At 33.5% G+C, this 144,179-nt stretch overlaps 1 protein-coding gene across 2 annotated transcripts; it reads right to left on the reverse strand.

Annotated features, from left to right (window-relative positions):
• Positions 1 to 4,754: 4,754 nt before the first annotated feature.
• On the reverse strand, positions 4,755 to 112,607 carry LOC141544672 (uncharacterized). Of its 2 annotated transcripts, XM_074271081.1 has the most exons (30): positions 112,080 to 112,607; positions 110,231 to 110,345; positions 109,874 to 110,047; positions 107,157 to 107,263; positions 90,836 to 90,973; positions 89,428 to 89,585; positions 69,609 to 69,642; positions 66,236 to 66,305; positions 58,975 to 59,071; positions 55,980 to 56,008; positions 55,811 to 55,892; positions 55,659 to 55,703; positions 53,930 to 54,006; positions 50,430 to 50,526; positions 47,264 to 47,292; positions 47,111 to 47,171; positions 43,830 to 44,489; positions 41,262 to 42,055; positions 39,016 to 39,230; positions 37,226 to 37,309; positions 35,915 to 36,058; positions 33,967 to 34,000; positions 33,254 to 33,353; positions 25,524 to 25,737; positions 24,075 to 24,684; positions 21,736 to 21,876; positions 20,883 to 20,953; positions 12,046 to 12,139; positions 6,837 to 7,079; positions 4,755 to 5,672 (listed from the first exon to the last, which is right to left on the reverse strand). In XM_074271081.1, the coding sequence occupies exons 1-30, from the start codon at positions 112,310 to 112,312 to the stop codon at positions 5,424 to 5,426; spliced, it is 5,199 nt and encodes a 1,732-aa protein (XP_074127182.1). In that variant the 5' UTR covers positions 112,313 to 112,607; the 3' UTR covers positions 4,755 to 5,423. The 2 variants fall into 2 exon arrangements, with proteins under 2 accessions (XP_074127182.1, XP_074127183.1); XM_074271082.1 differs by lacking the exons at positions 4,755 to 5,672; positions 6,837 to 7,079; positions 12,046 to 12,139; positions 20,883 to 20,953; positions 24,075 to 24,684 and having other exon boundaries at positions 21,763 to 21,876.
• Between the last annotated feature and the right edge of the window lie 31,572 nt (positions 112,608 to 144,179).

The raw sequence follows: 144,179 nt of genomic DNA on the forward strand, positions 1-144,179 counted from the left end.
ACATATTCAAATGACAACTGAAAATTAAAAAAAAATTCTCCACCCAAATTTTATATATGGCATGTGCAACTACCTAATTTTGTTTACCTAACTTTTTACTAAAACCAAATGGAAAATCACTCTATTTTCCTTTCTAGCTATTTTCATTTAAATGTTGATCCTCTAGGAGGATGAGATTTTGCTAGAAAACTATTTTTAAAAACATTTTAAACATTTTAAAACATTTTTAAAATGACCCAAATGAATTAATTTTAAGATTGCCAAAATAATTGCAATTGTAAGAAAAACTTCTGTCTTGGGATGTATAAACACACTGAATAGTCTATTGCAAAACCATGCACAGAGAATGAATTAAAATAAAATGTCTGCCTTTCAAGACATTTGAAACATTAGGTTAGGTAACAAAGTAGCCTATAATTTACTTAACCAAAATCTTTCTGCTAAATAGAACCTCAATTTGATCCATAAGCTGTCCATGAAGACTGTTATCCTCACATTAATTTTAGAAATGACTAAGATTTAAATTATAAAGCTCAAATCTTATGCCTGTTTTTTATAAGAAGCTCAGCTATGTTCTAGTATTAAGTTCTGAAATAAAAAAAATTAATATTGGGGGTGGAGCCAGGACAGAGGAGAGTAGACTGGTCTTTGGCTGAGCTCTTTCTGGTTTTCCTCAGAATCAACACCAGATCAAGTTTCTGAATAAGTTTTAGTGTGATAGAAACCACAAACATTTGGAGTGTAACAAATTTCTAGCAGAAGATACTTTTGGAGAATTTCAGGAAAGGTCTTTTTTTTCAACATTTCCCCTTGCAAAACTCTGTATTCTAATTTTTTCCCTCCCTTCCCTCTACCTCTTCCCCTAGATGGCAAATAATCCAATATACTTTAAAAATATGTAATTGTTCTATACATTTTCCCACACTTCTTGTGAATAAGAAAAATGCACACAAAAGACACAAAAGAATGAAATTATGCTGTGATCCACATTTGGTTTCCACAGTCCTCTCTGTGGGTATAGATGACTCTTCATCCCAAGATCATTGGAACTGGCCTGAATCATCTCATTGTTGAAAAAAGTCACGTCCATCAGAATTGATCATTAATATTTTTGCTGTGTACTATGTCCTCTTTGTTCAACTCACTGAACTTAGCATCAGTTCATGTAGTCATTCCAGGCCATTCTGAAATTATCATGTTTATTGTTTTACAGAATAATATTCCCTAACATGCATATGCCATAACTTATTCAGACTTCTCCAACTGATGAGAATCCATTCAGTTTCTAGTTTCTTGCCACTATATAAAGGGCTGCCACAGATATTTTTGCATATAGGGGTCAGCTCTTTGGGATACAGATATATTGCTAGATTAAAAGTATGCAGTTTGAAAGCCTTTTGGTCACAGTTCCAAATTCCTCTCCAGAATGGATCAGATCAAAACTTCAACAATGTATGAGCATCCCTTTTTCCCCATATCTCATACATACATCATCTTTTTCTGTCATCTTAAGCCATCATCATCTGGAGGTGGTTAGTGGTACCTCAGAGTTTTCTTAATTTGCATTTCTCTGATTAATAGCAATTTAGAGCACTTTTGCATGTGACTAGGAATGGTTTCCGTTTCTTCACCTGAAAATTGTTTAAATATTTGACCACTTATTAATGGGAGAATGGCATGAATTCTTATAAATTTTAGAAATGAGGCTTTTATCGGAACCCTTGAATGTAAATCCCCCACCTCAAGTTTATTGCTTCCCTTCTAATCTTATCTGCATTGTTTTTATTTGCATAAAATTTTTAATTTAATGTAATTGAAATGATCTATTTTGTATTCAATAATGTACTCCAGTTCTTTTTTGGCCGAAAATTTGTTTTCCACAGATCTGAGAGGTAAACTATCCTTTGTTCTTTTAATTTGCTAATATTATGTCTAAATCATGAACCCATTTTGACCTTATCTTGGGATTGGGCGTAAGGTGTGGGTGTCTAAGTTCTGCAATAATAATTATTGTGAATGGTTCTAGTTTGTCCCAATTACATATTACTCTGATGGTTTTAAATAGATGCTAGTGATCATTTTAAGGAAAACTCCATTTATTCCTAGATACTTTAGTTTAATAGGAATTTGTGTAAGATTGTTATTTAATGCTTTTTCTGCATCTCTTGAGATAATTATATGATTTTTATTAGTTTAGTTATTGATAGTCACTTATGCTAATAGTTTTTCTAATGTTGAACTAGCCTTGCATTTCTGTTATTAAATTCTACTTGGTCATGGTTATTATTCTGGGCGTAACTTGTAATCTTTTTGCTAATATTTTATTTAAGATTTTTGCATCAATATAATTAGAGAAATTTGTCTAATTTTCTCTGTTTTGATCCTAGTTGGTCATTTGTGTCATAAAAGGAATTTGGTAGGACTCCTCCTTTCTCATTTTTTCCAAATAGTTTGCCTTGTATTTAAACAGTTCTTCAAATGTTTGTTAGAATTCACATGTAAAACCATCTTGCCTTATTAATTTTTTTTCCTTAGGGAGTTGATTAATAGCTTGCTCAATTTATTTTTTCTAACATGGGACTATTTAAGTAATTCATTTCTTCTTCTTTTAATCTGGGCACTCATATACTGTAAGTATTCCTCAATTCCAATTAGATTATCAGATCTATAGTTGGGCAACATCTCTATCTCCTCATTTTGGAAACTTCTCCCTTTTCATTTTTGATACTACCAATTTGATTTTCTTTCCTTTTTCTAATCAAATTAACTAAAGGTTAATTTATTGTGTTCTATTTTTCATAAAACCAATTCATGTTTAATTAAATAGTTTACTTAACTGCAATTTTATTAATCTCCTTTTATTTTCAGAATTTAATATTTGGTATTATTTGGGGTTTTAAAAATTGTTCTTTTCCTAGGTTTTTTTATTGTAAGTCAAATTCATTGATTCTTCTCTTTTATTATATTTCACTCACTCATTGTGTACGATTAGATTATTTAGATTCTAATGAAGTTATTGTTTATTTTCCCTGGTATTTTATTGAATCATGATCTTTAAAAGATGAACTTAGTATTTCTAGATTTTATCATTTTGTGCCCTAATACCTGCTCAATTTTTGTATAGATTTCATGGGTTGCTGAGTATTTTCCTTCCTGTCTCCATTCAGTTTTCTCCAAAGTTCTATCAAACCTCAGTTTTCTATAATTCTATTTACCTCAATTTTTAAAAAAAATTAATTCTGAGAGAACAAATTTGAGATCCCCCACTTGTATAGTTTTGTTGTCTAATTCATCTTGCAACTCTCTTAACTTCTCTAGGAATATAGATGGCACAACACTTGGTGCATATATGTTTAATATTATTTCATTATCTATGGTACCCTTTAGCAAGATGTAATTTTTTTCCATTCTCTTTTAATTAGGTCTATTTTTATTTTTGGTTGATTTGAGATCAAGGTCACTACCCCTACTTTTTTACTTGAGCAGAAGATAACAGATTCTGCTCCAGCCTTTTATCTTTTTCTCTGAATGTATCACTCTGCTTTATGTTTCTTGTGAACAACATATTGTAGGATTCTGGCTTTTAATCAAGTCTGATATGCACTCCTGTTTTATGGAAGAGTTTAATCCTATTTATATTTACAAATTACTTTGTGATTATTTCCTGCCATCTTGTTTTTTTCCCAGTTACACTTTTTCCTTTCCCCCTTTCCCTTCTTCCCAATATTTTGCTACTCATCATTCCCTCCCTCAAACAGCCTTCCCTTTTTATAGCCCCTCCCCCTTTCTTATATCTTTTCCTTTCTACTTCTGGTTCTCCTTTCTATTAGCCTCTCCCTTTCTTTTTCCCTTTCCCTTCCAACTTCCCTTTAGGGTGAGAAGTTTCTCTGTGAAGTTAAATGTTTGTAATTCTCTCTCTGACCCGAATCTGATGAGAGTAAGATTCACACAATGCTCATCCCTCTCCCTTTTTTGCCTCAATTGTAATAGGTCTTTTTTGCTTCTTCATGAGATGTAATTTATCTGATTTTAATTCTACTTCTTCTTCCAGCACAATTCCCTTTCCACCTCTAGTTTTTTATATCATCACAATAATTTCAAATTATACCCACATCCTCCAATTATACCTGAAACAGAAATACAGTTTTCAAGAGTTAAACATCTTCCCATCTAGGGATATAATCTTATTAACTCTTAAAAGAAAGTTATTTTTCCATTCATTTTTTACCTTCTTATGTTTCCTTTGAGTTCAGTATTTGAAGATCAAGTTTTCTGTTCAACTCTAGTCTTTTCATTAGAAATGAATGAAAGTCACCTGTTTCATTGAATTTCCTTCTCTTTCCTTGAAAAATGATGTTTTATTTTGGTGGGTAATTGATTCTTGGCTGAAATACAATTTCCTTTGCCTTTTGGAATATCAGATTCCAGGCCTTTAGATAATTTAAATTGGAAGGTGCTAGATCCTGGTAATACTGATTGTGGCTCCTTGATATATGAATTGTGCCTTTATTACTGCTTTCAATATTTTTTCCCTGTATTTGATAATTCTGAAATTTAGCTACGATATTCCTTGAAGTTTTCATTTTGGGGTCTCTAAGAGGTGATTCTTGAATTTGTTCAATGGCTATGTAGTTCTAGAACACCAGGGTTAGTTTTCCTTGATGATATCATAGTTTTCAGGAAGTCCAAAAAAAAATGAGATTGCCTCTCCTAGATCTATTTTCCAAATCAGTTGTTTTTCCAATAAGGTATTTTACATTTTCTTCTATTTTTTTTTCATTTTTTTGGTTCTGATTTTTGAATTCTCACTGAGTAATGCACTTCCATTTGTTCAATTCTAATTTTTAGTGAATTATTTTTAGTTACTTTTATCCTCTCTTTTTGCATTTGGCTAATTGAACTTTTAAATGAGGTGTTTTGTTCACTGGATTTTTTCCACTTCATAAATTGTTTTTCAATGAATTTGTTTCTTTTTCAAATGTATTTTGTAAGGAGTTGTATATGTTTCCAATTCATCAAATGTATTTTGTGAGGAGTTATTTGCTTTTTAAATTTTTTTCAAACCTATTTTGGAAGATGTTATATGATTTTTCTGTTTTACTAAATCTATTTTTAAGGAGTTTTCTTCAAGTTGTTTCCTTTGCCAAAGTCTCTTGCAAAATTCTCCTCAGGGTTTGAAGTGTGCTGGTATTTGTGTTATATGTCTCCCAGTTAATCTGCTGATGCATTGGCTTATTATCAGGGCAGTGTCTCTAATGCTGCTCTTCTTTGGCTAAGAGTTTTCCAGTGGATTCCCCTGTTTATGGATGCCATACCTCCTTGGGTACTAGCACTGCACCTATACTCAGCCACTTTCCCTCATGCTTGATTGAAAGAGATCTCTCCAAAAGTTTTTCTGGAACATCTTCTGCTTGAAATTTGTTTTACTCCAAATATTGGTGGGTTCTATCACTCCACAGTTCGAAGTCTTGATCTGGTGTTGATCTGAGACATGACAGGAAGAAATTAGATAAAGATCTGTGTATTCCACTATCTTGCCTCTGCTCTCTGTATCTCTCTAGTGCTGCCTTAGCCTTTTTATGTGAGAATGTCATTTTGGAGATTTCAGCTTTCAGTTCTTGAAGTTGCTGCTCCATTTGCTCATAAAAGTTATCTTTTTCTGCTCTGTGTGTCTAAACCAAATAGAAAACAAAGAAGATTTAACCAAAATACCTTAATTGTAATCTGCAAATTGTAAGATGTTTATTACCATATTCTGTTTGATTTTATTTTAATTTCAGTCAGTGACTCAAATAACTATTCTGAATTCCTAAAAATAGGTTTTAACTTTGAAAAAAATCATGATCAAGTTAAGGTGAATTAAACTTGAACTTAAAAAAAGACAATTGTATTTCTATTAGATGTTAGGTCACTAGTTCTTATCCTAGTGCTATTATTTTAGATTATAAAAAACGATAGGGGCCCTTAGGTGGTGCAGTGGATAGAGAACAAACACTGAAGTCAGAATTGACTTGAGTTCAAATCTCAGACACTTTAACACATACCAGCTGTGTGGCCTTAATTGTCTCAGGGATAAATAAAAAAAAACCAATAGGTATAATTCTGAAAAAGAAAAAAAATTATTCCAGAAATTTCTGGAGCATATTTTTACAATTAAAATATTTGGTAAATAACATAACAATTCACTATTCAATTTTTAAAATTGAGCATTTTAATTAAAAAATTTGATAGTATATATGGTTATTTTCTTTTATGATTTCAAAGATGACAAGGCAAAATAGACATTAGAATTGGTAATTATAAATACATTCAGGAAAGCAAAATTTTCTAAAATGAATTTTATATGAAAATTTCAAAATAAAAATTCTGTTCTTGACATGGAAGAACCATGACAAGATATCCATCACAATTTACAAAGTTATGTATTGTATTACATCAATTAACTAGGGGAAAGATGAAATCCATATTGGAACTCACAAATAATGAGGAGGGTGAGGTGGAGAGTAACTCATAGTCCTGAAATTCTTTTTCATAAGCACAAGGGGATTCATACCATGTCAGGGAGGAGTGCTAATAAGATAGCATAAGAAAGCCTGGGAAAGTAAGTTCCAGAATGAGCATTTAAACATTTCCTGATAAGGGAAGAGCATAAGCTTTTTCTTTCTTTTTTTTTTTTTTTTAATTTTTTTCTTTTTAATAATGATACCAAGCTTATGGAGGCTTATAGTAAAGAAGGCAGAGAAAAATTATTTTACAATTTAGATTTAGAATAGAGAAAAAAACCCTTCATTTACATGGATATATTTTTAAAGCACAAAAGTGATAAATAAAGTAACCTGTACGAATTGCTTAATGTCCAGTTCATCTTGTTCTCCTTGACCGTGTTCTACTTCAGGAAGTTCTAAATTATCCTTAACATTAACTGCTCCTTCATATTGCCTTTTCTTCATTCCCAACTTGATACATTTCTTTTGGATCATTTTCTTAGAAAATAACTCTTCTTGAAGACTTATGTACTTTAATTCCAATTCTATATATTTTGAAGATTCTGCTTCTAATTGTCCTTTAAGGTCTTGAATCTGTTTCATAAAATGTGTTTAGCCAATTACATGAGTAAAAGAAAGGTCTTTTAACTTATATATTAATTTAAAATTACTAAGATTAAATAAATTCCATTGTAGTGGGATGTATAATTATCCTTATCTTACATCTCCAAAATATTTTCCTAAAATTATTTAGTTAAGTTTACAAACCCAAAACAAAGGTAAGATTGAAAGAAGAAACCATGAAATTACTTTACTAGCTTTTATATAAAGTCTGCATCATAAATATTATTTCCACCTTTCTCCAGGTTAATTGTGAGTTCTACTGTTAAAACTTAGTCTTTTCCATTGTTAATTGTTAAAAACCCCTTTCTTTGCTAACGTTGTATCTCTTGCTCTCAGAAACCTATAAATGTTAAGAAGTCATTTTTTTGGATAAATATTGATGAGAACTGTAGGACAGTAAATTAATGACAGTAAAATAAACTGCTTCTAATTGTCATTATTAAAATTTAATGATGGGGTAAGAGTAGAAATTCTTAATATGAAATATTAAATCCAAGGTACAAGTGAAAAATGTATAAGGATATTGTCTTTGCCAAAATGTATTTTTAATTTATGAGAAGAATTTACAGACAAAATGAAGAAGTAAAATAGGCACTAGAAGGGATAGATAGAAATAGATTTGGGAGATCAATAGTTACTAAAGAAAGGTATTTGCAAGAAGCTTTTAAAGAAATATGCCACAAACTGTGAGTACACCATTGAATGGCAAGCTATATCCATAGAGGAGTTTAGCAGTCTAACTAGAGCTAACTATAGTCAGAAGAAAGACATGATTAAAAGGAAGATGTTATAGAGAGGAAAATAACTAGCTGGCTTAGTTCTAAAAGGGACTTAGCAAAAATCTTCATCATAAGCACACCTTTTTTTAGGTAAATACAAACTTGGGGTTTTTCAGGGAACGAGGGGAAATACCAAAGAAGAGTTAAAGAATATTTATTTGAGATACTGAGAATGTCTTAAAGATATTCTAGGGAAATTTGGTTCTAATTAGGGTTTAACCAAATTGTCTGGGAAGTTTCCATCATAGGTATCTTAAATATACTACTCAAGGGAGTGTGGGCCCATCAAGGTTGGCTTAACTATGGTAATAAGACAGTCTGGAAGTCTGAAAGTTTGCAAGATGAGTATTTTAGCATTTCCTGACAAGGGGAGAGTTTCAGAATTCACATGTATAGCACTACTACCAGTTAACACATACATAGCACAAATTTGCAAATGTTATCTCATTTGAGCACTTTTATTTTTCAAAAGTTCTTAAGGACTTTGCCCTAACTTCTGGTGGTGTAAGATATCAGAATTGAGGAAATGTCTCATCAAATACTAGAATCTTAAAAAAAAACAGTAGCTTTAGATATATTCATTTATTTGTTATTCTTCCAGGAGGAAGAAAATCTTTTATTTCCTAAAATAGAAAAAAAAATAATGTATGGAGAATATTGAACTGGAAATGTCTTAACCTACTTACTGGTGGAATGGAATGACAATCTAAGTTATATCAATTATATATACCTCTCAAGTCAATTCATGTCCTGTTTAAACTCAATATATCTATATTATATTATAAAGTTTCTTAATGGCAATAGTGATCATCTTGCAATCAAATTGTTGTTTTGTTTGTTCTTTGTCATTTTAAAATCTATTAAAGCAATACTCAATAATATTGTTTCTGCCTATTAGTCATCCTTTTGGGGGATGTTTTTCATTTGTAGGATTATATGAGCAGTGTTGGAAGGAGATCTGTCGTTCCAAGAGTCCTTGCAAATATTGCTCCAAATTTTTCAACACTTCCAAAAAAAGGTTTTGGAAACCACCTATTTCCCTTTTGGATTCCTCTGTTAGAAACACTTTTCTTTACATCAAAACTAAATTTGTGTGTTTACAATTTCCATTCATGAGCAAAACAAGTCTAATATTTCTCCCACTTGAAAATGATTTCAAATACTTGAGAAGCTCTTTTAACACAGTATAATCACACACATACATACACACAAAGATTCTTTTTGATATGAATTCTATGATGTAAAGAGAGGAAAAATTTCTAATATGCAAATCTATATAGCATGTTTTTGGAGACCAGAATTTTCTGGGAGATGTAAAGTGCCTATGTGATGAGTTCCTGGATAGTAAGCTGGGGTAACAAAGAAGCCTCAAGAGAAGATTGATATTCCTTGAGGCAAGCAAGGAAGGTCATTGGTGGAGGTCTTTGCAAACCCAACCTTACTGTATCCACTCAGAAAGCAAAGTTATGATATCAAAAGCTCAAGGTTAAATTTCCCCTATAAAACATGCCCTCATAGTATATATTTTCCACAAAATCTTTCTTTTAGTCTGTAATACTCCACCTGAAGAAGTCTTTCCTCCCCCATGCTTCATGGCATCTTTCTCCTCCTTATAGTTAACTGTTTTAGGCTATTAAACCCTTTGTCAGAATACTGAATTGCTTCCATTTGCATTTTCTTAAGAAGGTTCTGGGGATTACCAGGAAGGATAAGAATACCATATTTCTAAATTCTCTTTGGTATCCCTGAGCTGAGGCATCTGGAAACTATTGGTACTGCTGCTGATTCAGAGGTCAGGCTTGGGCTGGGCTGAGGCTAGATCCAGGGTTGCATGTGTGTCCTGTCCTGGTGTTTTCTGTCCCAGAACTTCCACTCTGGTGTCACAGACCTTTTTTTGCTGAGCTTCCAAGCTACTTACAAGTTTCTGCTGAGCTAGAAAATATTCTACTCTTTTGGGTGTTCTGATTCTCTAAAATTTGTTTAGAGACATTATTGAAAGGAATTTCAAGCAGTCTCTGGGAGAGGGTGGGCAAGTTCCTGCTTTTAATCTGCCATTCTTGGCTCCACCTCTTGCATGTATTTGTAAATAAAAAGCTGTTATTTAAAAAATGTTTTTGTGCAAAGCAAGCCAATGCAGACAAGGTTAGGAGGCAAGCAGAAAGCTGGGAAACCATTTTTTTTTCTATCCAGTTTTTCTGATAAAGGCTTCCTTTCTAAAATATGTAGAAACAAACTCAAATATATAAGAATACAAACTATTCCTCAACTGATAAGTGATCAAAAGATATGGACAGCCAGTTTTCAGATGAATAAATTAAAGCCATTTCTAATCATATTAAAAATGCTGTACATCATTACTGATTGGAGAAATTCAAATTAAGACAATAGTGATGTATCTATACACCTCTCAGATTGGTTAAAACGACAGGAACATATGATAAATGATGAAGAGGCTGTGGGAAAACTGGGACACTAATGCATTGCTCATGGAATTGTGAAATGATCTGATTATTCTTGATAGCAATTTGGAACCACACCCCCCAAAATTATCAAATTCTGGATTCCCTTTTACCCAGCAGTGTCTCTATTCAGTCTGTTTCCCAAAGAGAGCACAAAAGAGAAAAAAGAACACCTACTTGTGCAAAATAGGAAACTGAGAAGAGGCCCATCAGTTGGGGAATGGGTAAATAAGTTATGGTTTATGAATTTAATGGAATATCATTCTATAAATAATGAACAGGTTGACTTTAGATTTATATGATTTATATGAAAGATTTATATGAACAGATGCTAAGTGAAACAAGCAGAACCAAGAGGAAATTTTACACAGTAAGAAAATTATGTGATTACCAACTGTGATGGGCTTGATTCTTTTCAATAATGATGATTCCAATAGACTTGTGATGGAAAGTAACATACACATCCAGAAGCAAAACTGTGGACGCTGATTATGGATCAATGCATAGTATTTTCAACATTTTTGGTTGTTTAAATTTCTCTCATACTTTCCCCTTTTTTCTTTCTTAATATGAAGAATATAGAAATATGTTTAGAAGAATTGCACATGTTTAACATATTGGATTGCTTAATGTGTTTGGGGAGTGGAGGGAGCAAAATTTGCAGTTCAATGTTTTGCATAGGTGAAAATGCTGAAATCCATGTTTGCATGTATTTGGAAAAATTAAATGCCATTTAGTAGAAAAAAATAATATTAAGGACCTGGATTTCCCACAACTTAGAATTTTAGACTATTGGCACAAAAAAGGAATCTAGTGATGGGTTAGTACATCATTTTATATGTGAGGAAAAACCATTTGTCAAAATTCATATTGACAGAAAGGAACTGAGTCAAGACTCCAATTTCTAATAACAGTATCATAGAATTTTGGAATTAAGTTTCAGGCTTTTAGGAGTTAGTTGTATGAAAAAATCACTAAGTATCATTTGTTCCATGAATATGGAAAATAGTTTACCACTTCATAACTAGAAAGGGCTTTTATGTAAGCAAAAGAAGTCTGATGATAATAGCTCATGAGTCATCAACAAATGATTACATTTTCTATATTTTCTATGTAAGCTTAAACAGAAAAGATGGGAAAAACAAATGCCAAAAATTAAAACTCATCTGCAAATAAAATTTAGATACATTTATATAGTCTAATGAACCCACACATTAATGGACCCACACTATTAAGACTTGTCATTTTTGAACATCTGGAATGTTTTGGCACACTGTTCTAATATGTTCAAATATACACTCAATTAAAAAAAGTAACCTTATTTATTAAGAATTTATTCTTAATTTGATAAGAAATTCAAATTATGACAACTAATTTGATGTCAAAACTTCATCAAAAGACATTACGCCAAGATTTGAAATATAATCATTATCAACAGTAAAATTTTCTTTTTTAAAATTCTTTACATAATGTGAACTTTTTTGTAATTTTACTATAACTTTTTAATCTGATGTGGTGCCAATATTAATAATTTTATAAAAGAAAATGTTCATTTCTCCCATAACATAATGATCAACACCACCAGCATCCTAAATCAATATGAATTGTATTTAAATATCAAATTACATTAACAACTGGATTTCACAGTTAAAATTAAGTTTTTAAATTGAGGAAAACTAAATCTCAGAGCTAACTTACTAAAGTAGAATCCAAAATATTTTTCTGAAATTTTTCAGCTTTGCCCATTTGCTCTTTTATTGAATCTTCAAATGCGGCATATTCCATTTTAAGCCTACAAAAAGTAAATATAGTGTCAACAATTCAAAGCTTTGAAAAATTTTTATAGTTAATTTTACAATTTCTTATAATGTTTAGGGCTTCACTTGCAAGGCCTGAAATATAGATTTAAAGAGATAAAAAATAGCTTCAAAGAGATTTCATTTGATTAATCAAAATGACATGCACAGGTAAGTAACTGAATGCAGATGAATGCAATATATTTGAAATAAATACAAAGTAACTGAAGAAAGGAATTAACAAAGACCCTACACAGAAAATCCTATGTAAGTGGCAGTGCTTTTTTGGGTGAGCTTTGATTGGAACTAAGGATTGCAAGAGGTGAAGATAAATCCCATATTGTGGAATATGCAAAAACTTAAGAGATCAAAGATGGAATTTGGAATCTGGGATACAAATTAACAGGAAAAACAGCACTTGCATCTAAGAAACATTTATGTTCACATAACCACTCCTATCTTCATATACATTGACATATTTAGATAAGTATATGTATCTATTTTAAGACAGTCTCATACACGTATGATCAAGATCTAAAATCAAAATGAGTTGTGATTTCCTTTGCGTAGGAATATACTATCCACCTATTCAAACCTGCAAGCTCAAGTCTTCCAAATTTTCCTGCCAACACACAGATTTAGACTGTGACTCAGGGACACAATCACTACATGTCAGAGTCAGGATATGAACTCTCCTCACTAAATTCAGTTCTCTTCTAATTGTTTCTGGAGATAAAAAATACAATTGATTTTCTTTTTTTTTTAAATTCATTTATTTAATCTAATATTTTTATTTGTTTATTATTTAATTAAATACTTAATATTTTTCCACAAATTTGTTTACAGTTTTCATTTTTTAAAGATTTTTCAGCTTTACATTCTGTTCTTTATCGCCACCCACAATGTAAAAACTACATGTGAAGTTATGCAAAATGTTTCCATAAAAGTTGTGAAAGAAAACATATCTCCCATCCTAATGAAAATTATAATCCTCAAGAGAATTAAGTTAAAATAAAGAGGGAGAGGGAAAGAGAGAGAGAGAGAGAGAGAGAGAGAGAGAGAGAGAGAGAGAGAGAGAGAGAGAGAGAGAGAGAGAAGAGAATGCTTCAATCTGTATTCATACACTATTAGTTCTTTTTCTGGATATGGATAAGAGTTTTCATTATAAGTCCTTCAGATATCTATATCTATCTATCCCTGTATAGACATAGATAGATAGATATAGATATATTTAGTGTATTTCAGTTTGCTCATGGAGGACTTTCCAAGTTTGTTTCTTTGTTTTTTTTTTCCCTTTTTTTAAAATTAATTTTACAATTATAATTTTTGACATTATATATGCATGAGTAATTTTTATAACATTCATTTTTTCCAAATTTTCCCCTCCCTCCCCTAGATGACAGGCAATCCCATACATTTTACATGTGTTACAGTATAACCTAGATACAATATATGTGTGTAAATCCAATTTTCTTGTTGCACGTTGAGTATTGGATTCCAAAGGTATAAGTGAACTAGGTAGATAGGCAGTAGTGCTAATGTTTTACATTCAATTCCCAGTGTTCCTTCTCTGGGTGTAGTTGTTTCTCTCCATCATTGATCAGGTGGAAGTGAGTTGGATCTTCTTTATGTTGAAGATATCCATTTCCATCAGAATATATCTTCATACAGTGTTGGGATTACTAGGTGAGAACTGAGGTTGTCTGGAACCAAAGGGTAAAATGTCACAAAGGTAATTGTACTGTTCACCTAATTGCTCTCCTACTAATTTCCACTCATCTGGATCCAATTCTTCTTCCAGAGAAAAAGAAGGACATATGACCTTCACAGTTCTTAAAAGTTCAGTAATCTCCTCTAAAATTATAATCAAGCCTTGGCTTTTCATAACCTTGATGATGCTCTCTAAACATTTTCCTTGAACAGAAGGTGTTTGCCCCATTTCACTATAAGAGATTGCTGGTTTAGCCCTTAACAAGTTCCTTATTTATCTATTAGCACGCTCACTTAATCTTTAACAAAGTTTCCTCGTTACTCACGGTTCTGGGTCAGAGAGACTGAGATCTAGATCGGAAGCTTTTCCACTGGAATCAGGACTGTGTCTGTCCCTGTTCGGGCGCCAAATTGCGAAGGTCTGGTCTAGCTCTTCTTGTCAGGATAAGCAAATGTCCTTGCCCCACGTGTGGACGCCAAACTGTTGCGTGCTGTCGTCTCCAGAAGCTGCCGGATCGCTCTCTGGGAAGAGATCTGCTGTGTCTACTCAAATCTTTAAGACAGATTCTTCTTCCTGTAGTGAACCGTTGTCTCCAGGCAGTTGCTGTTAACTCTTGTCCTTAGAAATGACTTCCCTTCCTGCAGAGAGCCCCGTCAGGCCTGATGTAATGCAGAGAGTCTTCTTCAATCCTGGCTCTGAATCTCCTCCAGCTCTTATCCTTCTCCAGGCCGATCTGCTCTCTGCGCCCATTGCTGTCTCTTTTTATCCTCCCAGAGAATGGGCGTGGGATAATGCAAGGGCTTCTGGGAAGAACCACCCCAGCCAATGAGCTTGCCCCCTCTATCAAGGAAACCTGAGTTCTCACCTTGTAATTGTCCAGAAAACCTGAATTCTCACCTTGTAACCATCCAGACAACCTCAGTTCTCACCTAGTAATCCCAACAATACAGTATTGTTGTTGAAGTGTTTAGTGATCTTCTAGTTCTGCTCATTTCACTGAGCATCAGGTCATGCAAGTCTCTCCAAGCCTTTCTGAATTCATCCTGCTGGTCATTTCTTACAGAGCAATAATATTCCATAACCTTCATATACCATAATTTACCCAACCATTCTCCAATTGATGGACATACAGTCATCTTCCAGTTTCTAGCCACTACAAAAGAGCTGCCACAAACATTTTAGTATATACAGGTCCCTTTCCCTTCTTTAGTATTTGTTTGGGATATAAGCCCAGGAGTAGTACGGCTGGTTCAAAGGGTATGCACAGTTTGATAACTTTTGGGGCATAGTTCCAAATTGCTCTCCAGAATGGCCGGATTCTTTCACAAATCCACCAACAATGTATTAGTGTCCCAGTTTTCCCACATCCCCTCCAACATTCATCATTATGTGTTCCTGTCATCTTAGCCAATCTGACAGGTGTGTAGTGATTTCTCTGATCAATAGTGATTTGGAACACTCATTTGAGTGGATATAGTTTCAATTTCATTATCTGAAAATTGTTCATATCCTTTGATCATTTATCAATTGGAGAATGGTTTGATTTCTTATAAATTAGGGTCAGTTCTCTATATATTTTGGAAATGACGCCTTTATCAGAACCTTTAACTGTAAAAATATTTTCCCAATTTGTTACTTCCCTTCTAATCTTGTTTGCATCAGTATAGTTTGTACAGAAACTTTTTAGTTTGATGTAATCAAAATATTCTATTTTGTGATCAATAAAGATCTCTAGTTCTTCTCTAGTCAAAAATTCTTTCCTCCTCCACAGGTCTGAGGTGTAGACTATCCTCTGTTCCTCTAATTTATTTATGATCTCATTCTTTATGTCTAAATCATGGACCCATTTTGATCTTATCTTGATATATGGTGTTAAGTGTAGATCCATATCTAATTTCTGCCATACTAATTTCCAGTTTTCCCAATAGTTTTTCAAATAATGAAATTTTATCCATAATTTTAGTATCTTTGGGTTTATCAGACACTAGATTGCTATAGATGTACCCTTTTTTGTCCTTTATACCTAATCTATTCCACTGATTGACTGGTCTATTTCTTAGCCAATACAAAGTACTTTTGGTGACTGCTGCTATATACTATAACTATAATCAGGTACACCTAGACCACTTTCATCTGACTTTTTTTCATTAGTTCCCAAATTCTCAAACTTTTATTCTTCCATATGAATTGTTATTTTTTCTAGGTCATTAAAATAGTTTCTTGGGAGTCTGATTGGTATAGCACTAAATAAATAGATAAGTTTGGGGAGTATTGTTATCTTTATTATATTTGCTCAGCCTATCCAAAAGCACTGAATGTCTTTCCAATTATTTAAATCTGACTTTATTTTTGTGGCAAGTGTTTAGTAATTTTGCTCATATAATTCCTGACTTTTCTTTGGTAGATGGATTCCCAAATATTTTATACTCTCAACACTTGTTTGGAATGGAATTTCTCTTTGTATCTCTTGCTGTTGCATTTTGTTGGTGATATATAAAAAATGCTGAGGATTTATGTGGATATATTTTGTATCCAGCAACTTTGCTAAAGTTGTAAATTATTTCTAATACATTTTTATTAGAATCTCTGGGGTTAACTAAGTATACCATCATATCATCTGCAAAGAGTGACAGTTTGATTTCCTCATTACCTACTCTTATTCCTTTAATCTCTTTCTAATCTCTTATTGCCAAGGCTAACATTTCTAATACAATATTGAATAGTAAAGGTGATAGTGAGCAACCTTGTTTTACTCCTGATCTTACTGGGAAAAGTTCCAGTTTATCTCCATTGCATATTATGCTTACTGATAGTTGTAAATATATGCTCCTGATTATTCTAAGGAATAGTCCATTTATTCCTATGCTCTCAAGCATTTTTAGAAGGAATGGATGTTGGATTTTTGTCAAATGCTTTTTCTGCATCTATTGAGATGATCATATGGATTTTATTAATTTGATTTTTAATATGGTCAATCATACTAATAGTTTTCCTAATATTAAACCAGCCCTGCATTCCTGGTATAAATCCTATTTGATCCTAGTGTATTATCCTGGGGATGATTTTCTGAAGTCTTTTTGCTAATATCTTATTTAAGATTTTAGCATCAATATTCATTAAGGAAATTGGTCGATAGTTTTCGATCTATCTTATTTAGGTATAAGTACCATATCTGTGTCATAAAAGGAGTTTGGCAAGACTCCTTCATCCCCTATTTTTTCAAATAGTTTATATAACATTGGGGCTAGTTGTTCCTTAAAAGTTTGGTAGAATTCACATGTAAATCCATCTGGTCCTGGGGATTTTTTCCTGGGGAGTTGATTAATAGCTTGTTCTATTTCTTTTTCTGAAATGGGACTATTTAAGCAATTTATCCCCTCCAATGTTAATCTAGGAAGCCTATATTTTTGGAGGTACTCATCCATTTCACTTAAGTTATCAAATTTATTGGCATAAATTTGGGCTGATTTACCAAAGCTTTATTTATTTATTTATTTATTGGCTTTTTCATAAAACCAAGTCTCATCATTGTCATTATCTTGGGTGTAATTATTGTTTCTATAATTGCTGTTTGATATTCAGTTTCCAATGACTTTTTTGGTCTATTTACCCCTAACTTCTTATTGAATGTAGCTTTTATTGCATTGTGATCTGAGAAGGAGGCATTTACTATTTCTGCCTTCTAATTTTGAGATCTTTGTGTCCTAATATATGGTCAATTTTTGTATAGGTTCCATGAACTGCTGAGAAGAAATTATACTCCTTTCTATTACCATTCAGTTTTCTCTAAAGGTCTATCATACTTATTTTTTCTAATGTTCTATTTACCTTTTTAATTTCTTATTTCTTTTGTGGATTGATTTATCTAATTCTGAGAGTGTAAGGTGGACAACTCCTTTACTACTTCCCTTTTTTTAAAAATATATCAGTAAAATCAAATTATCCATGTGGACTTTCTGCATATCCACAAGAGATACAGTTCTCAAAAGTTCTTTTTACTTTTTTCTGCTTCTCTTCAGTGTTGTGGATGTAGATCAAATTTTTTGTTTTAAGTCTGTTTTTTTTTTTCTTAGAAAAAAATTGATTTTTTCTATTTCATTAAATGACCGTCTTCTTCCATGGAAGAAAATGCTAAACTTAGCTGGGTAGTTTATTCTTGGTTGCAATCCTTGTTCTTTTGCCTTTTGGAATATCAGGTTCTAGGCCCTTTGATCCTTTAATGTGGAGGTAGCCAGATCTTGTGTGACCCTTATTGTGGCCCCTTGATATTTGAATTGTTTTTTCCTCACTGCTTGCAATATTTTTTCCTTAGTTTGGTAGTTCTGCAGCTTACCCACAATGTTCCTGTGGAGTTCTTTTTTTGGGTCTTTTTCAGAAGGTGTTCAATTAATTCTTTCAACGCCTATTTTCCCTTCTGTTTCTATTATCTCTGGACAGTTCTCTTTGATGATTTCCTGTAAAATAGAATCTAGGCTCTTTTTTGATCATAGTTTTAGGGAAGTCCAATGATCCTCAGATTATCTGTCCTAGATCTATTTTCCAGGTCTATAGATTTTCCTATTAAGTATTTGACGTTATTCTCCAGCTTTTCATTTTTTTTTGTTTTGTTTTGTTTTGTTTTGTTTGATTCTTGATTTCTCAATGAATCATTCATTTCTGTTTGTTCAGTGCTGATTTTAATGAGTTATTTTTTTCATTCACATTTTTTAGTTCTTTTTGTATATGCCCAATTAAGTTTTTAAATGAATTTTTGCTCGATTTTTTTTCCATTTCACTAATTTTTTTAGTGAGTTATTTTCTTTTTCCAATTCAGAAATCCTACTTTCTTGAGACTTTCTTTTCCAATTCAGAAATCCTACTTTCCTGTGATTTTTTAACCTTTTCTAATTCACAAATATTTTTCCCTGCACCTCCTGTGAATTCTTTAGTTTTTCCAACTCAAATTTCAGGACATTGTTGTTCTCTATCATAGCTTCTCTTTCCTTTCCCCGTTTTTCTTCAAACTTTCTTAACTTTTTAATAGTCTCTTCTACTTGAGTGTTATGTGATGGTGGGCAGGTATCATTCTCCTTTAGACTGTTATCTGCAGACTCTCTGTTGTTAGCTTCTTAGGGGTCGGATACCTGCTCTTTCTCTGCGTAGAAGGTGTCAGTCATTCTCTTCAGCTTCTTACTCATTGTTAAAATTATCTGTTGGGGTCTGCCCTTGGTGTAAGAAGTTTATTTATTTATTTACCAGCTTCCTCCCAGACTGGCCGGGGGGGGGGGAAGGAGGGGGGAGAAAATGCAACAACTCTGTGCCTGAGGTAAGAGAGCTCTGGGAGAGAGTTCCCCTCCCCCTTCCCTGAAAATGCCTCAGAAGTGTTTAGCACAGCTGCGCTGTGAGGAGTTTCCCAGTGAAGGATCCTGCTGTGTGGCCTAGAGACTGCACTGAGGTTTAAGCCTGAACAGTGAAAGAATTACAAATCCCAGCTAATGCCTTCCTTGGGGCCAGTGGATGTCAGCAGCTGATGTGAAAAGCCCCTGCACTCAAACCGGAAGTGTCTGCCAGGAAACCTCGGTCCCTACTACAAAGTGTCTGCTGCTGCTAGAATTCCATTGCCTTAGGCTGAGCCCGGTAATATGTGGATTAGAGGCTTGCCTAGGGCTGTGTCCCAGCTGTTCAGGCTCTCAACTACCCCAAGGAGTTGCCCCTGGCACCAGAAAGCCTCTGCACAGTCTGCACAGCAGTGAGGAGATCTATTAGGTCACTTCCCGGATTGGGGTGGATTTAGGATCTAGCTTATATTTTAAAGTAGCTTGACTTCTCTTCTGAACTGCTATCTTATAAGCAGAGAAGAGCTTACAGCCTGTGTCAGATTCCTCTATCTCAGTGGCTTCTCTGATGCCAGAGTTCTCCCCAGCCCAATTGGCACAGTGTGTTAGCACCCAGTCCAACCCTATCTGTGCTGGCCTCTTTTTTTTTTTTTCCCCTCCCCTTGGAACCAACCTTTTCTGTTGAAATTCCAGATTCTCTTCAGCTGGTAAGTTGTGCTTCTAATCCTTGTGGTTTTTAATCCGTCCAGTGTTATTTTTAAGGCTGATTTAACTAATTAGTAATGAGGGAAGAAGGGAGCTTACATATTTGAGTGTATCTTCTCTGCCATCTTGGCTCTGCCCCCTCTTTTTTTTTTTTTTAGAGAGACCTGTGTTTTGATAATTCTTCAGAATGATTTTCTTAACTTATAATTATATGCTACCCTAGCAACTGGATGTAAAAACAAATATAATTCTTGCAGGAAAATCCTTATAAGGCAGTTAGTTAAGATGTTTTTTAAAAAGGACATTTTCTTTGGAGGGGAGATGTAGTAAGACATGAAGTTTTTATTGGGATAGGGAACTTTTCATGAAGTAAGTCCTGCTAGCAGTGTGTATCTGTGGCAGCTCTTCTCTTTCAGAGAACTTTGTGGGAAACAAAGTGACTGACCCAAAATACATAGCAAGTATCAAATCAAATATACAAATTGAACACAAATTTCCATGATCTGGAGGCAGATTGTCTACATATTGGATAGTACTACTTCTATCCTACTTCTTGAAGAGAAAAATAATAATTTTCTAGGTGTAATTTATATGGCTTATCCTTTGAAATTCTGCTAACGATTTCCATTATGGTCAAAGTACAGCACTAGAATAAACATGAAAACTAGTATTTTTTGGAACATGTCAGCCAATCCACTTCCCTACAATTACATTTCTCATCCCTGAAACTCTCCAGTTCAAAGCTACCTCCTTTACAGGAGGTAAATTCTGCTTGAAGCCCAAGATACTTTTGACACTTATATTTCAAGTGTTGAGTAAAATTTATTTATTCATTCATCTCAAAATAAGTTATACTTAAGCAGATTATTTCTCTTTCCCATTGGAAAAAACTAGTTAAAATAAACAATTGCATTATGTTATATTATGAATACATTTTGATAGTTTATCATTTTGATTTCCTCTACAACTAGTCATAGTACTAAATTATAAAAATGTTTTAATTCTTACTTTTGTATATAATCTTCTAAATCATTAATATACTGCTGTTTCTGTTTGTTCTGTTCTTGATATTTCTGCAGCTATAAAAATTCCAAACAAAATGTTTTCAAAATTTTAACTTTAAAACTTAAATCATATCCTTAACTCTGAATTAATGATGCATAAATAAGCATTAAAATATAACAAAATTTTGACTAGTCCATCAAGTAAGTAGCCCACTGCATAGACAAAGCTATGACTTTTTTATATACCAAATGCCGCTATATTCAATCCACTTTCATTTTACATGGGCATATACACTCAACATTACATATGTAAAAAATGTATGATTTAAGTAGCACAGTATAAATCACAGCCATCTATAACTAGAAACCCTAATGAATTGTCTGAGGTAACTAGCCTTAAGAAAATTCCTTGGAGTCTTCAGTAGTAAATCACAGAGAATGAGTTGAATTTAATTCTATTCATATTTCCACCAAGCAGCCTACATGTGCATGTGTGTGTGTATATATGTATATACGTCACATATATTTACATATATAAAGTATGATATAAACAATATATTATTTAGAAAAAATATCTCATTCCTTCTGTGAGGTAAACAAACTTATGAGTTAAAATAATTGTCTCACTATACAAATAGTATATTGTACTTATTATTATATTTATCATTATAATAATTATTAATGTATTATATACACATATATATATGAGTACAGATGGTGGATAATATATATCTTGTTCTGTCAGTTTAAATGACAGGTACAATTTTCAGAAAATATAACACTGTAAAAAAACCATATTATAGTAAAAAACACTTTCCATTAATCAATGATAAATTATTGTATTTTTGCATACGTACTTCATTTTTGGTTTGATCTACTTCCTTCTGTAGTTGTTTGTTCTTCCATTCCAAAATCTTTTGATAAGGTGAGAAAATATTTAGTGAAGTCTTGGGCTTTTTTGGGGGTTCTTGTTCTTGTTTAAGCTTTCTTATTGTATCCTGATAGAAATATGTGCATAGAATTTCTATTACTGATTTCACAAATTAGTATTAGCTTATATGAAATAAATATACCTTCAAAGTAAACTGATATAAATATTTTCATATACAACTTAATTACATGAACATATTTATAATTATCATAGATATAAAAGTAGGAAAAGACTTAGGGACTATTTAATGCAACCATCTCATTTTACAATTGAAGAAAGTAAGTGCCAAAGAGATTAAATCATTTAATTCATAAAAGTAGTCATCAAGAAAAGGATCAGGGCTTAATTCTTAAGAGCACAAAATTCTTTTGACTATACCACACATCCTTTATTTAAGTATGGATCAAATACTATCTTCCTCCTTGCTCATGATACAGCATTACTTTCAGTCTGATTTCCCCATTCCAACTTCTTGAGAATTGTAACACCTCCAAAGCCATATAGAGGATATAAAGCTTTTTATGTGCAATTCCTTGGAAGACCATGGGAATGTGGAGGGTAGACTACGTAGCTTCTTATACTTGATAGAAACATTAGGGGTTTTTACCTTCAATTTTTCAGAAATAGTTGTTTGCATCTGCCCTTACATGAATAACACCTAAAGAAAAAGATGCATTTTCTTCTTCCTCTCATAGTTTCCCCTTGAGAATGATTATATGCACTGTTATGCTTGAGAGGCTTAATAAAATTACTTGAAGAGATTGATATTTGATGAAAGCCAAGTCTTCAAAGCAGTTCATTTTTTATGCAAGGAGATAAATTATATTTCTGGTTTCAGTGATGATAGTTCTTCCACATATGGATATAAAGTATGGTGCAAAATCACTAGCTAAATGGAAAGAATTTCATTCCATTCTCTAGCATGAAGACCAACACACACAACACACACACACACACACACACACATATATATATATATATATATATATATATTACATACATAAACACATAAAATACAAACAAATAAATATATTTGTGTGTATGTGTGTGGCTATTAATATACAAGTGTTATAAAAAACTGTATTTTCACTATAAAATAAATTATTGCATATGTAATTAATAGTAAATGAAGTTAAAATGAAGAAAAATTTAGATTTTTCTATCTCATTAGATAAGATTATCTTTTAAAAATATTCAACTAAAGTCTAGTAACCCTTCAAAAGGTAACAATATAAAATTGTCTAAATTAGCAAAATTGAATTATCACAATAAAACTAAATTTCATTGTGAAATGAATAGATTCAACCACATGAATATAAAAAAATGTAAATTTTTTTATCTGAAATTATTATACAATACATTAGTTGGTAGTTCTTCCACCCATCGAATACATGAAAAGTATCATAGATACTGAGAGCTGCTACTAGACAGTGAAAAGCTATTTTCAATAAATAAAAGGCACTGACCTCAGAAACTGCAATTCTAGACATTATGCAAGAATTTAGTAAAAATGATGAAATAATACTGATGTAATAAATATGTAGTAGGGAATCAAAAGCACATTTTTAAAAAATGTGTTTATTATCATAACACAAAATTAATTTTTAATGCAAAATCATAATCTTTTTGAACAAAATTATTGTTCTAAATTTTTAACAAAAATAGTTAATTTTTGAAATTTCATTAAAATATGATCAGCTGTTCAATATTTCTAAAATCAGTTCATAATAGTTTGAATTAAAACTAGTCAGATTGATAAACATGTTTCAATGTTTATGAAAAGGGTAATTACTATAATGCCCTACCGTATCTTAATTTGGATGACTAATTTGAGTTGTGACAGTACTCTAGTATATTTTTTCAGTATTTATCTTGTTTCAACATTTCCAATAATTTATTCCATTGCATCATTTAAATGGAATACCAAACAAATTATTAGAACTACAAATTTATCAGTATTTATTTACAAGTCCTTAACTCCATCTATATGCATTAACCAATATTATGCAGTTAAAATTTCATGTGCTAGCTATGCCATATTTTTAATCAAAATGAGTCATCTTATCTAAAAATTGGTTATGGGGTTGATTTTTATCATGAATGTTTCCTCATTTTCCTTCCTTGCATGTCAGTTTTTACATTTAAAGTTATTAACATGAGAAACCTGCTGAAAATTCAAATTTCTAATTTATCTTGATCAAAATAACTTTGAAGTACAATTCAAAAGGTTAAATGTCTGTCAGATGATATTATTTAAAGACATACCTCTTCTTCTGCCTGTTCATTTTCATATATATGTATTTGCTCTCTTATATGGATACACTCATCAACTGATTCTTTATTTTTCTCTTCTACCACATGATCTTGTTTTTCAGTGTCAGCATCAACAGTCATGGAGCGATCCCTAAACTGCATATCATCTAACACCACTATTTCAAAGACCCCTTTTTTGGGGGCATCTTCAAATGATTTTTTAAGAAATTTAATTTCCCTCTCTATTTGAGTTATTCGTTCTTTCATGAGCTCTTCTTCGATAAATGATCTGTTTGATTTTTCTTTTTGTATGCGATTTTTGTGTTCAAGTTCTTTTGCTTTATCCTTTGTCTGCTTTAATTCTCTCAGTGTTTCTTCTAATATTAATGTTCTCATTCTAAGGGAATCACGTAGTTGGTAGATCTTTTCTTCTGCTTTAGAAAGCTGAATTGATAGGATGTCAGTCTGATTTATTAGTTGGTCCTTTAAAAGGAGCCACTCTTCTTGTTGAAGGTTTAGTTTTGATGTCTGATGTTCCTGATCAAATGTAGCATAACTTACACAGGAAGGGTAATCAATTTCTGTGTGTAGTTTTTCTCTCTTTTCTTTTTCATCTTCCCATCTAGAGTTTTGCATTGCATTTGGGAAAAAATTGCAAATGATTGTGTTATATATAGTGGATAGATGGTATAGAATTTTAAAATAGTCAAGAGGAAATTTTGCAGTGAACTTTGTGAAGAAAACTGAAAATTTTAACTTTTAGGATTGTTTTTAATTTAATATTTTTCATATTGTATTGCAGTTTTAAAATTTCATTCTCAAAATATACACAAAGATAGTACACAACATTGCAAAATATTTCTGTAATTTTTCTCCTTTTTGTCCCCCTACCTCTCCCCTTAAACATGTGCAATTATTATGTATATATTTCCATATTTATCATGCTGCATAAGAAAAATCAGATAATAAAATGAGAAAGAAAAAAAGAAAGCAAGCAACAACAACAAAAAAGGTAATGCTTTGTTGAGACTCAGTTAATCCCCACAATCCTTTTTTGAATACAGATGGTTCTCTCCATCACAAGTCTACTGGAATTAACCTGGAGCACTTCATATTGTTGAAAAAAGCCCAAATCATCAAGATTCTTTTTTACTTTTTAAGATATCCACCAGTATTATTATCCAATACTAGTCTAAGGATGTGATTATATTCTGCTTTTATCACTATTCTTAGGATTTAAAGATACAGAATGCATGGTAAATGTAAGTGCATAAATCACTGAGGAGTCATCAATTTTTATTCCAAACAGGAAGATGGATCATACCCCATAGAGCAAAAGGGAAAGCTCATTATAATATTCTTTTAAAGATTTTTCATTTTTGACTTCCTAACCTCAGATTCTCCATCATAATTCTTCAATGTAATATAAATGCTTTCAAGTCTTTATTTAAACTTCTATACCTGTCTCTGTAGAGTTCTCTATCACATTCTACTTTTTGATGCTCTAGTTGGGATTCAGTTTTGCTTCTTTCTGAGAACTTTTTCTGTAGTTCCCTAATTGCCTTTTCTAAACTCTTAATTTTTCCTGGGAGTTTTTTCCATTGAGATTTTTTTACTTTTACTGATAAGTCACTTGCAAGAACTGTGTTCTGATCTTCCTGAAGGCAAGGAGAACCTGTATAGAGAAAAACACAAATAAAAATATTAGAATTTTAAAATCTGCATGACAGTGGCAGTACAATTAGAATTCAGATTTTCTGGCACTGATAAAATAAGTATCCACATATGAATTCTAAGGTTATAAAAATATTATTTTGCCAATAGATTTAAATTGAATTTAAAATAACCTTCCTCCCTTTGTGTATTGTAGACAGTTAAACAGAATCTCTAAGATACACATCAATTTTTTAAAAAGTTATTTGAAATCACAGAATTCCTCACAATCTAAGAAAAATATATGTGAAAAGTAAACATGCTGATATATACTGTGAGTGGGACAAATAAGCTTAATTAAATTGATTGTCTATACATTACCAATATGGCAAATTACTTTAAAATTAACATAAATGTGTTTTCTCCCAAATAGTTCCATGTAAACACTTCTTATATATAATGTAAATCAGTATACAGCATTCATACAGTAAGCTTCTACCTCATTTATTGATTGGTCAAACTTCTGGTACCTTTAATCAAAATATAGCTAAAATACAAGAAAGTGAAAAAAAATCACTTGTGCTTTGAGGAAAATAACTGTCATAAACCCCAGGAATTTTATTCTTTAAAGAGATACACAACTAAATTTAGAACTAATCCAGAAATAGAAAAAAACTATTTCTATCAAGCTACAGATTTAGCAGACATGGTTATCTGGTTTTCTTTGGCAACTTTCAATTCTTCATATATTTCAGTGTTTAACAGAATTGAAGCAGCAAGGATGTGGGGGAGAACAGAACTTTTATGAGTACTGACAGTAATGGGTAGTAAAGTTGATAGTAAGGGAAATTTAAGATCCAAGAGTCAAAGCAAAAGAAGAAACAGGAGGCCTTGTTGAGATTTACATTTAGTAAATAGATAAGGCAGAATTGGTAACTAGGTATTCATGACATTATGACATTCATGACAATAGGTACACTATTGTATATGTCATGCTGACACAAGAATTACAAAAACTAAGCAGAAAATTTGCAAATTTCTTCCTATTTTTACTTATTTAGAGAAAAATTATTTTGTCTATACTTTTCATGAAAGAAATCACTTTATTCATCTAATAATGTCAATCTCTTTAATGCTTTTCTACTATCAATCAAGTGAAATTCATACACCTTATTCTAGTATTCAATACACATAACTGACATTTAGTAATATAGCATGTATAAGCTTAAAAATAACGTCCCCAAATTACCCTGTGAAGTAAGGCATTTTGGAGAGGAATAAAATGAAGCTCCAAGTTTAAATGATTTGCCTAAAGACACAAAGCTACTTCCTCTGCAATTTTATTTATTTTTACTTTTAAAATTTATTTTATTATAGCTTTTTATTTACAAAACATATGCACGGGTATTTTTTCGACATTGACCCTTGCAAAACCTTTGTTTCAAACTTTCCCCTTCTTTCCTCCCTCCACCTCTCTCCTAGATGGCAGATAGTCCAATAGATGATAAATATGTTAACATATATGTTAAATCCAATATATGTATACATATTTATACAGTTATCTTGCTGCACCAGAAACATTGGATCTAGAAAGAAAAAAAAACCTGAGAAGGAAAACAAAAATGCAAGCAAACAATAACAGAAAGAGTAAAAATGCTATGGTGTGGTCTACATTCAGTTCCCATAGTCCGCTCTCTGGGTGTAGATGGCTCTCCTCATTACTGAACAATTGGAATTGGTTTGAATCATCTCATTGTTGAAGAGAGCCACATCCATCAGAATTGATCATCATATAGTCGTCTTGTTGCTGTGTATAACAATGTCCTGGTTCTATTCATTTCACTTAGCATCAGCTCATATAGGTCTCTCTTAAGCCTCTCTGAAATCATCCTGTTGGTCATTTCTTACAGAACAATAATATTCTATCATATTCATATACCATAATTTATTAAGCCATCCTCCAATTGACAGGCATCCGCTCCATTTCCAGTTTCTAGCCACTACAAAAAGGGCTGCCACTTTAAGATCTCCTTTAAGATCTCTTTGGAATATAAGCCCAGTAGTAACACTGTTGGGTCAGAAGGTATGCACAGTTTGATAACTTTTTGAGCATAGTTCCAAATTTCTTTCCAGAATGGTTGGATTCCTTGACAGTTCCAACAACGTACCAGTGTCCCAGTTTTCCCACATCCCCTCTAACATTCATCATCTTTTCCTGTCATCTTAGTTAATCTGAGAGGTGTGTAGTGGTATATCAGAATTGTTTTAACTTGCATTTCTGTGATCTATTGTTTTTTGGAGCATCTTTTGATATGACTAGAAAGAGTTTCAATTTCTTCATTTGAAAATTGTCTGTTTATATCATTTGATCATTATCAATTGAAGAATCATTTGGATTCTTAAAAATTTCAGTTAATTCTGTATATATTTTAAAAATGAGGCCTTTATCAGAACATTTAAATGTAAAAATGTTTTCCCAGTTTATTGCTTCCCTTCTAATCTTGTCTGCATTAGTTTTGTTTGTACATAAACTTTTTAACTTAATCAAAATTATTTTGTGATCAATAATGACTTCTAATTCTTCTCTGGTCACAAATTCCTTCCTCCGCCACAAAAAAGGTAAACCATCCTATGTTCTTTCTAAGTTATTTATAAGATCATGAACCCATTTCGACCTTATCTTGGTATATGGTGTTAGGTGTGGGTCAATACCTAGTTTCTGCCATACTAGTTTCTAATTTTTGCAGCAGTTTTTGTCAAATAGTGAATTCTTATCTCAAAAGCTGGGCTTTTTGGGTTTGTCAAATACGACATTGCTATAGTTATTGAATATTTTGTCCTGTGAACCTAATCTATTCCATCGATCCACTATTTCTTAGCCAGTACCAAATGGTTTTGATGACTGCTGCTTTGTCATATATTTTTAGGTCTGGTATAGCAAGGCCACCTTCATTTGATTTTTTTTTTCATTAATTCATTTGTAATTCTTGATCTTTTGTTCTTCCAAATGAATTTTGTTGTTATTTTTCCTAGGTCAGTAAAAAATTCCTTGCGAGTTTGATATGTATAGCACTAAACAGATTAGTTTAGATAGTATTATCATCTTTATTATATTCACTCGACCTATCCATGAGCATTGGTATTTTTCCAATGATCTGATTTTGTGTTTTAAAGTATTTCGTAGTTTTACTCATATAGTTCTTGACTTTCACTTGACAGATTCCCAAATATTTTATACTATCAACAGTTAGTTTAAATGAAATTTCTATTTGTATATCTTGCTGTTGGATTTTGTCAGTGAAGTATAAAAATTTTGAAGATTTATTTGGATTTTGTATTCTGCAACTTTGCTAAAGTTGTGGATTATTTCTAATAGCTTTTTAGTTGATTTTCTGGGGTTCTTAGTACATATCATCTGCAAAGTGTAACAATTTTTGCTTTCGCTTGATCTGAGATCAGGATGGCTATCCCTGATTTTTTTTTTTTTTTATTTTACCTGAAGCATAATAGAATCTGCTCCAGCCTTTTACTTTTACTCTGTATGTATCACTCTGTGTTTCTTGTAAACAATATATTGTAGGATTCTGGATTTTAATCCAGTCTTCTCTCTGCTCCTGCTTTATGGGAGAGTTCATCCCAGTCACATTTACTTTTAAAACTACTAATTCTGTATTTCCTGTGACTTTATTATCCTCAGATTATACTTTTATCTTTCCTTTTCCCCTTTCTCTCTCTTCTTCCCAGTATTTAACTTATGAGCATCACTTGCTTTAAGCAGCCCTTCCCCTTTATAGCCCCTCTCCCTTTTTATACCATTCCCTTACTTTTTTGTTTTCCCTTCTATTAGCTTCCCCCTTTTTTTTTCCCTACCAACTTCCCTGTAAGTTGAGAAAGGTTTCTCTGTGATGATGAGAGTAAGATTTACACAATGTTCATTCCCCCTCCCTTTTTTCCCTCAAATATAAGAGGTTTCCCCAAACCATTCTCCAATTGATAAATGGTCAAGGGATATGAACTGACAATTGTCAGATGATGAAATTGAAACTATTTCCACTCATATGAAAGAGTGTTCCAAATCACTACTGATCAGAGAAATGCAAATTAAGACAACTCTAGCTACAAAAAAAGAGCTGCCACTACACACCTGTCAGATTGGCTAAGATGACAGGAACAAATAATGATGAATGTTGGAGGGGATGTGGGAAAACTGGGACACTGATACATTGTTGGTGGAGTTGTGAAAAAACCCAGCCATTCTGGAGAGCAATTTGGAACTATGCCCAAAAAGTTATCAAACTGTGCATACCCTTTGACCCAGCATTGCTGTTATTGGGATTATATCCCAAAGAAATACTAAAGAGCGGAAAGTGACCTGTATGTGCCAAAATGTTTGTGGCAGCTCTTTTTGTTGTAGCTAGAAACTGGAAGTTGAATGGATGTCCATCAATTGGAGAATGGTCGGGTAAATTATGGTATATGAAGGTTATAGAATATTATTGCTCTGTAAGAAATGACCAGCAGGAGGAATACAGAGAGGCTTGGAGAGACTTACATCAACTGATGCTGAGTGAAATGAGCAGAACCAGAAGATCACTGTACACTTCAACAACAATACTGTATGAGGATGTATTCTGATGGAAGTGGAAATCTTCAACATAAAGAAGATCCAACTCACTTCCAGTTGATCAATGATGGACAGAAATAACTACACCCAGAGAAGGAACACTGGGAAGTGAATGTAAATTGTTAGCACTCATGTCTATCTACCCAGGTTACTTATACCTTCAGAAGCTAATAATTAATGTGCAACAAGAAAATGGTATTTACACACATATATTGTATCTAGGTTATATTGTAACACATGTAAAATGTATGGGATTACCTGTCATGGGGGGAGGGAGTGGAGGGAGGGAGGGGATAATTTGGAAAAATAAAAAATAAAATAAAATAAAATACATTATAAATTAAAAAAAAGAAGAAGAAAAAAAAAGAAAAAATATATAAGGTTTCCTTTGCCTCTTCATGAGATGTAATTTCTTTCATTTTAGCTCCATTTTTCCCTTTTTCTGGTACAATCCCCCTTTCCACCTCTAGTTCCTTTTTTATATTACAGCAGTAAAATTTAATTATACATGCACTCTCTATGAATACCCATAATAAAAATACAGTTCTCTAGATTTTTTCACCTTTTTATACTTCTCTTGAGTCCTATATTTGGAGGTCAATTTTTTTGTTTAGTTCTGGTCTTTTCATCAGAAATAAATTGATCTCACCAGTTTCATTGAATGCCCATCTTCTTCCCTGGAAGAAAATGTTCAGTTTAGCAGGGTAGTTTATTCTTGGCTGCATTCCAAGTTCCTTTGCCTTTTGATTCTAGGCCCTTTGATGCTTTAAGATGGAAGTTGCTAGGTTCCTTGGTAATCCTCATTGTGACTTCTTGGAATTTGAATTTTTTTTCCCTGGCTGCTCGTAATACTTTTTTCTTGCTGCTTGTAATATTTTTTCCTTGGTCTGATAGTTCTGAAATTTAGCCATGATATTCCTTGGAGTTTTAATTTTGTGGTCTCTTTCAGGAGGTGTTCGAAGAATTCCTTCAATGGCTATTTTAACTTTTGATTCTATCACATCAGGGCAGTTGTCTTTGATGATTTTCTGAAAAATAGTGTCTAGGCTCTTTTTTGTCATGGTTTTCAGAAAGTCCAATAATCTTTAGATTGTCTCTCCTAGATTTTCCATGTCAGTTATTTTCCCAAGTTGGTATTTTCTATTTTTCCCATTTTTTCTTTTTCTTTTTGGTTTTGCTAGACTGATTCTTGATCTCTCATTAAGTCATTCATTTCCATTTTTTCAGTTCTGATTTTTAGTGAATTATTTTCTTTATTTACTTTTCTTTGTATTTGTTCAAAATTAATTGTTTTGTCCTATGGAATTTTTATCCACTTCACACATTCTGTTTTTTTTTTTTTTTAAGGAGTTATTTTCTTTTTCCATTTCACAAATTCTGTTTTTCAAAGAGTTGTTTTCTTTTTCCATTTTGTCAAGTCTATCTTTTAATGAGTTACATGCTTTTTCCAAACCTTCTTGCAAAGTTTTCATTTCCTTTCCCCATTTTCTTCTCTCTTTTAATATACCTTTTAATTTCTTCTATTAAGTCTTTGTGTGGGAACCAATTTATATTACCCTTTGGGGCTTCATCTGGAGACAATCTGCTTTTAGTCTCTCCAGGGTTTGAAATTTGTTCCCTTTCCCTATAAAAACTATCTATGATCAGAGTTCTCTTTGCCTTTTTACTTTTTTTTTTAAGTTGAGATCTGGTTTTAGGGCACGGGAGGTTTTCTAAGCTTCCTGTACAAGTGGCAATGTCTGTGCTGAGTCCATGCTGATTTACTTCCAATGCTGGATGAGTGTGGCCAGGTCCCATGAGACTCAAGCACTTTGGGGTTCACTATTACCTTTTGTGTTTGTGTTGGATGTTTTATAACTTCTCTGCTGATTAGCTTGCAACCAGGGCAGGGCAGCCAACACTGTATTCTCCACCATGCAAAGTCTGCACTGCCTTAAGGAGTTCGAACCCTGTCCTGTGTCTGCACAGTGTCTGGTATCTGTGCTTGACCTGCTTGCGCCTAGCCACTTCCCTCTGCGCCCAACCAAAACACACTTTTTCAAAATTATCTTCTACTGGTAATTTGTTATACTTCCAATATTTATGGATTCTGCCAGTAAAGAACTAATCCAGAAGCTGGATTTGCTAATTACCTGAGGGTCATGGGAGAAGATCAGAAAGAAGCATGTTTCCTCTCTACCATCTTGGCTCTGCCCTCTCTGCAATTTTAATATTTTACCTTTTGGTATTTACTTCTTTTGGCTATATACCATCCAGTGAAACTAGATTTTTACTGTCGTTATAGTCTCACAATTCCCATATTTCAAACTTGAATTCCAGTCCCCCCAGTTGACCATGATCTACTGAATTCCCATGTTTCAAATTTGAATTCCAGTTACCCGACTTGACCATGACCTACTGAATTCATATCTATCCTTTAAAAATGCAACACAAATGTTACCTTCAAAAAGAAAGTTTTTTTTTTATTCTTGATAGCTGATATTCTTTCATACTTAAATCCTCAAATAGCACCTATACTTATTATATTATTTATTTTTAAAATATTTATGTTTTTTTTTCTATTATAGTTATTTACATAGGCTCTCTCTGCCTAGTAGATTGCACACTCAATGAGGACAAGAACTGTGTCTTATCTAAATTTGTGTATTTGACATGCACTAAGTTCTTAATTCTTTCTGCATTGAAACAAGTACTAGGTCATCCTTGAGAATTTCTGTGGCTGAAAAATCACCATTTTGAAGTCAACATAATCCTTTTTAGTTTGGCAAGCTCCAGCAGAGATTAGAAACCAAAGTCACTTCTATTCTACTATGGGTCAATGGAATAGGATTTCAGTGGTATTGTCTTGGCTATAAAAACATATTTGATTTCTGTTTAACATTGGTATTGTTAGAAAATGTAAAAATATTCTTACCTTGAACATAATGTGAGGGAAGCAAATCATAATCCTCTGTTCCTGTGTCTTGTGACTGAGTAAAGTCATCAAAAGCATCTGTAGCCATTTCTACTTTGTCCTATAAATTAAAATTATATTTTAAAAATTATATTAAAATATAAAATACAAAATATATGTAAAGCAATAAATTTAATGTAAAATTATTGTAAAATATACTTTTAAACAGTAACAATGAATATACATTTTCTCATAGTATTCTCAAAACAATTTTGTGAGAAATGCACTACTCATAATTATTTTACAAATGAGAAAATAGGATATAGAGAGACTAGGTGATTTGTCCAGAATCATACATCTTAAGCTAAGTCTAGAATCTTAGGCTAAGAGTCTAAAAATATATTCAAAGTCAGATTTTCTTGATGATTCCCTATGCTACATACCTAAAAGCTGATTTAGCAATGTTATGAAAATTATCACAAATTCTCACAACATCTTTTATAGATAGTAAATAATCTTCATTTTATTTATGGGAAGAAAATGAAAGAAAAGCCAGCAACCCTAATTAGTTTTCTGATATTCACAATGGAAGCATTTAACAAGAAGACTATTTCTAACAGTATCCATTTTCTGGTTAAAAACTCCTATGCTTCATATTGTAGAAGAAGGGTCTTAATATGTTAAATTGTATTATTTTGTACATTAATTTACAGGTTTAGCCGTTTTTACGTTACCTTATTTTTTTCATTTAGTATATTTTTTGTAAGCCTAAAAGACAAAACAGTTATTTCAGTATAAACATAAATAAACATATGGAAATATATTATCAATGTAATTATTTCATCATTACACATTTATTTCAAAATCATATACTTTTGTCATGATTCTAGTCAATAACACAAGACAGAATATTACAGTATTTAATTTCATAGTCTTATACTAAATGCTTATCTTTGCCACTTGAAAAGTTAAAAGCAATAAAAAAAATTTCTGAATTAACATCTCAATTTTTCCCATTAAGGAGTATCTTAAGAGATGATGTTCAAAATAAATGTCAATGAAAACATGTTAACTTGTGATGCCAATTATTTATTTTTTCAACTGTTCATGTCCCAAACTGCTTGTTATTAAGATTCTGAAAGAATAAGAATTTGAGAATAATACTATCATAATTCTTAGAATAAAGTTAGTCATCCACAAGTGTTAAATTATGTTCATTATGTTTCACTGTATTCTAAGTTTAAGAAAATATTTACCATGGTAACCAACATAATCATAACTTTTTGGTAATTCAAGTTATAAGTACCGTTCTATTTACTAAGCTCCAATAGGTCAGGTACTATCTTACTCACTTTTTAATGTTTTCTTTTTATTTTTTTCCCTAAAGCATAAAATAAGACTGCACACAACTAATGCATTTTAAGCAAGTTTACCAGAACATTAGATGGATTCCTTGTGGAAGAAAGCATGTGGAAATAACTGTCACAGAATGACAAAACCATGTTATTATTCCCCTCTAGAAAAAGTACTTCTGCTGATAAGAGTGTACACAAATCCTCTGAAGAAACTTCAATGTTATTAAACAGAATAACAAATTTCAGAGACAGAAATCCTATGAAACAATACTCTTTTTTAGGTATTTTTAAAAAAGAACAAAATATGTCCTATAAATGAAGAGTGAGAAAAAGGAGTTTGAAATAAGAAAAGTATGATGAAGTATAGGTGAAGAAAATGGAGTTCTCTCTCACTTCTCAGGGTCTTAGTCAACAATTTTATTAATAGCAATGTCAAGTTAAATGGAGTATATGTTGTTACTCAGCCATATCCCCCATGTTTTTCTCCATATCTATAATCAAGTGGTTCCAGAAGTCTAGAAGTATGATCTATTTCATTAAAGACTACTGTAAAGAAGGCAATCCTTAGCAGAACACACTGATAAATCCTGCATAATATACTTATTGGGTTTAAAGTGATATTTCATGTTTCTATAGCAATTTATAAAGAACTTTCCTTACAACAGTCCTGCTAATTACTCGAGTATCATCATCCCCTCTTTACAAATGTGTAAAAATATGTTTTAGGTTTCATTGCTAATGTTGGTCTTGGGGTGCAATGCAAAGTGGACTGAATCTGGATTTCTTCCTCTTTTCACTGGTTTGACTGTGGATAAACTGCTTTATCTCCTCGTCTTTAAAATCAGGAGGCTGGACTACATGACCTTACAGTGCCTTTCAGTTCTCAATCCATGCTAGAATAGTAGGAGACTGGAAACTTGAGCATTAATCTTCTGACTACAAGACTGGGACTATTACTAATTCTTTGGTATGTATGGTGAAAGCTGCTTTTCTTAGACCAATGTCAATCCTGCTGTGTTCTGTCACCACAATGAATAAATTGGAATATATTATCACTGGGACTGGTTTGTTATGCCTGAGAAAAGGAGAGTTTCAACCATCAAACAGTGGCAAATAATGTGGTATGGATATAAAAGGGGAGTCTGGGCTCCCTGGCATTACCATTAAGTTAGCTTTCCTGGCATTTCTGCAGTGCATGTCTCACACCACCAGAATACTTTATAGAATCCTCAACTGACAGAAGAAAGAAAATCAGAACAATCTTCTACAATGAGAAAAGGCACACATTGCTCATGTTTTTCTGGGAGTTAATCTAGTATTAGTTTACCTTAATTCATCAGGATCTGTCTCATTTAAGGTGCTGTCATCACGATTATCAAATATGCTACTAGACGAAGAATTCACATTTTCAGAAGTTGTACTAGAATCCTTGGAAATGCAGTTCTCATCTTCAGACTTTTTTACATTTTTCCTATGCATGGCAACATCATTGCAGAAAAAAAAAATCCATGAGAGGATTTAAAAATTATTTTTTATTGAAAACTTTTAAGAAAATGTAGGAGAAATATATTTTCTTTCTCTCCTAACATACATTTTACTTCCAGACCATGCTTCCTTAACTAAGATGAAGATGATGATATTATTCCCTAGATTATAAACTTTTAATTATCTCCTATTGTTAGGGCATTAAACTGCATGTTCTGCTTGTGAAGCATATTCAGGCTTACAGTCTTAATCCAACAAAAGTTCTCACACTCCTGAGAAAACAAGGTCCTTTCCATTCAGATCTGTGATTTCTCTACTCTAGGAAGAGGTTTTACTTATTTCTCACCCAATCTTTTCTTCATCTACAATGGTTCCCATTTTCTGCCTGTATTTGGGCTAAAAAACATGTCGTATAAAAGCAGGTTGTTGTGATTAAACAATTTGTGTGCAAAATATCAGGAATTATCAAGGCAGGCTTTATATGTACCAATAATACCAGAAGAGACTTTTAATAAATATGATGGAATTCTAAGAATTCATAGAATCCAGGAGCAGGGAGGTAATAGTTTCCTTATACTATGCCCTGATTTGAACATGTTTGAAGAACACATTCATTTCTGGGAGATATATTTTAGGAAAGACATTTAGCACTCAGAATAATTCCAGAGGAGAGAAATCAGGATGATGAAGGATAAAGCCTTTGTGAAATAAGGAAGTCCTTGTCAAATAAGAAGCAACTGATGAGGTTTACTGCAGTGTGTGTGTGTGTGTGTGTGTGTGTGTGTGTGTGTGAGAGAGAGAGAGAGAGAGAGAGAGAGAGAGAGAGAGAGAGAGAGAGAGAGAGAGAGAGAGCAGGAGAAAAAGACAAAAATTGTGCATGATCACTTAAAGAGCGAGCAATTAACAACCACAAACAACAACCACAAGGAAGATTGTTCTTTGATTTAGCTTGAATAGACCTCAGAAACCTACTTGTTGCTTTGTTCATGTAACTTTAAGATAATTTCCCGTTCCCATTCTGATAAGTTATCAAAGAAAGAGTTTAGTAGGAAGAAGTACATTTTGAAATCATTCTTGTTATCAATTTATCCCAGCCCCTAATTTTGTTCACATATTTCACAGAATTAATATAGAATATCCTCTGACAACTTACCCTATTTTGATTTCCTTTTCTTCAAACTTTCCCAAAGAATAGCAATTTCTCCGGTGTTTTTGTATTAATTTCTCTCTCCAATTGCTAAAAATATACCCCAAAGAGTTATTTTTACCCAATGGCAAGAAAAGTTTTAAAAAACAAAATATTCACATCAAAAATCTTTTGTAGTAGCAAATAACTGGGAATTGAATAGGTGCTCATTGACTGAGAAATGGCTAAACAAATTGTGATTTATAACCGAACACCATTGTGTATGTTTAGAAACATTAAATAGGAGCATGAGAATATTTATATGAATTAATGCAAAATGAAATCAGTGTAACCAGGACAACAATATAAAGTCTAACTGCAATAATGTAATTTTTGAGAATGAAATAATTGCGACTGAATACTGTGAAATTATATTGTCTAAGCTTGGTCCAGATGAAAGGGTATCACTTCCTGTTTATGGAGAGTGGAAGACTCAATATGGAACACTGCATGTAATATTGATGTATGATTAGGAATATTTCATTAGAAGAATGGGCAGAGATATCTTGGGAAATGTGGCTGATAAAAAAGTATAAGATGAGAAGAAGCTTTTAGTTGTCCATGGCTTTACTGTCTTATCACAAATAAATCTAGTATGCTTACTCTCCATTAATCAAAGGAACAGTAGATAATTTTCTGTCTGCATGCAATTGAGGTCACAACGTATGAGTACTGGCATTGGGGCAGGAAAAGATGCCCATTTCAGTGTCTCTCAAATAGGTTATGTATGGTTGAAATTAATTATTTTAGGATAAGTTTTTAAGGCTGTTAAATTATTTTTTAATAAAAGTAAATCCAGGTTTGCTTTTTTTTTTTTTTTTTTTTTTTTTTTAACATTCTCTACTTTCTCAGTGTTAATCCAGAGCACTTCCACATTACAATCCTCATGAGTTAGAATTTTATAGATCTTCTAGTAAGTACAGTTATAGTGTGAATTGGGAATCCTCTTTACCATATTCCTGTATCTCATCTATCACCTTATGGTCCTAAGACTTTTTTTAGGTGGGGCAGCAGGTAGCAGTAATTTGCTTTTTGCTCTTCCTCAGCTTGTCCAATAGCCACATGAGCACTAAAAGGCTTGATAAAATAAGAGCTACATGAGCACTTCTCTCTACATTTCTGACAATTCCCCTTTGTTTTTCTGCCATCCTGAAAGGACATAATGCCTTTTGCTCCTCAGCCCCATCTTACATAGCAAGAGGTTGTTAATGATCCTTTTAATTTTTTGTATGTCTGCAATTTTAAGTGTGTTTCTTAAGAATCTAGATTGTCTGACTTTCCTCAGTGCTTGGCCATGATAAGCACTTAAAACTGATTCATTCTTTAATATTTCTACTGATGGGAAGCTTTCTAATGACTAAGAGAACTCATCTAACTTTCAGAATAGCTGTAAGCCTATTTTCATATCTCATTAGTACTTATTATTTATACATTTGCAAACTTTTGCAAACTATCTTGCTTTGCTTCTTGCCATTCATATCTTATATTATATTCTAATCTTTTGGTTCTCATTAAAGGATACCTACCTTCTTTCAATAAACACTAATGTTTCTTCCAAAATAAAACTGTTCCAAAATAAAAGGATATACTTACAGCAATAGAACAATATACATTCATGGGACTGTATAATTTCTTTCTCGGCAAAAAACAAGTGGATGCAGAGTGAATCTGGATCTATATTTTTAGAGCAAACTGAACATACCATGAATGTTAACATTTTATAATACTACTCCAGTTAATTATTTTGACAAACTTACCCCTTTAAAATATGGTGCACAGGTGTTAATTTTTCCTCGGAAGAAATGCTCATTATTGGTATTTCTTCCCCAGGAATTTTATTTTCCTCATCATTACCATGCTGGTGGCTCTCCGTAGAAAACTGTTCATTAGCTTTGCCAGCTAATTTATCACCATCTTTTCTCTCTAATGTTTCCATTTGTTTCTGTTGATGTTTTTGCCTTTTCTCTTCCATCTAAAAGGAAAACTTATTATTGTCTATTCCTGTGTTTGTCTTTCTGTGTGTAAATGTATGTGAATATGTGTATGTCTGCATGTTATTATATATATTACATATTATATATTGTATATGTCTATGTATATATATAATTCATACATACACTTTTATACATAAATATTTATATGCTTACTCAGGTACAAGTATTAGACTTGTGATTTAACTAGTGCAAGGATAACTCCTTGTACTAGTCTAGTACCTGAAGAAAAAACTCCCTCTACCAATGTCTAGAACACAGATGTTAAATTACTTGCCTATATATGTTAGAGGTGGGACTTGAAGTGCTTTCAAATATGTCATGCTGCCTTTCATTTTTCTACTTTTAATTTGAAACAAACACAATCCTAAATACATATTGTCCTCATTTTTTATTTTGGATACAAAAATGGTCACAGTTTTATAAATTTTGTTTGAAAGCAAGAAAAATTGACTAAAATTTCAAAATGATAGCACAAATGCTATCTCATTTTTTCTCATCCTATTTTCATGTTCTCTCATTTCTTTCCTTGAACAAGCAGACAATATATGACTTATTGTTGGCCTTTTCCACCAATGATCAGATAGACCAAGGTCAATACCACTATATGATAGCTGTTTCCCATCCCCGTTCTCGTTTCTTATTCCTTACTGTCAAGTTCAAAAAGTAAAACAAAATAACAAAAGCAAAAAGAAAACAAAAACTTGAAGGGAGTCACTGAAATATTTGATTAACTACATAGGAAATGAGTAGTGTGAGATTCAGGCACTATGTCTGCTACATTATAGAAAATCAGTGCATATTCACAGAAGTACTATCTTTTCAGGAAAAAAATTAGGAAATAATATCTTAGCCTAATGCTATCCTTCTGTAGGTGAGGAAGCTGAAGCACAGATACATTAAGTAACTTGGTCAAAATTATATTAATAAACATGTAGCAGAATCCAGTTCACTGGGTGGAGGTCTCCACATTTTATTTATAATGAAGTTGCATTTTTTAGTAATTGTGTGTATTTACCAAATACTAGATAATACACACACACATATGTATATATATATATATATATATATATATATATATATATATATATATATATATATATATACACACACACACATAAATATGTGTTACACTACTTTATAGCAATAGTAATGAAGAGCAAATGAGATAAATTTGTAATTTGAGAGTTATACAAATATTACTCTCATTACTTTTGGATAGGACTTGTGAATTCATCAGTGTGAGTAACTCCAAGTGAGGAAAATGTTTCTATAACATCAGAGCAGTCTCTGCTTCTAGTATCAGTTGCCAGGTAAGGTCAATAGAGTTGTCCAAGGTAATATAACTAGTATGTATTAGAAGCAGCACTTGAATCTAAGTCTAACTGAATTATGTTGGCTCTCTCTTCACTATTCTTTGTTATTATCTTTAGTTATTATTGTGAAAGGATAATTACAAGGCAGACATGTGAAGGCACAGATGAGCCAAGAGACCTTGGTCATGTAATCCAACTTCCCTGTGCTTAGTGCATAAAAGGGGTTGGACTCGATGACTATCAAAGTTCCTTCCAAAAAATAAAATTCAGTGAATAAACTGTGCTAGTTTGATAATATCTAAAGCCAATCAATTGTATAAACATATCACACATCAGTGTTTTGCCACTGTTTTTCCAATTTTTCTCCCATTTTACAATATTTCTAAATGCATACTTTGAAAAAACAACTAAATGCAAGAAGAGGAGCACTGAACTTCAAGTTAAACGATCTAGATTTAAGGCCCAAGTTGGTAATTTCTTACTTGTGGAATAGAGAAATGCTATATTAATTAGCCCTTTTGAAAACTGATATTAAACGATTTATAAAACTTTCATTTTCTTTTGAAATGCAAAACAAATGATTTAGTAATTCGAACATAGAACTTAACATTTTCATCATATGAAAAATCAATTCTACACGATGATTGATAAAGAGGAAAAATAAATAGAATGTAGAGTGCTAGGAGGTGAATCTACCTTTTTTTGTGGTTGTATTTTTTCTTTCTCCAAAGTCAGGGATTCTGCTTGCAACATTCCTAACTCATTTGTCAGTATTTGTTTATCTTGCTTTAATTCTTTATCAAGGTGCATTTTTGAGATTTGGTCCTCATGTGGAAGGGAGTGTCTCCCATGTCTGAGCTCATTTGTAGAGTTAGTGGCATTGTGATGACTATTCTGGAATGAGGTTTCTGTATGTTTTGTTTTCTCCTTATGTTTTCTTGCAGTAATAAGTTCAGGTATTTTTTCTTGGTTGATTGATGCTATATCACCAGAGTGAGTAAGCTGGCCACCAAAATGACTTCCTGGGCCACTTGATTGGAGCAAACCTCCTGAATCCGATTCCAAATTTGTGATATTTTTGTGCTGACTAAATGTCATTTCAATACCAAACGATCTATCTTCCTTTATTTCATTTATACCTAATTTTGAGCCAGCTCTTTTTATATTTTTTGCAACATAACCAATATTATCTTCATTTACATTGCAAGTATGTTCAATTTTTGGCTTATTCTTAGATTGTGGGGTACTCCTTTTTGAACACATATTAGAAGAAAACTGAAAAACATTTTTTGGGAAGTTGATCTTTAAATTCTGAAAAAAAACATTTTCCGGAATATCTACCCTTTCTCCAGGAAATGATTGAAGATCTCCTACACTGAGAGAATCTTTATCTTTCTCTTTTTCCACAGAGTCACTTAAGTTATTTGCCAAAGCAGATGACGCTTCTGATAATTCTGATGGTCCTTTAAATTTCAATTCTTGTTTCAAGTCTAAAGTAATATTTAAATAAAAAATTATTTTATTTAGAATTACTTTACTTCTATGAATGAAATCCTCCCCCTTTCCTGCCCATAAACAGTAATGGTAGTTGTGACATATATCATTTTATCTATTGTAATCTATTTTGAGATAAGACATACAATGTAAAAAAAAATTCTATCTTACTAATTATGCTTTTAGATGATTATTTTGCAATTTCAATCAATTGCTAAATTTTAAGTTTCTTATGAGATGCTCATGTCCCAAGAGCAAAGTAGAGGAAGTTTTAAAGATTGATTTAGATACTTAATCTACTGAAACTCTTACCACTGAAATGTTTAGTATAGGATGTCCAAGATCAGTTTGTTGGTTAGACTAGCAGGAAGCAACAAATTGGATCAATGGACTTTCTCAATAACCAAAGACCACAAGGCAGGGATTACTACTCTTAATACAGTTTTGGGAAGTAAAAGAGAAAAAAAAATGGAGTTGGAGAGGCGAGAAAAACAATGTGATATCTTAGAGAATGCATAGCATCATGAGGAATGAGGACAATATGGCCGATTGGGAATTGGGAATGAGGAATTAACAGCTCTTTTCTTCCCTTTTGTGATTAAGAAAAGTTCATTGTTCATCTCAAGTTTAGAGATAGTCGACTAGACTTCTTTGGATAAAAGCCAGATATCCTTGAAGGATGTATTTGTGGTATGAAGATCCTAGACCACACACACATTCTTCAAGAGTAACAGGTTTCTTTACGCAAGAATAGACATGTAATTAACAAAATAAAAATTTAAGTAAATTAAATTAAGTAAATTAATTAAGTAAATAAAACAGGTGAATTTTTGAAATAAGTTCAGAGACAAAAAATCATGAGTTATGAATAGATAGGAAATTGATTTTAAATCACTTTTAAAAAGACAGAATCAATCTGATTATTTCAAAACAAAGAGAGAATAAAATATAAATCTTAATAATGAAATCATTGGCAAGGACTATCTCAAAGAAATAGGGAAATAAGGTAAATGAGATCTGATTCCTTCAGTATTTTATATACTACTCTGATTAAGTCAAGGAAATATGTAACCAAGATACATGGATAATACTCTACAAGTTAATTTACAATTCACTTTAAAAATTAAGAATCTGAGAGCTAGATAGAATAGGAAACATGGAGAGAAATCCAGTGGTAAAATGATTAAAAGAAGTTTTAAAGAATTGTAAACTAAATCTACATAAACATTTAAACTAGAACATGATGCAATTACTATGGATTTTCCAATGATAGAAAAAAATAACATTCCTTGATATGGTAATTTAATCCCATTCAAATCAATGTCATGGAAACAATTAACTGGGAAGCATCATCTAAGCAGGTAATTTAATATATGGGGAAAAGTTAAATTGATTCTATTTAGCTTTGTGGAAGTTAGCTTATAAATAATTGAAATTAGCAGAAAGAAAAATCATGCATATATGGATCTTATAGGTGAATATGAAAACTTAAAAGGTTTTTGGAGCTGAAACACTAAAACAAAGAGAAGTAGGAAATTATAGTTAATTATACTGAAGACAATGTTAGACAATGTTATACTATAGAGGAAGAAATAAAAATGTCTTAAAAAGGCCCCTCCCAGTTTCTAGGCTGCAGAAAGCATTAACCACAGGGCAAATAATTTCATTATCACATGATTTTACCATTTATTTTGTTTTCCCCTCTTATTCAGGTTTGAAATGTAACAATTAAATAACATACTTAGAGAAAATTCATAATATTAATCCTACCTTTCTTTACTTCTTTCCATTTCTCTTTGTCTAGAAATGATTCACACTGCTTCTGGGGGACTGTTTTTTCTAAATGATCTCCCTCCTTATAGTCAATGATAGGCTCACTTCCAGCTGCAGCATTTTCATCTTCTTGGGATGGAATATTTTCAGATTTTGGGGATGGTAACTGATTTTGACTCAGTGGCAATGATTTTCCAGGATAATTACTTTGCAACTTCATATCCTTGGAACACTCCTTCTGGCGGACTGGTTTTATTAACTGAATTCCAACCTTATAGTCAATGACAGGCCCAATTCCAACTACAGCTTCACCTTTTACAGTTGGAATCTTTTCAACTTTTGTGGATGGTAATTGATTGTGACTCAGTGGCAGTGATTTGCCAGGAAAATCATTTTGCAACTTCATATCCTTTGAACACTCCTTCTGGAGGACTGGTTTTTCTAACTGAACTCCAACCTTATAGTCAATGACAGGCCCAATTCCAAGTACAGCTTCACCTTTTATGGCTGGAATCTTTGCAAATCTTGTGGATGATAATTGATTTTGACCCAGTGGCAGTGATTTTACAGAATAATTACTTTGTAACATCATATCCTTGGAACTTTTGTGACTCTCCTTTATCTGAGAAGTACTTGTAGAATCCCATTTCGAAGTATCTGAAAAGTAAATATTTGAGTTAAATAGTACATCAGATTTATCCACCTGACATATTTTTTCCTAAGATGATACTCAAATCACTACCTCTTCTTATGATTTTATTTTGATTATTGTATTTTATCTTTCAGGTAACATGATGAAAAACCCGTGAACAACTCTTTGCCCTCAGTATTCAGCCTATCTTCTTTTTTCTTGGATCATAAGCTGTAACCTTCTTACCAAATTCTATCTCCATGTATGGTTCCAAAGAGGGTATTAATAAAATAGGAAAAGTTTTTTTTTGAAAACACCTATTAAACTTTTTATATATATATATATATATATATATATATATATATATATATATATATATGTGTGTGTGTGTGTGTGTGTGTGTGTGTGTGTGTGTGTGTGTGTGTGTGTGTATTTGACTTTTCAAATTATTTAAAATTAGGAAATAGAATATCACCCTATGATTTTTTTTAACCTGTGATTTATTTACAGTGACCTCTCAGTGGAGGAAAACATTGGCTAGTACCTTCTTTGCAACTAACATTCTTCAAATTCTCTAAAGTCAATAAACCTTTGAGTTTTAGTGACTTGCCCAAGATCACAGTTAGTATGAATCAGAGCTGTGAAATCATGCCTTTTTTGTTTTGAGGCCAGTTATCTATTATGTTGAAATATATTCTACAGAAAATGATTACAAATGGTTATATTTAGGGAATATATTTTTAAAGAATTGCCATTTTTTCTAAGCATGGGGCATCATTTTTTCAAGTGTACTTTGAGTATAACTTTTTTTTCTCAGAATAATCTAACTTCTTGAAGATTCATTCTTAAACTTTTAGTTTGCATCACAAATTTACCAAAAATTGACAATACATAAGTTTAAGTATTCCCTTTTAAAGTATGATTTGACTACATATACATTAGTATTAAAAATATGAGAAAAAGAAAGTGATGTATGAAAGCAATAAATATACCAGAGTATGCGGTAAACATTTAAGTTTCTTCCATCTTTTTTTTTTTTTTTTTAATCATGGCATTTCCAAGTTATTATCAAATATCTTGTCCCTTTTCCCTAATTACGTGAGTCATTTAGCCACTCCGAAAACCCTTTTTTCTGGCTTTGGGCTTAATATTCTACTAAAACGTCTTACTCCAAGATTATCTATGATATTTAACTGCTAAATAACCTAGACTTTTCCCTCAGTCTTCATCTTTCTTGACATCATATAGCCTCAGATCCTGCCTCACTGTGAAAATCTTTTCAGATAGTCTTTGTTGCTAATTTCACCCTATTCTCAGGATTTTTTTGGGAATTATTCAGAATAGATCATACCTCACTATCTTCACATTTTGACAGGGTAATTACACTGATTGAACAAGGGATTATTGTTATTATAATATACCTAAATCTCAGCAAAGTACTTGACAAATTCATGTCATCTTTGTGGACAAAATGTGGACAGAAGCACAAACACAAAATAATGAATAGGTATGGATATCTAAATAAATGTGAGAATTTGTTATATATTTTTTGAATCATATTTTAAATATCAGCCCTTATAACTGCCACAAATAGTAGTGCAGGGTTTAATATTTCATTAAAAGAGATATAAAGTGCAGGGGAAACTGGATGTTGAACTCTGCTTTTATCAAACAATATGTAAATTTTATGGTTTGGTTTGAACACCACATTTTTAGAATTGGCACCTGGACCTTCTCATTTAAAATAATGTTGTCAGAATTCATCATTCCTTTTGTTGCCCTTGTCTATCTTTTGAGTGATCAGTCCTTTCATATTCCTATTCTTTGTTAAAAACAGGCACTCCTATTTTCATGACCTCATGAACTTTTACTTGGAATTTTGCAATAAACTACTATGTGGTCTTCTTACTTCTGATTCCTACCTTCTTTGGTCTATTTTACACAAAGCTGTCAAGTAATCTTCTTAAGGAGGCCTTTTTCTTGCCTTCTCTGATATTGTATTTCTTTAGTTCAGGAGGAATCACATCTATGAAATCTCCCTTCCACAACCATTAATTAAAGTTTTAAGCTCTCCCCTCAATTTTCTCAGAGCACTTTCTCTTGCCTTCTTTACTCCTGATCTTGTAATATACATATCTGTTTTTATGCTGTATCCCTTCACATACAGAAAATTCCCTGAGCCTAAAAACTGCTTTATTTTTTGCCTCCTAGAGTCAAAGAGGAGATACTTGATATGCATATGAAATATAATAGTTGGTTCATGTATAATACCTTGAATTGAGAGGACACTTGCAGTACTGGATTTATATAACGTCATGCAATGAAGAAAAGAGCCAGAATGTATAAAAATTCAACTTGAAATAAGTGTTCAAAATGCTAAATTAAAGAAAAATTGAAGACTACAGGACGTATCCTCTATTAGGTGTAATTTTGAAAAAATCTATTATTGTCATACTTGTCAGGAAGGATTAAAAAAAGAAAAAAATACCACCTGCATCATGTAAATCAAATTCTTCTCTGAAAGTTGCAATAAAAATGGAGAAAAGGGAAGAAAAGAAGATAAAGACTCAAGAGAACTTAACATATATTTATTTTCTTCCTTAATTATGAAATTATAAAGCTTAACTAAATTCTAGTTTTTCCTTACCTCTTTTTCCTATTTCTTGGTTTGTGAAAGAATCTTTCATTTGTAGACTTGGTTGGATAGGCTATGAAAGAAGATAATTAAGTAAAAAGATAGTTACCTAGAAAGTTTTCAGTATACATCTGATAATAATTTAAAAAGTATCAATGTTGTTACCTTCCCATTAGAATTTCTCCTCAGATGATCTGAAAACAGAACAAAATGTTTATTATCAATCATAGTCAAACAGCATAATTCAATCACAACTTCAATGAATAGGTTTGTTAGTTCTCATTATAGGATTTAAGGAATGAATGCTTTAACATGGTGCAATTGTTATAATGGCATTTGCCTGACCGAAATTAGGAATCAGTTATTAGTACTTGAAATAAAACAAGAATACACTATTGGCCCAATATGCAGTTTACATAATAGATCAGATTCCAGAGAACTCAGTTATGTGTCCATAGGGCAATATAGAAACATGCTCCACAATGACATACATAAAAATTAGTCATTTTAAACAAAGCTTAGTCAAGTTCACAGGGGGTTAATTACAAAGTTAATGCTCTAATGCAGCAGCGTATCTTCCAAATAATGAGCATGATGAATTCAACAAGTGCTTATAGAGTGGATGATTCCTTAATTAATTATATAACTGGCAAATTCAGACATATGCTAACAGTAAAGACAAAGTAAGAATTAAAAAACCATCCATAATCCACATTGTTATCACAGAACTAAGGGACTAGAAACAAATGTTCTGAATACATCCATACATGCAGAATGAATAGCTAATGATATATTTTATTTTCTTTCCATACCCACATTATCTACTGATACACTAACACTTCTGGTATCTGTCACTTTATCCATTTTAAAATTTCTTGATCCATTCATTCCACAAAGAAGGTCTATAAAAGATATCTAAGGAATGATGTACAAAACCTTTAAATTTAATAAGTAATTTTTAAAAGCATCACTGTTCTAAATCTCCAAGTAGTAATTCAACATTATTAACACATAAAATTCCTTTCAATACATACAATTTAACATTTATAGAAAAACCAAGTTATTTACAGAGATATTGATGATAAATCTCAGGAAATAAAATTTAAAATTTTGAATATTTGTTTTGTGATATAAATTAATTTATCATATATCCATCCAAAAAAGTCTTAAAAAATTTGTACTACAATAAACTATAAAGTTAGGCTTAGTATATATCAACCTACTTAAATAAAAACAAATTGAAGGAAAGTTAGAACTTTGAAATTGAAAACGAGTATTTCCCTAACAGCATGAAACAAATATATGTTAGTAATATAAGCATTTTAACTAACTTGCTTATTTAATATTTTTACTCAAGGCTAAAAAATTCATTAATTATCCTTTTTCTAAATAGAGGACAGACAAATTGCCTAATACATTTCTAACTTTATTGTTTTGTTATTTTTGCTTTTTATCAATTCATTTGCCCAGTATAGTTCAATTGGTGAAAAAAAAATTATTCAGTATCTAAGGAGAGGTGGAACACATGTGACTTTATTTTCCAGGAGAGAGGACTAGCCTATGCTGCTAGAAGAAAAACAATGTTTGTTCTTATATGTATAGTCTGAATGGGCATCATTGAAAGTCTAGTAGTAAAATGACGATTTTACTTTTTTTCTATCTCAAAAATGAACAAAGTAGACTGTATATAACTCAGACAAAATGGATAGGGGAAATCACCCCCAGTCTATTAGTTTCCAGAGCATCTAGACTAATGAATTCATGGGATTTTGGGATAAGTGAATATTTATGTATAATTCTTTTTGTTATCATTTTATATTTGATCTATATTTCCCTTTATGAAAAATTCAGAAAAAATGGGTATTGTATCTAAATTGAGTAAACCTTGGGCTGTATTACACTGTTATGTATATAATAATAGGTGCTCTGTAACAATTAGTTGATCATATTTATAATGAATATACCTTTTAAAAAAAACTCAACAAATTGATATATGAGGAAATAATTTTCAGGAAGACTAGTAAACTCCAGAAAAGCTTTACTGAGTTTACACAAGTTTCTGAAGGAAGAGAGAGATTTCATCAGATGGCCTGAAAGGATACAGAGGAGGACATTATTCAGAAAAATTACCAAAATAGTTTGAAAGAGAGAAGATGACAAGCAGTATGAAGTAAGGATGCAAAGGTGAGTTAGAGTCCTCCTGTCCAGGACCAGCATTTCTGCATCTGCAAAATGATTATTGGCAAGCGATTTCCCTCCCTCCTTCCCCAGTTATTAGGGAAAACTTTTTTTTTTCAGTTTTATTTTAACCTATGGTCACCTCACTTTAACATACTTAAAGTAGGTCACTGGACTCTAAGGGTCAGTAAAGTGGGCCAACAAAGAACTCCCAGCACATCCAAAGCTCCTCATATTGTGTGTTAAAGAGAGTCTTCAGTTGTTTTCTTTCCCTGATCCCAAAGCAGCCATCTTCCACTATCTGTTCCTCACTTCCTGTTGCCTACTCTTTTTTCACCCTTTGTCATTTTTTATCATCATTTACTATCACCATCCTACAGTACAAAAGTCTGAACAGAAACAGAAGAATCTAGCCTTATTCAGAAGATCCTTAAGGTTTTTAGAAATGAAGTTTTCAACACATTTTCTTCACTTTACATTTTATCTAATAAGACACAGGGCATAAATAAACAAAAGGTTTCAGAGTATGGGTCTGAGAGGAATCAATGTAGTTTGAGAGGTAAGCCTGGAATGAGTAAGATCCCAGCCTGAGTCCCACCTCTGAAGCATAGTGCTTGGGTAACTGAACAAAATACTTGAATTTTCAGCATTCTAGATAATTCTCTGAGATGGTTTCAAATGAAATTAGAAGTCTGGTCTCTATCACCAAAAAATAATTATTTGGTATGGCCTCCTATCCTATCATAGAGGTAGTTATCTGTATACCTAACACAGGAAATTGAAAAGTAGCTCATTCAGTTTGCTAAAACCAAACACAATGCAAAAGTTGGATGGGTATTAACAGAGACAATTCCTAGATACAATCACTCCACATCATATATCTCTATTTCTGTTCTGTCTATGTAACTCTTCCTCTCTCCTTCCAATATCTCTTCTTCTTTATATTTTTCCTGCTCAGGCAAGCCTTCAATGATATTGCTTATAGGTCCTGTGAGTAGCATTAGGACTTCATGCTATTTCTTCTTTTCTATATATTTAATTGTAGACTCTATTCCAACCCCCATGTTGCAGCCCCTATTTCTCCACCTCCCAGATACCATTGTTCTTTTTCTTTTTCAATAGAAAATTCACTATCTACAGAATATAATATTACCTTCATGTTGTCTCAAGGAAATACTGTCTTTTATATTTTGATTTGCAGATACAAGTACACGTCTTGCAGATATTTCCAGGAAATTTTCATGGGAACGCTAATCAAAGGAAAAGATCGACAAAACAGTTAGCAAGTTCACTGGTGAAAGCACTCCTGAATGCTTTTTGCTAATAAATTGTGAAGAATTTGCACTTGAGAGAAATGAAGTTTCTCCATAAAATAAAATGTATTTATAACATTTTCTTCAAAAGAACAACTTTATGCTTACATTTTTCAAGTTTACTCTATCTTTTTTCTTTAGAGGAGATAACTCTGGTAAACATTGAGCAGCAGGCTGGGATATACTTTTTCAATGCAGAAATGGCTAACTTGTAAATAGTGATAAAATCCTACCTCAGGATATTATCATTATGATTGTCATGATATTACATTATATATATATATATATATATATATATACATATATATATATATATATATATAATATTATTTTCACATGCTAACAATATAGGAGAAGAAAATATTATTTGAACATAATTCCCCTCAGAAGTAGTGGCCTATTTGATAGTGTCCTGTGCTTGGAATCAGAAAGATTCATCTTCATGAATTACATTCTGGCTTTAGATTCTAGCTGAATGGCCTTGAGCAATTCATTAAATCCTGTTTGCCTCAATTCCTTAGTCAGAAGGAAATGCCAAACTACTTCTGTCCCTTTGACAAGAACAAAAATGTGCTCTTGAAGAGTCAGACATGTTATAAATGACTGAACATATAAAAAATCTTGCCCGGTTCAGTTTGATCTAGGTTTAACCCATCTCCCATCTATCCATTCATCTAGATATTAATATAGATCTATACTTATCCATATTTATATATGTTTGTTCATATACATATACATATATATATATATATATATATATATATTTATATGCCTATGCACACAAAAACACATATATCCACAAATATATATATAATATACAAAATACTATATATATATAATTTATATACAAGTATATATACAATAATATACAAAAATATATATAAAAACAAACACAAAAGAAAAAAAAAAGTTTAAAAAAAGTATAAAAAGAGGGGAGACTAGGCTTATATAAACTCACCAGTGGCATTTCTCCAAGCATTATAGAAAAAGAAAATTTTAACTTAACCAAATGAACCAGATTTATTTCACTAAATGATCACCTTGTCTACACATTTCCCATGCTTAGGATTTTTCACTTGGTTTGATCCTTTTGGATGATAATTTTCTTATCTTCCAGATGGTACCTGGTAAAAACTGTCTCCTTTCTCCATTTTTACATACATTACTAAGCATAAACATAAGCATACTTATTATTGCCCTTTTCTTTTCTTCATATTTTATGCCTCTGCCTTTGGTCATTTCTAACATAAAAGCTGAGAGCTAATCTCTTCAACTGAGTTTATCACAGTTGCAAAGGAAATTGTGCTGTATTTCTGACCCTCTTTTGCCAGAAGACATGGAACACCTCTGATTTTACTCTCTTGTTCCTAAAATTTAAACAATCTCTGAGATAATTCCATTGTAATGTTTCCTGACAGCTAACACATTAAAAAGTTACCTTAGTCTGTAATCATGTAAGCCCTACCCCAAACCTTTGCAATTTCTTATCTATGAATTTTAAGGTCCTTAGCATTAAAAACTCAGTTATCTCCTTTGCTCTTTGCTACACAGTAATTACTACATACTGCTGAATAGTTCCCTAAAATAAACAAGTTATTGTTTAATATTTCCTACTTCCATAACCACTCCAGTTTATTTTATCACCTTGCACCCTATTGAAACAATTTTTTTGCCTATAATGTACCTATGTTCCAGGTAATTTTCTAGCCTGATTTCAAAATGCTTTCTTCAAATATGTTTCAAAATCTTATACTGCATAAAAACTGACAGTAACTCGTAACTCCTCTTTCTCTCTTTTGCTGAGGCAATTGGGGTTAAGTGACTTGCCCTGGGTCACACCTAGGAAGTATGAAGTGTCTGAGACCAGATTTGAACTCAGGTCCTCCTGACTTCAGGGCTGGTACTCTAATCACTATGCCACCTAAATGCCCTATACTATTTCTTTCATAGAAAATATTTTTCCCCATTACAGGTCTTCTGTTATAGCTAAATATCAAGGTTTATATTATTCACAAGCATCCTTACTTTTTTCTGCCTATCTTTTCCTCTAGAAGGTTTTCCTCCTTCCTGCTAGTCAAAATTTAACCCTATTATTGAGCCCTAATTATTACCTCTTTCATGAAATCTTTCCTGATTAAACACAACTAATTTTGTCATTTCCCTTTGTATTGACCTCAGTAGTAGTGTATACAATTTGAACAGAAAAAAATAGCTGTATTCAGCATGTACACACTGGGGCAAAGCTGTTTTTCATAAAGGGTCTCATGAGAAAGACCTGAGTATTTGTTATTGTACCATAAGTTTATTATGATGTGGCTTCCAAAAGGGCAACAGTTAAGACAGCATCCTTATGGAGACACGACAGGCTTCTACCCTGTCTTGGTAAAATCACGTCTGTATTATTATGCTTAGATAGGCCAATGGAAATGTGCAATTTAGAGAAACTGAGAGAGGTCATCCATGATTCATATCATAGGTAGGACTCCTAAGGAAGTGGGGGTATCTAGTTTATAAGAAAGACCATTCAGAGGATTTCAGAATAATAATCATCAACTAGTTAGGGGGGTTATTATGTAGAAGAGCCTGATTTGTTCTACTTAACCTTTTAAGTGAGAATTATTACCTCTGACTGCAAAATTCACAAAAGTAAATTATAGCTCAACATGAAAAACATCCCCAACAATTGGGGCCATTCAAATATAAAGTTTACTCACATGGTAACTATTCAGTCACAAAATGTTTTCAAATAGTTTTGGGGGATACTTCAGAGGAGATTCGTAATTTGGGATAAAGAGAAATTAGATTAACTTTGTTCATCAATACCAAGATTTTATTAGTATTGCATGTTTTAATGCCAGACAACATTTATATACTTTGATATTTTTCTAAAATTACATACATTTCTAGATATTAATATTCTGGGTTATTATCTTGCCACTGGTGAATAAATTTTAGTCTGTCTTAAGAAAGAAATCAGGACTAAACACTTTCACATGAATCTAGATCCATGGTAATTCTGTTATCACAATTATTTTGCCTACTCCAAGGGGAAAATAATGACATAATCAAATAGTTTAAGTTTGCTTCCTTATCATGTTAGAAATGTGTAAAATGATGAGCATCAACGCTATCAAGGGACTCCTCTTCACTCTAATATTACCTAACAAGGGTTGAAGTTTTGCTGTTAGCCATGCTACCTCCTAGGAAAATACAACTTCTAAGTAAGATAAAAATGCATTTCAAAGTACACTAAGTTCCGAAAAATATTTACACTAAAATTAGCATAAAAGTATGTTTACTGAAATGAAATAATAGAAATTTCAATATCATTCTTCCATACCTGTTCTTGGTCTCTTTTATCAAAATTTTCTTGGATTCTGACTGATGATCCTTTATATTCCAATTTTTGTTTTAAGTCTAAATTGATATTTAAATGAAAATTCATTTTATTTAGAATTACTTTTTATATGAATACGATCAATCCCCCTTTTTGTGCAGATATATAAGGTAAGAAATTACTATCTTACTAATTATGCATTTAGTTGATTCTTTTATAATTTCAATCTATTGCTACATTTGTGTATGTATGTGTGTGTGTGTGTGTGTGATGTTTATTTCACAGGAGCAAAGCACAGGAAGTCTGATTTACACACTCAATGCAGCTGAAACTGAACAATTAAAGGTGAACTGAGAGAGTTCAAATCTATACCTGATTTATTAGTTTAAGCTAGGAATTAAGCAATAAATTGGATCAATGGACTTTCTCAATAATCAAAGACCAAGAGTTTTAATTTAATATAGTTTTGCGAAATAAAGAGAAGAAAGAAGTTGGGGAAGTGGGAAAAACCATGAGATAGCTTAAAGAGAAGATAGCATCATGAGGATGGAAACGACAGATAAACTGGTAATTGAAAATGAGGTGTTAGCAACAACCTATTCCTTCTGTTTTGTGACTAAGACATGTTCATTTTAGAGTCCATCTCCAAGGTCAATGATATTGGACTAGACTTCTTTGTATTACAAGTGAAATATCCTTGAAGAATAATAGCTTTGTGATATGAAGATCCTAGACGATATATATCCTTCAAGGTAATGATTTCCTTATACAAAAATAGAAATACAATGAACAATTTCTAAAGTTAATTTATGACAGGTTAAACCTAAAGGTTTTTAAATTTGAACCACTTGGGGCAGCTAGGTGGTGCAGTGGCTAGAGCACCAGCCTTGAATTCAGGAGGACCTGAGTTCAAATCTGATTTCAGACACTTATCTAGCTGTGTGATCCTAGGCAAGTCACTTAACCCCAACCTGGGGGGGTGGGGGAGGATTGAACCACTAAAGAAGAGGAAGTAGTAGGAAATTACAGCTAATTATATTATAGAAGAAAATTAAGACACAAACCTACGTTTCTGCTTTCATGATCTCAACCACTTTCACCTGGATTTTTGCAATTAATTCCTACTTGGTCTTCTTATGTCTGATTCCTATCTTCTCTATTGTACTCTACACAAAGCTCTCAAGTAATCTTCTTAAGATATTTAAGTAGGCAATTCTCTTGCTTTCTGTGGTATCCTGCTTGTTTATTTCAGGAGGAATCATATCTATGAAATCTCCCTTCCACAATCATTTATTAACCTTTTATGCTCTTTGATTTTCTCAGAGCACTTCTCTCTCTCTTTTACTTGTCTTCTTTACTCCTGATCTTGTTACATACTTATTTGTTTTTTAAGTTGTATTCCTTTACAGAACGAAAATCCCTTGTGGCCAAAAACTGTTTTTATCTTTGAATTCTAGAGTCAAACAGGAGACACTTTATGCAATATTGGTTAATGTATGATAACTTAAATTGGGGAATGCATGCTGTATTGAATTTGTGTCTTCATGCAATAAAGAAAAGACCAAGAAGTATAAAAATGCAACTTGATATAAAGTGTTCAAAACACAAAATTAAAAAAAAAAAAAAAAAAAACAACCCTGAAAACTGCAGGATGCCTATCCTATTATATGTGATTTTGTGAAAATTTCACATACTCATAGTTGTAAATAAAGGGGAAAAAAAAGAAAGATACCATCAACGTCATCTGTGTCCCTTAAATCAAACTCTTCTATGAAATCTGTAATACAAATGGGGAAGAAGGGAAAAAAAGAAATATGAATGAATACTAAAATGTCCCTAAATATATATCTTTTCTTCCTAAAATTATGGAATTATCAACTTTACCTAATTTTGGTTCAATTTCCTTGAGTCCTTCTACTTCTTGGTTTGTAAACGTATCTTTTATTTCACAAAGGGATTGAATAGGCTATGAAACAAGATAATTAAAAAAATAATGTTATAGAAAGTTTTGAGAATGTACCAGAAAATAAAATAAATGTGTCAATGTTAATACCTTTGCAGAAGGAATTTTCCCTGGATGATCTGAGAAAAGAACAAAAGTTTTATTATCAACAATAATTAAATAATATAATTCAATTACAACATTGCAAAATAATTAAGTTTATTAGTTACCAATATAGGATTTGTAGAATAAATGCTTCAGTATCTTATTATTTTTATCATGGCATACTGTTAATACTTGAAATGAAACAAGAAAATAATATTGGCCCAACATGGAATTTACGTTTCACATAAATCATATTTCAAGGGACTCATATACATATTTGTACATATACAAATATATTAATATGCTCATCAATGACACACATAAAAGTCAATCCTTTTAAAAATATAATCAATTTCACAAGTGGCTAATTATAAAGTTGCTGCTGGAGTTAGCAGCATTTCTTTCAAGCAATGAGAACGATTAATGCAACCGTTTCTCATGGGGGGAATGATTCCTTAATTATATAATTTGCAAAAGCAGATAATCTGTAAACAGTAAAGTTATAGAATTAAAAACTTCGTATAAGCCACATAGTTATCACAGATTAAAGCGCTAGAAACAATTTTCGGAATATACCTAGTTTGATATATGCTTATAGAATAGTCAATATATTTTCATTTCTCTTATCTACTTTATCTATTGTGAGAAACCTATATTTCTTGTATCTGTATGTTAACCCATCTTAAAAAGTTTCTTGATCTATTCTAGAAAGATTGTGTATAAATTATGTTTAAGGAATGATATAAAAATTTCAAATTTAAATTATCTTAAAGAAGCAAAATTCTCTTAATTATCTCAATGTTCAATTCAATGTTATAAACAGATAAACTTTCTTCAACATATGTAATATTACATTAATGGAATATCATGCTGTTTACAAAAATATTGATAATAAACATTAGAAAATAACATTTTGAACATGTATTTTTTAATATTAACTCTTTTTACATCACTCCAAAAAGTCTTAATTGTGCACTGTACTAAAATATAAAGTTACATTAATATAGTTATTTTAACATAAGTATTAAGAAATTAAAAGAAACTTTAAAATAGATACTTCAATAAGCTGATGAAACATTTTACAATATATACAAGTAATGTAAGCATTTTTGCTAATTTCTTTATAAATATTTTTACTCACTCAATTGTCCTAAAGAACATATCCTCCTTTTAGAAAGAGGATTGTCAAATTGCCTGATATGTTTCTAATATAAAGTTCTTTTTTTCTTCACTCATGCTGGAAGTCTTTTCTCATTGGCACATAAAATACTCCAGTGGCTATGGATAATTGAAACACGTGTTTAAAAGAGAGGGGAGAGAGAGAGAGAGAGAAAGGGAGAGTCTATTCTGCTGGAGATGAGCAATATATGTCATAATGTGTGTGTTTTGCAGGGGAATCTTTGAATGTCTAGCAATAAAATAATGATTTTTTTTTCATTCCAGAAATGAACAAAGTAGACTGTACATAACTCACACAAGGTGGGTAGGGAAAGTCACCTTCAATCTATCAGTTTCCAGAGCATCTAGACCAATGAATTCATGGGATCTTGAAGTAAGCAAATATTTATATATAATTCTTTTTTATTATTATTATTTTAAATTTTACATTTGATCTATATTTTCCCATATGAAAAGTTTAGGAAAAAAAATGGGTATTATGTCTAAGTTGACAAAACCTTGGGATGGATTACACTGTTATGTACATAATAGTAGGTGCTCTTTAACATTAGTTGATCATGTCTATTATAATAAATACACCTTTAATAGAAACCAACAAATTGATATATTGGGAAATATCAGGAAGACAAGTATATTCTAGAAAAGCTTTGTGGAGTTTATACATGAGAAAGTTTCTGATAGAAACTTTCTGAAGACAAGGATTTCACTAGATGGCCTGAAAGGATACAGGGCAGGACATTATACAGAAATATAACCAAAATAGTTTGACTGGAAAAGAGAGAAAACAAGTAATATGAACTAAGGCTGCAAAGCTGAGTTATAGTCATGTCCAGGTCCTTAGGAACCAGCATTTCTGAATCTGCCAAATGATTACTGGCAAATGATTCCTCTCTCCGCTTCTCCAGTTATTAGGGAAAAGTTTTTTTTTTTTTTAATTTTATTTCTTCCTTTGTCACCTCACTTTAATATCCTTAAACTCTGTTACTGGACTCTAAGGGTCAGCTAAGTGGGCCATCAAGTACATCCCAGTACATCTGGACCTCCTCATATTCTGTGTGAAAGGAAAGACTCTTTGGTTGCTTTATATCCTTGGTTCCAAGGCAGCCATCTCCCACCACCTATGTTTCTCACTTCTTGCTGTCTACTTTTTTTTCCCACTTTTTGTCACTTTTGTTACCATTTCCTGTATTCAGTGTACAGTATAAGGATCTGAACAGAAACAGAATAATCTAGCCTTTAATCAGAAGCTCCTTAAGGTTTTTAAAAATAAAGTTTTATAACACATTTTCTTCACTTTATATTTTATCTAATAATATACAGAAATAAACCAAAGGTTTTGATATATGGGGATGAGAGAGATCAATGAAGGCCTGAGGCAGGCCTGAAATGAGGAAGATCACAGCCTGTGACATGACCTCTTATCAAAGAGGTAGTTATCTGTATAACTAACGAAGTAAACTAAAAAGTAGCTTATTCAGTTTCCTTAAACTGAGCACAATGCAAAGGCTGGATGGGTATTAACAGAGATAATTCCTAGATACAATCAGTCACTTCACATCATATATATCTATTTCTATTCTCTCTCTTTGTCCATTGAACTTTTCTCTCTCCAATATCTCTTCTTTATTTTTTTGTCTGCTCAGGCAAGCCTTTAGTGATACTCTTTATAGGTCCTGTAAGTAGCATTAGGACTTTGTGCATTTTCTTCTATGTATTTGATGATAGACTATTCCAACCCCACATTCTGGCCCGTATTTCTTCAGCTGCAAGATGCCTTTTCTTTTTTAATAGAAACCCCACTTTCCACATAATATAATCTTACCTTCATGTTGTCCCAATGAAACACTGTCTTTTGCATTTTGATTTGTTGATACAACTTTATGTTTTGCAGATATTTCCAGGAGATTTTCATGGGAACACTGATCGAATGAAAAGATCAAGAAAATAGTTAATAAGCTCACTGATGAAACCATTCCTGAATGTTTTCTTCTGATAAATTGTGAAGAATTTGCACTTAGAAAGGAGAGTTCTCCATAAAATAAAATGTTTTTATAACATTTTCTTCAAAAGTAATGACATGCTTACACTTTTCAAGATCACTCTTCTATCTTTTTTCCTTTAGGGGAGGTATTTCTGGTAAACATTGTGCTACAAGACTATGATATAGTTTTTCACACAGAAATGGCTAAACTTATAATTAATGATAAAGTTCTAACTCAGTATATTATTATGATTGTTATGATTATATTACATTATATATACATATATCTATATAATACTATTTTTCACATGCTAATAATATGGGAGAAGAAATTATTATTTGTACATAATCCCCCTTAGAAATACTGGCCTAAAAAGGTTTGTGGTAGCCCTGTTTGTAGTGGCTAGAAACTAGAAATGAAAGGATGCCCATCAACTGTAGAAAGTCTGAATAAATTGTGGTATATGAGTATTATGGGATATTATTGTTCTATAAGAAATGACCAGCAGGATGAATACAGAGAGGCTTGGAGAGAAATACATGAACTGATTTGCTAAGTGAAATGAGCAGAACCAGGAGATCATTTTACACTTCAATAATAACACTACATGATGATCAGTTCTGATGGACGTGGCCATCTTCAACAATGAGAGGATACAAATCAGTTCCAATTGATGTGTAATGAACAGAACCAGCTACACCCAGAGAAAGAACACTGGGAAGTGAGTATGGACCACAACATAGAATTTCCACTCTTTGTGTTATTGTTTGCTTGCATTTTTGTTTTTTTTTTCTTCTCAGGTTATTTTTATCTTCTAAATCTGATTTTTCTTGTGCAACAAGATAACTGTATAACTATATATACATATATTGTACTTAACATATACTTTTTAACATATTTAATATTTATGGGACTACCTGCCATTTAGAGGAAGGATTGGCAGAAAGGAGGGTAAAAGTTGAAACAGAAGTTTTTGCAAGGGTCAATGTTGAAAAGTTACCCATGTATATGTTTTGTATATAAAAAGCTACAATAAAAAAAATTTTAAAAAAGAAATATTGGCTTATTTGATAGTGGCCTGAGCTTGGAATCAGGAAGATTCATCTTCATGAATTAAATTTCAGTCTTAGACACTAGCTGTAGAAATGGCTTAAAAATTAGAAAATCATTCACCCCTTTCAAATGGGACCACCACAAATTTATGATATATAATCTCAAGCTTTGTTGCTTACATGCTGAAAACCCTCCCTAGATCATTTTGATTCGTGCTGTCATCCCTTCTGTTCTTAGTGCCCTCTGTCACTGCCACCACAATATCTTGCCTTTTTACTGCAAGCAGCCAGAAGTGTAATTTAGTTAACAGATAGAATCAAAATAGATTTTTCAAGAATGTCTAAATTCAAGGAACTATGAAATTAGAACCCAATATTTACAAATGAAAGAAATATGGGTCACAAACCCCAAAATACCTACCAAAAAGAAAAGGAAGGAAATGGATATTTGGACAAAAATAATGGTTAGAGCCCTGAGCCTGCAGTCACAAAGATTCAAGTTCACTTGCTGTCTCAGACACTTACTAGTTGTGTGACCCTGCACCCAACCCAATTAAAAGCTGTTTGTTTCAATTTCCTCATCTATAAAATGGTGATGATAGTAGTACTTACCTCTGAGGGTTGTTGTGTGAATCAAATATAATGTGCTTAGTATAGTGTCTAGCATGGGATAAGTGCTATAAAATATTATTTATTAATTATATATAGTCCCATTACTGATTCAACAGATTCACTAAGGAAAAAAAATGTTATGAAATCACATTTTTATGTGTAAGTTACTCTGCTAGATTCAATGGGAGATAAAAAAGATGTTCTTTTCCCAAGGAGGTATAAAATATTTATACCAATAACTATAACATAAAACAGTGTGAAAAATATAGTAAGATGTAGAGCTTACTTCTATAGAAGAAGAGAGAAAGAAATGGGATAAAGAAAGATTTTGACAATTTTAGGCAAGCAGTGAAGCAGTGAAAGGTAAGGTCTACAAGAAAGATTTATACCTCACACTCTACACTACAATAAATTCTACTAATAGAGTTAATTAATTAATAATTAATAATTATATAGATATATACACATTATATCTATATAATTATTAATATATATATATATATATATATATATATATATATATATATATATATATATATATATACACACACACTATGTGTGTATGTGTGTGTGAAGTAATTGGAGTTAAGTGCCTTGTCCAAGATCACACAGTTATTATAGTGTAAGAATCTGGGATCACATTTGAACTTCGGTCCTCCTTATTCCAAAGCCACTCTCCTAACTGCTCACCCATCTAGCTGCCCCTAGTAATTTAAAATTAAAATCTGTAATAAATAGAATATGATTTTTGATCTACTGTCCATAATACACTTCTTCAAACAGAATAAGTACTGGAAACAAAATCAATAGGTATGACTACAGAGATCTGTATAAGGTAAAAGTTAGGCTTTTAAAACTAAAAGAATAAGAAAAAATTTGGAAAATATTTCTATAAATATAAATATTTTCTATAAATCTATACAAATTAAGTTGGATAATAATAATATGTCATATATACATTCAACCTCAATATTCATATGCTTTAACTTTTGCAACTTCAAGCATTTGTGTGATTTAGTTAGTAACTTCATTTTCACTTCCATGATGACAACTTGTATGCAAGGTAGAGAAAAAAAATGAGAACCACAATGTTGCGAATTTGTGGAACCCCTACTATGTCCTTCATTGGTCTTATCTGTCCTATTTGTATAGATTTAACAACTCTATATGCATTCCTTGTCTATCCAAATTTACTTCTCTGCATTTAAAACTCAAGGTTTCTATTATAATTATGCTCTCAAAACCTAGTGCAAATCTCATGGGGTTCTCTGAATAAGAACATTGCATAAGTATCTCATTATGACAAAGAATATTTAAGAAAGTAGATTGGGACACATTGAAATGATATTTCTTTTCCTTTAAAGATAAATTCTAAATGCAAACTTTGCAAACCATACACAAATAAAACTATAATTAATTTTAGGATCACAAGATTTTATAGCTTTAAAAATTCCTAATTAAGCATATATATGTGTGTATGTGTGTGTGTGTTTGTGTGTATGTCAGAAACAATGTCAAGTGCTGAGAATACCAATACAAGCAACAGAGAAGACTCCCTTCCCGACAAGCAGCTTAAATTTTAATGAGAAAAGGAATCAGGAAAAGGGTGAAAGACTAGAGATTCACCTGGGGTCATGTCAGAAAATTACTTCAAACAGAAGTAATTTCTAAACTAGGGTTAGAAATAGTATGATCAATCATCTCTAGTTAAAGATTATGAACTTGGTGGTTATGAACTTGGTGGTCATAGGAAGTTAATCCTCTCTTTCCCATATGTTCAATGTATAGTTTGACTTAAAAGTCATTTTCTAATTAATTCCAAGACTATTGACGACTAACATGATACATACCTCTAAATTTAGCAAAATACCTCAAAATGAAGAAATGATTGAATAAAATATATCATTAACGTCATGATAAATGTTCCAACACTCAGAGAAACTTAAAAATCAACACAAGCCTGTTATATCATCTAGATCTAGAAGGTCAAAAAAGGTCTGAAGTGTAAACAACTCTAGGCTAGCCCCACAAAAATATCAAGTGGGACCACAGGAACCACAGAGACAGGAACCCCACTGATTGGGGTGAGTCCTATTGGGGTTTGAGTCCAGGAAGACATAATGAATCTCAGCTGATTGGGAATCCCTACTGTGCTGCTGAGACAAGGCTGTGGGCAAGAAGGAATCGGCACCTGGTGAGTATAGAAGTAGAAGAGAAGGGACTCTATTGGCTGTGGGCACTTGCAGGAGAATGGAGCTCTTGGTTTGGGATTCCTGATCAGTGTGGAGAACTCAAGGGAAGAGTGAAGCTCCATCCTCCAACCCCATGATTAGAGGTGCTTACACTAATAAGTCTGATTAAAAAAAAAATTTGAACCAACAAATAAGGAAGAACCCCACCATTGAAACATATTATGGGAACAGATAAGATCAGGGTTCATCTTCAGAGGACATGTTAGTAACAAAAAGTTTCTACCTCAAAAAGTAATGTTAAATGGTTATCTGTCCAAAAAGAATTTATAGAAGAATTCAAAAATCAAATGAGAGACATTGAGGAAAACCTAAAAAAAAAAAGCCATCCAAGAAAATCAAGAAAATTATGAAAAAAATTATTATGAAAAAAGTTAACCAACTAGAAAATCTCAGAGATGAAAATAAATGAAAATTTTAATTGATCAAAGCCCATTAGATTTGGGCTTCTTCAGATCCAACTCACTTTCAGCTGATCAATGATGGACAAAAACAACTACACCCAGAGAATGAACACTGGGAATTGAATGTAAAATATTAACACTACTGTCTATCTACCCAGGTTACTTTTTTCTTCGGAATCCAATACTTAACATGCAACAAGAAAATTGGATTTACACACATATATTATATCTAAGTTATACTGTAACACATGTAAAATGTATGAGATTGCCTGTCATCTAGGGGAAGGAGTAGAGGGAGGGAGGGGAAAATCTGGAAAAATGAATACAAGGGATAATGTTATAAAAAATTACTCATGCATATATACTGTCAAAAATGTATAATTATAAAATTAATAAAAAAAAAAAAGATTTGGGCTTCTTCAAAGCCAGTAAAGCTATGAGAGATGAAGAAATTTCAGACTATAGATGACAAAATGGAACAGAATGTGAAACATACTATTTGAAAAATGACAGATCTGAATAACAGATCAATAAAAGAAAATATAGAAATAATTGGACTGCCAGAAAGTTGGGAACCCCACCAAAAATGATTTTTGAAACAAAAGTACAGGAAATAATCCAAAAATATTGCCCTGGAGTAACAGAACATTAGGGGAAAGTAGAAGTAGAAAAAATCCATTGATCATCACCTCAAAGAGATCCTTTGTGGAAAATACACAAATATTTCTACCAAATTTTGAAATCCTCAGATCAAAAAGAAAATTTTGGAAGAAGAAGGAAAAAAAACAACAATTTAAATATGCTGGAGCTACAATTAGAATTGTACAAGATTTATCAGCCCCTACAATAAAAGACCACAGACTCCAGATCAATCTACCCACAATCAAAAACAAACAAACAAACAACAACAACAAAAAAAACCTAGACCTGTGTCCAAAAATATCATATCCTGCAAAATTATTTATAGTAAATGAATTTGCAAATTTTCAGGACTTTCCATCAACCAAACCTGAACTTAACAGAAAATGTAACATATAAGAATCAATATCAAAGATCATTTTTAAGGAATTCAACATAGGCATAATGTTTAAACATCAACAAAATTTTAACATAGGAAATGTACACTATATGTTTAAGATTCACATCAGCAAAAAGAAATTCTGTAAGAGTTAAGGTAAAAATAGTAATAATGGGGTACAAATGAGGGAGGTGTGGAAGAAGAATAGAAACAGACATTAGAGAGAGGGGAGGAAGACAGTTCTGAAAACCTATTCACATTGGGAATCTGTTCAATAGTCAACACGACATATATACCATGAAGAGTATAGGACACTACAAAATCTATAAAGAAATAAGGGCAGAGGGAAGCAAAGGGTGAGGAAAGAAGGCAGGGGAAAGATCCTTCAGTGGGAGAAGGTTAAGTAATAACAAGGAAAATTGTGGAGCAGAATTTAAAGAGTCAGCAGAAATAGGAAAGTCATGTGTATGTGCTGTGTATATGTGAGTGTGTTTAGGTAGATATAAATACATATATCTACATAAATATATTTTTTAACTATAGCTTGCTTGAGGGTGGGATGGGGGATGAAAGGGGAAAAAGAGTAAAGTCATAAGTCATACAGCAGACAAAGAACAATTTTCAAAGAAGTGAAGAAAAAATGGATATTTATGAATATAATTTCTTTTACTAATATTTATCTCTATACAAATCTCTCTACATATATCTCTCTACATATATATGTACTTACACACACACATATATATATTTACATACACACACACACACACACACACACACATATATATATATATATATACTTTCTTGATTTGGTAATTTGTTGCTATATGTTTTGAATCCTTCCTGAAGTTTTGTAGGGCATATGACAATGTTCTCTTTTATTTGCTTTATTTTCTTTTGTATTCCTTTTCTGTTTTTCTTTTTTATTGCTTTTTCAAATAAAATAAATTTTAAAAATAAATAAAATGCCAAAGAAAAACAAAAAAAAAATACTAATAGTGGGAAATTCTAATATACCATTAGAAGGACTGCATGGTGGTCAAGGTGTTTTAGAAAACAACATACAACAATCATAAAATTGATTCTGTCTTTTGATTCCATTATTGAGAATTCATCCTAAAAAGAACAAAGGAAGGATAGGATCTATGTGTACAAAATTATTCATAGCTACTCTACTTGTAAAAAAAAAAAAATTGGAAGCAACCTGTACAATGAACATTTAGGGAAAAGTATTATTATTATTGTTGTTGTTATTATTATTATTATTATTAATTATTATTATGGAATGGATCACAGATTTGGAGCTAGAAGAAACCTTAAATATCATTTAGAAAACAAATATTTTAAAATATAATTTAATTTATAGTGACAATCATGAAGTGGCAATGATATGAAGCCTGGTCCTCCACTCCAAACCTGTTATTTTTTTCAGTGTATAAATAAATATGAAAAGTACAAAGAAATATGGAGAGCGATATAGAAATATTGGCAGAAAGTAACTTGAATAAAAGTTGATTTCACCTACTTTTTCAGAAGAAAATTAAAAAAAAAGAAACAAAACACAACAAAACAGCTAAAGGTGAGGAAACTTTAAAGCAAACTTGAGACAAAATCATATTTGTTTTAGAATCATTTGGGTCCATTTAACTGCATTTGGATCTTTCGTGTTAAATACCAAAGAGATTGTATACTACATTTAAAATACTTTTAACAAAGCAAAGCACCCTCAAAACTGAAATATGATTAGAAAAATAAAGAAACTTTACCTTCATGTCAAAATCCAATTCATTTTCTGTGCTTGGTAAGTGATCATCAGATCCTGGTTTGTCAGAGAGACTTTCAAAAAAAGAAACCAAAAATTTGTACTTTTATTTCTAGGAGTCAATCATAAAGTTTTTAGTTGGTGCAAGGTGCTTTATCACCAAGTTATAATTGCAAAAACTGACTTAATAGAGCAGGATATATCAACTATTATTATTCCAAGATTCATTTTGGTAGAGAAGAAAATATTAGTATAAAAGCTATCAGTGGATCTAACCTCCAGAATTATATCATTTTTAATTTTACACACTTCTAAAGTTGACAAATGAACACAATAGGACATTATAAATCACAGAATCTTCAAAATCCTGGAATATATTTGTAGCCTGTTCTCTGTGCCTTCCCTAGTAGGTTCTGACAAACACTTCCAGTTCTTTTTCTTAAAGTTATCTTCCACAGGTTTCTGATCTAGATATGAGTTGTATTTCCTATCATTTTAGCAGTATGTGACTCTTTGTGATCCCATCTGGCATCTTGGAATGGTATTGGAAGTGGTTTTACATTTCTTTTACAAGTTCATTTCACAGATGATGAAAGTGAGGCAAACAGTTACATGGGACTTGCCTGGAGTCACAGGCTAATAAATATCAGATCCATATTAGAACTCATAAAGATTAGTATTCTTGATTCCAATCCAGGACATCACCCACTGCTTTGCCTAGTTGCTCTTTAGATCTTAAGAGTAGATAATACTAGGGCCCAAAGTCTTTATTATAAGGGTAATCCTTTACGTTCCTTGCTAGAAACAGTTTTTACAATTGCTATGGTAATCTGCTTTCAGGGAGTTTCAATGCCAGATTTATCAATATGGAGGAAGAGGGTAACCGGGTCCAGAATTCAAGGAGGGTGAGGTATATGACTTGTGAGTGAATAATACAAGGAACTTTCAGAGAAGAAATATTTCAACTATTGTGTGGTCAGAGTTGCTGGGGTCACTTGCTGAGTGTCATAAAGTGGAAACTTGAATCCAATTTTTTATTCCTACTCCCATTCCCTGTCCATTGACCCCAAGACAGTTCTCTTGTCAGTTCATTAGGATGTGTTAGCACCAAGACAGCTTTTCTTTTTCCTTTGTCCCTCCCCTTCCTTTCCTCCTTCCTTCTCTCCTTTCTTTCTCCCTTCTCTCTTCCTTTTCTTCCTTCCCTTCCTTTTCTTTCTTCCATCCTTTATAATCTAATTCTTTTATAGACATGCCCAATTTCTTTTCCCTTCTCCTTAAACATGCCAAGTGAATTTACTTTTTTGGTCATTTTTTAACATTCTTCTCCTATTTCAGTTGGATTTCATTATCTCCTCCTACTTCACCACCTCCTCCTCCTCCTTATAGCCTTCACCTTTTTTTTGTTTGTTTTATGTCCATCTCTTCAAATTCTCCTTGGACTCACTTTCTTTTCTTTAAATGGACTTTCTCCTTCAACTCAAGTCACTTTTAATTTCTCAAGGCTTCCTGAATTTGTTAACTTTTCATCTCTTATTTGTTCCAAATTCTTAAGGATTCAAAATCATAATAACATTTGTTTCTCCTTGAATTAAAATCTAATAAAATAATGCATTATGCCCCATTAATAAGAATGTAAATGTTGTAACATGTCCACCAACCATAATCTCCTACAAAGGACATCAATTTTCCAGGACTGTCTTGTCCTGAGACAAGACTGACTCAATCATCTCATTAAGCATCCTGCAACTACTCACAAAGATCCAATGTACATGAGTTTGTTCTTACCTAGACTATTCCCTGTCTCTTTCCTAACTCCTTCTTAATGGCCTCTTTACTCCCTAGATCAATTCCTTAATTCCCTCTCCCTCTTCCCTCTAACTTTAAAAAGTCATGTCACTTTATTAATCATAGATGATTTACACTATAATTTTTTCACATTAATAAATGTGTGTGGCTGTGATAAGTATCTCAGGTGAAATTGTCACATTAAATAATACTTCTTCATTCTTTGGCTAAAAATAAGAAGAAAGGTTCCAAATGTTCTTGGTATCATAGGATACTTCCCATCAACCTTCTGACATAATCATTCCTCACTTTGCCTCTTGTAGGTTTTCTTTTTGTTTCTTTTTCAATTTTTTTATCATTTCCAGGAATACTACATTCTACTTGATCATCTAGAAAGTAGAAATGATTTTTTCCAAACTTTTTACCTTCTATAATAAGACTAACTCTTACCACTGTGATAGTAACTAAGAGCACAAAATCTTTAGGTCACTGCAAAAGTAACAAACATTCTGTGCTGTGAGAAAATGAGTTCACTAGAAGTGAGATATTTTAGTATCTTACCTCATTGTTGTTAATGGCCTTTACAACTAATGCTTTGTCATATCTGTTTTCCTTTTTAAAAGTGCCAGAGAAATGTATTTCTTAAAAATAAAAAAAAAGTTTGCTACTACTTCTCAAGATACAGTGCCAGCTTGAGTATATGTCTCTAATTGGGAACAAGACTATTCCTGTCAGTCTCAAAGTGAAAAGTAGCTTTCTATCACAGTTGTCTACAAGAGTTTTAAGCAGAACTTCTCTCTTCTTTTCTATTTTTTCTATCCTTGCTGAGAAATTTCCAATACCATTTCTTGTCTTATCTTAGGATCCTTGTCCCAGTGACTAATCTCACCTTATCTTGATAACTCTTTATTTGAGCACTTATACTCCACAAGTATAAGATGATACATATTTGCACTGCAGATGTGCCTTCAAAGTCTTGTTAGGAATTCATCCCAAGTGGCTACTATGTGGTGTGACCATATGGAACTGGTTCATTCTTCATTCATCCAAATTTAATACAGTAGAGCATTGTGGATAGGAAGTAGGAAGGGGTAAAAATATAGTGGATTCAAGTATTTCCTTTGTTTTATACTGATGTTGTGAGTTGAAACAAGTCACTTAACCCCTCATCATTTGTATGCAACTCTCTTAATGAAGAACAGTTGCCAATTTTATAAACACACATTCAGAAACACTATGCGCATGTGTGTGTGTATGTGTGTTTTCGGATGTTTATATTTTGGTATATTATTTGTATATTGCACATTATATATACACACAAACATATATACATACATAATAATGGACATATACATATATACATACTTGCATAGATACACGCACCAATTAGGTATTTAGTGAAGCTAAATTTTTGAAAACTAAAATAAAAAAAAAAACAACAACATGGATTAATGTTATAGTGGAAAATGTTGAAATGAAAGATAATGACTTTTGGAGGCATGATAGTCTGCTTTGTACTGGCCTGAAAAACTCATTGAAGACTGGACCAAGAAGATTAATTAAAAGAAATGTAAACCTGCTACAAAGCCTACCTGCTTACAGAATCTTTTGCAGAACTTCCTTCTGCTATTGTAGGGGAAAAAATAAAATATAATTAAAACTTAATACATAAATAGAATATGAAAAGCATAACTTTACTTCTATAATGTATAATATGAAAAGCATAATTTTAAAACATTTCTACAATGTGTTTTTTGAGCAATGATAATATTATTGAAATGGAATTATGCTATAGATAAATGTTTTTAAGTAGAATGAGAGAGGTAGAAAGAGGTGGTCATAAAGTATTGTCAATGATTTGGTTACATTAACTGCTTCACACTAATAGAACACAATTATTTCTAACAGATACCATAAATAAAAGAACAAGCTGCCATAACATGATTAATCTGGGCTTTTTTTTCATGGAAATAGATTACAAAAAGACCACATTGAGAAATTTACTTTTCTCACCACAGTTCTCACAAATGGAATGTTTGGAGATGTCATTTCCAGGAATACTACATTCTACTTGGATCATCTAGAAAGTAGAATGACATGGCATGACTTGCTTGTTCCATTATGTAAATCAGGGAAATCCAGAGACTTTGTTTAGTATGATATATTTCTACCTCTTCTTCATGAGCAAGAGGTCTAAAACAATGTAACTTGTCTACACTTCGGCAATCCTTAGAAGAAAAGAATTAATGAATAGCAAACCAATGTATTTTTATCTTTTCAAGCCTTCCCAGGGAGGGAAGCCAAAAATAAAAGCAAAACTTATCATGTACAATGGACATCTATTATTTCTTCTGACCTTTGACTGCAAAATATAGTTTAAAATATTCAGCTGGGCAGTGAAATAAGGGGTTTTTGTGTGTGTGTGTGTGTGTGTGTGTGTGTGTTTTTTTTTTTTTGCCTATCAACTACCACATGAGTATAAGGGGAAGAATGAAGAAATGACCATTTGTCCATTTTAGTGTGTATATAATTTTATTATTTGATTCATAACCATTCTCCAAAATTTACTTTTTCTAAATCATCCATTCCAATGTTGCCAGTTTGCTTCTGAAATAGTATATTTAACAAAATATGAAATTTCATTTATATGGAAATCATGATGATAAAAATTACCTCCATAAATTGAGGCACTGAGAGGTTAAACAACCTGGAGAGTGAGGCTTGTCAAAATGGTGAGGAAGAGTTTGAGGTGATCCAACATAGGTGCAGCATAGGGACCCAGGTTGGAGAGGCCTCTGCCCATTGAGGAAATTCATTGGGAGTCTTTTAGCCAAAAGGCTGCACCTACTTGGCTATTCTGACCTGGTTCAGAAGCCAGTAGATCAGCAGACTAACTTGAGACCTTCAATACAACTACAGAAGGCAAATAGTGAGACCCTGAAATCTAGCATAACAAGCAGGGTTTGGCCACACTTACACTGCACTGGAAGGAAACCAGCAATCCTGATTCCAGGGAAGTGTGGAAAACTATTATCACAATCAACCATATCAATAACAAGGCCAACAGACATCATATGATAATCTCAATTGTTGCAGAAAAAGCTTTTGACAAAATATTGCCCATTCCTATTAAAAACAACAGAGAATATAGAGATAAAGGGGGCTTTCATTAAAATAGTAAGCAGCATGTATATAAAACCCACAGCAATCATTATTTGTAATGGAGAGAAGCTGAATACATTTTCAATAAGATCATTGGTCAAACAAGGATGACTATTATCACCACTATTATTCAACTACAAATGCTGGCTTTCACAATAAAAAAAAAAGAAATGAAATTAGAAAATAAAACTATCACTCTTTGCTGATGATATGATGATATACTTAGAGGATCTTTGAAAACCATCCAAAAACCTACTATAAACAATTCTCAGCTTTTGCAAAGTTGCAGCATATAAAATAAACCCAAATAAATGATCAGCATTTCTATATATTATTGACAAAGCCCATTAGCAAGAGATAGAAAAATTAATTCCATTTAAAATAACTATAGACAAAATAAAATATTTTGGGGTCAACCTGCCAAGACAAACTCAAGAACTATGTGAAAACAATTACAAAACACTTCTCACACAAAGCCACATCCAAACAACTGGAAAAATATCAATTGCTCATGGATAGATCAAACTAACATAATAAAATGATAATTTTGCCTAAATTGGCCTATTTGTTCAATGTCATACAAATCAAATTGCCAAAATATTATTTTACAAAATAATAACAAAATTCATCTGGAAGAACAAAAGGTTAAGAATACTAAGAAAATTAATGAAAAAAATACAAGGAATGATGTCTTAGTAATACCAAAACAGCAGTTATCAAAACCATTCTGTACTTTCTAAGAAATAAGAGTGGTGGATCAGTGGAACAGATTAGAAACACATTAGAAACAAGAACAATAATCAAAATCTATAATAGTCTAGCATTTAATAAACCTCCAAACTTCAGCTTCTGGAATAACAACTATTTGACAAAAATTGCTGTGAAAATGGAATATAATGTCAGAAACTCAGCATATACCGGCATCCCACACTGCATATCAAAATAAGGTATGGGTACATAATTTGGGTATAAAGGATATCATAAAAAATTAGTAGATCAAGGGATAATTTCCCCATCAAATCTTTGAAAAAGGGAGGAATTTATGATTAAATAAGAACTTGAGAGCATTATAAAAGGCAAAATTGGACAACTTTGATTACATTAAATTAAAAAGGTTTTGCAGAAAAACAAACAAACAAACAAACAAACAAACCAGGAACTAGATTAAAAAGGAAGTATAAAGCTTGGAAAATATAGTTATAGCCAGTGTTTCTGACAAAGTTCTCATTTCTAAAATACACAAATAACTGTCAAATTTGTAAAAAAAAAAAATGAAAATGGTCAAAGGATAAGAACAGACAAATTTCAGATGACAAAATTAAAGTGATTTATAATATGAAAAAATGCTCTAAATCACTCTTAATTAAAGAGGTACAAATTGAAATAACTCTTGATTTACCACCATGACAGGACAAGATAATGGTAAATGTTGGCAGGGATATAGGAAGACTGGAACATAGTTCCATTGTTGGTAGAGTTTTGAACTTATCTAACCCTTCTGCAGAGCAATCTGGAATTGCGCCCAAAGGAGTATGAACTCTGTATATCTTATGACTCAGCAGTGCCATTACAGAGTTTATATTCCAAGGAAATCATAAAGGAGAGAAATAGTCCTACAAGTGCAAATATTTTGTAACAGCATTTTTTTTTGTGGATTTCAAAGAATTGGAAAATTAGTAGCTGTCCATCAATTTGGGAATGGCTGTAACAAGTTGTGGTATATAAAGGTAATAGCATGTTATTGTTCCATAAAAATGATTATTAAGCTAATTTTAGAAAGGCTGGAAAGATGTACATGAACTGTTGCTGAGCAAAATAAGCAGAACTAGGAATACATTGTAAAAGCCAGAATGTGCAATGATTAACTATAAAAGACTTGGTTGTTCTCAGTTGTTCAATGATCCAAAGCAATTCCAACAGACTTTGGAAAGAAAAAGGCATCTGCAGCCAGAAAAAATACTCTGGAGATTGACTCAATACATGGTATGTTCATTTTTTTCTGTTTCTTTTTCTCTCCCATGGTTTTTCACTTTATCTCTAATTGTTCTCTCCCAACATGATTCATAAAGCAATGTATATTAATTTTTTTTAATTAAAAAGAAATAATCAAGAGAAAGTGCCCTAATGTTCTGGAAGCAGAAGGTAAAACAATCATTGAAAGAATCCACTGATCACCTTCTGAAATTACAAAAAAAAATCATAGCTAAGTTTTCAAATTATCAGATAAAGGAGAAATTATGGTAAGCAGCCAGAAAAATAACAACAACAACAACAACAACAACAACAACAACAACAAAATTCCAATATCAAGCAGCCACAATCAAGATTTCCCAGGATCTAGGAATGTCCACTTTTAAGGATCAAAGCATCTGGAAAATGACATTCCAAATAGACGAAGGAGTTTGAACTGCAGCCAAGAATCAACTTTCCAACAAAACTAAGAATTATCTTACAGGAACAAGATATGCATTTGATGACACAGATGAATTTCACTTATTTCTGATGAAAAGACCAGAGCTGAACAGAAAATTTGATCTTCAAATACGGAACTCAAGAGAAGCTTAAAAAATTAGAAATAAAAATATAAGTTTTTTTTAAATGGTTAAAAAGTTTGCATCTTTATAGGGGAAGATGATACATATAACTTTTGAAAACTATATCTTTGGTAGGCCAAACTAAGAGGGTGTAGGTAGTTAATTTGACTTTATTATGATGATATAAAAAGAAACTAGTGGTCCAAAAAGGATTGTACTGGAGGAGGAAGAAAAGGGAGGTAAAATGGGTAAATCACCAAATATGAAGAGGAAAAAGGCCTATTACAATTGAGGGAAAAAAGCGAGGTGGATGAGCATTTTGTGAACAGCAACCTCACTTGATTTGGTTCAAAGAGAGAATATCAGACATATTTAGATTGATAGAGAAACTTGCCTTGAAATTGAATGTATGGCCATCAACTGGAGAATGGCTGAATAAATTAAAGGATATTAATGTCATGGAATATTACTGTTCTATAAGAAACAACTAGCAGGATGATTTTAGAGAAGCCTGGAGAGACTTGCATGAACTGATGCTAAGTGAAATGAGCAGAACCAGGAGATCATCATGATGGGGCTCGGTGAGGTCCCTTTAAGATTCCTTTCTCATTTCCAACCCACCCATGGCTGAAGAAGCTAGGATCTTTTGATCCACAAATCCAAGTTAAAAAGCACATTTTTGAGGGGAGGAGCCAAGATGGCGGAGAATATACACGTGAATTTGTAAGCTCCCTTCTTCCCTCAATACCAACTAGTTAAATCAGCCTCAAAAATAATATTGGACTGATAAAAACCACAAGAATTAGAAGCACAATTTATCAGCCGAAGAGATTCTGGAATTTCTACAGAAAAGGTCGGTTCCGAGGGGAGGAAAAAAAAAAAGATCAGCACAGACAGTGCTGGATTGGGGCTAGTACACTGTGCCAAACAGGCTGGGGAGAACTCTGGGATCAGAGAAGCCACTGAGATAGAAGAATCTGGCATAGGCTGATAGCTCTACTCTGCTTTTTAAAATAGCAGATTAGAAGAGAAATCAAAGACATGTTAAAGCAATAGCCAGATAATATAATCACCCCAAACCGGAAGCGACCTAACAGATTTCGGCACGGTTGTGCAGCTGCCTGCTGCTGTCTAGGGCTTTTCCTTAGAGCAGTTAAGAACCTGAACAGAGGGGGGGAAAAGCTCGGGGCAGCCTCTAATCCACATAGTGAGGACCTCAGACTGAGGCAGTGGAATTCTCCCTGCAGTGAAACTCCAGCAGCAGCAGAACTCTCATATTAGCAGAACCTTCAAAGCAGGAACTGTGCTCTCCGGGTAGACACTTCCAGTTTGAGCTCAGGGGATTTTTCATCAGCTGCTAATATCGACGGCCCCATGGGAGGCTTTGGCTGGGGTTTGTGACACTTTCACTGTTCAGCCTCTAGTCTCAGGGCAGTTGCTAGGCCACACAGTGAGAGTCCTTCACTGGGCAATCCTTGCAATGCAGCTATGCTAAATACCTCTAAATCACTCCTAGGGGGGAGGAGAACTCTCTCCCAGAACTCTCGCTTTGTCCAGACACAGGAGCCAACTTATACCTGTCTGGGAGGAAGCTGATAAATATATTTCTTACCCCAAGGGCAGACCCTGCACAGATTTTTGACAATGAGTAAGAAGCTGAAGAGAACAATTGACACTTTCTATACAGAGAAAGAGCGGGTATCCAACCCCAAGGAGGCTAACATCAGAGAGTCTCCAGATAACACCTTAAAGGGGAATGATACCTGTCCCCGATCCCATAACTCTCTCCTAGAAGAGACTATTAAAAAGTTAAGAGAGTTTGAAGAAAAATGGTGACAGGAAAGAGAAGCTATGATAGAGAACAAAAATGTTCTGAAATTTGAGTTGGAAAAAATAAAGAATTCACAGGAGGTGCGGGTAAACAAAATCTGTGAATTAGAAAAGGTTAAAACATCACAGGAAACTAGGATTTGTGAATTGGAAAAAGAATAACATTAAAAAAATTCAACAGTGCAAAATAATTCATTTAAAAACTCAATTGGGCATATACAGAAAGAACTAAAAAATGTGAATGAAGAACATAACTCATTAAAAATCAGGATGGAACAAATAGAAATGAATGATTCATTGAGAACCCAAGAATCAGTCAAACAAAACGAAACAAAACAAAGCAAACAAAAAAAAAAAAAATGCAAAGCTGGAGAACAATGTCAAATACTTACTGGGAAAATCTATAGGCCTGGAAAATAGATCTAGAAGAGATAATCTGAAAACTATTCCCGAAATTCCCGAAAACTATGATCAAAAAAAGAGCCTAGATTCTATTTTACAAAAAAATCATCAAAGAGAACTGTCTAGAGATAATAGAAACAGAAGGGAAAATAGGCGTTGAAAGGATTCATCAAACACCTTCTGAAAAAGAACCTAAAAGAAGAACTCCACAGGAACATTGTGGCTAAGCTGCAGAACTACCAAACTAAGGAAAAAATACTGCAAGCAGCTAGGAAAAAAAACAATTCAAATATCAAGGTGCCACAATAAGGGTCACACAAGATCTGGCTGCCTCCACATTAAAGGATTGAAGAGCCTGGAACCTCATATTCTGAAAGGAAAAAAAAAACGAGAATTGCAACTAAGAATAAACTACCCAGCTAAATTTAGCATTTTCTTCCATGGAAGAAGATGGTCATTTAATGAAATAAAGGAATTCCTTTTCTTTCTAAGAAAAAACCAGACTTAAAACAAAAAATTTGATCTACATTCACAAGACTGAAGAGAAGCAGAAAAAGATAAAAAGAACTCTTGAGAACTGTATCTCTGTTGTGGATATACAGAAAGTCCACATGGATAATTTGATTTTACTGATATAATATAAAAAAGGGAAGTGGTAAAGGGAAGGGGGTAGTATCAGAAAAAGGGGAAGGAGAGATAAAAAGAGGGAAACTACATCCCAGGAAGAGGCATAGAAAATCTACCACATCTGAGGGAATTTAGAGAGGGGGAGAAATATTGTATGAATCTTACTCTCATCAGAGTAGGCTCAAAAAGTAAATAATTAACATATTTGTTTTTCAGAGAATTCTACTCACCTCATTAAAAGGGGGGAGAGAAAAAGGGAAAAGTAAAAGGGGAATAAGGGAAGGGTACAAGAAAGGGAAAGGGACTTAAAAGGGGGGGAGGGATACTAAAAAGGGAGGGCTGTGTGTCATAAGTGGAGTCTATAATTTAAATACTGGGAAAGGGGTTCAGGGGGGATCAAGGGAGAAAAAGCATAATCAAGGGATAATATGATGGCAGGAAATACAGAATTAGTCATTTTAATTGCAAATGTGAATGGGATGAACTCTCCCATTAAACAGAGGTGGATAGCAGACTGCATCAAATGTCAGAACCCTACAATATGTTGTTTACAGAAAATACTCTTAAAGCAGGGAGATACATACAGAATAAAGGTAAAAGGTTGGAGCAGTATCTATTATGTTTCAGGTGAAGCCAAAAAACCAGAGGTAGCCATCCTTATCTCAGATCAAGCAAAAGCAGAAATTGATCTAATTAAAATAGATAAGGAAGGAAACTATATCCTGGTAAAAGGTAGCATAGATAATGAAGACATATCAATACTAAACATATATGCACCAAGTGGTATAGCATCTAACTTCCTAAAGGAAAAGTTAAGAGAGTTGCAAGAAGAAATAGACAGCAAAACTATAATAGTGGAAGATCTCAACTTTGCACTCTCTGAATTAGATAAATCAAACCACAAAACAAATAAGAAATTAAAGAGGTAAACAGAACATTAGAAAAACTAGGTATGTTAGACCTTTGGAGAAAACTGAATGGTGATAGAAAGGAGTATACTTTCTTCTCAGCAGTTCATGGAACCTATACAAAAATTGACCATGTATTAGGATATAAAGATCTCAAAATTAAATGCAGGAAGGCATAAATAGGAAATGACAACTTCTCAGATCACAATGCAATAAAAACTACATTCAATAAGAAGTTAGGGCTAAATAGATCAAAAAGTAATTGGAAACTGAATAATCTCATCTTAAAGAATGACTGGGTGAAAGAGGAAATTATAGAAACAGTAATTTCACCCAAGATAAGGACAACGATGAGACATCATACCAAAGTTTGCAGGATGCAGCTAAAGCGGTAATAAAGGGAAATTTTATATCTTTAGAGGCTTATTTGAATAAAATAGAGAAAGAGAAGATTAATGAATTGGGGCTGCAACTTAAAAAGCTAGAAAAAGACCAAACTAAAAACCCCCAACCAAAAACTAAACTTGAAATAATAAAATTAAAAGGAGAAATCAATAATATTGAAAGTAAAAAACTATTGAATTAATAAACAAAACCAAGTATTGGTTTTATGAAAAAGCCAATTAAATAGATAAACCTTTGGTAAATCTGATCAGAAAAAAGGAAAGAGGAAATTCAAATTGTGAGTCTTAAAAACAAAAAGGAGGATCTTTCCACCCATGAAGAGGAAATTAGAAAAATAATGAGTTACTTTGCCCTACTTTATGTCAATAAATTTGATAACTTAAGTGAAATGGATGACTACCTCCAAAAATATAGGTTTAGTAGATTAACAGAGGAGTAGGTAAACTGCTTAAATAGTCTCATTTTAGAAAAATAGAACAAGCTATTAATCAACTCCCCAGGAAAAAATCCCCAGTACCAGATGGGTTTACATGTGAATTCTACCAAACTTTTAAACAACAATTAGCCCCAATGTTATATAAATTATTTGAAAAAATACGGCATCAAGGAGTCCTACCAAACTCCTTTTATGACACAGTCATGGTACTGATATCTAAACCAGGTAGATTGAAAACTGAGAAACAAAACTATAGATCAATCTCCTTAAAAGAATATTGATGCTAAAATCTTAAATAAGATATTAGCATAAAGACTACAGAAAATCATTCCCAGGATAATACACTAGGATCAAATAGGATTTATACCAGCAATGCAGGGCTGGTTTAATATTAGGAAAACTATTAGTATGATTGACCATATTAATAATCAAAATAATAAAAACCATATGATCATCTCAATAGATGCAGAAAAAAAACATTTGATAAAATCCAGCATTCATTCCTGTTAAAAACACTTGAGATTATAGGAATGAATGGATTATTCCTTAAAATTCCTTAAAATAGTCAGGACCATATATTTAAGACCGTCAGTAAGCATAATATGTAATGGAAATAAACTCCTAGTAAGGTCAGGAGTGAAACAAGGTTGCCCATTATCAGCATTTCTATTCAATATTGTATTAGAAACGTTAGCCTTGGCAATAAGAGACGAGAAAGAGATTAAAGGAATAAGAGTAGGTAATGAGGAAATCAAACTGTCACTTTTTGCAGATGACATGATGGTATACTTAGATAACCCCAGAGATTCTAATAAAAATTTATTAGAAATAATTTACAACTTTAGCAAAGTTGCTGGATACAAAATAAATCCACATGAATCCTCAGTATTTTTATACATCACCAACAAAATGCAACAGCCAAGAGATACAAATAGAAATTCCATTCAAAACAAATTTCAAGAGTATAAAATATTTGGTAATCCATATACCAAAGAAAAATCAGGAATTATATGAGCAAAATTATAAAACACTTGCCACAAAAATAAAGTCAGAATAATTGGAAAGACATTCAGTGCTCATGGATAGGCTGAGCAAATATAATAAAGATGACAATACTCCCCAACCTAATCTATTAGTACTATAATCTATAGTGCTATATCAGTCAGACTCCCAAGAAACTATTTTAATGACCTAGAAAAAATTAACAACAAAATTCATATGGAAGAATAAAAGATCAAAAATTTCAAGGGAATTAAGGAAAAAAAGTCAGATGAAGGTGGTCCAGGTGTACCTGATCTAAAGCTATATTATAAAGCAGCAGTCACCAAAACCATTTGGTACTGGCTAAGAAATAGACCAGTAGATCAGTGGAACAGATTAGGTGCAAAGGACAAAAAAGGTACAACTACAGCAATCTAGTGTTTGACAAACCCAAAGAAACTAACATTTGGGATAAAAATTCATTATTTGAAAAAAAACTGTTGGGAAAACTGGAAATTAGTATGGCAGAAATTAGATATGGATCCACACTTAACACCATATACCAAGTTAAGATCAAAATGGGTCCATGATTTAGGCACAAAGAATGAGATCATAAATAGATTACAGGAACAGAAAAAAAGATAGTCTACCTCTCAGACCTGTGGAGGAGGAAGGAATGTATGACCAGAGTCAAACTAGAGATGATGATTGATCACAAAATAGAAGAATTTGATTACATCAATCTAAAAATTTCTCTACAAACAAAACTAATGCAAACAAGATTAGAAGGGAAGTAACAAATTGGGAAAAAAATTTTTACAGTTAAAGGTTCTGATAAAGGCCTCATTTCCAAAATATATAGAGAACTGACCCTAATTTATAAGAAATCAAACCATTCTCCAATTGATAAATGGTCAAAGGATATGAATAGACAATTCTCAGATGATGAAATTGAAACTATATCCACTCACAGGAGTGTTCCAAATCACTACTGATCAGAGAAATGCAAATTAAGCCAACTCTGAGATACCACTACACACCTGTCAGATTGGCTAAGATGACAGTAACAAGTAATGATGAATGTTGGAGGGGATGTGGGAAAACTGGGACATTGATGCACTGTTGGTGGAGTTGTGAAAGAATCCGGACATTCTGGAGAGCAATTTGGAACTATGCCCAAAAAATTATCAAACAGTGCATACCCTTTGATCCACCAGTGCTACTACTGGGCTTATATCCCAAAGAAATACTAAAGAGGGGAAAGGGACCTGTTATGTGTCAAAATGTTTGTGGCAGCTCTTTTTGTAGTGGCTAGAAACTGGAAAATGAATGGATGTCCATCAATTGGAGAATGGTTGGGTAAATTATGGTATAGAATATTATGGAATATTATAGTTCTGTAAGAAATGACCAACAAGATGAATACAGAGAGACTTGGAGAGACTGACATCAACTGATGCTGAATGAAATGAGCAGAACCAGAAGATCACTATACACTTCAACAACAATACTGTATGAAGATGTATTCTGATGGAAGTGGATATCTTCAACATAAAGAAGATCCAACTCACTTCCAGCTGATCAATGATGGACAGAAATCTCTATGGAGACCTACTCCAAGTTTGATTGCTCTTGCCTCTATTTCAGTCTTTCTGATATACTGTTCATGAGGTAACAAACACCCCCCCCCCATCTTTTCTATCAGCAAGAAGAACAGCTCAATTTTCCAGGACTTGATTGATGCTGTTTGGGTTTCCATGCTCAAGCTGGGTGTTTATATTGAGACATCAATTTTAAATACTTCTGCGAATTGACAAAAATTAAAGTTTTTGTCATATCTCTCTCTTTTAGGGATAGAACTGGGGTGCTCAGGGCTGGTTACTGCCTCTTAATACAGAAATTCACTTGCCTTGAAAAAACTCCACTGAACAGATTAGCTAATCTATCTCCACCCACCATGAAAGGGCTTCCATGCTGCCAGCCAGACACACCCACCAAAGCTCACTCCTTTCAGAGTAAAAGAGGTTGGGAGAAAGCATTATAATTCAAACTTTGCCTGGGTTTCTGCTTAATTTAAATGCAATCCATACCTTGGTAGGGCTATTTCTAAAAGTTTAACTGTTATGTTTAAGAACTTCTTGAATTCTACTATGTGAAATTGGACATTCTGTATAGGTTTAAATTGATTGTATTGTTTTGGGTCAGAGCCTCTAAAATACTAAGTTTTTTTTTTTTTTTTTTTTTTTTTTTTTTTTTTTTTTTTTCCTTGTCCTTTTGAAAATGTTTCTGTTAAGGACATAAGCAATTTGGGGTATTTTTCTATGATTTGGGTATTTTAAAAACAAACTGATTTGTATTAAAGGTTGAATTTTAATTGCTTATGTTATAGTTATAGTTATGTTCTTGCATTTTTTGCCTTTTCACCATCACAGGGAAACATCACAGAGGTTGTTGATCTGGCTCCCCAGCGTCCTACTTCCTGGTAGGAATTTGGGGTCTGACCGGTTTCCCTTTATCCCAGGACAGTCCGAACACTTCAGGGGCTGGTAAGCTGGGTGTGCAGCACTGATACTTTGTACCTCCTCTGATTCCTTCCACCCCTCCTCCATAAGAGTGGGGATAGTGGGAGGGAAGAGTCAGGATTTTTGCTTATTGAGGAACCAACTCTATTATTTTAAAGAAAAGCACTACAGTTAAAATATTTCCAAGAGCTTAAACTGCATTCTTATCTTGATCTGCAACCCATTCCTAGACCCTGCCTCACAGAAGAGCAGTGGCTTATTAAATCTATTAGATATTAAGGCCTCTTGCCTCCCCTGACTTCAGAGTCCACACCCTTTAATTCCCAACCCCCAGGAGGAGTTAATGGTGAAAGGGCTAGGCTACAAATAATCTTTTCTCTCAGCATTTTCTCCTCTTTCTCTTTGATAGTTAGATGGGTTATTAGCACTTTACAAGCAGCCCACAGAAGGAACCTGATGCATTTCTTGCTAAAGGCCCCATTCCCCTGAATGTCATCATCTCTACCCTGGATGATACCCCATTTTTAATCTGTTCCTGAGATCTGTTTTCTCTAGGCTTCAAACTTTGGATTCTCAGCCGCCCTTCAGCCTGGAGAACACAGACTGGACAACTGACTGGGGACAACTTACCAGGACACCCCCTAGATGCCCTGCTGCCATCCCCCACACCTCACGCCTCACCTCCTGGCATGAAACCCCAAATCTCTACGACCTTTGTCATCTCGAAGTAGTTAAGAGGAAATCATCACCCCTTTTCCCACATGCATTTGGAGGTGACTGTTTGAGGGGGAACAAGAAGAGGTTACCCCGCTACTCTGAAGATCTTTGGAGAAAATCTTCAAATTAGGGACACTGCCCCAAATATTTTTAAATGAATTTAAGTCTTAACTGTTTGAGGGGAGAAATGATGGGGGTTGAGGTCCCTTTAAGATTCCTTTCTGATTTCCAACACCCCTCCATGGCTGAAGAAGCTAGGATCTTTTGATTCACAAATCCTGGTCAAAAAGAACCCTTTTGAATTCCAATGATATCTGGGCTTTCCCAGCCCCTACTGGATCTGAGCTGGCTTGGGCTTTCCCAGTCCCACACTATCTGCTCAGATTTCCCCAATGCCCAGAAATAGCTTCTTCCTTATCTAAAAACTCACTGAATTCTATTCAATGCTAACCCTGGCCAAAATCAGTCAGGAACCTGGGACTCCAACTACCTTCAAGATTATAAAAAGGGAAACCCTTCAAGTCCACTCTTTGCAGGAGCCCGCCAAACATGGTATCCTTCCAGCCATGTAAAGGTTCCTGTCTGCCTGGTGACCACCTCTGGCCCTGGCATCTTTTTACCTTTACCCTTACTTCCAAACCCCAAATAAACCTTTTTTTTTAATCAATCTAGGTTTTTGGGCCTGTAAATTTCCCCCCTTACAGGGGACTCTGTGCTGTCACTAGACTATCCTTGCACTGAACCAAAAAAACCTTTCCTAACTCAATCACACTAGGTAACAACAAGACTTTAAGAAGATCTATTCTGATGGTTGTGGCTCTCTTCAACAATGAGATAATTCAAACCAGTTCCAATTGTTCAATCAAGAAGAGAGAAATCCACATCCAGAGAGTGGAGTGTGGGAGCTGAATGTGAACCACAACATAACATTTTCATTGTTTCTGTTATTTGCTTGCATTTTGTTTTCTTTCTCAGTTTTTTTTTTTTTCTTGATCAGATTTTTCTTGTGCAAGATAACTGTATATTATATACACACATATATTGGATTTAACATATATTTTAACATAATTAGCATGTATTGGATTACCTGCCATCTAGGGGAGGAGATGGGAGGAAGGAGGAAAATTTGGAACAGAAGGTTTTGCAAGGGTCAATGTTGAAAAATTACCCATGCATATATTTTGTAAATAAAAAGTTTTAATTTAAGAGAGAGAGAGAGAGAGAGAGAGAGAGAGAGAGAGAGAGAGAGAGAGAGAGAGAGAGAGAATGCTTCAATCTGTATTAGAACTTAGAACTTGTCTCACCCCTATAGGAAAGTAGGAGGGGAAAAAGAAATGGGAAAACTAATAGAAAGGAGAAAAGTAGAAGGGGAAAGGGATAAAAAAGGGGATAGGGGCTATAAAAGGAGAAGGCAGAAAAACGAAGGAGATCATGGTCGGTAGCAAAATGCTGTGGAAGCAGGGAAAGGCAGAATGGAAAGAGAACACCTTTGGGGAAAACAGGATGGCAGGAAATGCAGAGTTAATAACTATCAATGTGAATGGGGTGAATTCTCCCATAAAACAGAAGTGGATAGCAAATTGGATTAAAAGCCAGAATCCTACAATGTGTTCTTTACACGAAACACATTTAAAGCAGAGAAATACATGTAGAGAAAAGGTAAAAAGATGGAGTAGAATCTATTTTACTTCAACTGAAGCAGAAAAAAAAAAAGTAGGGATAGCAATTCTGATCTCAGATAAAGCAAAGGAAAAATAGATCTAATTGAAAGAGATAAGAAAGGAATCAACATTTTGCTATGTAACATAGATAATGAAGTAATTTACAACAAGTGGTATAACATACAAATTCCTAGGGGAGAAGTTAAGAGAGCAGCAGGAAAACATAGACATCAAAACTGTACTTGTGAGTGATCAACTTTGCTCTATTGGAACTGGATAAATCAAAACAATTAAGAAAGAAGAATTTAAATACAATTTTTAAAAAAATTAGTTATGATGGACCTTTGGAGAAATTTGTATTGGGACAGGAAGGAATATACTTTTTACTAGGTGGTACATGGAACCTACACACAAAACTGACCATGTATTAGGTTACAAAAACCTCAAATTCAAATGCAGAAAGGAAGAAATAGTAAATGCATCTTTTTCAGATCATAGTACAGTAAGAATTACATGTAAAGGGCCAGAGGAAAATAACTCAAAATTAATAAAAAAATAATCTCATCCTAAAGGAAGAGTTAGTGAAATGACACAATTGGTAATTTCATCCAAGAGAATAACAATTTAAGGGAATTTAAGGGAAGCAGCCACAGCAGTAGATATTTTGTTTCATAATACAGAGAAAGAGAAAATAAATGAACTGAGCATGCAACTAAAAAAATCTAGGAAAAGAACAAATTAAAATCTCCTAATTAAATACCAAATTTGAAATTCTAAAAATAAAAGGGGAGATTAATAAAGAAAACTTTTTACTTCAATAAAAACTACCACTCTAAAAGAATTTTAACAATAGAAATTTCAAACGAAAATCCTTATATTTTAGATAGTTAAAACTCTTTTAAGATTTTTTTTTCAAAAAATAGTAGAAACGCTAATAGAAGATTAATAGTAGATTCAACTATTACCTTTCCCCTGAAACCATCTTTTAATCATTCTTAAAAAAAAAGTTCAAACTTTTCAAATTGAAAACCTGTACACAACTTTCTAATAGCATGCCACAAAGAAAATATCAACATAACGAATCCTATATATCCTTTCCCAAGATTGAAGAAAACTACCATTAAATAGGGAATTTTCCCAAATGATTAAGTTGGATTAGATTACCTGCTATTTCCATTTCCAAGTTTTTAAGTTTGTATTCTAATCAATTTTCAAAAAAGAGATTATGCTATTTAAAAAAATAAATTTTCTAGATTTTTCCTCTAAAGGATAAATTTCAAAGATTATAAGGGCAAAAGTAATGTGAAGAGAACAACTTGAAAACATTAAAATATTATTTTAATGTGAGTTACTGTTGTTACTAACCAGAGAGCGTAAAATACAAAAAAATTAATAAAACAAGTAAAATGGTTACATTTGGTTCATTTCAAAAAATTTCAAACTATTTGAACCATGTGCTGAAACATTCCACTTTTCATTTTATGGCTGATGGCTTTTTTTTGAGCAATGACATTAGAATCATAAAGCTTGAACTAGAAGTATCTCAGAGGCTATTTATTCAAACCTCATTATTTTAGAGCAAAGAAACCTATAGCTGAGGAATGTCAAGTGGCATGCCCACATTCATGGAAAGAATATGAGGTGTGGGATTTGAATCCAGAATCTCTGGCTTCAATCTGTGTTCATTGTACTATGCTGTGCCAACTTCTATTGAAGATTCTAAGTATAATAGAATATTTCCCAACTGAAGGGCACAAAACTCTAAAACAGACTGTAAAAGTAGTGGTCATGTAGGTTCAAGTTCAAGCTGAGAAGTAAAATGATATTTATTACCACAGAAATTTAAAATTATCAAGTAAAGATTTTCAGGGACAAGAAGTGATAGATATGATAAAATGCACAGTTAAAGAAGGATTTTTTTGTCATGCTACAGTATTTATGTGGTAAAAATACTTTCTGAGGTCAAGAGCAATGAGTTACTATAGCTATATAAAAATTAATTCAAATCAAAGATACTAAAATTGAATTAACACAGAAACACAGTGTTTTACCATAAGTGGAATTTCAGATGGCAATCCAAACTTTTCCCTTTGTGTTTGTAAATACAAACAAAAGGACAGAGATTCAAAGAGATGAAAAAGTTTGTGATAGAAGAGGACTAGATCACTAGGAGGTCCTGCCTGGCCTGCTCTGTCTACACTACAATATTGTCTCAGTTGAAAAGGATATTGTTTCTCTATTGGCATTTGTCATTCAGCAGCTCATAGTATTAACTATGATATGTATTGAAAAATGAAATTATGCAATTAATATTATGGTTGGGAAAAAAAGGAAATTGAGCATATTTTCAGAGAGCAGAGGGGAAAAAAGGCTTTTGGAATTAAATGTTATAAACAAGTTGTAACTTTTTTTTCCATAACCCTTTATTAAAATATCAAAGTCATCAATAAAAATAAATAAGGAATGTTTAATACCCAAATATAATAATTTATCAAAGTATCAGAAAACTTTTAAATTAGGAATTTTTGGCAAAATTCACAATTTACAATTCCCAAGTTCTACAAAAGAATGCAAAAATTAATGGCAAGACAGCAAGATGTGATTCTGGGAATGTTGAAAAGAACTTTCAGGGTCAAGACCAGGGCTCTAGCACACTTAATTCTTCATGAAAAAGAGTCTGGTTCACTTTGAAAATGTAATTTATAGGAAAACTTATATGTAAAGGGTCCTCTATAAACTCAAGGGTACAAAAAAAGATCTTCACCTAATTATTGCTCTAAGTTTTGCCCCCAAATAATCAAGATTTGAAATTTATGATGATAAATCAGTCACTCTTCAAGTTCAAAAAAAAATGTAATATGTAAAAAATGATAATAAAAGACAAGTGTAATGATGGATTAAGCAATATTATTATTACTACAACACTTGCCCATCAAATAATTTTATCAAAGTTTTGATGAACAGAAAATAAGGTGGATCAAATTAATGTCTTACGGCAGAAGATGAATATTTGAGGGAAAGTAAATATATTTTATAATAGCACATTATAATTAACTTAGTTATATCCCTAATTCTTTTAACCATTTAAAAATTTTACAATAATACATTTTTGCATAAACTAAAATTTTGCCTTGTATTGGAAGTATTATCGGGTGTTATATATTTGCAGAATTGATCTATATTCTGATACCTTCCTTGGACATATCCGTAGATACCTCTGCAATTGTATTTATATTTAATTCTACTACAGACTATAACTTTTTTTTTATTGATTTCTTCACAAACACCTCCTTGTCAATGAGATTATTAATATAATAATTTCATTAAAATTGGATTAAATTTTTAAAAAAACCATTACAAATTTTAATATAATTAACATGATAAGATATAATACTAGATTTTTAATGGATAGAATTTCACTTTTCCCCGTTTTTTAATGCTTGTCACAACAATTTTTATATATGTAAACAGAGATCTACTATTTTACAAATTAATAAAATAAGAAAAAAATGAGTATCAATTTTCACCTCACTAGCAATAGGATTTAAAATATTTTATTGGAAAATGACATTTTTAGGCAGTAGTAAGATATACTTAAAATTAAGTATTGCTTTTTTGCTATTGTGATTTATCATTTATTCCATAAGGAAAGGTTTACATAACCATCTCTTTCTGGTAGTGTAATGTCCAGTACTTGGAAGTGCTTGACACTCTATGCTTTCTTGTAAGGAAGTCATCTAAGCTTCCTGCTTTCATCACCATTCAAATAGGAATCACTAAAATAACCATACTATCTTTCTCCTATAGTAATGTTTAAATAGATTTAAACAAAAATAATCTTATAAATGAAAGATAAATTTATTATTGCAAGCTTCGGTTATCACATTTTCAAATGGCCCAGCTAGCAGGCTAAAGTGTTATAAAACAATGACAGAGAATGCTCTCTTCTAGTTTAACTACCTGAATCAGACAGTTGCAAAGTTTTCTGAGAGTCAAATTTGAGGTGGGCATATATAAAAATATCTGTAGAAAATGTAAGATCATATGCATTAGTGTTCAAACCTGTTCCTCTGTTCCCTGGTCACCCTAATTCTTATGAATTTTTCATTTTCATTAATTTGTATTAAGGGAAAGATTTATGAATGATGCAAAATTTTGAAAACATTTAACATGTGCTTCCAAAAAGCTTGGATAAATGATTTACAGAGTCCCAAAAAAGAATGAAGTCACAGCTCTTCTGCTGTTTAATTGTTCTGTCACTCAAGCAACCAATCTACCTAGATTCATTCATAAGTAGTATGCATTATTTATTTACCCCACATCTAAGAATAAAAACCATCATACTGATGAGGAAACCCCAAAATTCTTAAAACCTCCTTGTACTCTACCCCAGGGAAGGGACCCCATCCCAAGCACCATTTCATCCTTATCTAAAAACCCATTGAATTTTATTCAAATTCTAACCCTGGCTGAAACTCAAGCAGGAAGCCAACCTGGGACTCCATCTACAAGCTCCTTCAGATTGTCCAAAGCCTCTATTATAAAAAGAGGCAAACTGGAGTCCACTTTTTGCAGAGGTCCCAGATATGGCATCCTTATGCTGGCCATGTCAAGGATTTCTGTCCACTGGAACCAACCCTGGTTCTGGGGCCCTTCTCCCTTTAACCTTACTTCCAAATCCCGTAATAAACCTCTTTTGTCAATCTAGGTTTTCGGGTCTGTAAATTCCTTTACAGAGGACTCTTGCTCCGCTACTAGACATCATTTAACTCTATATCCTTGTGCCGAATTGGAAAGGGGTTGCAGGGGAGCTCTATTTGACTCCCTGTACCCTGAACCTGCCACTAGACCTCAATTAAATCTAATTTCATTTAGGTACCACTTATCATCAATACTGCCAAATATAATATTTAATATTTTTAAGTGTTAAAGAGTTTTCATATGATTTGATTAAACATGTTTAGAATAATTTAGAAATCAGAAAATTGATAATGAAGGCTAACTAATTTTATTCTGGATAAAACAAGACAACAATAACACAAACACTGTTTTTGCAGTTTCAGGGTAGACCTACAAGAGTAATTAAATCATTAACCAAATATAAAACAGTTCCTATTGCTTTAATACACAAAATGAAAATAGAAAAAAAAAACAGAACATATGAATTTTAAGATTTCTTTTCATTATTTTTTAAATTAACTATTTATTTGGGTTTGTCAGTTCTACCTTTTTTGTCCAGGGATGGTGCACACAAAGCAAATTCACTATCAGAAGGCTTCTCTGAACAGATGATTTGAGGTAGACAAAGCTTCTCTTTTTCAAATTGTTCCCTCTCTTGTGCAATATGTTCTTTCTGTTTTTCAATTTGTTTGTGATAAATATGTCTAAAAAAAAGTAAAACATAATAAGTCTACCTCAACCAAAATAAAAATTATATATAACAAGTCTTTGTGTATCTCAAATCTTTATTAAAACAATAAAAAAAATCTAAGTCTGTAGAACAAAACTAATCATTCAGTCTAGATATAATACACTTGTCTTCAGTGTCACAGTAATATAAATTGTAGTCTTAGAACCAAAAAGGCTTATTTAGGGCATTAACATTAATTTCCTTATTTTATCAATTAAATAATTAAATCACAAAAAGTTTTCAATTGTCCAAGATGACATACATGTGAGAAGCAAAATCACTCCCCAGGACTTCTGACTCAAATTGAACATCCTTACTCCTGCAAATAGCCTCTCTGTGAATTCTAACAGTGACTATTAACATTTATGATTCTTTTTCACTAACACTCATTTGAAGGCATTCAAGACATAATGTGATTTCCCCTAAAACTAACTTTAGGTCTCTTACAATTGAGAGGTGTCAGCAAGACCAAGACATTAAAATAGAAACAAACAAACAACAATAAAATTACTGCCCATTTATATTATTATTATTATTATTATTATTATTATTATTAAATTATATAACTTCTGTGAAGATCAAGTAATATGTTGGAAAACCTTAAAAAAACTACTAAATGGTAGCTATTATCATTATTACTTCTGAAAATTCTGATTTCAAACTATGTGATTCTATATCATCTCTCTTTTGCTTATGTCATATTGAACTTTAATATCCTAAATTTGCCATTTGCTCAATTTCTTCTTGGGATCCTTTGTTGGAATACACCGGAGAGCTGCTGAAATACATGGGAGCCACTTGACAGTGGCTGCTTGGAGATCCAATCCAGAATGGATCTTCTCTTGTGAGAGGATGATACAAGACTGAGAGGCAGTTGCTATTTTCTGACCTCTCTGAGAGACCATTGTGTTGTCTGAGCTCTCTCCTCTTCCCTCTGCCTCCAATTTATCTCATTTCCAGCTGTGGAGGCTCTCGGAGAATTGACCTGTCCCTTAACAATCCTTAAGTATAAAACAAGTAGAGGTCTGTCCTCAAGATATTGCCTGTTTGTCTGGGGCTTTTCTGAAGCATGTGGCAGTTCTCAGAGCTGGAGTTTGCCAGGGTATTTGCCTGAGAGTTATTATATTATGCAACTATAAAAGCCACATTCACTCTCAGTTTTATGGAGGAAAATGCTTTTAGGTGCAAAGATATAAAAACAATTAGAATTATGTTAACACTTACAGAGGATAACCATATCGCTCAGCATATGTTTGAGCTGTCCATCCACTTATATCTTGGAGAGTGTAATCAGCATTATTTTGAAGAAGAAGAGTGACCAAGCCTAAAGCTTCCACACTGACAGCAATCATAAGGGCCGTTCTAGAAGAAGCAATTTGTTTTTAAAAATTTAAACTAGTCATATTTAATCATATTTTTCCCGACATACTTCAATAAGAGGATATCTCATATTCTTTAGTTTTAATACATATATGTAACATGAACATGTGGTAATGGAGAGGAGTATTTTTATAAATTAAGTGCAGCATTACAAATATCAAGGAAGATTAGGCAGAAAAGACAGAAGAGACAACTTTTTTGTCCCCTTTCAATTTTAGTAGGGATAATCAAATTTAACATAATAGAAAAAAAGAGAATATGTCAAAAGTTTTTTGAGTGAAACAATTAGGGAATTCAGTTTGCTTACTGGGTTTAAAAGTAAAGTGGAAGTTCTTTGAAAATAATTAGAAACAATCTTAGCAACTCCATTAAATTCTTACTCCAATGCCCCATCATAAAGTAGAAGTAACCACTGATTGTCTAAAGCAAAACCAGAACAAGCTATTTTACTTTTTAATTTTCTGAAAGTCTTTGAACATGAATACAGCAATGAACTTTCTTATTTAGGGACAAATTTAGGTAAATTCCTAAGAATTAATCACAAGAGAGCACTGGTTGATTTGGAGAAAGACCATTAACTCACAAAGGCAGTTTATTAAGATTCAAATTAGTTAGGAGTTGGAAAAGTTGAAGAAATATCCATATTGATGAAAACACAAAACTTCTGAAGTTCTGAGTTTCTTGTATGCTGGATGGTGCATTGGCTTTTTGTCTGAGCTATTATTGAAGCATTATCAGTGATATAATGGGAAGATTTGCTATCCCTTGACTAGTTAGTGATAAATGATAAACAGCTTAATTCTTTTAAAACTTCAATTAGTGTAAGGAGAATCCTCACTGATGAAATCACAGATTTTAAACGTTTTTTTTGAATTATTAATAACCTCTTTCTAGAATATAGAATTATTAACTCTCTTTGAACCTTTCCCTCTGATCCTAACTCTAATATCAGACCTAAGAAATGACCAAAAGAAACCATGAAGTATATTTGTATAGGAATTAAAAGGATTATGATATATATTAAAACTGATGGAATCAAATTCTGGTATCAGTTGTTAATAATGTCTAAAAATATTAATTTTTTTTAGTTAACAGATGGTGGAGTAAAGAGTAAATCACTTTAATTCTCTGATACTTACATCCAAAAAACATAAAATTGTTCCCCAATGCTACAACAGCAGGACCATCAAAAGGATGGAATGAAACAATCTGTGAGCCTAAGAATCTTGGAAGATTGTCAGGAAAGGCCTCCTTAGAGGTGTAGTCCAGAACAGGAAACATATCAGTAAACCTGAATCAGGCTCCACACCAGTAAGTAAATTCTGAGTGTCTGCTCAGAGAAGTAGGCAAAAGCTAAAAAAGCATTTCTCATGCACTTCATCATAGATAGGGGAACAGGCAAATTACAGTGGCCAGACCTCCATGAGCTTCAAACTAATACATGTTTCAGTGCATCTCTGGAAAAATGCAGAAACAGCCTCAAAAGAGGGCAGAAACAAACACTAGGACATTGGCTCAGTACCAAGCAACCAGACTCCTAAAGCCTTCGGCAGTGCCAGGCACCTTACCCCATCCCTAAACAAAAAGGGGAATGGTTTCAGGCCCAGAAAGAACTTTTAGGAGAGCCTAGAAAGGTGCTTAAAAATCATATGAGAAAAGTGTAAGAAAAATAGAGGAAAGATTTGGGATTTTGCCCATCAATGTTTTGAGACTGTTGCCCTCTTCTGAGTTTGTATCAATGTACTTTGTCACCATAATAACTTTTTGTGTTTTTTTTTGCTCATCCTTTGGCACTGCTGGAGGCCCTCAGGGTCTGGCAGCTTACTTGCTACTGAGTTAGATTATTAGGGGTGGTATCTGGTGAGATGTTTTTTGCATTCACCCCCTTAAAACACTGAAGGACATGGTGACCCAGTCACTGGTAGCTGCTTGTTTACATAGGTACATGAAGGTTCAGGGTCTACTTATTTTCCTGGAACTACATTGAGGCTTCTGGAGGTTACCCATTTGTTAGGGGCTAACAAGCATGTGACAGATTTCAGAACTAGTCTCCCTGTTCCCCTGACCATATTGAGGTATTTGGAGGATCCAAGTGTTGGTATTTGTTTACTCCACCATACTAACTAGTGCTCAATTTCTACCTATGGTTACTGAAGTGGGTGGGGCTTGCTGGTGTCTTGCTTCCTGACATGGACTAGGCCCCCCTCTTTTATTTGAGACATTTCCTGATAATTTTCTAAGTTTCTTAGGCTCACAAATTATTTCTGTCTTTTTGATGATTCTACTGTGTCCTGATTTGTTTTGGAAGCTATTTTGTGTTCCTTTGGAGGTGAATATGAGAGTTACACTGATTTTCCTACTTATTCCTCTAGCTCACCTCCCAGAAGTCATTCAAAATTATGTGTATTCTTTTCAGATCCTACTACAGTTAAGATTAAATTCAACAAAGACCAGTGGAAAAAAAGGGATAAAAATTAATTGAAAACTAAATAATCCAGTCCTAAAATGTAAGAATAAATTATCAGAATCAATGCTAAATCAAGCCAATAAATGGAATCTGGAGTAACCGAATCCACAAATATTCAGAGTGTAATAATATTCCAACTTAAGATATCTTGGAAGGATTTCAGTAAAGATCAATTGGATGGAAGGAAAAATGGCCCAGTACAGTCAAGGAATCTAAAGGGAGGTTCTTAGTAAAAATACTGCTGTGTTGGCTACTCTGTTCTGATTCAGAAGGCCACTGGATCAGCAGAATAGATGTGAGATCTTCAACACAACTACAAAGAACTATAAAACCCCGAACCAAAGTTTAACAGGTGGGACTTAGCCAGGCCACACAGTGCAACCCTGTCCCCAGCACAATCAGTAAAAAGTCCCTGTCCCCATACAAAAGAAGATTGGGACAATATCTCTTATGCCCTAGGAGCAGAAGTCAGTTTTTTAAAAGGAGAAAATAAGAATTCTGATCATAGAAATCTAGGGAAGATCAGAATAGAGAATCAGAAGAGGACAGCAAAGACATATGTCTTCTCAAAGTGGGATATGAACTGACCTCATGACCTCAGTGTCAAAAAGCTCTCTGGGAAGATTTTGAAAAGGATCTTGAAAGAGAGATAGAAGAGAAATAAAAAAAAGAAAGGTGAGCTATGCAAGAGAATAATGAAAGTTGTTTTTTGAGAAATCCAACAAGTTGGAAAAGCACAGAAAGTGATTGAAGAAATCCAGAAGAGTCAATCTAAAATTTATTGGACTGACTGAAAGCCATGGTGGAAAAAAAAAAAAGAATCTGGATAATAACACCATTCAAATACTCATTGAGAAAACTGAAAAAGAATATTATAGCTAATTTCCAGAATGATCACATCCAAAGAAAAATGCTACAAGCAGCCAGAAAGAAATAGTGATCCTTTCCAATTCCACATTAAAGATTAGAGGGCCTGGACTATGACATTCTGGAAGGCAAAGGATCATGGGCTACGCCAAGAACAACTGCCCCACAAAATTAATCATTACCATTTTTTTGGGGAAAAGATGAAAATCCAACAAAATGATTTTCAATCATTTCTGATAAGACCATCAGAGCTGTACAGAAAATTCCACTTTCAAATCAAAGATTCAAGAGAAGTATAAAAAGATAAATGGAAGAAGAAAAACACCTATGTTTTAATGTTAAACTGTTCACATCTCTATATGGGAAGATACTATAATTCTTGAGAACTATTTCTTTCTCAGGGCAGTTGGAAGGGATATAAGTGTGTAGATATAACTTGATTTTAATGTGATAATATAAAAAGTAATTAGAAGTAGAAAAGAAATTATACTAGTAGAAGAGGAAAGTCACAATAAGATAAAGTACATCATATGAAGATGCAGCAAGACTTATTACCTTTAAAGGAAAGAAGGGAGGGAGATGAGCATTGTTTGAACTGTAATCACATGGGATTTGGCTCAGAGAGAATAACATGCATATTTAGTGTTGGGTAGAAATTTTTCTCATCCTACAGAGAAGTAGGAGGAGAAATGGAAAAGGAAAAGAGGAAAGTAGCAGAAAGGAGGGAAGAATGAGAAGGAGAAAGGAGAAGAAAGGGGGAATTGACAAAAGGGAGGGCAGTTTGAGGAAGATGGTTAGAAGCAAAACACTTTTGAGAAATTAAAGGTGAAAAAAGAGAAATGTAAAACCTGTGAAAAATAGAATGGTGGATAAACAGAGTTAGTAACCTTAATTGTGAAAGTGAAAGGAATGAAGTCTCTCATAAAGTGAAAGCACATAGACAAAATCCTACAATATGTTGTTAACAAGAAACACATTTGAAGCAGAGTAATAAACAGAGTAAAGGAAAAGGTTGGAACATAAAATACTACAGCTTAAGAAGAAAAAAACAAGAATAGCAACCCTGGTCTCAAATCAATTAGAACTAAAAATAGATATAATTTAAAAGAGAAGAGAAAGGAAATTATGGAGGGTGGAGCCATGATGGCAGACAGTAGACAGATATTTCCTTGAGCTCTTTCTGGTTTCCCTCAGAATCAACCTCAAATTAAGCCTCTTAATGGGTTTAGAGTGAGAGAACCCACAAATATTTGGAGTATTACAAATTTCAAGCAGAAGTTATTTTTTTTATTATATATATATATATATATATATATATATATATAATAATATTATCCCTTGTATTCATTTTTCCAAATTACCCCCCCTCCCTCTATTCCCTCCCCCCGACGACAGGCAATACCATACATTTTACATGTGTTACAATATAGTCTAGGTACAATACATGTGTGCGAATATCATTTTCTTGTTGCACAATAAACATTAGAATCCGAAGGTACATGCAACCTGGGCAGACAAATATTAGTGCTAACAATTTACATTCCCCTCCCAGTGTTTCTTCTCTGGGTGTAGCTACCTCTGTCCATCATTGATCAACTGGAAGTGAGTTGGATCTTCTTTATGTTGAAGATTTCCACTTCCATCAGAGTACATCCTCATACAGTATTGTTGTTGAAGTGTACAGTGATCTTCTGGTTCTGCTCATTTCACTCAGCATCAGTTGATTTAAGTCTCTCCAGGCCTCTCTATATTCCTCCTGCTGGTCATTTCTTACCGAGCAATAATATTCCATAACCTTCATATACCACAATTTACCCAACCATTCTCCAACTGATGGACATCCATTCATCTTCCAGTTTCTAGCTACAACAAAAAGAGCTGCCACAAACATTTTGGCACATATATGTCTCTTTCCGCTCTTTAGTATTTCTTTGGGATATAATCCCAGTAGTAGCGCTGCTGGGTCAAAGGGTATGCACAGTTTGATAACTTTTTGGGCATAATTCCAGATTGCTCTCCAGAATGGCTGAATTCTTTCACAACTCCACCAACAATGTATTAGTGTCCCAATTTCCCCACATCCCCTCCAACATTTGTCATTATTTGTTCCTGTCATCTTAGCCAATCTGACAGGTGTGTAGTGGTATCTCAGAGTGGTCTTAATTTGCATTTCTCTGATCAGTAGTGATTTGGAACACTCTTTCATGTGAGTGGATATAGTTTCAATTTCTTCCTCTGAGAATTGTCTGTTCATATCCTTTGACCATTTATCAATTGGAGAATGGTTCGGTTTCTTATAAATTAGGGTCAGTTCTCTATATATTTTGGAAATGAGACCTTTGTCAGAACCTTTGTTTTTAAAAATATTTTCCCAATTTGTTACTTCCCTTCTAATCTTGTTTGCATTAGTATTATTTGTACAGAAACTTTTTAGTTTGATGTAATCAAAATCTTCTATTTTGTGATCAATAATGATCTCTAGTTCTCCTCTGGTCATAAATTCCTTCCTCCTCCACAAGTCTGAGAGGTAGATTATCCTCTGTTCCTCTAATCTATTTATTATCTCCCTCTTTATGCCTAAATCATGGACCCATTTTGATCTTATCTTGGTATATGGTGTTAAGTGTGGATCCATATCTAATTTCTGCCATACTAATTTCCAGTTTTCCCAACAGTTTTTTCCGAATAATGAATTTTTATCCCTAATGTTGGAATCTTTGGGTTTGTCAAAGATTAGATTGCTATAGATGTACCCTTTTTTGTCCTTTGTATCTAATCTGTTCCACTGATCTACCGGTCTATTTCGTAGCCAATACCAAATGGTTTTGGTGACTGCAAGCAGAAGTTATTTTGGAAGGACAGACCCTACCTGAACAATAGGCAGGGGTATGTGTTTGTTTGTGTGTGTGTGTGTGTGTGTGTGTGTGTGTGTGTGTGTGTGTGTGTGTCCCAACATAGGTGCAAGTCTCAGATCAGAGAGGACCCATACACAGGAAATGTAGTGGGAAGCTCTTAGACAAAATACTTGGCTTCTCTGTTCGGGTTTTAAAGTCAGTGGATTAGCAGATTAACTGGGATACCTCCAAAACAACCACACAAAACAAATAGTAAAACTTGGGACACTGTAACCTTTACCATGGAAAAAGAGTCCTATTCTAATAAACAGTTAAAAGCCAAATAATAGACTAGGAAAATGAGCAACAAAATGACAACAAAAAAGTTTCTGATCATAAAAGATAATATATTGACAAAGAAGATCAAAACACACATACAGAAGAAGATAAAAGAGTCAAAACCCCTTCATCTAAAGCCTCCAAGAAAAACTAAAATTGGTCACAGGTTATGAAAAAACTCAAAAGGGATTTTTAAAATTAAACAACAGAGAAAAGAAAAATTTAAAAAAAGAATTGAGAATGATGCAAAAGGAAATACAAAAAGCTAATGAAGAGAAAAATGATTAAAAAATAATATTGGACATTTGGGGGAAAAGGTACAAAATCTCACCAAAGAAAATAATTCCTCAAAAATTGAAATTGAGCAAATGGAAACTAATGACTTTATGAGAAATCCAGATACAATAAAGCCAAAGCAAAAAGAGAAAAAGGCAAAATGTGAACTATCTCATTGGAAAAATACTGACCTAGAAAATAGGTCCAGGAAAGATAATTTAAATATTATGATAGTACATGAAAGTAATGATCAAAAATCATCTTTCAAGAAATTATTAAGAAAATCTGTCCTGATATTCTAGAATCAGAGGGTAAAATATAAATTGAAAGAAAAGGCCAATCACCTCCTGAAAGAGATACCAAAATGCAAACTCACAGGAATTTATAGTAAATCTTGCAACTCTCAGGTAAAGGAGAAAATATTGCAAGCATACAGGAAGAAACATTTGCAGATTCTTTATTAAAGAATTAGAGGGTTGGGACTAAAATATTCTGATAAACAATGGAGATAGGATCACAATTAACTATCACCTACCCAGAAAAATTGAGTACAATCCTTTGCAGGAAAAGGTAGTCTTTAAATGAAATAGAGGATTTTACAACATTTGTGATGAAATGACAAGAGCTGAATGGTAAATCTGATTTTCAAATACAGAATTCTGGAGTTAATCAGGAAAGTAATATCATAAGGGACTTAATAAGATTTATCTATTTATATTCCTACATGGGAGGATGATACTTGAAACTCATTAGAACTTTCTCATTATTATGGCAGTTAGAAGGAACATAGACAGAGGGCACAGGTGTAAGTTGAGTACAAAGGGAGATATGTTAAAAAAAATAATGAAATTGAGGTTAGTGGATCCAAGATGGCAAAGAGAAGACATCTTTTTCTGAGCTCCCCCCTCCAAATATCAGCAAATTTAGCCTTTGAAATGGTTTTGGAGTGACAGAACCCACAAATATTGGGATTGTAACAAATTTCTGGTAAGAGACAATTTCAAAGATCTTCAGAAAAGATCTGTTTCAATCAACATGGAGGAAGATGAACTGAGCACAGGCTGACCCAGGACAGGTGGGCTGAGTACAAGCAAAGAATTAATGCACAATCCCAGGGCAGTATGGGATGTGCACACCAGAAAATCTATTGGGAAGGATCTACAGCAGTGTTGGCTGGTTTCAAGCCAATAGATTAACAGACTAGTTATAAGACATCCAAACCAAATAGAAAAAGCAAATAGTGAGCCCATAAATGCCAGAATTTCACAGGACCTGGCCATGCCCAACCACCACCAAAAATTAGTCAACTCTGACCCAGCTCAGCCACTGTCACCTGTAGAGAAAGCTTGAACAATATTTGTCCTTTTTAGGGCAGATGCTAACTTTTTTTTTTTTTTAATGAACAAAAAGCAAAAAGAATTTAACTATAGATAGTTTTTTAATAGAGAAAGAGAAGAACAGATTTCCAACCCTGAGGACACTAAAAAGCAGATCATCTCTAAATGAAGTCCCAAAGTGATATAAATGGGTCCCCATTTTATAAGGTTCTATTGGAATAATTCAAAAGGATCTTAAAAGAGAAATAGAAGAAAAATGGTAAAATGAAATGAAAACTTTGTGAGAGGATTTGGAAAAGGAAACACAGAAATTATCTGAAGAAAACTCCTTACACAATAAATTTAGTGAAATGGAAAAAGCATGTAACAAAATAGATGTGACAAAATAGAAAAAAGAAAACAACTCCCTAAAAAACCAGAATTTGTGAAATAGAAAAAAATCCATAAATAAACCCACAACTCATCTAAAAATTCAATTGGACAAATACAAAACAAAACAAACAAACAAACAAACAAAAAGGAAAGGTAATTGAAGAAAATAATTCACTAAAATTTAGAAGTGAACAAATGGAAATGAATGACTCAAGGAGATCAAGAATCAGTAAACCAAAACAAAAATAAATGGAAAAAATAGAAAAAAAATACAAAATACCTTACTGGAAAAACAACTGTTCTGGAAAATAGATCTAGGAGAGACTATCTAAGGTTTATTAAACTTACTGGAAAATATGATGAAATAATAAAAAGAGCCTACGCATTATCTTTCAGGAAATCATCAGGGAAAAGCCCTGATGTCCTGGAATCAGAAGGTAAAATAGCCATTGAAAGAATTCACCAATCACTTCCTGAAAGAGGACCCAAAAAGAAAATTCCAATGATATTCATAGCTACATTTCATCCAAAAAGAAAGAAATCAAATAAATATTGAGGAGCCACAATCAGATAACCCAGGACACCTTGTAGCATGGAATCTGATATTCTGAAAGGCAAAAAAACTCAGAATGCAACCATGAATCAACTGTCCAACTAATCTATTTTTTCAAGGAAGAAGATGGATATTCAATGATATAGGTGAATATCACCTATTTCTGATGAAAATACCAGAGATAAACAAAAATTTTGACTTCCAAATATAGAATTCAGGAGAAGCTTAAGAAGGTAAAAAGAGAAGAACTATTGAGAACTATATCTCTGTTATGGGTATATTTGAAGAGTGCAGGCATAATTTGACTTTACTGCCATAATATAAAAAAAAAACAAAAAAAAATAGAGGTGGAAAGTGGATTGTACTGGAAAAAAAAGAAAATTAAGATAAAATGAGAGAAATTACATCTCATGAAGAGGCAAAGAAGACCTATTATAATTGAGGGAAGTGAGAGGGATGAACATTGTATGAATCTTGCTTATCAGATTTGGCTTAAAGACAAAATATCATATATCTATATATCTCTATCTATCTATCTATCTATCTATATGGTTTCATAGAAAAACTCGTTTCATCTTATAGGGAAGTGGGAAAGGAAAAGGGAAAGCAAAAGGAAGGCTCATAGAAGGGAAAACAAAAGTAATACGGGAAAAGTATAAGAAAGGGGAAGAGGCTATAAAGGGAGAAGGCTATATGAGGAAAGAAGCAAAATACTGGGGAGGAAGGAAAGGGAGAAAAGAAAAAAAGCCTATTTTGGGGTAAACAAGGTGGCAGAAAATACATAATTTGTCATTTTAATGGTAAATGTGAATGGGGTGAGCTTTCCCATAAAACTTAAGTTGATAGCAGACTAAATTAAAAGCCAGAATCCTATAATATGTTGTTTACAAGAAAGACATTTAAATCAAGAGTGATAATTATCGAGTAAAAGATTGGAGCAGAATTTATTATACTTTAGGTGAAGTAAAAAAAAAAAATAGCAGTGGTAATAATCCTGATGAAGAAAAGATGAAGAAAAAGTAAAAATAAATCTAATTAAAATAGACAAGGGAGGAAACTATCATGGTAGAGAGTACCACAGATAATGCAATAACATCAATACTAAACATATATGTACCAAGTGGTATAGCATCTAAATTCCTAAAGGAGAAGTTAAGAGAACTGCAAAAATAGACAGCAAAAGTATACTAGTGGGAGATCTCAATCTTGATCTCTCAGAACTAGATACATCAAACCACTAAATAAAAAAGAACTTAAGCAGATAAATATCATTGTAAAAAAGCTAGGTATGATAGCTCTTTGGAGAAAATTGAATGGAGCTAGAAGGGAGTAAACTTTATTTCTCAGTGGTTCATGGAACCTATACAAAAATTGGCATTAGGGCATAGACTCCTCAAAGTCAAATGCAGAAAGGCAGAAATAGTAAATGCATTTTTCCAGATAACAGTACAAAAACGAGCATTCAATAAAAGGCTAGGGGAAAAAAGACCAAAAATTAATTGGAAACTCATAAGTAATCTTATTCTTAAGAATGAATAAGTAAAATGATAAATCATAGAATCATCTTTTTTATAATTTCATCCAAGAGAATGAAAATAATGAGACAACATACCAAAATTTGAGGGATGCAGACAAAGCAGTTATTAGGGAAAATTTGATATCTCTAGATGCTTACTTGCAAAAAATAAATCAAGAGAAGATCAATAGATAGGGCTTGCAACTAAAAAAGCTAGAAAAAGAGCAAAATAAAACCCCTCAATTTAATACAAAATTTGAAATTCTGAAAATAAAAGGTGTGATTAATAAAATTGAAAGAAAACTGTTGAATTAATAAATAAAATTAAGAGTTGGTTTTATGAAAACACCATTAAAATAGATAAACCTTTAGTTATTTTAATTAGAAAAAATAAAGAGGAAAATCCCAAAAATGAAAAGGGAGAACTTTCTACCAATGAAAAGGAAATTACAGGAATAATTAGGAGTTATTAGGAGTTACTTTGTCAAACTGTATGTCAATAAATTTTATAATCTAAGTGAAATGGAAGAGTATCTACAAAAAGACAGATTTCCCAGGTTAACACAAGAGGAACTAAATTACTTAAATAGTCCCATTTTAGAAAAAAGAAATAGAACAGATATTAATCAACTCCCTAAGAAAAAATCTCCAGGGCCAGATGGATTTACAAATTCTACCAAACATGTAAAGAACAATTAATTCCAATACTTGACAAACTATTTATAAAAATAGGGAAAGAAGGAGTCCTACCAATTTCCTTTTATAACAAAGATATGGTGTTGACACCTAAATCAGGTAGGGTGAAAATAGAGAAAGAAAAATATAGACCAATTTTCCTAATTAATATTGATGCAAAAATATTAAATAAAGTATTAGCAAAGAGATTACAGAAAGTCATCCCCAGGATAATAAACTATGACCAAGTAGGATTTATACCAGAAGAGCAAGGCTGGTTCAAAATTAGAAAAACTATTAGCATAATTGACTATATCAATAACCAAACTAACAAAAATTGCATGATTATCTCAATAGATGCAGAAAAAGCATTTGATAAAATCCAACTCCCATTCCTATTAAAAACATTAGAGAGGAGAGGAATAAATGGGCTTTTCCTTAAAATGATCAGTAACATCTATTTAAAACCATCAACAAGCACCATATCTACTGAGAACAAACTATAACCCATTCCCAATAAGATCAAGGGTGAAACAAGATTGCCCACTATTACCATTGCTATTTAATATTTTATTAGAATTGTTAGCTTTGGCAGTTAAGAGAAGAAAAAGAGATCAAAAGAATCAGAGTAAGTAATGAGGAAACCAAATTATCACTCTTTGCAGATGATATGATGGTGTTCTTAGAGAACCCTAGAGAATCAACTACAAAACTAGTAGGAACAATTTGCAATTTTGCAGTATACAAAATAAAGCCACATAAATCATCAGCATTTTTGTATAATACCAACAAAGTCCAGCAGCAAGAGATACAAAGAGAAACTGCATTTAAAATAACTTGATAGTATCAAATATTTGGGAATCTATCTGCCAAGGGAAAGTCAGCAACTATATGAACACAACTACAAAATACTTTTCACAGAAATAAGGTCAGATCTAATCAGCTGGAAAAAGATCAAGTGCTCATGGGTAGGCCAAGTGAAAATAATAAAAATGACAACACTAAATTAATCTACTGTTTTTTAGTGCCATACCAATCAAACTTCCAAGAAATTTATTTTACAGATCCAGAAAAAATAATAACAAATTTCATCTGGATGAACAAAAGGTCAAGAATTTCAAGGTAATTAATGGAAAAAAAAATGCTAAAGGTGGCTTAGCTGGGCCAGAACTAAAACTATATAATAAAGCAGTAGTCATCAAAACCATTTGGTATTGGCTAAAAAATAGAGTAGTTTCAGTGGATTAGGTTAGGATCACAGGACAAAATCGTCAATAACTATAGCAATCTAGTGTTTGACAAACCAAAGATTCTAGGGTTTGGCATAAGAATTCACTATTTGACAAAAAGTGCTGAGAAAATTGGAAACTAGTATGGCAAAAACTAGGCACTGACCCACACCTAAACCATATACTAAAACAAAGTCAAAATGGGTTCATGATTTAGGCATAGTGATATTATAAACAAAAGAACAGGATAATTTACCTCTCTAATCTGTGGAGGAATAAGGAATTTGTGACCAAAGAACTGGAACTCATTATTGAACACTAAATAGATAATTTTGATTATATCAAGTGAAAAAAGCTTTTATACAAACAAACTAATGCAGACAAGATTAGAAGGGAAGCAATAAATTGGGAAAGGGTTCTGATAAAGGTCTCATTTCTGAAATATATAGAGATCCACTCAAATTTATAAGAATTCAAGCCATTCTCCAATTGATATTTAATGCAGTCAGTTTTGTGGTGCCAAATATTGAAAATTGAACAAATTCTCTGCAACCAGAGACTGGTTGGATAAGCTGGTATATGAATGTAATAATGGGATACTATTGTGAAAAAGTGACTGGGCAGATTTTATACAAGCTTGGAAAGACTTATACGAACTTATGCAAAGTGAAATGAGGAGAAAAAGGAAAACATTTTACACAATAGTAAAAACAGTGTGTTATGATAAGTTATAAATGACTCAAATTTTCTCAACAATGCAATGATCCAAGACAAATAGAATGAACTAAGGAAAGAAAATGTTATTCACATCCAGATAAAGAACCGATGGACTTTGAAGATTGGAGTAAACTTTTTCACTTCATTCTCTGTCACCTTTTCCCCCCTTTTGAAAATGTTTCCCATGATAATAGCATATACATAATCCGTATCTACTTGCAAGGAAGGAGAAAAATTTGAAACTCAAAATATTGTAAAAAGGGAATGCTAAAATTGTCTTGATATGTAATTTGTAAAACATAAAATGCAACTAAAATAAAATCAATATATTCAGAATAAAGGCTCAAAAATACATTATAAATATCTTTGAAATTTCAGCTCAATGAAAATCTGGTCTAATATTCTTCAATATTTGTACATTTTTCTTTCACTAGGAAGTGATTTTTCCCACAAAAATTTGATAGTTCTGTTCAATTTCATATGTATTCATTGTTATGCTTTCACTTTCATAGACAAATGTTCATAAGATGATCTGGCTAGTTTTCATGTAAAACAGCCTTCAGGATTATTATCTTAATGACTTTTCATTTTTTTATAAAGAAGTCTTCATCTTCTAGCTTCAATTTTTTTTTTTTACAAATTGTGTTGTATTCTGATCTTCAGTTAATCTTAGCTATAATATTTATCTTTTTGACAGAATATGCAATTTCTGGGCTATTTTGGCCTCTTCTTTGGGACAATGATTTAGTATTTGATTGAACTTCCCATTTTGCAAAGTTGAAAGATTGTTTAATCACAGCAGATCACAACTGTTATAACCACTGTCTCTGTTTCATCTTTAGGCTTTCTCCTCATTTGCATTAGTTTTCAGTCTTAACTTTGGCCAGCAGTCATCTGAATGACCATAAACAACTAATTCTGAAATTGTTCGAACAATGGTAACCAGTAATTTTTGTCTATTAGGATAGTATTAGTTTTGTGTCTGGGGTTGGGTGGTGGTTGTTGGGTTTTGTTTATATCAAAAATTTTTCTTTCATACATATGTTAAATTTATACAAAACTGATGACACATTCCACCCAAAGGGATACTTTTTTTTTCAATAACTATCAGCATTAAACTAGATGTAAATAATGAGCCATATATTCATCTAAGGTGTTTGCCAGTACTCTATAAGGTGCTCTGCACAGAATCCAACTAGAATAGATTGTATATGATAAAAATTATGCCGAAATGCTGCTGCTTCAAGCCTTGCAACATGAAAAAGGCCCACATGCAATGAAAAGATATTCTACACTGAAAAAGTAGAGGAAAACTTAAGTATTTTCCATAGTCTGTGTAGTTTAATGGGCAGGCCCATCTAGCTGGTTCATCATTATCTTTGTAGATGTATATGTATGTATAGACATACATGCATACACCAAACCCTTCATGGGCATTGAACAACAACAATGTACTGGTTTCAAAAGTATTGGGGAAAGGAGATCCAATTGGATCTCATTTGAGAAACTACACAACACTTCTAATGATGACACTGACACAAAAACTCATTTTAAAAACTAATATTCTTTCAGGAATTATATTTGGCCACAGTAAATTTTTAAAAATCCCAACCTAAATATGTGATCTCAGAAGAATCAAAGTAGTAGATAATCCAAAGATGTATAGATATATGTGGGGTGCATAAGTAGGTGCAGACAATAATGTATTTGATATAGTAAGTGATGCCAAAGACATGCATGAACAGAAAAAATTGTGGGCTAATCTTGTATTGAAAATAAAAGCTTCCATTGGTCCTCAAGTATTAAAAGAACCAAGGGAACGAGTCAATGTGTTTCCTGGATTCTTTATGAAGAATCACAAGTCTTGTAGGAGAAGATTGGATGGAAGGATCAAAATAAGAAATCAGTGCCATAGCTCTTTTTGTCATAGCTAGAAACTGGAAGTTGAATGGATGCCCATCAATTGGAGAATGGTTGGGTAAATTATGGTATATGAAGGTCATGGAATATTATTGCTCTGTAAGAAATGACCAGCAGGAGGAATGCAGAGAGGCTTGGAGAGACTTAAATCAACTGATGCTGAGTGAAATGAACAGAACCGGAAGATTGCTGTACACTTCAATGCTGTATGAAGAGGTATTCTGATGGAAGTGGATATCTTCAACATAAAGAAGATCCAAGTCACTTCCAGTTGATCAATGATGGACAGAAATAACTACACCCAGAGAAGGAACACTGGGAAGTGAATGTAAATTGTTAGCATTACTGTCTATCTACCCAGGTTACTTATACCTTCGGAAGCTAATACTTAATGTGCAACAAGAAAATGGTATTTACACACATATATTGTATCTAGGTTATATTGTAACACATGTAAAATGTATGGGATTACCTGTCATCGGGTGGAGGGAGTGGAGGGAGGGAGGGGATTTGAAAAAATGAATACAAGGGATAATATTATTAAAAAATTAAATAAATAAATTAAAAAGAAAAAAAGAAAAAAAGAAATCAGTGCCATGAGTATTGACAAAAAGATTAAGGATTCATCAAAGTATTTCCTCATATAATGCTTTTATTTATTTGCATTTGTCAATGTGCATATTCTTAAAGGAAACAAACAAGGAGGAGCAGAAAATATATGCTACAATCCTCATGGGTGATATTAAGATTATTTCATAAAGAGAATCAACTGACAGAGTTCAAAACTTCTATGGAATAATAATTTAAAATCAATAAAGAAACTGCAAATAACAATCACCAATAAAGAATGATTATTAGTATGCCCATGTGGAGTGCTTTCTCTCGTGCAGAATCATAAGTTTTTCTATTCATAGCTGATGTTTTTGACATTTTTCAGCCCTTTGCAATTTTATTAAATTTCAATTGCTGTTGTTCACTAAGTGTTCCATGATTTAAGTTAAATGATTTAATCTTATTTCTCTAGAAATGTTGCTTTTAAAAAAATAAGCTTTAATTTCTGTACCTTTTATAGCTATCCAAGGCATTCACATTTGCTCCATTTTTCAATAGAAAATCTGCTAATTCAGTGTTCATAGTTGTAATTGCAAGCAAAAGTGGTGTAAGGCCTTCCTGCAAAGTCAAAACAAAGATACTAAACAAAGATATTAAGTAAGCATTCTATATTTATTTCAATTCAGCCTATGACATTTTGTGAACATCTTGTGAATTTGCTAATGACATGTTAAGGAAGTATGGCACAATGGACCATTGGAGTTAGAAGATAAGAGCATAAATCCTGCATTATTTCACCTCTCTGGGCCCTAAGTTTTCTTATATGCAAAATGATATAATCTCTGGGATTCCATTTAGCTAGTAATTATGTAATCAGAAGAGAGATATCCAAAATTTGTAAGAGATCTTTTGTATTATTCCATTGGTATCTTCCTTTCTTGCCATTTTCATTTCAAAATCAATTATCGTCCAAACACAGCCAAACTTTTCCCCTCATAACTGTACTAAAATAAAACTATATCCTGGTTGGATTTAAAATTGCTAGTTATCTTTACCCATTCCTCTGGAGTGTACAAACTGAAAACAACTACAACCACAACATCAACAACCAAAATAATATTTTAAAAAATCTTGACTTGTGAGGCTTAAATCTGGAAGAAATTAATTTGCCTAGCATTTTCCTTTCTTACCACCCTTCCTAATATGTTCCATGATTTTTCTCTTTCAAGTGACAAAGACTAAAAATTAAGCCTTTACTCAAAAAAAAAATAAATAAATCAAGAGTCATTCAGTAATTCTAGAAAGAAAATGATTTTAAATGTGTATTAGTAGGATAAAGAAACATGTACTTAAGAATTTGTTCCTGTGTAAATTCTTTCTCTATGTAGTTATACCTAGTAGAACAAATTTCAACAAGTTTTTCCTAAAAAAATTATGACATTTTGTCATGACAAATTCATATTGTGTGCAATATCTGGTGGAATTATTGTATTCTGAAAAGCAGACCTAATATATCATTCAGAGCTAGATAGCTATTTCATCACATTCTGACTCTCCAGAATCATTCAGAGAAGGTTCTGGAGAGTCAGAATATGATGAAATAGCTATCTAGCTTGCTTCAAAGTCAGTAAGACTTAGATTCAAGGCCTGCTGCTGACATGTATATACTGACTGGGTGACCTTGCAGTACTCCAGGACTCTTCCTAACACAGGGTTTCTTAACATTTTTATGTCATATGCCCCTTTCCGGAAAAAATGCTTTTAAATGCATATTTATACATATGGAAAACAAACAAAACCAATTATGTTGAAACAAGTATAAACTCATTATAGTCATTTTAAAATTAATGGATCCCAGCTGAAAAATCCATTCTCTAAGATTCAAATACAGCGCAAATGCTGGTCTAAATCAGTAGAGAATTTCCTTCTTAAGAATGAATATAAATGAATGTGAATGAAATCCATTCCAATGTCATGCCCACTTCCCCTTCCCTTTCTCACCCCTCTACCCTGCATTACAAAATTCTGAAAGCTAATGAATTGTAACTATAGAACAATTTTAAGTTATTTCCATGAAAGAAATGCTTCCATGAATAAATGAATTATATCTAGTCATTTTTCAATTGATAAATGGGTAAAAGATATGAACAATTTTCAGAAGATGAAATTTTAACCATTTCTAGTCATATGGAAAAGTGCTCTAAATCACTATTGATCAGAGAAATGCAAATTAAAATAACTCTGACATGCTATTACACATCTCTCAGATTAGTGATGACAGGAAAAGTTATAATCACAAATGTTGGAGGGGATGTGGGAAAAATTAAACATTAATACACTGGTGATGGTGTTGTGATGTGATCCAACTATTCTGGAGAGCAATTTGGATCTGTGTTTAAAAAAGTTATCAAATTGTGCATACCCTTTGATCCAGCAGTGATACTACTGAGCTTATAAGATCTTAAAGGATCTTAAAGAAGGAAAAGGGATCCACGTGTGCAAAAAATGTTTGTGGCAGTCCTTTTTTATAGTGACAAGAAACTGGAAACTGAGTGGATGCCCATCAGTTGGAGAATGGCTAAATAAATTATGGTATATAAATATCAATTAATATTATTGTTCTATAAGAAACAATAAGCAGGATAATTTTAGAGAGGCCTGGAGAGGCTTATATGAACTGATGCTAAGTGAAATGAGCAGAACCAGAAGATTTTTGTATATGGCAACAACAATATTATATGATGATCAATTTTGACTGATGTGGCTCTCTTCAACAATGAGATGATTCAGACCAGTTCCAATGATCTTGTGATGAAAATCACCCAGAGAGAGAGAGGACCATGGGAACTGAGTGTGGTGCACAACATAGCATTTTCACTCTTTTTGTTGTTTGATTACATTTTATTTTCTTTCTCATTTTTCCCTTTTTGATTTGATTTTTCTTGTGCAGCAAGATAATTGTATGAATACGTATGCATATATTGGATTCAACATATATTTCTACTGTGTTTAACATATATTGGATTACTTGCCATCTAGGACAGGGGATGGGAGAAGTAGGGGGAAATTGAACACAAAGTTTTGGAAGGGTTAATTTTGAAATATTATCCATGCATGTGTTTTGAAAATAAAAAGCTTTAATTAAAAATGAATTATAAAATATGTGAATTTAGACACTGATTTTTTTAGCTGATAATCTACTTTATTATACAAAAGATTAGCTTCTACCTTGTTTACTGCTTCAATATCAATTTTATGTTTAATCAGTATTTCTGCCATGAATTTGGTCCGACTAGAGGCAACATAGTGAAGTATAGTGTCGTTGTTCTCATCCCTAAGATTAGGGTCTGCACCATGTTCCAGCAGGATTGTTGCACATTCCTCCTGCCGACACTCTATTGCCTGTCAATATAATATATACAAAGAAATAATAATGTAATATAAAATATAGTATACTCAAGCATAATTAGTGATATTTAAATTAGTTAGTAATGCCTACTAACTTATTTACTAACTTTTATTTTTTTAATCAAAGAAAGAAATCAAAATGCATTTCATTGAACAGCATGGTTAACTAATAGGTACCTTCATTAAAGGTGTTCGATTGTCATTATCCAATAAGTTCAGTTCACATTTTCTTTCTACTAAGAGAGACACAACATCTGGATATCCATTAGCACAAGCCAAGTGAAGAGGTGTTCTATAGAAATGAGAGTGTAAAGTTATTGGTTGATAATGTACTACAACAATCAAGATTGTACCATTCTAAGAATAAATTTTAATGTAACATGCATTATCATTTTTATGCCTAAATTGTAAATCATTTCCAAAATAAATAACTACTATTGATATCTAAATAAATGCAAAACATGCATTAACTCTCATTGCTTGTATGATAGAGAAAATTGCCCAGGGTGTTGGGGGAGAATATATCCAGTAGATAGGTTTAGATTTTACTACAGATTGGCATGGGAACTTTGCTCAGTTTCTGACCTCAGCTGATTCACCTCTTCTAAGGCAATTTGCTGGTCCCTTGTATCTTGGGATTAACCATGCTGATGCCAAACAGAGCAGAGTTCTGACTGGCGTGAACCACTACAGCTCAGAACTCATGAATTCAAAAGATCTGCCAACCTCAGCCTCCCTTTAACTGGGATTATAGGTGGGCTTCACCCTGCCTAATTGTTGTCTAATAACTTTTCAATAAGAATGTCCATCCACATTTACAAAATATTTAGTAAAGCAGCTGTTTCAGAAAAAAAAAAAACCTTACATATTTGCATATTGTATCTTTGTACAACCACATGGAAACATATATGTGCATTTCCTACTAAAGCTTACTGAAAGGAAGCAAATGAAATGGCTCCGTTCTGCAACAGGCTATTTCAGCAGGATAAACGTTTTGGTAGTTCTACCATGCTGAAAATGTTTGCAGTAAGAACCTGGTATGTCTGCTGTCCATGGACTCACCTAACAAATGTAATAAAAATATCACCAATTTGGTCAAAGGAGGATGAATTTTTTATTGATAGTTTATTTCAAAGTCCATCTTTGTGGTTTAGTCCTTTCAGTACTGTCTGACTCTGTCACCTCATGTTGGGTTTTCTTGATAAAGATTTATAATACTCCTTTCTCCAGGTTCTCTTCCCAAGTATTCAATTCTCTGCTTTTCAGGCTCCCTTGCTTGTTAAGTCCCTTACTAGACTGACTCCTAAAATAGGGACAATCCCTGCTCCCTGAGTCCTTTGTATCTATTGCTGTTAACCTAGTGCCTGAAACATATAGGACTTAATAAAAACAATAATTAATTTTCTGCCTTGAAACTTTTATTCTTCACATATCTTGTCCATAGTTCATCAACTGCGGCTTCTACGTGGCACAATGAATAAGAGTTCTGGGTTTGTAGTCAGGAAGACTCATCTTCCTGCGTTCAAATCTTATATCACATACTTACCATTGTGTGATCCTGGTCAGGTTACTTAACCTTGTTTGCCTCAATTTCCTCATCTGTCAAAATGAGCTGAAGAAGGAAAAGGCAAACCATTCCACTAACTTTCCCAAGAAAATCCCCCAAATATCCTCATGGTTAGTCTCACACAGTCGTTTTAGGCGTGTCAACAATTCAGCATTAGGGAACAATTTTTGCTCCCTCGTTGCTACTGATTAACAATAAATTAGTTGGACCTTAGCTGAAAGTAAATTGAAAGTTTCCAGTTCATTAAAAATAGACAGTCAGGAGGGGGTGGTGAAGCCAGCTTTTGGGACTTGCTATCCAGTCCCTAGGAGGCAAATCCCCAGGGACTGAGGGGGTTTGATTTCCCGAGGGTTAAGGGGGTAAGGAACACGGACTCACATGGAGGGATGGGGGTGATGTCTTATGCTTCTCTAGTGGGAGTTTTCCCTTTTTTCCCCCGCCCTCACCCTTTGCTCTTACCGCTTCATTTTATCCAGATCATTTACGGTGCTTTTTCCGAGCAGCAGCAGCTGCTGCACCTTCGCCACATCACCGAGCAAGGCAGCTTTATGGATCTTCCCGAGGTCCTTGCTCTGGATTTGATATCCTTCTGTGGGGTAGGGTGTTTGGACCCCAAAATAACTCGGCACCTTGATGAAGGGGCGAGATGGAGACTGCCCCTTCTTCTTGCCGAAGTTGAAAATCTTCTTCATCTCAGAGGCAGGCTTCACGACCAGGAGAGAGAACTCGCAGGAGAGACTTCTCTCAGGCTCCCCAGCCTGCTGGAAGGGGGGGGGGGAGATTAAAGGGAAAATTAAGGTCAGAACTAAAAGGGGAAATATCAATAACCTGAGGCCGGAGGTTTAGAGACCTGTGAGCCCGCAGCAGTTATAACCGATTCAGCCCTAGAGCCGAATGCAACCCTGGCAATGGTAGGAGGGAAATTGAACTGCGCGTGCGTTTATCAGGTCTGTGGCTCTCGCGGATGCAATAGACAAGTAATGCACTGGTGAGTGCGCGAGTACCAGAACCGTTAGCTGTCCGCGAGGAGTCCGAAGCTGTAGATCGCGAGGGTGGGTGAGCTCCAGGCCTCGCGTTCGAATCTCGGGACCTGTTCTGTTGCTTACTTTTGTAACGATGGGCAAAGCGCTTCCTTTCCGAGATTCGATTTCTTTTGTAAAATGAAGACATTCTACTCGATAATCTCTCAAGTCTTGCAGTGCCTTATAACAATTTTGTAAACCTAAAGGCGGGGAAGTGTGTCGGGGAAGGATTTGTACCGGATAGCCATCTGGATAGCTGGTCTTCACCAGGCCGACCTGGGTTCAAGCTCATCCTCTACAAAATTTAATAAAAGTTTGGTGCTGTTATTAATGCAGGGGGCAGTAGGGAGAAGGGCTTTCAGCAATTCAGTGAGAAAAAGAAGATATATCACTTCTAGTTGAAAAATTTAAACATACCCAGAGTGTTGTGTTTTTAAGGATGTTGCGTTCTAGGAAGGACCTTGATGAATTCAGACATGAGATACGGTTATGATAGAGAAAACTAAGGGAAGATATGACTCTTTTCAAACATCTGTGACACGGATACTTTGATTCTCTCTATTAGTTTATAGCATACTGTTGCAGACTTCAATTAGGAGAGATCATCAAAAGTTGCTTTATTTTTAAGTTACATATACTATGGCATAGAAGCTAGCATTATTTTGTTTTTACTAGTTTGGATTTTATCCCCGAACCATAAGGAAAATTCTGCAAAGGGAAACAATGCAGATTATTATTATTATTTGATTATTATTATTAAGTAGCTGTTTCCTTCCCCCCTCCTGCTTTTCCCTGCTGCCTCTCTACATTCCATTCACGATATGAAATATATTTTCTGAACCACCAGCTCACATTGTTCAGCTCCAGAATCACTGACCTGAGAATACATAAATGATGCATATGCACCCTGATGATCTCTCCCTCATCCTCCTGCTCCTTTTCCTTCTCCTAGTTCTCTTTTTCCTTCCCCTAGTCCTCCTTTCCCTCCTTTCCTCTGCCTTTTCCCCATCCTCCTTTACAATAAACCAAAATATCAGCTCATCCTGTAGATCATTTGGTCTCAGTAGGGATCATTTGTGATCCAATTTGTAAATCAATGATGAACATCTTGGTTATTCTTGTGACATGACTCGTCAATATCTGTCAATACTCTCCATCCTTTCTGCCTTACCTGATAATATTCTGTAGAACTTCAATACTGTTTCTAAATTGCATATGATGTCCTAATTTTTTTTCCTAACATTTAGCACCATGATATACTTTGCATAGATTTGGACAATGTCTTAGCCAGTTTGAAGCCCCATTGATCAAGTAAACAGACTCTATTACCACATGCATATTATACTTTGTATACATTTTTGGACAGAAAATTGATCATGAATTATATAATTATTTGAAAGTACATATATTTCTTCTTGGAGAGAAGGCCAATGTATATGAAGAATAAACAAATAAATCTAGTTTGTTAATTCTTAAATATAAAGGCAAATCATTAATTAAAATTTAATGGCTTACAGGTATTTGGCTGAAACATAGTATACAATTTGTTGAAGTTGAAAAACATTTTCTTGAACTTTTTATGAACACAGATGAAAACAGACTAGATGAAAAATAGACAAATAATTCCTCTTACAGTTATTGTAATAATAACTTCCACATACCTAGTATGTAATGGTTCATACAGCACTTTATTTCTATTTTTACTGCAAATTTATAAAAAATAGGCATTTTAAGTACAATTATCATTCTTTCATGGCTAGTGACACAGTTGATAAATGAAGGGCTAGATTTGAACCCAATTCTTTGGATGTCAAATTTAATCAAGCCATCCATCTTTTGAAGTTTCTCCTTGACTTTCCTACTTATAGAACACATGTATATTGTGTGCCCTTTTCTCCAGCTGCTTTGGAGAAGATACAGATTATGTCTATATCTGATTGAGCCTATATATGTTAAATCTTCCCATTGCTTCCAGTGGCAGAACTTAGTTTGATTCCAATTAATACAAATACTGAATCTTGTGAATTGGTCATATTCATCAATCAGTTGGATTTGCAATAAATAGTTGAATTGAGCTAGAACTAATGGCCATATTTTACATAATCTTAAATTGTGTGTGGGCCAACTTCATAGAAGTCATTATTTGTACTAATCAAGAGTTATCTGCATACCCACAGTACTGGCTGAAGAACAAATGGGAAAGTTCAAACCCCTTTCCCCCTCCCCAAATGTTTATATTTTCCTTTATGCTTTCCAATTACAAGGACTCTTCAAAAATATTCATCATAGAATAAGTAGAGTAAGGGAATTGTGCAAGATTCATCTTTTCCAAAATCATTAGATGACTGAGTAAAAATCTAGTGATAGAGGAGAGCCCCAGTGATCTTGTAAATTTCAGGTCATGAGGCCCTGGAAGGCCAATAAAGCTGTGACTATAAGTGTTTACTGCAGTGTTCAGTTGTGGTGGTAGCAACAGGCTTGAACAAAAGGTAGGATTGGCATTTGAGAAAAAGGAGTCACTGGAAAAGATCTGCCTTGGAAACACACACACACATACTGTGTTTGATAGAATCTTGTTCATGAAAAATATGAAATTTGAATAAGTGTCAAACTGAATTATGTATGAAGGCTTGCTTTAAGCTTCTTGGAAAGTAATTGCTATTTACAACTTGGCTACAACTTGGTTGAATTTCTAAGTCCTATTTAAATTGTTTTAATGTATACTCTAATTCTCTTATGTTCATTATTTTCTATGTGGGGAGAAAATAAATTGTCCTATTGCCTTAGGCATGGATTAGCATTTTCACTTTCTTTCCATTAGATTGCCAAAAATAACACTAGTGTAGCCATTTTCCCTTTGAAGCAGGGTGGGAGTGAGGAGAAGGAAAGGTGAGGAACCAATGGATGTTCTAACAGCTTCCAATTTCATTGCTTTTTCTGCTATTTGAATATCAAGCTTCTTCCAAAATTGAACCTCAGGGAAAAGGGTTAGGGTAGATGAAGGGCAGTGGAGGTTGATGTTCTTTGTAGCTTCTGCCAAGGGGCATATAGCTAGCCATTGCTCTTGATGTGGGGATATAAGCATAATTTTGGTGCCCTTTGCGTTTGTAGGGCTCAGTACACAATGTGTACTGGACAGGAAATGAGAAAGACAATAATACAAGTCCAGCTTCAGATGCTTATTACATATATGTCCCTGGACAAGACACTTAACCTTCTATTTGCCTTACTATCCTCATCTGTAACATGGAGAGAATATTAGCAATCCCCTCCTAGCCTTGTTATGAGAATCAAATGAGTTATCATTCACTAGGTGCTTAGTACAGGACCTGGCATATAGTAAGCCCTATGTAAATGTTAATCATGATGACAATGATGGCGATAATTATTGGAGGGATGCTCCATAGAGGAATCTTGTGAAGTTGATGGATGGGTTTCCATATAGAGTTGAGCACAGGCTCCACTAACTACATTTCTAGTAGGTCCTCTAGATTTCCTTTGACTTTCTTGTGTATTTCTTTCCTCCAGCACTGAGCTTGAGGATATTGTAAGATGCTAGAAGTAAAGATTGTTGTCATTCATTTTCAAAGAGAACCAGACATTACTACCTTAGTGTCAACTTAGCATGTCTAATTATGGCTAATAAGACCAATAAGATCTTGGAATCCTGTGGCACAGGTAAGACTCAAATAGTTCTTATGAATATTTGAAGTAACTTCTCTTAACTTTGTGCATCTCCCACTTCTTTTAGCTACTTCAATCCTGTTTTGCTCATAGAGCACTGATGAGAGCACACCATGCTGGGCAGTGCTGTGCAGGTGTCTCCCATGTCATGTAATCAATTCTAAAATTAAGAGAAACCTTGAGAGTATCTCTGTATTTCTTTTTCTGATCATCTTGTGAATGTTTGCCCTTTGCAAATTCTACATAAAATAATCTTTTTGGCAAATGTCTCTAAGGCATTTAGAACAATGTGGTCAGCCCATTAGAGTTATTCTTTCTGTAGTAGTTTGTATGCTTGGGAGTTTAGTTCAAGAAAGGACCTCTGTGTCTGATATTTTATCCTATTTTGTGGGAACTTCAGAATCTTCCTAAGACAATTCAAATAAAAGGGATTTAGTTTCCTATCTAGTGCTGGTATACTGTCCAACTTTCAGAGACATACAACAATGAAGCAAGCTCAATGGCTCTGTAGCCCTTTAGTTTGGTAGTCAGTCTAATGTCTCCCAAGTTTTCCCTCAGAACTTCCCAAATAGTGAGCTATTTCTGGCAAAAAATGTGTCAATTAATTAACCAGTGTCAAAATAAGAATTTATTCACAGCATTCAAAGCTTCTCCACTGGTTAGAATAATATTTCCACATATGGATGGTATGGTAGCTGATGGATCGACTATGTTTTCTTGTTAATTGTTAAGCCAAAAATTATCAGAAGGAGCAGAGAATAAATCCACACTTGATTGCATCTCATCTTCATAGACTACGTTGAGTGCACAATCATCTGAAAAAAAATGACAAATGCTTATGTTAAAGTGACTGTAATTACAGCAGCAGCTATAAACTTATGGCAAGGGAATATCAAGGCAAAATCATAGGAAGAGGAAGAGAGATAGAAACTATGTGTTGGGTAAGGGAGTGGAGCAAGATGGTGAATAGGACACACATTTTTCCTGACCTCTTCTACAATCCTCAGACTAATGAGCAAATCCAGCCTCTAAATTAGCTTTGCAATTAGGAACCTATGGATATTGGAAGTGTGACAAATTACCAGCAGAAGATAATTTCGAAGATCTCAATAAAAAGGTGTGTTTCAACAGGGCACAGAGGGAGGCAGGCCAAACATAAGCAGGGTTAGCACAGACACTGAGTGCAGGCAGCACGGACTTGGGGTGGTGTGGGGCCCCTCAGGCTGGAGAATCTACGGGGAGGAATCTACAGCAATGGTGGTTACTCTGCCCTGGATGCAAGCCAGTAAATCAGCAGAGAAGTTTTAAAATATCCAACAGAAACACAAAAAAGTAAATAGTGAGCCCCAAAATATCAGAATTTCTTGGGACGTGGCCACACTCACCCAGAACAGAGAGTCAGTCAGCACTGCCCCAGCACTGCCACTTGCAAAGTAAGCTTGGCCAATCTTCCTTACCCTAAAAGAAAATCTCAACTTTTTTTTTTCCCTGAGGCAATTGGAATTATGTGATGTGCCCAACTAAGATATGTTAATTGTCTGAGACCAGATTTGAATGCAGTTCTTTCTGACTTCAGAGTGATCTCAACTTTTATTTAAAAAAAAAAAAATGAGGAAAAAAGCAAAAAGAACTTTGCCAATAGATAGTTTTTATGGTGTAAGAGGAAAACAGTTTTCAATCATCTTAAAGCACAAAAGGGTGATATAATTGGCCCCCATCACAGAAGGCTTTCCTAGAAGAAATTCAAAAAGATCTTAAAAGAGAGGTAGAAGAAAAAATGGGAAAGAATATGAGAACTTTGCAAAAGGGTTTGTAAAAGGAAATAACAGAGACTATCTGAAGAAAATTCCTTACAAAATAGATTTAGTGAAATAGAAAAAGCATATAATTCCTTATGAAGTAGATTTGACAAAACAGAAAAAAGAAAACTAGCTGAAAAACAGAATTTGTGAAATGGAAAAAGAAAAATAACCTCTTGAAAATTAGAATTTATGAAATGGAAAAAGAAAATAACTGGAACTAAAGATGGATGCTGGCAAGTGAAAGCCTATAAGGCTTTGCCTGAGGGCTGACAACTGAATTTTTTTTTTTTCAGTAGAGGCAGCTTTTCCAATAGGTGAAAAGTCTTGGAAGCTACATTTCCCTTTTCATACTTCCTCCAGAAAGGCTTTGAAAAGTTTTCCATTTTTTGGGCTTCATTCTTTTCAGTCAGAGATCTAATCCAAATTAATTTCTGTTTCATCTTGGTTAAATTTATAAGAAAAATGCCACAGGCATTCTATTCATGTATATGCTATAATTTATTTTGGTGGTCTTACACTATTGCCCTTTCTCAAAAATGGAATATAGGTGGCTTGTTGGCTTTTTTCTTATAACTGATTAATAACAGCATTGCCATATTATGCAAAACTTATAAATTTGCTATATGTATACTATTTTGGATTGGGAGTCCAATGTACCATGTAGAATTTTTTTTTATTAAAGCTTTTTATTTACAAAACATGTGCATGGGTAATATTCAGCAATGATCTCTGAAAAGCTCTTTGTTCCAAATTTTCCCCTCTTTCCTCCCACTACTTATCCTGTATGGCAGATAGTCCAATATATGTTAAATATATGTCTATTGTGCATGTCTTGTTGCACAAGAAAAATTGGATCAAGGGGAAAAAAACTGAGAAAGAAAAACAAAATATAAGCAAACCACAACAGAAAGAGTGAAAATACTTAGTTTCTACAGTCCTCTGTGTGCAGATGGCTCTCTTCTTTACAAGATTATTGGAACTGATCTGAATCATCTCATTGTTGGAAAGAGCCAAGTCAATCAGAATGAAACATCATATCAAATTCTTTTTGCTATGTACAATAATCTCCTGGTTCCACTCATTTCATATTTCAGTTCATATAAGTTTCCTCAGACCTCTCTAAAATCATCCTGCTGATAATTTATTATAGAATAATGTTCCATAACATTCAGCTCTTCTCCAACTGATGGACATCCACTCAGTTTCTAGCCACTACAAAAAGTGCTGCCACAAACATTTTTGTACATATGGATCCCTTTTCCTCCTTTAAATCTCTTTGGGATATAAGCCTGGTAGATACATTGCTGGATCAAAGGGTATGCACAGTTTGATGACTTCTTGAGCATAGTTCCAAATTGCTCTCCAGAATGGCTGGATCCATTCACAATTCAGTTTTCTTACATCCCCTCCAATGTTCCTCATTATTTTTTCCTGTCATTTTAGGCAGTCTGAGAGATATGTAGTGATAGCTCAGTATTGTCTTAAATTACATTTTTCTGATCAATAGTGATTTACAGCATCTTTTTATATGACTACAAATGATTTCAGTTTCTTCATCTGAGAATTGTCTATTCATATCCTTGACCATTTATTAATTGGAGAATGCCTTGATTTCTTATAAATTTGAGTCAATTTTCTATACATTTTAGAAATGAGGCCTTTATCAGAACCCTTAAATGTAAAAATGTTTTCCCAATTTGTTTCTCTTCTAATAATTATCTATTTGGTATTCAGTAATGAATTCCGGTTCTTCTTTGGTCAGAGATTCCTTCCTTCCACAGATCTGAGAGGTGAACTTATCCTATTTTCTTCTAATTTGCTTGTAATATCGCTCTTTATGTCTAAATCATGGACCCATTTTGACCTTATCTTGGTATGTGGTGTTAGGTGTGGATTAATGCCTACTTTCTGCCATACTAGTTTCCAATTTTCCTAGCAGTTTTTGCCAAATTCTCATCCCTAAAGCTGTGGTCTTTAGGTTTGTCCTACACTGAGTTGCTATAATTATTGACTTATTTTGTCCTGTGAACCTAACCTATTTCACTTATCGATGGCCACTGTTTTAATATAGTTTTGAATCTGGCACAGCTAGGCCATCTTCATTGGCATTTTTTCCATTAATTCCCTTAAAATTCTTGATCTTTTGTTCTTCAAGATGGACTTTATTATTTTTTCTAGGTCTATAAAATAATTTCTTGGGAGTTTGATTGGTATGGCATGAAATAATGTATTGTCATTTTTTTTTTTGCTCAGCTTACCCTTGTGTACTTGATATTTTTCCAATTATTTGATATGACCGTTATGTAAAATGACTTTTGTGTTTTGTTGTTGTCTGCATTTTATTTTGAGGTTTTTAAATGTCCTAATATATGATCAAATTTTTGTAAAGCTTCCATGAACTGCCAAGAAATACGTATACTCCTTTCTGTCTCCATTCAATTTTTTCCAAAGATCTATCATACCTAACTTTTCTAAAATTCTGTTTACCTTCTTAACTTCTTTCTTATTTATTTTGTGGTTCGATTTATCTAGTTCTGAGAGAGCAAGTTTGAAGTACCCCACTGGTATAGTTTTGCTGACTATTTCTTCTTGTTTCTCTCAACTTCTCCTTTAAAAATTTAAATGCTATACCACTTGGTACATATATGTTTAGTATTGATATTTTATCAAAAGAGAAAAAAAGAAAAAAACAAACAAACACAAAGGCAAAAATACTATTCTGTGATTCATATTCAGTCTTCACAGTGTTATTTCTGGATGCAGATGGCTATTTCCATCACAAATATATTGCCTTGAATCACTTCAACAATTCAATCATTTACTGATAATAAACCATAATTTCATTCCTCCCACATAACAATGTGCAACATAACATTGTAATACATAACAATGTAAGAAACTTTGGTATAGATGATCCTTTCAAGTACCCTTGTACACCTCCAATTGTAAGATTATCATTATAGCTACAACTCCAGCAACGAAATACATGCCCATCTTTGGATATTTTCTATGATAGTATCAGAAAAAAAATTGGCAAAATAAAGTTACATGGCAATTTATTTACTAAGATGGGGATAAGTTAAGAGAAACCTACTTTAACCCTCACAAGGTCATTCTTTCAACTTTTCCAAAGACACACATTCATCAGACTGTTGGGGTACATGGCATTGCCCTTGAATGATGAACTAGTAACTTTATGCATTGCTAAGGCACATACCTGGATTAAAGACTTAGAAGAGCAGCAAATTGAAGTCCCAAGAGACTCTTTCTCAAACAACAAAATTCTGCTAATTATAGCCTAGGGGAAATAATTATTTTTTCTCATATATTAGTCTCAAAATCTTATGTAGAATTTAACAAAAACTTTTTTTTATAAATTTCATCTCTTTGCAACCATAATTCCAAGTATTATTCCCTCACCCCCTTGTTTGTAGATAAAGCCAAAAGGAGAACATCAGACTATTACTAGAATACTATGGGAAGAGAATGAGATGAGATTACCTTAGCAGTCATGTAAAAAAGTAGGTCATACATGAGCACAATTTCCTTGGTGAAAGCTCTGGTATCAGATGAAATTGTGAATGGTGCAAACTAGGTCAAGGATGAACTTGTTCACAATAAGAATCTTCTTTTATAAGTGCTCAAAGAGCACTTATAAGAATCTTCTTTTATAAGTGCTCAAAGAGGGATGCAATTTAGCAGAAAACACAATATGATTTGAAAGGTAAGCTGATTAAAAGCTCCACAATTGAGAAAAATGTTTGCCATGAAAGTTGTCACTTGGTTGATGTCTGAAGTAACCCATTCTCACTTAATTGAATCTATTATGCTTTGTGTGTACCCCTTAGGATCTAAAAAGTATACTTTATGATTAAAAGTTCTGGGAAGAGTCTTAGCTTCCTCAGAACTAAGAGACCTGTTTTGGCACTATATTGCTCCACTTCTTCACCACAAATACACATGCACTAAATAGCTGGTTCAATAGACTTTAAAAGAAAACAGTTTCTAAATGATCCCAAATGACATCCAATTTATTCTACTTTGGGTGGGACAAGGCTTAATTCTTCAAACAACAGTGCTGCTGAGTTTCACAATACCTTGTCAGTAGGGCTTATTCCAAAGAAACACACAGATATTTCCTAAGATGATTTTAGCAGGCTTTTCTCCCAACAGTAAGTTTTTTTTTTTACTATTATTACTTTCTAATTTATTAAAATATACTCCAATAATCATACATATATATATATATATATATATGTGTATGATTATTGGAGTATATATGTGTGTGTGTGTGTGTGTGTGTGTGTGTGTGTGTGTGTGTGTGTGTGTGTAATGTAACACTACATGGAAACTAGGAACAAATTTGCTTTAAAAGTTTCTTAGCTTTCTTGCGTCTAAAACTCTAAAACTGTGATAGTTTAAATACCTTTCAAATGTATCAAATTATAGAAAGTCATTTATTTCATTACCCCCTGGAATTTTCATGCTAATCACAGTAGTTTAGATAGTGCCTACCTGATTACTATCTCTTGAAAGTTGCTCAAGTCTGTTTTTAGAAATACTTTAAAATGTTTCATATTATATATATATATATATATATATATATATATATATATATATGTGTGTGTGTGTGTGTATATATATATATTTATGTGTGTATGTATGTATATTTCAATTTTGTTATCATTACATGCCATTTAGAAAAAACATAACTATAAAATGCAATAACATTTTTCCTCAGTTGGATTCCCACAAAGTCCAAATAGTAAAGTGCTCATTCTTTACACAAGCCAAGCACTGTGTTAAGTACTTCACAAATATGTGTTATTTTTTTTTTAAACTCAGGGAAATGAGATTCCTAAATCTGTTCTATTTCACTGGGATTAAGATGCTCTCAGAAATTTACTTTTTGAAATTTCAAAATCCTTTACTTTTAAACCCTGAAATTATACTGAAAGTACAGGCTTTCTATTCCCATCTATTCGTCCTTAACTTATTGGCTGTTCTTTTTAAGAAGTTCCCCAAATGAAGGTACTGGAGATTAACTCCTTTGAATATCAAAGCAAAATATCCTAGCTTCCTGAGACCTGCCTACATAAGTATCTTTCCTACAGCTTAGATTCAATATTTAGGGATTTTGACAAAATCTCCAGTACTTCTCATTCTTAATTTCTGTGCTTAACTTCCAGGCTCCAAAACTGCTCAAAAAGGGCAGAATTTTTTTTTTAAATAAGGAAATGTGAAGCAAATTTTATACTTTTTCTAATTTTAAACTTCCTCCCATCCCTGGTCTTTGCATTGTGTCTGGGCTCAGCCACCACATCCCTCTTCTCCCCACCTGATTAAAATAGACCTTTTTTCAAAAGTTATTCCAAAATATATTCTGTTGCACAATTTTTATCCTCCAAATATTTGTTAGTTATGTCACTCTAAATGAGTTCAGAAGCTTGATCTGGTGCTGATCTGAGGGACTCTAGATGGGGCTTAGATAAAGACCTGCCCTCTCCTCCATCTTGACTCCACCCCTATATCTAGGGCTTCCTTACACTTTGCATTTGAGATTTTCATTTTGGAGACTTTAGCTTTCAGTTCTTGAAGTTGATGCTCCATTTGGTAATTTAAATCATCTTTTTCTGCTCTCTGTGTCTAAACCAAATAAAAAACAAAGAAGAGAGATGAAAAAAAAGTCTGACTCTAAACTGAAAATTACATGAATTTTGCTATCATATTCTGTTAGCTTTCATTTTAATTTCAGTCAGTGATTAAAAGAACTATTCTGAATTCCTAAAAATAGGCTCTAACTTTGAAAGGAGTCATTATCATGATCAGGTAACTTAGGTTTTTTTTCTTTTTTTTAATATTAAATTTATTTAGTGTTTTATTTTTACATGTAAAATGATTTTTAACATTCATTTGAAAAACTTTGAATTTCAAGTGCTTTTCCTTCCTTCTTCTCCCCCCACCCCCATATTGAGAAGGTGAATAATGTAACATATGAAATATATGTATACTCATGCAAAAAGATTTCATAATAGCATCATAAAAGAAAACAGACCCTCAAAAAATCCTCAAGAAAAATAAAGCCGACTTCCAGCCAAGATGGCAGGGTGGAGGCAGACAGCAACCTGAGCTCCACGTTTTCTCTCAGGACTTACTTCATGACAAGCCTCGGAATTAATGCTTGACTGGAAAAGAAACCCACAAATAATCACCAAGAGAAGACATCCTTGAAATTCGCCATAGAAGGTCTGTGTTTGCTCGGGGGGAGGGTCGAACAGACTGGGCACAGACTGAGGGTAGGTATCTAGAGCAAGACAGGCAGCTCACACAGCTCAAACCGGAGGAGGGAGGAGTGGTATCTCTTCCATTGGTGTGAAAAGACTTTTACCCCAGTGTGGATAGTGGATGTTCCATCTTGGCAGCAAGCCAGGAGCAGTGGAGAGGGTGTTTACACCACAGGTGAAGAATAAAACCCCAGAAGGGATAGCATTATTCTTCTCTCTCAATCCAGCCACTCCCACCCCCACCTGGAGTGACTCAGCACATTCTTATAGCCTCAGATACAGACACAGCCAGAATCCTATTATAAGTTGTTTACAGGAAACACACCCGAAGTAGGGTGATACATTCAGAATAAATGTAAAAGGGTAGAGCAGAATCTACTATGCTTCAGGTGAAGCCAAAAAAAAAAAAAACTGGGGTAGCCATCCTCATCTCAGATTAAGCAAAAACAAAAATGGATCTAATTAAAAGAGATAAGGAAGGGCATTATATACTGCTAAAGAGTAGCATAGATAATGAAGCAGTATATTAAAAGCTGCAAAAAGAGATAGCAAAACTATAATAGTTGGTTCTATGAAAAAATCAGCAAAATAGACAAACCCTTAGTAAATCTGATTTTAAAAAGGAAAGAGGAAAAGCAAATTGTTAATCTTAAAAATCAAAAGGGAGAACTCACCACTAATGAAGAGGAAATCAGAACAATAGTTAGGAGCTACTTTGCTCAACTTTATGCCAATAAATTCAATAACTTAAATGAAATGGAAGAATACCTTCAAAAATATAGCTTGCCCAGATTAACAGAGGAATAAGTAAATACCCTAATTAGTCCCATTTCAGAAAAACAAATAGAACAAGCTATTAACCAACTCCCTAAGGAAAAATCCCCAGGACCAGATAGATTTACATGTGAATTCTACCAAACATTTAAAGAACAACTAACTCCAATGCTATATAAACTATTTGAAAAAATAGGGATTGAAGAAGTCCTACCAAATTCCTTTTATGACACAGACATGGTACTGATACCTACACCAGTTAGGCTGAAAACAGAAAGAAAGTTATAGACCAATCTCCCTAATGAATATTGATGCTAAAATCTTAAATAAAATATTAGCAAAAAGACTACAGAAAATCATCCCCAGGATAATACACTATGACCAAGTGGGATTTACACCAGGAATGCAGGGCTGGTTCAGTATTTGAAAAACTATTAGCATAATCAACCATATTGATAACCAAATTAACAAAAACCATATGATCATCTCAATAGATGCAGAAAAAGCTTTTGATAAAATTCAACATCCATTCTTACTAAAAACACTTGAGAGTATAGGAATAAATGGACTATTCCTTAAAATAATAAGGAGCATATATTTAAAACCATCAATAAACATTATATGTAATGATGATAAACTGGAACCTTTCCCAGTAAGATCAGGAGTGAAACAAGGTTGCCCACTATCACCATTACTATTCAATATTATATTAGAAACACAAGCATCTGCAATAAGAGCCAAGAAAGAGATTCAAGGAATTAGAGTAGGTAATGAGGAAATCAAACTATCACTCTTTGCAGATGACATGAGGGTATACTTAGAGAACCCCAAAGAGTCTGCTATAAAGCTATTAGAAATAATTCAGAACTTTAGCAAAGTTGCAGGATACAAAATAAATCCACATAAATCCTCAGCATTTTTATACATTACCAATAGAATTCAACATCAAGAGATACAAAGAGAAATTCCATTCAAAATAACGGTCGATAGCATGAAATATTCAGGAATATATCTACCAAAGGAAAGTCAGAAATTATATGAGAAAAATTGTAAAACACTTGCCACAAAAATAAAGTCAGATTTAAATAATTGGAAAGACATTAAGTGCTCTTGGAAAGACCAAGCAAATATAGTCAAGATGACAATACTCCTTAATCTATTTATTTAGTGCTATACCAATCAGACTCCCAAGAAACTATTTTAATGACCTAGAAAAAATAACAACAAAATTCATATGGAAGAAAAAAAGGTTGAGAATTTCAAGGGAATTATTGAAAAAAAACCAAATGAAGGTGGCCTAGGTGTACCTGATATAAAACCATATTGTAAAGCAGCAGTCACCAAAACCATTTGGTATTGGCTAAGAAATAGACTAGTTGATCAGTGGAATAGGTTAAGTTCACAGGACAAGATAGTGAATAAAAATAGCAATCTAGTGTTTGATAAACACAAAGATCTCAAATTTTGGGATAAGAATTCATTATTTGACAAAAACTTCTGGAAAAACTAGAAATTAGTATGGCAGAAACTAGGCATGGACTCACACTTAACACCACATACTAAGATAAGATCAAAATGGGTCCATGATTTAAGCATAAAGACTGAGATCATGAATAAATTAGAGGAACATAGGATAGTTTACCTCTCAGACTTGTGGAGGAGGAAGGAATTTGTGACCAAAGGAGAACTAGAGATCATTATTAATCACAAAATAGAAATTTTTGATTACATCAAATTAAGAAGCTTTTGTACAAACAAAACTAATGCAAACAAGATTAGAAGGGAAGTAACAAATTGGGAAAACATTTTTACAGTTAAATGTTCTGATAAAGGCCTCATCTCCAAAATATACAGAGAATTGACTCTAATTTATAAGAAATCATGCCATTCTTCAATTGATAAATGGTCAAAGGATATGAACAGACAATTCTCAGATGATGAAATTGAAACTATTTCCACTCATATGAAAGAGTGTTCCAAATGCAAATTAAGACAACTCTGAGATACCACTACACACCTGTCAGATTGGCTAAGATGACAGGAACAAATAATGATGAATGTTGGAGGGGATATGGGAAAACTGGGACACTGATGCATTGTTGGTGGAGTTGTGAAAGAATCCAATCATTCTGGAGAGCAATCTGGAATAATGCCCCAAAAGTTATCAAACTGTGCATACCCTTTGATCCAGCAGTGCTACTACTGGGCTTATATCCCAAAGAAATACTAAAGAATGTAAAGGGACCTCTATGTGCCAAAATATTTGTGGCAGCCCTTTTTGTAGTGGCTAGAAACTGGAAAATGAATGGATGTCCATCAATTGGAGAATAGTTGGGTAAATTATGGTATATGAATGTTATGGAATATTATTGTTCTGTAAGAAATGACCAACAAGAGGAATACAGAGAGGCTTGGAGAGACTTACATCAACTGATGCTGAGTGAAATGAGCAGAACTAGGTGATCATTATACACTTCAACAATGATACTTTATGAGGATGTATTCTGATGGGAGTGAATATCTTCAACAAAGAGAAGATCTAATTCAGTTCCAATTGATCAATGATGGACAGAATCAGCTACATCCAGAAAAGGAACACTGGGAAATGAGTGTAAACTGTTAGCATTTTTTGTTTTTCTCCCCAGATTATTTTTACCTTCCGAATCCAATTCTTCCTTTGCAACAACAACAACAACAAGAAAATTCGGTTCTGCACATATATAATGTACCTAGGATATACTATAACATATTTAATATGTATGGGAATGCCTGCCATCTAGGGGAGGCAGTGGAGGGAAGGAGGGGAAAAATTCAGGACAGAAGGGAATACAAGGGATAATGATGTAAAATTACCTATGCATATGTACTGTCAAAAATGTTATAATTATAACATTAATAAAAAAAGAAAAATCATCTGTCCTTATGTTTTGAAAAGAAAAACATTTAAAAAAAAACTAACTAAAAACTACCTATCAACTTGTCCAACATCCAAATAAAAGATGTTTTTATACAAAAAAACTAAAAGACCAAAAGAAACCATGAAGTATGTCTGCATGTGAATTAATTATGAAAGATACTGAAAATGATGGAATCATTAATCTAGTATCAGTAATTAATATTATAATATATCTAAAAATGTTAGTCTTTTTTTAAGCTAATATTCAGTTAAGTAGTCCAGATGGCAGAACAAAAATAAATCATTTTAACTCTCCCATATTCACCTCCAAACAACATAAAGAACTCCCAATTAAAATGCTATAATAGTAGAACCATCAAAAGGATATAGTTAAACAATCTGTGAGCCTAAGAATCTTGAAAAATTGGCAGGAAAGTTCTCATTTGTATAAAAGGGAAGTGCAGTGCAGAACAGGAAGCATCACAGCAAACCTATTGTAGGCTCCACCTTAGCAAACCAGCAGTAGATTCTTAGTGTTGGCTCAGAAAAGCAGGCAAAAGCAGCTCTGAAAACTGCCACATGCTTTAGCATATCCCCAGATAAACTGGCAGAAACCACCTAGAAGAGGGCAGGCACAGACCTTAGATGATTGGCTCAGTACCAACCAAGAAGATGCCTAAAGCCTTTAGCAGTGTCAGGCACATTACCCATCCCTAAAAAAAGGGGGAAGTGGTTTCAGGCCCTGAAAGAACTTTTAGGAGAGCTCAGAAAGGAGCTTAACAATCATGTATAAGTGTAAAAAGAAGTGTAAGGATAATAAGGAAACAATTTGGGATATTGCCCATAGATTTTTGACACTGTTTGCCCTCTTCTGAGTTTGTGTCTTGATCTACTCTGTCACCATAATTACTTTCTATGGTCAGATCTTTTTGTGTTCCTTTTTGCTCGTCCTTTGGAAATACTGGAGCACTTCAGTGTCTGGCAGCTTACTTGTTACTAAGTTAGGCTGTTAGTGGTAGCTTCTGGTGTGTGTTGAGGCTCTTGAGATGTTTCTGCATTCACCCTCAATATACTGAAGGACTCTGTGATCCAGTCCCTGGCAGCTGCCTGTTTTCTTAGACACCTGAAGTTTTAAGGCCTACTTGTTTGCCGGGGACTACATTGAAACATGTGGCAATTCTCAGAGCTAAAGATTCCCTGTTCCTCTGACTATACTGATGTATTTGAGGGATCTGAGTGTTGGTATTTGCCTACTCCACCATATTGATGCTCCATTTCTTCCTATGGCTGCTGAGGTAAGGCTTGCTGTTGGCTTGCTTCCTGACTTGGATTGGTCTCCCCATTTACCTGACACATTTGTTCCTAATTTTCCAAGTTTCTTGGGCTCACAGATTATTTCTCCATATCTTTTTGATGATTGTACTGTACTTACATTTGTTTTGGAAACTATATTATGTTTCTATGGAGCTGACTATGGGGGAGTTACACTGATTTCCTGCTTATAGCAGAAAACCAGATGTGAATGTATTCTCCCATAAAATGAAAGCACATGGCCAGAATCCCACAATATATTGCTAACAAGAAACACCTTTGAAGCCGAGAGATAAATACAGAGCAAAGGGAAAATGTTGGAACAAAATATAATATACTCCAGCTTAGGATAAAAAAGAAAGCAGGAGTAACAATCCTGATCTAAAATCAAGCAGAAGAAAAAAATAGATCTAATTAAAAGAGAAGAGAAAGGAAATTATGGAGAGGGGGAGCATGATGGCAGACAGTAAATAGATCTTTGCCTGAGCTCTTTCTGGCTTCCCTCAGAATTAAGAGCAGATCAAACCTCTGAATGGATTTCATAGTGACAGAACCCACTGATATTTGGAGTATAACAAGCAGAAGATATTTTGAAAGGACTTCAGTCAAGATCTGTCTCAAATAGGCAGGGGTGTGTCTGTGTGTGGCTAAGCATGTGTGCCTGCAGAGAGCCTCAGGTCAGAGAGGACCCATGCAAAGGGGATGTAATGGGAAGCCCTTAAGACAAAATACAGTAGTCTTGGACTCTCTGTTCTGGTTGTTAAGTCAGTGGATGAGGAGATAAATTGTGATACTTCCAACACAACCATACAAGACAAATAATGAAACTTGGGGCAGTGCACCTTTTGCCCTGGAAAGAGTCCTATTCTAACAAAGAGTTAAAAGCCAAGTAATATGCTAGGAAATTGAGCAGACAGCAAAAAAAGTTTCTAATAATAAAAGATGAAATGGTGACAAGAATAATCAAAACATATCCTCAGAAGAAAACAGAATCAAAAGGCCCTACATACAAAGCCTCCAAGAAAAATTGAAATTGGTCACACAGGCTAAGGAAGAGCTTAAAAGGGATTTTTTTAGAATTAAATAAGAGAAAGAAAAATAGGGAAAAGTGTAGTGCAAAAGGAAATGCAAAAGAAAATACAAAAAGGTAATGAAGAGAAGAAATACAAACTACAAAAAGCTAACAAGGAGAAGAATGATTTAAAAAAAATATTGGTCAACTGGGAAAAAAGGCATAGAATCTCACTGAAGAAAATAATTCCTTAAAAATTGAAATTGAGCACATAGAAGCTAATTATTTATGAGAAATCCAGATACAATAAAGGAAAGAACAAAAGGAAAAAAAGAAAAATGTGAACTACCTCTTTGGAAGAACACTGACCTGAAAAATTGGGTCCAGGAGAGAAAATTTAAAAATTATTATCATATAAGAAAGTCATGATCAAAAACAGAACCTGGACATCAATTTTCAAGAAAATTATCAAGGAAAACTGTCCTGATATTCTAGAACCAGATGGTTAAAATGAAAATTGAAAGAATTGGCCAGTGACCTCCTAACATAGATCCCCAAATGATAACTCACAGAAATATTATAGTTAAATTCTTCAAGTCCCAGGTCTAGGAAAAATATTGCAAGCATAAAAGAAGAAACAATTTAGTTATAGTAAAGTCACAATCAGGATAACATAAGATTTAGCAGCTTCTTTATTAAAGGAGCAGAGGACTTGGAATATGATATTATGGAAAACAATAGAGATAAGATTACCTATCACTGACTCAACAAAACTGAGTATAATTCTTCACAGGAAAATATAGAGATAAATAAAAATAGAGAATTTTAGAATATTTGTGATGAAACAACCATAACAGAATGGAAAATTCGATTTTCAAATACAGAACTCTGGAGAATAATAAGGAGGTAATCAGAAAAGTGATATCATATGGGACTTAAGGTTTATCTATGTACATTTCTACATGGGAGGATGATACTTGTAACTCAGAATTTTTTCATTATTATGGAAGCTAGAAGAGCATATATAGACAGAGGGTACAGGAATAAATTGAGTGTAAAAGGATATGTTTTTTTAAACAAGTAATATGATAAAGGGGTGAGAAAGGAATGTATTAAAAAAGGGAAAGGGAGAAGAGGAATGGTGCAAATTATTTCATAAAAAAAGACAAGAGAAAGCTTTTACAGTGAAAGGGAAAAGAGGAGGAAAAGGGTGAGAGACTCAACCTCCAATCTCATCAGAATTGGCTCAAAATGGGAAAAAAAAACATGCATACTAAATAGGGTATAGAAATCTAACTTTGCTGGAAAATAGGAGGGGAATGGTAAATGGGAAGGGGAGAAGGTGAGAAAAGATGAAGGCATATTGGAGAATGGGGTGGTCCATAGTAAAACACTTTTGTGGAGGATCAGGGTGAAAGGAAAGAGAATAGAATAAATGGGAGGATAAACATGGTTAGCACCAGTAATTTAAACAGAATTTTGAAGCAAATTTCACTGATTACACCTTATTTCTCAAACATCGAGGAAACTAGATCAAATTTGTTAAGCATAAAACTAGTTTTGCCCCAAATGATAAATGATAAAATAAAATATATGCCCAAAGAGCTAAAAATGATTTTTTAAATTGACCTAACAATATCACTATTATTTATGAATACTGAAAGAAATTTTGTTTAAAAAAAGTAAAAGCACCCATATGTACAAAAAATATTGTAGGAACTCTCTTCTCAGGTCTAAAAATTGGCAATCAAGATGCCCATCAGTTGGGGGATGGCTGTATAAATTGTGGTATGTGATTTGTCATGTTATATTATTGCTCTTTGTGAAATGTTGAGCAGGATGCTCTTATTAAAAACAAAACAAACAAAAACAAAACTTGGTAAGTCCTCCTTACAAATTAACAGCTATGTTATTCTCAGTAGTATAATGATCCACTTCTACTCTGAAGGATTTATGATAAGAAACTGATTTGATTATGTCTGAATGCAGATTGAATTTCTCTCTCTCTCCTCTCTCACTCTTCCTCTCATCTCCTTTCTCTCACCTTTCTTCCAATGCTACCTCTCTTTCTTTCTCTTTAAATTTATGTTTCTTGAAAGTTGCTGGGGCTTTTATTTATTTATTTGTTTGTTTGTTTTTATTTATTTATTTTTTTACAATGGGAGAGCTATATTTTCTTTTGTGACATGTCTTTTAGGTAAATGTTTTGCATTATTTCACATGTGGTTTCTTAATGGAAGCTCTGAATAGGGACAAGAGAGAGAATCTGGAACTCAAAAATTTTAATTAAATTTATTTTTAAAGTTTCTTTTATTTTCAAAACATATGCATAGATATTTTCAATATTCCCTCTTGCAAAACCTTGTGTTTTTCCTCCTGCCCTTCTCCTCATTCCCTCCCCTCTCAGCAAGCATTCAAATATATATTAAACATGTGCAATTCTTCTGTACATATTTGCACAATTTTCATGCTACAAAAGAAAATCAGATGAGAAAGGAAAAAATGAGAAAGAAAAAAAAAAGCAAGCAAATAACATCAAAAAGAAAAATACTATATTTTAATCAACACTCCATCCCCACAGTCTTCTTTCTGGGTACAGATAACTCTTTCCATCACAAGACAATTGGAACTGGCTTGAATCACCTCACTGTTAAAAGAGCCATATGTTGTCAGAATTGATCATTGTATAATCTTTTTGTTACTATGTACAATGTGCTCCTATTTGCTCACTTCACTTAGCATCAGCTCAAAACTAGTCTGAAATCATCTTACTAATGGTTTATTATACAAAAATAATATTCCATAACTTGCATATACCATTAACTCATTCAGCTAACTGATGGTTATTCATTCAGTTTCCACTTCCTTGCCCCAAAAAGGGCTGCTGCAAACTTTTTTGTACACACAGGTCCTTTTCTCTTTTTATGGTCTCTTTGGGATGCAGGACCAATAGAGACACTCCTGTTTACAAAGGTATGCACGGTTTCATAGCCCTTTGGGCCTAGTTTCATATTGTTCTCCAGAATGGTTTGATCAGTTTCTAACTTCACCAACATCCTCAGAAATATTCATCATTATCTTTTCTTGTCATCCTAGTCAATATGAGAAGGTGCAGTTATATCTCAGAGTTTTCTTAATTTGCATTGCTCTAATGAGTTAGAGCACCTTTTCATAAGACTAGAAATGGTTATAATTTCTTTATCTGAAATTTGTTTTTTGACCATTTATCAATTGGAGAATAGGTTGCATTCTTATAAATTTGAATAAATTGTCTATATATTTTATAAACTAGGCCTTTATCAAAACCCCTGGATATAAAAAAAAATCCTGCTAATCTTGTATTGGTTTTATTTGTACAGTTTTTTTTTTTTGTACAGAAACTTTTTAATTGAATGTAATCAAAAATTATCCAATTTGTAGTTGTTCTTTGGTCATAAATTCCTTCCTTCTCCATAGATCTGAGACATAGATTATCCTTTCTTCTACTAATTTGCTAAGAGTATCACTCTTTATGCCTAAATCATAAAGCCATTTGACTTTGTCATGGTAGAAGGTGTTAAGTATGGATCAATCCTTTTCCCTTTTTGTATGCATCTCTTTGTGATACAAGTGATTAGAAACTGCTGGATCAAAGGGTGCACACAATTAGATAACTCTTTGGGCAAAGTTCCAAATTGCTCTGAGAATGGTTGGATCCATTCACAATGCCATCAACAATGTATTAGGATCCCAATTTCCCTCATTCCCTTCAACATTCATCAGTATTTTTTCTTGTCATCTTGGTCAGTCTAAGAGATGTGTGTAGTCATACCTCAGAGTTATCTTAATTTGCATTTGTCTGACCAATAGTTGTTTAGATCATTTTTTCATATGACTAGAAATGCTTTTAATTTCTTCATCTGAAAATTGTCTGTTTATATACTTTGACCATGAATTGACTGGCAAATGACTTGTATTTTTTATAAATTTGATATTCAAAACTTTTAAAAAGAAATGTAAATTATAACATGTATTGGCAAATAATAATGAAAAATTTTAAAAAGAGATTATAGGAACTTATAAACATGATAATATATAAAATAACCAAGTGAAATTTATATGGGAATACAGGGCTGGCTCAATATCAGAAAAACTATCAGCATAATTGACTGTATTAATAACCAAACTAATATAAATTATATAATTATCTCAATAAATGCAGAAAAAAGCATTTGACAAAATACAACACCCATTCCTATTTTAAAAAACCCAACAACAAGACAGCATAGGAATAAATTGAATTTTTCTTTAAATGATAAATGGCATCTGTCTAAAATCACTATCAAGCATTACACACAATGGAAATAAGATAGAATCATTGCCAATAAGATCAGGGTTGAAATGAAGTTGCCCTTCATAGTCATTATTACTTAATATTGTATTATAATTGTTAGCTTAAGCAATAAGAGTAAAAAAATAAATTGAAGGAATTAAGAGTAGGTAATGAGAAAACAAAACTATCATTCTTTGCTGATGCTATGATATGTTTAGAGAATCAACTTTAAAAATACTAGAAAAAATTAACTTTAGCAAAGCTGTAGGTTGTAAAATAAATGCACATAAAGGATAATGATAACAATGTGATAACATACCAACATTTATAATAAGCAGTCAAAACAGTATTTAAGATACAATTTGCTTCTCTAAATTCTTATATCATTGAAAAAAAATTGGACCTGAAACTAAAACTAAAAACAAAACAAATCAAAACAAAAAACACCTAGTAAGAGAATAAATTTAAAAATCACCAAATTCAGTACCAAATTGGAAATCCTCAAAATCAAAAATATGACATTAAAATGGTTTAAAGTATAACAAAAATAGAAGGGAAGCATTAAGCTAATAAATATATATAATAGCTGCTTTAATGCAAAATCAATAAGATAAGCCATAATTAAATAGATTTTAAACAAAGAATGGTAAAAACTGTATATTCACTATCAAAAAATAAAAAGAGTAAAATTATCACCAATGAGGAAATTAAAATAGTTATTGGGAATTGCCAATTATATGCCAATGAATCTGAATATATGAGAAAATCAGTGAATATTTAGGAAAATATAAATTACCCAGATTAACAGATCAGGAAATAGTATGTCTAATTCAATAACTTCATCTTAGAAAAAGAAATTGAGAAATTGAAAAGTCATTATTAAAACCTTTAAAAAATATTCCCAGTGCCAGATGGGTTCATTTGGGGATTATAATAAATATTCCAACAAAACTTCATTTGAATACTATATGATACTATATAATTTGTTTGGAAAAATAGGTGAAGAAGTCCTACTAAATTCCTTTAGTGCCACAAATATGGGGCTATACTTAAGACAGGAAAGGCTAGACAGAGAAAGAAATTTATAGATTATAAAAGGAAAATAATAAAAGTTGAAGAATATGTAGAGAAATTGGGACATTAATGCATTGTTGGTGGACTTGTGAACTGATCCAACCATTCTGGAGAGCAATTTGGAATTATACCCAAAGGAGCAGAAAACTTTGAATACCAGCAATACTAGTGTCTGTACCCTTAAGAGTATAAAAACGGAAAAAGACCTTTATGTACTAAAACATATATAGCAGCCATTTTGTGGCACAAAATATTGAAATCTGAATAAATGCTCTGCAGCTGGAGATTGGTTGGACTGTTATAGAATGTAATAATGGGATACTATTGTGCAATAAGAAATAGTGAAAGGACAGATTCCATACAAGCATGGAAAGACTTACATAAACTTAAGCAAAGTAAAATGAGAAAAAGGAAAATATTGTACACAATAAAAAAAAAAACACTGTGTGATGACAAACTATAAATGACTCAGCTCTTTTCAGCAATGCAATTGTCTAAGACACATAGAATGAACTCAAGAAGGAAAACACTGCTCACATCCAGATAAAAAACAGATGAACTCTGGAGACTGGAGCAAACTTTTTCACTTACTTCATTCTTTGTAATGTTATTTTTCCTTCTGACCTGTTAGAAAACTAATGTGAGTAATGTAAAAATAAGTCTTCCATGATATTAGTACATGCATAATAAACTATATCATCTTTCAAGGAAGGAGAAAAATTTGAAACTCAAAAATCTTATAAAAATGAAGGCTAAAATTGTCTTTATATGTAATTAGTAAAACATAAAATGCTATTAAAAATAAAGTTAATATATTCAGAATAAAGCCTCAAAAATGCATTATAAACATCTTTTGAAATTTCAGCTCAATGAAATTCTGATATATTAAACTTCAGTATTTGTACATTTTTATTTCATTATCTTTCCCCATTCTTTTTAAATCATCCCTTCTTTCAAAAACCTTAAACATTATTCTGAAGTATCTTTTGTACTTTTTTGTGTTTTCTCTGCACTGGATTTTTTTTCCTGTAAGTTATCTGATACTGATCTAGTCATTCTTCCTGAATCAGACTTTTGACCCTCCATTGTCTCACAGAGAACATCAGATACTGAGCTGATTGAAATGTGTCCTTGTTTAAATTTCCCTTACAAAGATTCACATTGGGGGGTGGAGCCAAGATGGCAGAGAAGAAACACACGACTCTGTGAACGTCCTCACTCCCTCACAACCAATTAGATAAATCAGCCTCAGAAATAGCGCTGGACTGATAGATACCACAAGGACTGGAAGCATGACTTACCAGCTGAAGAGAATCTGGAGTTTCAACAGAAAAGATCAGTTCCCAGGGGAGGAAGAAGAGAGGCCAGCACAGACGCCTGGGTGCTAGCATACTGTGCTGATCACACTGGGAAGGTCTCTGGGATCAGAGAAGCCACTGAGATAAAGGAATCTGGCACAGGCTGTTAGCTCTTCTCTGCTTATAATATAGTAGTTCAGAAGAGAAAGCTAAAATACTTTAAAAATTCAGATAGATTAGATTTTCCAGGACCCTGGGGGTGACTCAGCAGATCTCGGCACCAGGGGGTGTGGCCTCAGCTCCCACCTGAGAATAGTTAAGAGATTGACAAGTGGGTGGATACGGCCCAAGGCAACACACACTGCCTAGCTTAGCTGGAGGGAGTGGAACTCAGCTCCAGAAGTCCCAGAGAAGCACAACCTTTGAACTAGGGACCACGGTTTCTGGCAGACACTTCCAGTTTGAGCACAGGGGCTTTTCACGTCACCTGCTGCAGACATCCACACCCCACCCGGACACATAGGCTAGGCTTTGTGCCATATTTACTGTTCAATCTCAACCTCAGGGAAGCCACTAAAACACAGCGCCCTCAGGGCACAGCAGTGCTAGTCACCTCTGAGGCACTTCCAGGGAGGGGGTGGGGAACTCTCTCCCAGAGCTCTATCTTAGCTCAGGCCCAAGAGCCGCTGCATCCATCCGGTCTGGGAGGAAGCTGGTAAAGAAGTAAATAAATAATTTCCTACCCCAGGGACAGACCCCAAAAGATTTTTTAAATATGAACAAAAAAGCCAGAAAAACTATAGATTCCTTCTACACAGAGAAAGAGCGGGTATCCAACCCCGAGGAAGTTAACAGCAGAGAGACAGCAGATAACAACCTAAAGGGGAATGATTCCTGCCCCCCATCACATAACTCTCTCCTAGAAGAGACTATTAAAAAGTTAAAAGAGTTTGAAGAAAAATGGGGAAAGGAAAAGGAAGCTATGATAGAGAATAACAACGTCCTGAAATTGGAGTTGGAAAAAATAAAGAATTCACAGGAGATGCAGGGAAACAAAATTTGTGAATTAGAAAAGGTTAAAAAATCACAGGAAAGTAGGATTTCTGAATTGGAGAAGATAAAAAAGTCTCAAGAAAATAGGATTTCTGAATTGGAAAAAGAAAATAATTCTCAAAAAAAATTAGGGAAATGGAAAAAATTTCAAAAGAGCAAAATAACTCATTTAAAAATGAAATTGGGCATTTACAAAAAGAACTAAAAACTGTGAAAGAAGAAAATAACTCCTTAAAATTCATTCACAGAGAACCCAAGAATCAGTCAAACAAAACAAAAAAAAAAAAAAAAAGAGAAGCTGGAGAACAACATCAAATACTTACTGGGAAAATCTATAGACCTGGAAAATAGATCTAGGAGAGATAATCTGCGGATCATTGGACTTCCCTAAAACTATGACCAAAAAAAGAGCCTAGATTCTATTTTACAGGAAATTATCAAAGAGAACTGTCCAGAGATAATAGAAACAGAAGGGAAAGTAGATGTGGAAAGAATTCATCGAACTCCTTCTGAAATAGACCCTAAAAAAAGAACACCACGGAATATTGTGGCTAAGCTGCAGAATTACCACACAAAGGAGAAAATCATGCAAGCAGCTAGAAAAAAAACAATTTAAATACCAAGGTGCCACAGTAAGGGTCACTAAAGATCTGGCTGCCTCCAGATCTTATTTATTTATTATCCAGATCGTATTTATTCATTATGGCTTCTTCCCCTTCTTCTTCCTCCACCTCTGAAGGTGGGGTTGATGTGGGCCTGTCAATAATCTGTTCTCTAGGCAGGGTTGAAGCTTCTTCAAGAGAATCATACCATAATTCCTCATTTAAATCCTCTTGCTCTAGGGAAAGATCTTGATCTTTCCTTTTTTCCTCACACTTCCTCCTCTGTTCATTTTTAAAACTTTTCCTTCTCCTACAACTTGCTTGATAGTTTAAGGCTAATTGAACTATGTTGTAGATATAAAATACTTCTGCAGAAATTGAACGAGGTCCATTTTTTGCATGAAATTCTTTCATTTCAAATCCCACTAGCTTCCATTTATCTACATCTATCTTTTCTTCCTCTAAGAACCAAGGGGATGTGCGTCTTAATGCAGCCAAGAGTTTAGCAATCTGTACCCATGTTACAAGTAAACTCTGCTCCTCAATTATCTTGATTATACTCTCTATAGTACTACTCCTGAATGGGGATGGAGCTGAGGTTGCTTCTGGGGCTGGGGTTGAGTCGGCTGAGGTCCAGGGATTGAATTTAGCTAACATTTGCCCCATTTCAGCTATAAGAGATTGCTGGTTAACCGTTAACAAGTTAAGTTCCTTATTTATCTATTAGCACACTCACTTAATCTTTAACAAAGTTTCCTTGTTAGTCACGGTTCTGGGTCAGAGAGACTAAGATCTGGATGGGAGGCTTTTCCACTGGAATCAGGACATGTCTGTCCCTGTTCGGGCGCCAAATTGCGAAGGTCTGGTCTAGCTCCTCTTGTCAGGATAAGCAAAAGTCCTTGCCCCACGTGTGGACGCCAATTGTAGCAAGCTGTTGTCTTCAGAAGCTGCCGATCGCTCTCTGGGAAGAGATCTGCTGTGTCTACTCAAATCTCTCAGACAGATTCTTCTTCCTGTAGTGAACCGTTGTCTCCAGGCAGTTGCTGTTAACTCTTGCCCAGAGAAGTGACTTCCGTTCCTGCAGAGAGCCCCGTCAGGCCTGATGTAAACCTCTCCTCTTCCTGGAGTGGTGTCCTCTTTTATCCTCCCAGAGAATGGGTGTGGGATAATGCAAGGGTTTCTGGGAAGAACCACTTCAGCCAATGAGCTTGCTCCTTCTATCAAGTCAACCTGAGTTCTCACCTTGTAATTGTCCAGACAACCTGAGTTCTCACCTAGTAATCCTAACAAATTAATAAATAAAACTAAGAGTTGTTTTTATGAAAAAGCCAATAAAATAGATAAACCTTTGGTAAATCTGATCAGAAAAAGGAAAGAGGAAAATCAAATTGTTAGTCTTAAAAATGAAAAGGAAAATCTTAAAGAAATTAAAGAAATAATAAGAAGTTACTTTGCCCAACTTTATGACAATAAATTAGATAACTTAAATGAAATGGATGACTACTCCAAAAATATAGGCTTCCTAGATTAACAGAGGAGGAGGTAAACAGCTTAAATAGTCCCATTTTAGAAAAAGAAATAGAACAAGCTATTAATCAACTTCCCAGGAAAAAAATCCCCAGGACATGTGAATTCTCCAAATATTTAAAGAACAATTAGCTCCAATGTTATATAAACTATTTGAAAAAATAGGGGATGAAGGAGTCCTACCAAACTCCTTTTATGACACAGACATGGTACTGATACCTAAACCAGGCAAGTCGAAAACAGAGAAAGAAAACTGTAAAGCAATCTCTTTAATAAATATTGATGCTAAAATTTTAATTAAGATATTAGCAAAAAGACTTCAGAAAATCATCCCCAGGATAATACACTATGTTCAAGTAGGATTTATACCAGGAATGCAGGACTAGTTTAATATTAGGAAAACTATTAATGTAATTGACCATATTAATAATCAAATTAATAAAAAAAACTCATGATCATCTCAATAGATGCAGAAAAAGCATTTGATAAAATACAACATCCATTCCTACTAAAAACACTTGAGAGTATAGGAATAAATGGACTATTCTTTAAAATAGTCAGGACCATATATCTAAGACCATCAGTTAGCATAACATGTAATGGAAATAAACTGGAACCTTTTCCAATAAGATCAGGCATGAAACCATGTTACCCACTATCTCCATTACTATTCAATATTGTATTAGAAATGCTAAGGGTTGAGGAAGAGGTTAAAGGAATAAGAATAGGTAATGAGGAAATCATGTCAGGAACCTTCCCCAACCTTTCCCCTTGCTCTTCCCCCCTCTTGAACAAACCCAGGTCACCACGGCCCTGAGGCTGATGATTTCTGAGGAATGTCAAGACCACAGTTCCCAGAACTGATATGGAATAGACAAAACTACGTTGTTCCACCCCGTCCTTGGGCCCCTAACCGTCTCATAATCTGCACCTGGTAAATGTTACAAAAATATTTGACTCATCTATCATGCTACCCAATCCTTATGCATACATGGCATTGCGGTTTTCTGCCTATAAATTCTGTAACTGTAAGCCAATAAACGAGACATGCTTGACCATTGCTTTGAGTAGTCTCCCCTCTCTCTCTCTCTAGATCCTGTTCCCGGGCTGTCTTAGCCCCCGCAGGCTTTTGCCTTAATTTCGGTCTATGTCCTTCTTTTTTTGACCCACGTTGAAGACCTGCTGGACAGGTCAACTGGCGCCCAACGTGGGGCTCAAAAATAGGGACTTTGACCCGACAGAACGCTCCCCCCGCCCGTCCGGACCCCCAGAGACGATTTCGCTCCCCCAGGCTGCTGGCGTTACGGAGCTCCGTGAAACGAAAGTAAAAAGAGGTAAGTGTTCGCGTCTGTCGATATCATGGGATCTAAGTTGAGTAAGGAAGAAAATTTTGTTAGAGAGCTTAAAGAAAATTTTAAAGAGAGAGGTATTAAAGTTAAAAAGAAGGAACTTATAAATTTTTTTATCTATATTGATAAAGTTTGCCCCTGGTTTATAATAAACGGTCCTGACATTCATCCAGGAAAATGGCAAAAGGTAGGACAAGACCTAAACGAACTCATTGAAAAAGAAATCCAGGGAGGAGAAAGCGTCCCCCAGAAGGTTTTAACCCTCTGGAAATTAATTAATGACATTGTAGAAGATTCAAACAATAGTGGCAAAATTAGACAATTACTTATAGAAGCAGAGTCTTGCCTGCGTCCTTTGTCTCATGCCGTGTCACATAGCTCTATTCCACCAGAATCTGTCCCTAAAAAGGCTCCCTCTGTGATTATTGAAATGCCCCCCTACCAACCTAAATCCATATATCCGCCCATCTCATCATCCCCCCTGCCCCCTTTGGAGGGTTCCCTCCTGGCCTTTCCTGTTTTTCCCTATAAACAAAACCAGCCAAGAAATAGAAAAGACAGTGAGAGTCTCACAGAAGAAGTAGCAGAGTTAGAAGAGGAAGCCGCTGCTTACGATCCCTATGGGGTGCATGTCTCACAACATCCTTCGGCCCCTCCTATCCTTAAGAATTCCCTTTCTCACCCCTTTGTTACTCCAGATCTTAGTCTAGTCCAGGAGGATATTACCAAACGCATGTCTGCCTTGCGGAAAACCTTAGATTTACAGAAACAATATCTTGAAATGACAAAGGAATTTTCGGCTTTACAAGCCTCCCTTCAAACCTCCCCCTTGCTCAATCTTGAAAATCTGGCCCCGCCTTCCCAGACTTTAGCCAAACACAACTCTAGCCCTAAAAAGGATCCTAGGAATAACCCTACAAAAGCTAAACAACGTAGCTCCTTTAATTTTCCCGTCATTACTAGAAAGAAAAAAGCCACTCATGGCGCCGATGCGGCGCAAGAGGGGAGTGAGGAGGAAGAAGCAGACAATACTGATGAAGGGACAGATGAGGACGAAAATGAGGAAAAAACAGAAGAAAATGAGGGAGGGACGGATTCTGAGGAAGAAACAGACTTTGTCAAACCCCGATTTAAAAATTTGAAAGATCTTCTTTCAGCTGTTAAAAATTATGGCCCTAATGCTCCCTTTACCTTGTCGGCCTTAGAAGCTGCTAAGAGAGGTGGTCTACTGACCCCTACCGAATGGGTGAAAGTTGCTCAATCGGTATTGACTAAAGGACAGTTCATAAACTGGCAATCTGAATTTGACCACCAGTGTAGGATCATAGAGAAAAGAAACCTTAAAACCAAAAATAAAGATTGGACTTATGAGAAATTAACAGGCAGAGGACCATACGCCCTAGAGAAAAAACAGAAAAAATTTCCTACAGGACTCTTAGAACAAATTGATCACGCTGCCCATAAGGCATGGCGGGCCCTCCCTGTTACTGGCTCTCCTTTTATGCCCTTAAACAGAATCAGCCAGAAAAAGGATGAGGAATATTCTGAATTCATAAGCAGACTTCTAGAGACTGCCGAACGTACTTTAGGGAATGCTGCGGCTGATGACCCTATTATAAAAAGATTAGCTTATGAAAATGCCAATAGTTCATGCCGCGCTGTCCTTAATGGCCAGTGGCAGGATAAATCCCTTAATGAGATGATCAAACTCTGCAGAGATGTTCAGGACACTACTATGAGCAAACTAGAAAAAATGTCTCAAGCAGTATTGGCCCTGCAAGATCCCATGAAAAACATGTCAGAGGCAGTACTCACTATAGGGGCAGCAGTTAATACAGGACAGACTGTTGGGCACCAGAAAACTTGCTTTAAATGTGGCTTGGAAGGACATTTTGCCCGACAATGCCCCTCTAACTTTCAGGGATTTCCTGGCAATACGGCTCAAAATAGACGAGCGCTGCCAGCCTCTGTGTGCCCTAGATGTAAAAAAGGCTATCACTGGGGCAACACTTGCAAATCCACACATGATATTGAAGGAAGACCTCTGCCTCCTCTGCCTCCCCTTCCGGGAAACGGCAGATGGGGTCCCCCCCCGGGCCCCTCAAGGACCTGTTCACACAGCCACGGGGCCCCAATTCCTCCCCAGCTCCACAGGGCAACCCCAGGGAGCGCAGGGGTGGACTTGTGTACCTCCACCACCACAGTATTAAAACCTGAGGACGGCCCAAAAGCCTTGCCTACTGGCTCTTTTGGACCTCCGCCACCTGGGTCTTTTTTCCTCATTATAGGCCGTGCCTCATGTACCCTTCAAGGGATAATTATTCACCCCACCTTGGTTGACAATGACTATGAGGGAGAAATTAAGGTCATCGCTTCTTCCCCCCACCGCACTATTACAATTCCCCCGAAACAACGTTTGGCTCAAGCACTGCCACTCCCTTTAGACACTAGCTTCCCAGCTTTCAAAAATAAGAGAGGAATATCTAACCCTGGGTCATCTGACATATATTGGGTACAGTCCTTATCACAAGAGAGGCCCACCTTAAAACTAAAACTACA

This window comes from Sminthopsis crassicaudata, chromosome 5 (assembly GCF_048593235.1).
Source record: "Sminthopsis crassicaudata isolate SCR6 chromosome 5, ASM4859323v1, whole genome shotgun sequence".
Classification (NCBI taxonomy): Eukaryota; Metazoa; Chordata; class Mammalia; order Dasyuromorphia; family Dasyuridae; genus Sminthopsis; species Sminthopsis crassicaudata.

Excerpts from the sequence above, each read along its gene's own strand:
- LOC141544672 (XM_074271081.1), bottom strand. The coding sequence starts at position 112,312 with ATGAAGAAGATTTTCAACTTCGGCAAGAAGAAGGGGCAGTCTCCATCT. Across the intron at positions 25,738-33,253 it reads TCCCTCACATTATGTTCAAG|GTTCTCCTTGCCTTCAGGAA; the intron begins GTAAGAATATTT and ends TTCTCTATACAG. Across the intron at positions 21,877-24,074 it reads ATGAACAGGCAGAAGAAGAG|GATACAATAAGAAAGCTTAA; the intron begins GTATGTCTTTAA and ends TATTTCTATCAG.